This window comes from Mus musculus, chromosome 8 (assembly GCF_000001635.26).
Source record: "Mus musculus strain C57BL/6J chromosome 8, GRCm38.p6 C57BL/6J".
NCBI lineage: Eukaryota > Metazoa > Chordata > Mammalia > Rodentia > Muridae > Mus > Mus musculus.
Genome location: NC_000074.6, coordinates 4281728 through 4425906, shown reverse-complemented (window position 1 = coordinate 4425906; position 144179 = coordinate 4281728). Strand labels below are relative to the sequence as shown.

The following is a 144179-nucleotide window of genomic DNA, read 5'->3' as shown; positions in this document are numbered from 1 at the left end:
CAACCCTAATAGAGAGAACAAGAACACTAGAGCTAGCCTATGGCACACTACCAGTTGATCCCCAGTATCTGAACAAACTTTAGAATCTGTTGGCATCTACAACCTAGTAATATATACTACTAATAAAAACACATTTCCTGAGCATCGGCTAGAGACGTCTTGGTTCCAGGATTCCACCAAAGGTAGTCTGCACAGGTGAGAGTGTGGACTACTGAAGCTAACAGCTTCTGGGACAGGCAGGAGCCACAAAGCTTCTGAGGCAGCCCCCATTTCTGGCGCCAGACATCCGGGCACCGTCATGGCCAGAGGATAGGTGTCTGCCTGGCCCAGGAGGCCTTTACAGGAGCACCTGGGGGAGCCATCTTTGTTCCCGGATCCCTCCGAGACTAGTCTGTGCAGGTGAGAGTGTGGACTACAGAAGCTATAAGCTTCTGTGACAGGTTGAAGCAACACAGCTTCTGGGACAGGTCCTGTTTTGGGCCTTCATCTTTGGCCAGGAGGGAAGGCCGAAAACCAGATATCTGTGCACCTTCCCTGTAAAAGGATAGCTTGCCTGCAGAGAGTGCTCTGACCACTGAAACTCAGAGGAGAGAGCTAGTCTCCCAGGTCTGCTGATAGAGGCTAACAAAATCACAAGAGGAACAATCTCTAAACAGAGACAATTGTAACAACTAACTCCAGAGATTACCAGATGGCAAAAAGCAAACGTAAGAATCTTACTAACAGAAACCAAGACCATTCACCATCATCAGAACCCAGCACTCCAACTTCACCCAGTCTAGGACACCCGAACACACCCAAAAACCTAGACCCGGATTTAAAAGCATATCTCATGATGATGGTAGAGGACATCAAATTGGACTTTAATAACTCACTTAAAGAAATACAGGAGAACACAGCTAAACACGTAGACGACCTTAAAGAGGAAGCACAAAAATCCCTTAAAGAATTGCAGGAAAACACAAACAAACAGGTGATGGAATTGAATAAAACTATCCAAGACCTAAAAAGGGAAGGAGACACAATAAAGAAAACTCAAAGTGAGGCGATGCTGGAGATAGAAACCCTAGGAAAGAAATGTGAAACCATAGATGCCAGCATCAGCAACAGAATACAAGAGATGGAAGAGAGAATCTCAGGTGCAGAAGATTCCATAGAGAACATCAGCACAACAATCAAAGAAAATGGAAAATGCAAAAAGATCCTAACTCAAAACATCCAGGAAATCCAGGACACAATGAGAAGACCAAACCTACGAATAATAGGACTAGATGAGAATGAAGATTTTCATCTCAAAGGACCAGCAAATATCTTCAACAAAATTATTGAAGAAAACTTCCCAAACCTAAAGAAAGACATGCCCATGAACATACAAGAAGCCTACAGAACTCCAAATAGACTGGACCAGAAAAGAAATTCCTCCCGACACATAATAATCAGAACAAAAAATGCACTAAATAAAGATAGAATATTAAAAGCAGTAAGGGAGAAAGGTCAAGTAACATATAAAGGCAGGCCTATCAGAATTACACCAGACTTTTCACCAGAGACTATGAAAGCCAGAAGATCCTGGACAGATGTTATACAGACACTAAGAGAACACAAATGCCAACCCAAGCTACTATACCCAGCCAAACTTTCAATTACCTTAGATGGAGAAACAAAAGTATTCCACAACAGAACCAAATTCACACATTATCTTTCCATGAATCCCACCCTTCAAAGGATAATAACAGAAAAAAACCAATACAAGGACGGAAACCATGTCAAGAAAAAGCAAGAAGGTAATCCCTCAACAAACCTAAAAGAAGACAGCCACAAGAACAGAATGCCAACTTTAACAACAACAACAACAAAAAATAGGAAGCAACAATTACTTTTCCTTAATATCTCTTAATATCAATGGACTCAACTCCCCAAATAAAAAGACATAGACTAACATACTGGCTACACAAACAGGAACCAACATTTTGCTGCTTACAGGAAACACATCTCGGGGAAAAAAGATAGACACTACCTCAGAATGAAATGCTGGAAAACAATTTTCCAAGCAAATGGTTTGAAGAAACAAGCTGGAGTAGCCATTCTAATATCTAACAAAATCGACTTCCAACCCAAAGTCATCAAAAAAGACAAGGAGGGGCACTTCATACTCATCAAAGGTAAAATCTTCCAAGAGGAACTAACTCTCAATTCTGAATATCTATGCTCCAAATATAAGGGCAGCCACATTCATTAACGAAACTTTAGTAAAGCTCACAGCACACATTGTACCTCACACAATAATAGTGGGAGACTTCAACTCACCACTTTCACCAATGGACAGATCATAGAAAGAGAAACTAAACAGGGACACAGTAAAACTAACAGAAGTTATGAAACAAATGGATCTGACAGATATCTACAGAACATTTTATCCTAAAACAAAAGGATATACTTTCTTCTCAGCACCTCATGGTACCTTCTCCAAAACTGACCACATAATTGGTCACAAAACAAGCCTCAACAGATACAAAAATATTGAAATTGTCCCATGCATCCTATCAGATCACCATGGACTAAGGCTGATCTTCAATAACAAAATAAATAATATGAAGCCAACATTCACATGGAAACTGAACAAGACTCTTCTCAATGATACCTTGGTCAAGGAAGGAATAAAGAAAGAAATTAAGGACTTTTTGGAGTTTAATGAAAATGAAGCCATAACATACCCAAACTTATGGGACACAATGAAAGCATTTCTAAGAGGAAAACTCATAGCTCTGAGTGCCTCCAAAAAGAAACTAGAGAGAGCACACATGTACTGGCTAGTTTTGTGTCAACTTGACACAGCTGGAGTTACCACAGAGAAAGGAGCTTCAGTTGAGGAAATGCCTCCATGAGATCCAACTGTAAGGCATTTTCTCAATTAGTGATCAAGGGGGAAAGGCCCCTTGTAGGTGGGACCATCTCTGGGCTGGTAGTCTTGGTCTTATAAGAGAGCAGGCTGAGCAAGCAAGGAGAGGCAAGCCAGTAAAGAACATCCCTCTATGGCCTCTGCATCAGCTCCTGCTCCCTGACCTGCTTGAGTTCCAGTCCTGACTTCCTTTGGTGATGAACAGCAGTATGGAAGTGTAAGCCATATAAATCCTTTCCTCCCCAACTTGCTTCTTGGTCATGATGTTTGTGCAGGAATAGAAACCCTGACTAAGACAACACATTAGCAGCTTGACAACACACCTAAAAGCTCTAGAACAAAAGGAAGCAAATTCACCCAAGAGGAGTAGAAGGCAGGAAATAATCAAACTCAGGGGTGAAATCAACCAAGTGGAAACAAGAAGAACTATTCAAAGAATCAACCAAACGAGGAGCTGGTTCTTTGAGAAAATCAACAAGATAGATAAACACTTAGCCAGACTCACTAGAGGGGACAGGGAAAGCATCCTAATTAACAAAATCAGAAATGAAAAGGGAAACATAACAACAGATCCTGAAGAAATCCAAAACACCATCAGATCCTTCTACAAAAGGCTATACTCAACAAAACTGGAAAACCTGGATGAAATGGAGAAGTTTCTAGACAGATACCAGGTACCAAAGCTAAATCAAGATCAGGTTAATGATCTCAACAGTCCTATATCCCCTAAAGAAATAGAAGCAGTCATTAATAGTCTCCCAACCAAAAAAAGCCTAGGACCAGATGGGTTTAATGCAGAGTTCTATCAGACCTTCAAAGAAGATCTAATCCCAGTTCTTCACAAACTATTCCACAAAATAGAAACAGAAGGTACTCTACCCAACTCATTCTATGAAGCCACAATTACTCTGATACCTAAACCACAAAAAGACCCAACAAAGATAGAGAACTCCAGACCAATTTCCCTTATGAATATCGATGCAAAAATCCTCAATAAAGTTCTCCCTAACCAAATCCAAGAACACATCAAAACAGTCATCCATCCTGACCAAGGAGGTTTCATCCCAGGGATGCAGGGATGGTTCAATATACAGAAATCCATCAACGTAATCCAGTATATAAACAAACTCAAGGACAAAAACCACATGATCATCTCATTAGTTGGGGAGAAAGCATTCGACAAGATCCAACACCCATTCGTGATAAAAGTCTTGGAAAGATCAGGAATTCAAGGCCCATACCTAACCATGATAAAAGCAATCTACAGCAAACCAGTAACCAACATCAAAGTAAATGGTGAGAAGCTGGAAGCAATCCCACTAAAATCAGGTACTAGACAAGGCTGTCCACTCTCTCCCTACCTATTCAACATTGTACTTGAAGTCCTAGCCAGAGCAATTAGACAACTAAAGGAGATCAAGGGGATACAAATTGGAAAGGAAGAAGTCAATATATCACCTTTTGCAGGTGATATGATAGTATATATAAGTGACCCTAAAAATTCCACCAGAGAACTCCTAAATCTGATAAACAGATTCAGTGAAGTAGCTGGATATAAAATTAACTCAAACAAGTCAATGGCCTTTCTGTACACAAAGGATAAACAGGCTAAGAAAGAAACAGGGAAATAACACTCTTCTCAATAGTCACAAATAATATAAAATACCTTGGTGTGACTCTAAGGAAGTTAAAGATCTGTATGATAAGAACTTCAAGTCTCTGAAGAAAGAAATTAAAGATCTCAGAAGATGGAAAGATCTCCCATGCTCATGGATTGGCAGGATCAACATTGTAAAAATGGCTATCTTGCCAAAAGCAATCTACAGATTCAATGCAATCCCCATAAAAATTCCAACTCAATTCTTCAACGAATTAGAAAGAGCAATCTGCAAATTCATCTGGAATAACTAATAACCTAGGATAGCAAAAACTCTTCTCAAGGATAAAAGAACCTCTGGTGGAATCACCATGCCTGACCTAAAGCTATAGTACAGAGCAATTGTGATAAAAACTGCATGGTACTGGTATAGCGACAGACAAGTAGACCAATGGAACAGAATTCAAAACCCAGAGATGAACCCACACACCTATGGACACTTGATCTTTGACAAGGGTAGCTAAAATGATTCCAGTGGAAAAAAGACAGCATTTTCAACAAATGGTGCTGACACAACTGGCGGTTATCATGTAGAAGAATGCGAATTGATCCATTCCTATCTCCTTGTACTAAGGTCAAATTTAAGTGGATTAAGGAACTCCACATAAAACCAGAGACACTGAAACTTATAGAGGAGAAAGAAGGGAAAGGCCTCGAAAATATGGGTACAGGGGAAAAGTTCCTGAATAGAACAGCCATGGCTTGTGCAGTAAGATGGAGAATCAATAAATGGGACCTCATAAAGTTGCAAAGCTTCTGCAAGGCAAAAGACACCGTCAACAAGACAAAAAGACCACCAACATATTGGGAAAGAATCTTTACCTCTTCTAAATCAGATAGGGGACTGATATCCCATATATATAAAGAACTCAAGAAGGTGGGCTTCAGAAAATCAAATAACCCCATTAAAAAATGGGGCTCAGAGCTAAACAAAGAATTCTCACCTGAGGAATACCGAATGGCTGAGAAGCACCTGAAAAAATGTTCAACATCCTTAATCATCAGGGAAATGCAAATCAAAACAACCCTGAGATTTCACCTCTCACCAGTCAGAATGGCTAAGATCAAAAACTCAGGTGACAGCAGATGCTGGTGAGGATGTGGAGAAAGGGGAACACTCCTCCATTGTTGGTGGATTGCAAGCTTGTACAACCACTCTGGAAATCAGTCTGGCGGTTCCTCAGAAAATTGGACATAGTACTACCGGAGGATCCCGCAATACCTCTCCTGGGCATATATCCAGAAGGTGTTCCAACCGGTAAGAAGGACACATGCTCCACTATGTTCATAGCAGCCTTATTTATAATAGCCAGAAGCTGGAAAGAACCCAGATACCCCTCAACAGAGAAATGGATACAGAAAATGTGGTACATTTACACAATGGAGTACTACTCAGCTATTAAAAAGAATGAATTTATGAAATTCCTAGGCAAATGGATGGACCTGGAGGGTATCATCCTGAGTGAGGTAACCCAATCACAAAGGAACTCACCTAATATATACTCACTGATAAGTGGATATTAGCCCAGAAATTAGGATACCCAAGATATAAGATACAATTTGCTAAATGCATGAAACTCAAGAAGAACGAAGACCAAAGTGTGGACTCTTTGTCCCTTCTTATAATTGGGAACAAAACACCCATGGAAGGAGTTACAGAGACAAAGTTTGGAGCTGTGACGAAAGGATGGACCATCTAGAGACTGCCGTATCTGGGGATCCATCCCATAATCAGCTTCCAAACGCTGACACCATTGCACACACTAGCAAGATTTTGCTGAAAGGACCTATATAGAGCTCTCTCTTGTGAGACTATGCCAGGGCCTAGCAAACACAAAAGTGGATGCTCACAGTCAGCTATTGGATGGATCACAGGGCCCCCAATTGAGGATCTAGAAAAAGTACCCAAGGAGCTAAAGGGATTTGCAATCCTATAAGTGGAACTACAACATGAACTAACCAGTAGCCCCCCACCCACCCAGAGCTCTTGACTCTAGCTGCATATGTATCAAAAGATGACCTAGTCGGCCATCAGTGGAAAGAGAGGCCCATTGGTCGTGCAAACTTTATATGCCTCAGTACAGGGGAACGACAGGGCCAAGAAGTGGGAGTGGGTGGGTTGGGAGTTGGTGGGGGAGTTTGTGGGGGACCTTTGGGATAGCACTGGAAATGTAAATGAAATAAATACCCAATTTTAAAAAAAAAGAAGAAAGAAAGAAAGCAAAAAACAAAACAAAACAAAAAAAAAAACAAAAAACAAAAACCACATTTCCCCTTACCCAGAAGTTTCTGTTAGAAATCTTTCCTTTACAAAAAGTTGCTATCAGGCCTGGTTGGGAGGGGACACACACACACACACAAGTCTGAGTTCATGGCCAGCCTGGGCAACCTACTAAGATTCTGTCTAAAAATAAATATGAAAAGGACTCAGAGATACAGCACCTGCCTAGAATCTTCCTAGCACCTTCCTGCCTAGAACACACAAGGTGCTAGGTTCAGTTCACAGTACCACAAAAACAAAGCAAAGTAAGTCCTTACAAACGAGTACAGAAATGAAAGTGTTTACTGCAGCATGTTGACCTTCCTTTCCTTTTTAATGGTAGTGAAAATAAAACCTGTGAATGAAGTGTAAGTTGATTAGTGATGAAGTCATTTGCGTAAGTTTTGGTTCATCCACATCACATGGAAAATTATCAAGCAATTTTTAAGTGAACTTGAACTAAGTAAGTGGTCTGAGAAATTTCTTTAAGTGCCTTGATAAATACTTATATCCAGAGTTGGGGAGATAGCTTAGTGAATAAGAGTGATTGTTGTGCAAGTACGAGGACCTGAGTTCAAATCCCCCCAGCACTTACATAAAGAGCCAGGCTATGGCTGTGTGAGACTTTATAGTACTATAGAAGATTGCTGGGACTTGCTGGCTACCAGTCTAGCTCCAGGCTTAGTGAGAAAACCTGACTCAAGAGGATAAGGTGGAGAGTGATAGAGTAGTACACCCAGCTTCTTCCATTACCCTCTGTGCAGATGCACAGGCACACATAACTCCCCCATGCTCACACACACACACAGAGAGAGAGAGAGAGAGAGACAGAGAGAGAGAGAGAGACAGAGAGAGAGATTGTGAGATGGCAGTAGTTTGCTGCCAAACCTAGCAGTTTGAGATTGACATGTGCACTGTGTCACAAACATAACATCACAACACACACACACACAGAGTGGGAAGCAGAAACAGAGATAGACAGACTGTAAGGTAACTTTAAAATTTTTACTAGAATGCCATAGATTGATAATAATGTGAAGAGTAGCATTATGAAAATAAATAACAGAAAAAGAAAGCTGGAAATGGTGCCCCATGCCTGTCATGGAGCACTCCAAGAGGTGGTATCAAGAAGTCATTCTAGGCTATACAATGAGTTCAAGGGCAGCGGGAGCTAGCCGAGACCCTGTCTTGGAAAAAAAGACAAAATACCATTCTTCCCATAAATACTAACTCCTAAGCTAGGTGTAATTGTTCTACACCTTAAACCCAGGATGTGTGAGCTTGAGACAAGAGGGCTGACAAGAGGTGGAGCCAGCCTGGGCTATAGCTTAAGACTCTCTATTGATTTCTAAGAATCTCAAAAGCAAAACCAAAAAAAAATTTTACAAAAATCATATAATGTTTTCAAGTATTGATGTCAATAGAAAAAAGACATCTGGCTCCTCTATGCAATCATGGCCCTTTCTACACATTTGGTTTTGGTTTTGGGGTTATTATTATTATTATTATAGATTTATTTTTAAAGATTTACAAGCCCTGCCCCCTGCAACCCTCCATGCCTGCGGCAGTCAGGAGAGTTCAACCTGAGGAGAGCAGGAAAGCCAATCCTGCCCCTCACTGGCTACAGTAATAAAAAAAGGCCCTGCACCTCCCCTGGGCAGCACATTAGAGCTGAGGGGAGTTGGAGGGGCGTAGTTGGCCCTGCCCCTCATCTACCATGGGGTGGCTTTGGTAAGGGAGAGATGTCCCTCTACTGCCCACTCCTCACCACCTCTGGCAGGCTAGTGAGCTGGCACAGAGGTCATGAGAGTGGTAGAGCTGACCCTCCCCTGACTGGATGCAGAATTGGGTGATCTAGCTGGGACAGTGCTGGAGAGCTCGCCCTGGCAGTGTAGGTACAAGAGAACTGGTGGGCTGACCAACTCAGCTATCTCCCAGACCCAGATCCAGGGCGTTAAGTTAGCCCACCCCAACATCTATCTTATCTATGATCTGCTGGAGCTCTTGAAAGAGTCAGTCCTGCAGATCCTAAACTTTTTGGTCTCCATGACACAGAGCAACAACAATATATTTGCGAGGAGTCACAGTAAGGATATAGTATAGATAGTGTAGATAGTATAGATAGTATAGATAGTGTAGCAGAAAACAGAGGCCTCAAAACAGACCAATGACTCATTGCGACAAACATTTGCAAGAAAAGATGTGTAGACAAAAGGGTATACTGTGGGACACAATGTGACATACTACAGCTTTCACAAGATTTTTTTCTATCTTATTTTCTTTTGCAGGAGGAGATTGCAAGGGCAGAGGGAAGATATGAAGGGAAGAGAAGATTTGTAGAATTGGGGCTCATGATGTGAAATTCACAAAGAGTCAAAAAAAGGTTTTTTAAAGATTTATATCTTTATTTATTTTATGTAAATGAGTGCTTTATCTGCATATAGAGCCTGCAAACCATAAGAGGGCATTGGATTCCATTAGAACTGATTCTGAGCCACCATCTCATGGCTGCTGGGAATTGACTCAATACCTCTGGAAGAGCAACCAGTGCTCTTAAGAGCTGAACTATCTCTCCAGGCACATTTTTAAAATAACTTTTTGTTTGTTTGTATTTTTGAGACAAAGTTTCTCTGTGTTGCCCTGGCTGTCCTAGAACTCATTCTGTGCATCAGGCTGGCCTTGAACTCAGAGATCTGCCTGCATCTGCCTCTCAAGTGCTGCAATTAAAGGCATGTGCCACCAGAACCCAGGAAAGGTTTACTGGTTTATTTGTATGTGTATGTGTATTTTGCCTGCATGTATATCTGTGTTCCACATGTACACACACCAGAAGAAAGTGTTGGATTGTAGTTACAGATGGTTTGTGAGCCACCGTGTGTTAGAAGTCAAACTCAGGACCTTTGTAAGAACAACAATGGCACTTAACCACTGTGGTGGTTTGAATATGTTTGGCCCATGGAAAATGGCACTATTAGAATGTATAGCCCTATTAGAGGAGGTGGGTAGAGCCTTGTTAGATGAAGTATGTCACTTTGTAGCAGGCTTTGAGGCTGCTATGCTCAAGTTCTGTAGAATGTGACCCTCCTCCTGGCTGCCTGTAGAAGACAGTCTCTTCCTGGATACATTTGGATCAAGAATTTGGATCAAGATGTAGATCTCTCGGCTCTTTGAGCACCATGTCTGCCTGCATGCTGCCATGGTTCCCACCATGATGATAATGGACTAAACATCTGAAATTGTAAGCCAGCCCCAGTTAAATGTTGTCCTTCATAAAATTTGCTTTGGTCATGATGTCTCTTCATAGCGATAAAACCCAAACTAAGATACTAAGATAACTACTGAACCATCTCTTTAGCCCGCATAGATTTATATACATATATGTGTGTGTGTGTGTGTGTGTATTTTATATATATATATATATATATATATATATATATATATATATATATATATAAAACAGATAATTATGAGCTGCCTTGTGAGTGCTGGAAGTTGAACCCTAGTTCTCTGCAAAAGCAGGAGTGCTCTCAAGCACCAGGCCAACTTTCCAGTCCCTCATAAGCATGCTTTAGACATCCTTTGGGATTTATTTTTGTCATTTTCGATTTGTGTGGAAAGACTCATGCACACACAGATGCAAGTAGGCCAGAAAAAAGAGATAGAATCACAGGTTATCATGAGCTCCTTAAAGTGGGTGCTTAGAACCAAACTCAGAACTAGGGCAAAAGCAGCCGCTGCTCTTAACGCCAGAGCATCTCTCCAGCTCCTAGATACCACGTTAGGAAGGAAGGAAGGAAGGAAGGAAGGACGGACGGACGGACGGACAAGCTGACAACTTAAACTTTTTAAACGTATATTTGGGTGGTATGCTCACACTATAGCATCTGTGTGAAGGTCAGAAGACAACTTGAAGGAATCAGTTCTCCCTTCCACTATGTGAGTCTCAGGCAGGTCATCAGGCTATATGTAAGTGTATTTACCTGCCAAGAGATCTCACACAGCCTAAAATGATATTTTGGTTTCTTATCCCAATGTATACAAATATCATCATTTTCATTTCCAGTTGATTTGTGTATTCATATGTGTGTGCACCTGTGTGTGAATACTGGGGAAGGAGGGACCAGAAACATGCGTTAGGTGTCTTTCTCAATTGTTCATGCTATGTTTTTGGAAAGATCTCTCATTGACCTGGAGCTCCTTGAGTTTTCTAGGCTGGCTGGTTGGCAAGACCCAAGGATTTGCTCCTCTGTATTTCCCTATTGCTGCTCCACAATAGGAAGTCCATGCCTAGGACTTCAGAGCTGGTCAAAATCCCAGAACTTCAGAGGTCATAAGCCCTAGGAGGGGGCCTGCTGCTGCTCTTTTACAAAATGGGTGTGTTGTCAAATTGCCTTCTAAATGTTTCTGTGTATGCATATATATTAGTCCTGCTCTTAGCCTCTTTCTGCAGCAGGCACCAGGTAATGCAGAGACCCCTGACTGATCAAGGTTGAGAATAAATGACTTTTGAATGCTTAACCCTGAATGAGACATCTATATCAATCTCACTGAGACTCAGGGAACATTGCAGAAGTGGTATCAGAAACAATGGAAGAACTGGAGGATGTGGAGGGCCACTGTGAAATGCTGTCTTCTGGATGTGGTGTGGTCATTGCACTCATGAACTCACCACAGGTATTGTTATGTTTTATAAAAAAGAAAAGGAAGAAAAAACCAGGAATATGTACAGTAAGGTGGAAAGGGGTGTCTTTGTGGGCCCATACTGAGGCATCCCTTTCCCCTGAGGGACCAGTCACTTGAACTATAGTATGGAAAAGAGCTTATTTAGGGCATGGGGAGGGGAGGGGAGGGAGTAGAGACAGAGAAAGGCAGAGAGAAGTGGGAGAGAAAGAGGGAGAAAGAGGGGGAGGAAGAGAGGAGGGGAGAGAGAGAGAGAGAGAGAGAGAGAGAGAGAGAGAGAGAGAGAGAGGCCAGCCAGCCATGGGGGGGGGGAGTTATGGGAAGAGAAGGGACAGAGAGAGTAAGAGAGTGAGGAGGAGGAGGAGGCGGCAAACAGCCCCTTTTATAGTGAGTCAGGCATACTTAGCTGTTGCCAGGTAACTATGGGGCAGAGCCTAGAAGGAATGCAAACGCGTATGGTTACTTGCACAAGACCTGTACAGGCTCAAGCCAAGATCAGCCGACATTCCCACAGGCAGCTAATTATACTCAGTGGATTATTTCTAAAAGAAAGGAGAAAAAAAAAGGAGGTGGAGAGTGTGAGGAAGGGGCATGTTGGAGTGTGTCTGAGGACTTTAGACAGATGCATTATATGTGTGTGTGAAATTGCCAGAGAATAAATAAAAGATTGTTTAAAGGGGAAAGGAAGAGAGAGAGAAGGAGAGAGGGAGAGAGAGGCAAGAGCCAGTGAAATAGCTTAGCAGGTAAACCAGCTGCCAACGCAGAGAACCTGTGTTCAATCACCAGGAACAAACAACAAACATGGTAAACAACAGAACCAATCCCTACAAGTTGCCCTCTGACCTCCATATGAGTACATGATGATATGTGGGTGTGCATGCATGCGCACGTGCGCATGCAAGAGCGCGCACACACACACACAGTCACACACAAACACACACACACATATGAATAAATACATGTAAATTTAAGTTGGGGGGCAGTGAGGCACATAATCTAGGCCAAGACTTGGAGTGCCCTCTATTGACAGACTCTCTGAATTGCAGTACTTGACACCTTGCCACCTGTGTCTTCCAACTTTGATCTGATCCTCCTGACTTCAGAATATGACCACACTCCCAGCTTTCCTGGCCCATCTCTGTCTGTCCCATTCCATTCTCCTCCAGCCACTGTCACTCATTTCTCCCATCCGTATCAGACTTGCTCAGATTCATTCATTCACTCAGTCTGACTCAGTGCGTGCTACTGAGTACTGAGGTTGTCTGAGAGTCATTTTGTCATGCTGGGACTTCTGAGTTTTTCAGTTTGCATTTAATCGATTCTGTACTTGGGCCTTAGTTTTTTACAACTGACCTTGAGCTGTGCACTTTACATATAGGGACTTGCAACAATGAATGTGAAACACTTGGCACACATGGTAGATGTTGCATATATGTTTACCTAACTAGTAAACTCCAGATTTGGGGCAGGGTAGGACGCTGACAAGCAGATTCTCAGTGAGCACGAATGACCACAGGAAGAGAGGCTGAGCAGGCACATATGACATCACTTACGTAGGTGCAAGGTCTTCTGTCTTCCAGGAAAGCTAACTCACACCCAGCCTGTTGGTCCTTCCTAGTCTGCAGAAAACAACCCTGTGGTCACACCCAACATAAAGTCCTGAGCCGCTCCCCAGTGTTTTAACACAGCCTGGGAAATATCCATTCCAGAGCCCTTCTTCACGTTCTCACAGAGGGCTTGGAATGTGTAAAACCCAATAGAGGTGGGTAGAATGTTGAGGTAGCCTTGCTTGTCATCTGGGTGTGACGCATCAGTTGTGTTTCTTTTAAAATCTTTTTGTTTTGTTTTGTTTTTGTTTTTGTTTTTTTTTTGCTTTTTGAGACAAGTTTTCTGTGTGTAGCCCTAGCTGTCCTGAACTCACTCTGCAGTCCAGGCTAGCCTCAAAGTTAGAGATCTGCCTACCTCTTCCTCCTGAGTGCATGGGTTAAAGGAGTGTGCTACAACCTCCTGTTTGGTTGTACTCTTTAACCCTTAGCATCTAAGACTATCCACACAAGATTGGGCCCATTAACCTCCTACCATGTAAATCAGGGAGCGTTCACAAGTCTCTGCCCCTCCCTAAAAATCTATAAACAGACAGTTCATGGTTGCTAGGAAAGTAGAGATATTTCCTTCAGTAGGCTAGCCACTGGTAAGGAAGCTTTTGCTGTCCATTTCCCCATGACAATGGACTGTACCTTTCTGGAACAGTAGGCCAAAATGAATCCTTCCTCACTGAATCTGTTCTCTCAGGGTGTTTCTAAGTCTGCAACAAGAAAGGAGCATGGTTTTTGGCATGAGAAGTGCCTCCATAGGCTCATGTGTTTGAACCCTTTGTCCCCTGCGGTTGGCTCTGTTTGGGAGTTTATGCAATCTCTAGGACATAGAGTCTCATTGAGGATTAAGATCATGCAGGGATTAAGGCACTGAAATCAAGCTTTGACACTTAGCCTTGACCCACTTCAAGGTCTTATTTCCTGTTCCCTGTGTGCTGTGGAGATGTGATATTTCAACTTTCTGCTGCCGTGCCTTCCCCACTTTTATGGACATCTAGCCTGCTTGAATGTTGTTTTTGTCATAGCGTTTTATCATAGACACACACACCAAAAAAAATAGAACAGTAATTAAGACACAGACTGAGCCATTTGCCCAAGCTCCGGACACTGGAATATCAGGAGGACACGTCTAAAACCAGAAGAAGAAAGAGTTCTGGTGTGTGTCCTCACTTCCAATCTCAGTCCTCACCCTGGTTGTGGAATATGGGTGATGTCAAGGATATCTTAGAGCCTCAGTTTCATCATCTGGGTAATAAATGTCAGCAAAGCCTCAGGAACATATTGTGAGAGTTAAAATGTACACACAAAAGGGAGGTGGGGTGTACTTCCATAGGTGTATTTCCATAGGTGAACAGGATTTCATGGGGGTCAGCTGCATTCCCTGCCTTATCTCCTCCTCATAGCCTTCCCCAGGTCCTCATTCACACTCATTCCCAGGCATCAAGCCAAACTTATCCAGCCATGTGCTCCAGTTTCCCTTCCACCGGCTGTTCCCCGGGTGCAGACAAAGAAAGCCCTGTCCCTAGCCACCCACCCCAGCAGGCCCGGCACACTCTATAAACTTGACTGTAAGTATCCACCCTCCCCCACCCACCATGTCACTATTATTGGACTTATTGGAGTCACAGCTTGGACCCTAAGATTGTCAGTTCCTAGATAAGCCAATTAAAATGGCCAAATTAAAAGGAAAGTGGGAGAGGGTAGATTTATTCAATGTTGACCACATTGGGAAGACAGACGAAGGGATACAATGATCCCCTTGCTCCCAAAGTCCATCTCTGGGATTCTCAAGAGGTTACAGTTTAAGTAGAGGCCACAGCTATTCATGCCTAAGCAGTCTCCCATCGAGGTGTGGTCCTGTCCACCACTGACCAGTCAGTGTCTCTTCTGTAAGAGGTTTAGAAATCATAAATGTCTTTCCAGTTGAAAGCCTCTCCTCTCGCCCTGGTTTTAGGCTCTTCTCTCCTCCAAACATAAGAGACCCAAGGGAATTCCAGTTTTGTGGGGATCCATTGTTGCCACAATCTAGCGATCTAAGCCAGGGCTGCAAGTGTCTCTGCAAACTGTCTCCAGTTCAGCTTAAACAGTCAGTCAGAACACCCAGTCTCCAGCCTCAGCCTTAGGCTTTTGAGAACACCCTACCTACTCTTTCCAGATCCTTAGCTCTGGCTCACTCCCAGCGCTTGGGAGGCAGAGGCAGGTGGAGTTCTGAGTTTGAGGCCAGCCTGGTCTACAAAGTGAGTTCCAGGACAGCCAGGGCTGTACAGAGAAACCCTGTCTCGAAGAAAAAAAAAAAAATCCCTTCACTCTAGGCTTGCAGCTTTAAATCCTGTCCCTCAAAGGAGCCTCTGGGGATGCACAGAAATCAAAGGATGGGATCTATAGAAGTGTAAGCGATGGGCTGGGCTTAATGAGAATGACATGGGAGGGTGTGAAAGGGGGATCTCAGTGGTATGACATCATGACCTCAACCAGTAACAACATCACTATGAGAACAGGGAGAATGTGAAAACATTTGATGTCAAAAGGTGGTATGGGGCTGGTGAGATGGCTCAGCAGGTACGAGCACCCGACTGCTCTTCCGAAGGTCCTGAGTTCAAATCCCAGCAACCACATGGTGGCTTACAACCATCCGTAATGACATCTGACGCCCTCTTCTGGTGTGTCTGAAGACAGCTACAGTGTACTTACATATAATAAATAAATAAATAAATAAATAAATAAAGGTGGTATGGTGGTAGACATCTGTAATTCCAACCCTTGAGGGGATGAAGCAGGAAGATCAGAAGTTCAAGGTCATTCTCAGGTCCATAGGCCAATCTTGGTTATCAACTTGACTACATCTGGAGTCAAACCCCAAACATCTGGGCACGCCTTCGAGGGATTTTCTTAACTGAATAGCTTCAGTTGGGAAGACCCATGCTAAATCGAGGCCACACATTCTGGTAGCAGAAGCCCACCAACTGTTTATAGGATCCCAAATGGTCAGCCCTTGAAGCATATACATACAAATAGCACCATACAGAATGAGCAGGTGAAGGGTTGTGGGTCCTGCGTCCGCTCTGCCACAGGACTCCTCAGGATGCCGGGAGTTTACCCCACAACATCCCTTGGAGGCTGTTGGGCCATAGGGAAGTCCTGGGACACCACTAAGGGGGCGGAGGAGCACAGTCTGAGATGTGGGACCGCCAGAGCCATGGAGTTCCCAGGCTCTTGGACATCCAGGCACCGCTGGAAGTCACAGAAGATCTGAGAATGGAATCTGGGCCCAAGGGCTGGGCCTAGCCAGGGTAGAAGAGAGTCCCACCGGGAGAGTCCTTGGCTTGATGGCTGCAGGTTTGGGCTTGGTGCAATTATGGCTGGGAGTGCAGTGAGACCTTCTACGGAGACTAGACAGTGTCTCTATAGGCAAAGCCCTTCTCCAAGGCTCCCCACGGTGGATCCCGATGAAAGAGGTGGTCTGTGGTTCTAGACCATTTATTGCCATGATGGGAAGTAGATGTATAAAACCATATCCCATTCTCAGGGTGGGCCTGAGGAGTGTTGGGGAAGAAGAGCTTATTGGCTAAGCCCTCCAGGCCTTTAGGTACCTCATTAGAATGGAGCTCTCTATCTTGAGCCTGAGTGACCATACTTCATGTCACTTTTCCTCATCTACATGTGGAGGTCTTGGGGCATTGCCCTTACAAGACTAATGGTCACAAAACTATGCAGGGATGCAGCTAGTGACAGGTGCCTGGTGCCCGGGAATTCAGGATCTCCGAGGCTTCTAGCCTTACATCGACTGGGAACCAGGCTACCTTTCACAATCCCACAAGCTGGTGGTAGTTCTGTATTTAGGAATTATATGTGTGTGTGTGTGTGTGTGTGTGTGTGTGTGTGTGTGCGTGCGCGCGCGCCAACAATTAAAGAAAAAGAGGCTGCGATGGGGTGCATGGAACAGGTGGGAGGAAGAGAGGGAAGAGGTAAATATATTCACCAAAAATATGCATATAAAAAAAAAGACCACAGAAAAGGTCTTCACTCTTGCTGGCAAGTTCACCTATCCTTTCCAGTACTAGAATCAATTTTATTGGGGTTCCAATGTAGGTTGAAGACCAGCAGCTCTCTAGGAATCTTCTCTGCAGCACTAGATTGGGACTGCTGAGACACCCAGCCTGGTGTGTGAGGAGCAGGTGTGGCAGCAGTCCCTAGATGGCGCCCGGGACTGCAGCTAAGTCTTATGACTTGCACTTGACTTCCTCATACACCTGAAAATAAGCCACGACCATCATGAGAGCTGCGCAGGTGCACCATGATGCTGGTGGTGTAAACAAGTCCATATTTGGTGGAGACATACCCCTGCCGCCCTGATTGGCTGAAGCTGTGTGCCTGGTGAGGTGGCGTGGCCAGAGTGGATGGGGGCTGAGAGTATATAAGCAGACCTCCCTGGGTTCCCGGGGTCCCCGTAGCAGCATCAAGGCGTTCGTGCAATAAAGGCTGTTGAGAAGAATCCGACCGTGTTGTGTCTTCCTTGCCGGCCGAGGTGGGCGCAACACTGGTGGACTAAACAACTACCCAATTCTTAAAATTTCCTTTGTGAGACAGCCATTGTTGGACTTCCAAGACCATAGCCTGTAAACCATTCTAATAAACCACAGGTATGCATGTAGCCTTGCTGGCACGTATACATACACACAGAGAGACACAGACACACACACAGACCCACAAACACACTCATTCTATAGTTCTGTTTCTTTAGAGGAGTCGGACTAATACAGTGAGTAGGAGAATAGCATAGGCTATATGAGACCCTGCCTTAAACAATCAAATACCAGAGAACAAAGACTCTTTAGAGATTGCTCAGAGAGTAAAGTGCTCACTACTCAAGGACAAGGACCTGAGTTCAGGTTCCCAGCACCCACATAGAAGTTAGAGATGATATTGCACACATGTAAACCCAGAATGAGGTGGGGGACAAGACAGGAAAACATCTGACAACTGCTGACCAACCAGTCTAGACAAAAACAGCAGGTTCACTGAGAAGCCTTTTCTCAAAAAAAAAAAAAAAAAAAAAAAAGACAGGGGTCATCAATATTGCTTGGTAGGTAATGACATCTGCTACCAAGATCTGATCCTAGGCATGTGATCTGAACACCTGGGCCTGATTTCCAGGAACTATAAACTGTGTGTAATCTATACCCATGCACCTCACACAAACATAACACAAATAAAACACATGCAATTAAAAAATTAAGCAATACTTGACCTATGTTGACTTCTAGAAGACACTCAAGTACCAGAGACCAGATAATTTGTAAAGAACATAAGCGTAAACCAGGCATGGTGGTACTTGTCTATTCTCTTGGCACTTGAAAGGCCCAAGCGCAGGGCCTTCAAAGCATTTCAGGAGGGAGTCTAATGTTTGGTGACAAAGGACAATGTGTATGAATGTATGAGATAAAAGATCCAGACATGGTCGTCCATGTTTTCAATCCTGACATTCACAAGGCTGAAGCAGTTTAAAGCTAGCCGGGGTCACATAGCAAGACTCTGCCTCCACAAGGAAATTAAGCAGAGAAGTATAAGGTAATAGCGGACACAAGGTAGCAGTGGGATGTCAAGACAAGATGGGTTTCAGTAGGACTTGGTGCAGGTCAGAAACAATAACAGGAAACGAGAATTCAAGAAAAATTGGCTCCGTTTCTAAAGTGCTTGCATTGCAAGCATGAAAATCTAAATATGATCCTTAGAGTCTCTGTTTTTAAAAGCCAGGCACAGTGGCACAAGCTTGCCATCCTCCATGAGGAGGAGGAGATGAAAGATCCCTGGGGCTTATCATTCAGTCAACCCTGCCTAATTGGCCAGCTCTGGTCCTGTGAGAGATCCTTTCTCAAAAATGAGATGATGACTCCTGAGGAATGACACTTGAGATTGCTCTCTGACCAGTACACATACACACATACATACATACACACACACACACACACACACACACACACACACAGAACCTGTCCTGGTTTGCTTTATTACTATGATAAACAACACATCTAAAAGCAACATAGTGAGAAAAAAAGGGTTTAATGGAAACAAAATAAGATATGATACACTAAAGTCTTATCTTCAAGCCTGTCAAGTTGAAAGCACTCAACACCACTTTAAATTATTTTTGTTTCATTTTTTATTTTGGTTTGGGTGTGTTTATTTGTTTTGTTTTGTGTGTCTTTCAGGACAGGGTTTCTCTGTTTATACCTAGCTGTTTTGGAACTCACTCTGTAGACCAGGATGGCCTCGAACTCAAGAGATACGACTGCCTCTGGGATTAAAAGCATTTATCGCCACCACCTGGCACCACTTCAAGTTATTATGCTGTATTTATTTTCAATATTCTGGAAGTGCTATGATGATGCACGGTCAGGACATTTAGTTTTGGGGATTAAACAGAGTAAGCTAATGTCTGGGGGACGGGAGATTAAAACAAATTGGGCTTACTAGCTACACAGAATTTTGCTGGGTGGAGTTAACAATTTTAGATCCAAGAAACAGCTTCTGTCAAGACCCCATATTCAGGATTATTGGTGGTATGTTCCCAAAGAGGTGAAGAATTTGCCAGAACTGTCAATGAGAGAAATGTCTCTGTAGTCTGGGGGATGCAGCTCAGCCATAAAGAGGAGCCGCCTAAAATCCCCCCACTAGGGGTTAGAAACAGGCTCATCAGTAGAGCACTGGTTTTAGTATGTGAGGCTCTAAATTCAATCTCCAGAAATTGAGCTGAAATGCTGAATTCTACATCTTCTCTATGCTAAAGTCTTTATTTTGTCTCAAAGGAAGCAAACGGTGTCCAGGAAGATAAACCTGAAGCTATCTCTCTAGTCCGCACACTCATGAGTACACACATATAAAACTAAAGAATTGCATACATCTCTGAGAGATTTGAAGTGGAAAGACACATTTTAATTCAGATCTTTGGAAGTGAGAAGGTGCCCCTTAAGTCTGACCCACACCTCTGGTGAAAGCCTATGTAAAGTACATGGAAGAAAGAAGCTCTTGTCTGTTGCCCTCGCTCTTGCTGGCAAGTTCATCTCTTCACTGGCATTAGAGCCTACTCCTTCAGAATTCTAGCCTTATACAGAAGACCAGCTGAGATAGCCAGCCTCATGGACTGAACTACTGGATTCTTAAACTTTTCTTTGGACTTAGCCATTGTTGAACTAGCTGGACCACAGCCTGTAAACTACTCTATATACATATATGTGTCTCACACACACACACACACACACACACACACACACACACACACACCTGTTCTATTCCTGTTCCTCTAGGGAACACTGACTAATACACAGGTGAATTTCCAGTGCCACACTTGGAATTCTCCTTGCCCCATGAAGAAAGAGGCAAGAACATGGGAGACTTCCCAATTAAGTCTCAGGACCTCCCTGTGCCCATGGCCTTTTGATCACCTCACCCCACCTCAGGGCCACCCCCAACTCTATTGTCACTAGTAACGTGCCCCCTAGGAGGCTCCAATTCCAGGAACCCCTTGCATCTTTGCAACTCTTTGGAATTGCAAGCCAGCTTCAAGCCTTTCCTGGCTTCATTCTCCCCGCTCAGGCTCAGAAGTGCAACCGCACCCTCCCTCAAACTCCTCCTTCAATTCGGAGCTCAGCCTTCCCAGGCTTTCGCCTTGCTTTCTCAGGCGTGGTACTGAGAAGGGGTGACCACCGGGAACGCGGAGGAGGAGAGGTCCAGAAGTTGCCAGAGGGCGCCTGACCGACTGGGACCCGGCCAGGGATTCCTTTGTCTGCAGCCCTGCATATACTGGCCCAGCCCCTTCCTTTCTCCAGTCTCCTGGGCGCACTTTTGTAGGGTGCCGGGAAATCAAGTATTCTGCAGGAGAACAAGGGTTTCCAGGTTCTGAACCGCAAGTGAGGGCGGAGGACCACTCCGAGGGTCCAAAGAAGTTCTGTAGTTTTGTCGGCTGCAGATCGCTGCACATACACTCTCAAGGGTGTCTCCTTCCTGGAATTCCTGGTTCTCGCTCAGGCAGAGGTGGAAGCGATAGGGAGGTGGAGAAGCGCGAATCTTCCTATACAAGTTCCTTTGAGGCAAATCATTCATTAAACAAACCCTGGGGAAATAGTTTTAGGAGCTGGAGAGTGTGGGAGGGTCCAATGAGATCTCTCAGTCTCTACTCTGAGTCTCTCCCGCCCCTGCCTTATCTCCCTTTGCTCCCCACCCCCATTCCTGGAAGGTGGCGGTGAGAGCGGAAGCTGCCAGGAGCAAGGACTAGCCAGGAAGGTCATCAGATTGAATTGGAATCAGGACAGTCATCCCCTTCCCCGGCCAGTTCTATACTACCACGCTAAGTCAGCAGTTCTCAGCCTTTGGCAAATTTCCACTTCCATTATGATTCATAACAGTAGCAAAATTGCAGTTAAAACGTAGCAACAAAAATAATGTAATGGTTGCGGTCACCACAAGGAAGATTGAGAACCACTGTTCTGAGTTAACAACAGTTTAGTAACGTCTCATCAGACTTTCACTTCATCTCAAGGTCCAGTTTTCACTCTGCAATCTGTTTTTGAGACAGAGTTTTACTATATATAGCGCAGAAGGCTTTGAATCCACTATCTTTTTGCCTGCATTTCCCCAGATGATGACACGTGTACGCACTGTGTCAGGTTTATGCAGAGCTGGCTGGGGATCAAACCCAGCTTTCATGAATGCTGGGTAATCACTCTGCCAACCGAGCTACGTCCCCAGTCTCCACCCAAACTATTTTACAAAGGAAATATAACACACTATTTTTATTACATTTTAGAAATGTATTTAGTTGGGGGGGGGCAGGGAAAGCATGGCTAGAGGTCAGAGAACAATTTGTGGGAGCTGGCTCTCTTCACTGTGTGGGTCCAGGTGGATCAAACTCAAGTTCTCAAGTCCTTTACTGGGCTGAACCTTCTCACCAGTCTACGCTTTTGAAGAATCATCTCAGTCTGGAGTAGAGCAAACCTTATCTTGCCACATTCATTCTTCCTGGCCAAGGAGAGAGCCAGCCATTTTGGGAGATGGGGTGGGTGGGTAGACATTGTATCCTCTTACTAACCATGTGATAGTCTTGCTTTGCCCACAGGTGAACTAGATACAAATGTCAAAATACCCAGCTGTCTCCTTCTACTTACTCATTTAAGTGTGGGATGTGTGAGTATGTGTGCATGTGTGGTATACACATACACACATACATACACGTGGAGGCCAGAGGTCAACCTCAGGTACTGTTCCTCAGGCACTGTCTGCTTTGATTCCTGAGACCTGCAGGGTCTGACCTAAGATTCCACAAGTAGCCTCGACTGTCTCGCCAGTGAGACAGAGATCGGCCTGTCTCCTCCTCCCCAGTGCCAGGATAAAGAACATGCACCACAGGGCTATGCTGTATGTCTCGACGTCAGTTCCGAGCAATTGTCGATCGTCCAGAGAGCTTAGGTTCAATTCCCAGCACCCACGTGAAGTTCAGTCCCTAGGACCCACTAAAAAATGATAGCTCTGAGCATGAGAAGACAGAAGGATCCTGGGGCTCATTCACCAGCCAGCCTAGCCTACTTGAGGAGTTGAGTAGAGCGAGAAGTCCCATCTCAAAACAAAACAGGGCAATGGCTCCTGAGAATGACTTGTGACCTCCACATGCACATAAACATGCACATGTACACATGCGTGCACATACACAAACACACGAAAAAAATAATCATACCTCTCTCAAGAAGCTTGCCTTGGATATTATTTACCTTCCCTCCCAAGCTAGAACCAGTGTCTTTCCAGGTGGCCTCCCCACTGCTCTTTACCCTACGGGGCGCCTCCTCACCATGCAGTTCACCCGGAGCTGACTCTGCTTGCTCCCTGCATCCTCCAAAGACACATCATGACTCTGGAAGGCCCATGTTGGAGAATCTGGAGCCTTTCATACAGCCTGGGACCCTCCAGCTCAGATCCGGTTCTATCATGCATGGAAAATGGCCAAGGCCACTGGGATGGGGCCCCGGAACCTGCTCAAGTCCAGGTCATGTAAGATGAGGCGGGCCTGACATCATTTTGCAGGGATGCCTGATACCTGGGATGCTGAAAGGCACCTGGGGTATGGGCAGGGAAGGACTATCCTAGGGTGAGAAGACAGGTGGCGACATCACCCTTTTTCTCCCAAAGACCCTATATATGTGGTCCCCACTTTCATGCCTACTGCTGCCCCGGATGAAGGACAATGCCTGGCAGGAGTCAATGTATTGTTTGTGTTGAAGCATGGAAATGGAGGGTACAGAGAGGGGTGCTTGGGGGTCCACCCAGCCACTTGTCAGCAATCCCAACCTTGACCACATATGGAGTTGGAACTTAGGCTGAGGTTGCTGGGTGAGCTGCACTAGTATCCCACACTTTTGTCCTTAAACTCTAGAGTGACATGCTGCCTTTGATTCTCTCTTTTAAAAGTTTTTTTTTTTCATTTATTTTGTTGGGTGTGTGGGGCAGGCTGTGGTGTACATGTGGAGATCAGAAGGCAGATTCCAGTAATATGTTCTCTCCTTCTACCCCCTAGGTCTTGGGTATCAAAAAGTCATCCAGCTTGGAAGCAAGCACTTTACCTCCTCAATCATCTTTTACCCACCTTGCATTCGTTTCTTTTGCCATCCCACATTGCCATTCTGTCTCTCTCCTGTCCTCTTCCCTGACTCCATGCTTCTTTGGGCGCCTCACACTGTCTTTATGTCAACCTCACATCTTCTTCCCAAAATCAAGCATCTCTACTTCTAGATTCTGAATCCCATCATCAGAGACCCCACCACTCCAGCCTCTGTGCCACACAGTTCAGCTCTCTTGCCCAAATCACCTCTCCTGATGATCTAGCAAAATCTTGGAACTGTAGGTTATACCTCCTTCACAGACTAGATGGAGACTTGGAGGGTGTCCCATGTATAAGGGTGTGAATAGAAGTGTGGCTGGGGAGGACCCACTGACTCACCCTGGGGCTTCTGCCAGCCTGGCCATCATGGGCTTACGAGTGACATATAACTTGAGTCCTTCCCTTCTCTCTTCCTTCACACCTTCATCCTTTTTTGTTCTTCCTCCTACTCCTTCCTTAAATCCCACCCACCCATCTTTCCTGACACATCCTCCCAAGTGCTGAGTTGATATATGTACTCTATCACTGTACTGCTGGGTAGGAGTTAGTTGTTTTATGTGTGCATGTTGAGCATGTGGAGGCACGAGTGCCATGACTCATGTAGAAGTCAGAGGAGTTTTCTGGAGTCAGTTCTTTTCTTCCACCTTTACATAAGTTCTGAGAATTAAGGTCAAGGCATCAGGTTTATGTAGCAAGTGCTTATTCCCAATGAGCCATCTCAAAGGCCCAGGGCCCTGATCCTGATGCTGTATACTGCCTTTCCAACTGTCTGCAGGCACACCTGCGGCAATGGTTTTTGCTCCCAGCCCAATCTGTGTACCTGTGTGGATGGGACCTTGATCCCCAGCTTTGGAGTAAGTAGAAGTGAGTGGGCAGTGGCCTCTTGGGGGAGGAAGAGAAGATTCTAGGAACTTGAATGTCACTAGGAGCCTAGGTTGGTTTTGTTTTGCTGGACCTGGTCAGACCCTCATGGAACATCGTTACTTCACTGTATGTTTCTAATGATCCATAGCATCATTGGGGTGTAGCATGAGCTGTGTGACTGGGGGAAGCTGCCGAGGGAAGTCCTGTCTACACTGAAAGACCCACAGCATGAGGACTCCCCCACATTCTGACTCAGGAGAGGCAACACCCCAAATCACTCACAAGAAACGGTCTTGATGCAAACTGCAAGAGGTTTATTCAGGAAAGACCAGTGCACTGGGGACAACTTGTATCCCACGCAGGGGTAGAGGAGTCGACGATGAGCTCAAGGGGTAAGGGGTTTATGTAGACACACAAACCACAAACACCTGCCATTGGGCTATAAAGGCAAAAAACTGCAAACTCCTGACATCTTGGAACAATGGGGCTATTTTGGACACAGGTCTAGGGGCTTAAATAATGTTTTACTCTCTGTCAGGATCTTTTAATGCCAGAAAGGCTGTATAGGCACTGTGTGTGGACAACATGAGTACCTGGATTGCTGCCCTCACTTACACATTGGAATCCCAGATGGTGGGTCCCTTCATCCCTTTCCCACTCTCCATGACAATTCATCTAAGATCAAAGATCAGAGGTGACAAGCTCATTGTACAGTCTCTGTGTGAGTGGATGTGTGTGTGTGTGTGTGTGTGTGTGTGTGTGTGTTGTTTAGGGGGTAGTTTGTGCAGATGTGCAAGAATGCGTGGATATGTGCCTGTGGAGGCCAGAGATCGATGTTAGGTATTTCCACCAGTTGTTCTCCACTTTATTTTTTGAGACAGGGTCTCTCATTGAACCTGGAGCTCATCTATTCAGATAGGATACCTAGTCAGTGAGCTTTCAGAGACCCACCTGTCTCTGGCTCCCTAGCTATGAACTCACAGAGACCATTGCTTGTAGTTTTGGCATGGGTGCCAAGAATCTGAACTTAGATCCCCATGTTTACACGACAAAGCCCTTTACTGACTAAGCTTCCCCACATTATCCAGTTGGTGGGTATCTCCGGATAAAGAAAGGCTTACTTAGGTTCCAACCTCCTCTGCTTCTAGGAAACCTTCAGTCATCCTCCCCTATCTGTCCACAAACACTGTAACAGAAGTCGCTGTATCAGGCCAAACCTCTGTGCATGTGTATATGGATTCACGGGGCCTTGGTGTGAGAGAGGTACTGAGAAGAACTTGGGGAGGAAAATAGGCAGTGAACAAGAGATGGCTGGATTCTGGGCAGATAGCTGGCTCCTTTGCTACTCCCAGGGAAGTCTGAGAACAATGACTTTCTTTTGCTTATCCACTCTGCATAGCAGCTGTTACTCATTGGCAAAGAGTGAGGCACCATGGTGAGTCCTACTTTGGAAAAGCTGGTGTTGGTCTGGGAATAGGAAGAAGAAAACACTAACCTTGGGATTAATTGCCATAATAAGGGGGATCTGAAGGTCAGAGAGGTCAGGAATCATGGGGTCAAAGAGGGTTTTCTGGGGAAACGACCTCCCAGCTGACTCTTGAAAGGTTTTCTTTGTTTGTTTTGCTTTTGGGTTTGGGGTTTTGTTTTTGTTTTTGTTTTTTCTGTTTTCTATGTTTCTATGAAGGCCTCCTAGGGATATCAACCAAACATGGGATACCACGTTGCAGTAAGACTAGGCATATCCATTCATATTAAGACTGGTCAAGGCAACCCAGTAGGAAAAAGGGGTGGGGATCCCAAAAGCAGGCAAAAGCTTCAGAGACAGACCCCACTCCCTCTGTTAAGAGTCCCACAAGAATACCAAGCTACAAAACGATGAAATATATGCCTTTATGTGTATGTACTAATGCTACAGAGCATGCAGAAGTCAGAGGGCGACTTGCAGGAGTGAATTCTCTTTCCACCATGTGGGGTTTGAGGATCAAACTCGGGCTATTAAGCTCGGTGGCAAGTACATGTACTCTCTGAGCCACCTCCCAAGTCAAGATTTTCACATCTTAAGACAAGTCACACTGAGTTACCCAGGTAGTCCTGGATTTTAATATTTGGTCCAGGTTGACCTCAAGCTCACGCTTGATCCTCTTGCCTCAAGCTTCTCCTAGGCTCACAGGCATGTGCCACCATGCTCACCTGAACACTGGCTCTGAAAATGATTGGTAGGTAGAGCATGGATGGACAAACTTCTTTATTGAAACCATTTTTTTTCTTTTCCCCACCCCACCTCTACCATCACTGGCCCTCTGTCTCTGTCACTAGAGATTGGACTCAGTTCTTGCTTGAGAGCTAATCTGGCACTCTACAACTGAACCATGCCTCCTTCCACAGCCCTAGGAGATTCTAGGCAGAAGCACTACCCTTGAGCCACTCCCCAACCGCTCAGTGAAGAATTGTAGGCTTGTGTTTAATGATTAGCCATGTCCCAGGCCTCTTTTTACCTAAATTTTTTTTGAGATTTTAAAACATTTTATTGAAATTACTCACTTTTTTTTCCATTTTTATTAGGTATTTAACTCATTTACATTTCCAATGCTATACCAAAAGTCCCCCATATCCACCCACCCCCACTCCCCTGCCCACCCACTCCCCCTTTTTGGCCCTGGTGTTCCCCTGTACTGGGGCATATAAAGTTTGCAAGTCCAATGGGCCTCTCTTTGCAGTGATGGCCGACTAGGCCATCTTTTGATATATATGCAGCTAGAGTCAAGAGCTCCGGGGTACTGGTTAGTTCTTAATGTTGTTCCACCTATAGGGTTGCAGATCCCTTTAGCTCCTTGGCTACTTTCTCTAGCTCCTCCATTGGGAGCCCTATGATCCATCCATTAGCTGACTGTGAGCATCCACTTCTGTGTTTGCTAGGCCCCGGCATAGTCTCACAAGAGACAGCTACATCTGGGTCCTTTCAATAAAATCTTGCTAGTGTATGCAATGGTGTCAGCGTTTGGATGCTGATTATGGGGTGGATCCCTGGATATGGCAGTCTCTACATGGTCCATCCTTTCATCTCAGCTCCAAACTTTGTCTCTGTAACTCCTTCCATGGGTGTTTTGTTCCCAAATTTAAGGAGGGGCATAGTGTCCACACTTCAGTCTTCATTCTTCTTGAGTTTCATGTGTTTAGCAAATTATATCTTATATCTTGGGTATCCTAGGTTTGGGGCTAATATCCACTTATCAGTGAATACATATTGTGTGAGTTTCTTTGTGAATGTGTTACCTCACTCAGGATGATGCCCTCCAGGTCCATCCATTTGGCTAGGAATTTCATAAATTCATTCTTTTTAATAGCTGAGTAGTACTCCATTGTGTAGATGTACCACATTTTCTGTATCCATTCCTCTGTTGAGGGGCATCTAGGTTCTTTCCAGCTTCTGGCTATTATAAATAAGGCTGCTATGAACATAGTGGAGCATGTGTCCTTCTTACCTGTTGGGGCATCTTCTGGATATATGCCCAGGAGAGGTATTGCTGGATCCTCCGGTAGTACTATGTCCAGTTTTCTGAGGAACCGCCAGACTGATTTCCAGAGTGGTTGTACAAGCCTGCACTCCCACCAACAATGGAGGAGTGTTCCTCTTTCTCCACATCCACGCCAGCATCTGCTGTCACCTGAATTTTTGATCTTAGCCATTCTGACTGGTGTGAGGTGGAATCTCAGGGTTGTTTTGATTTGCATTTTCCCTGATGATTAAGGATGTTGAACATTTTTTCAAGTGCTTCTCTGCCATTCGGTATTCCTCAGGTGAGAATTCTTTGTTCAGTTCTGAGCCCCATTTTTTAATGGGGTTATTTGATTTTCTGAAGTCCACCTTCTTGAGTTCTTTATATATGTTGGATATTAGTCCCCTATCTGATTTAGGATAGGTAAAGATCCTTTCCCAATCTGTTGGTGGTCTTTTTGTCTTATTGACGGTGTCTTTTGCCTTGCAGAAACTTTGGAGTTTCATTAGGTCCCATTTGTCAATTCTCGATCTTACAGCACAAGCCATTGCTGTTCTGTTCAGGAATTTTTCCCCTGAGCCCATATCTTCAAGGCTTTTCCCCACTTTCTCCTCTATAAGTTTCAGTGTCTCTGGTTTTATGTGAAGTTCCTTGATCCACTTAGATTTGACCTTAGTACAAGGAGATAAGTATGGATCGATTCGCATTCTTCTACACGATAACAACCAGTTGTGCCAGCACCAATTGTTGAAAATGCTGTCTTTCTTCCACTGGATGGTTTTAGCTCCCTTGTCGAAGATCAAGTGACCATAGGTGTGTGGGTTCATTTCTGGGTCTTCAATTCTATTCCATTGGTCTACTTGTCTGTCTCTATACCAGTACCATGCAGTTTTTATCACAATTGCTCTGTAGTAAAGCTTTAGGTCTGGCATGGTGATTCCGCCAGAAGTTCTTTTATCCTTGAGAAGACTTTTTGCTATCCTAGGTTTTTTGTTATTCCAGACAAATTTGCAAATTGCTCCTTCCAATTCATTGAAGAATTGAGTTGGAATTTTGATGGGGATTGCATTGAATCTGTAGATTGCTTTTGGCAAGATAGCCATTTTTACAATGTTGATCCTGCCAATCCATGAGCATGGGAGATCTTTCCATCTTCTGAGATCTTCCTTAATTTCTTTCTTCAGAGATTTGAAGTTTTTATCATACAGATCTTTCACTTCCTTAGTTAGAGTCACGCCAAGATATTTTATATTATTTGTGACTATTGAGAAGGGTGTTGTTTCCCTAATTTCTTTCTCAGCCTGTTTATTCTTTGTATAGAGAAAGGCCATTGACTTGTTTGAGTTTATTTTATATCCAGCTACTTCACCGAAGCTGTTTATCAGGTTTAGGAGTTCTCTGGTAGAATTTTTAGGGTCACTTATATATACTATCATATCATCTGCAAAAAGTGATATTTTGACTTCCTCTTTTCCAATTTGTATCCCCTTGATCTCCTTTTGTTGTCGAATTGCTCTGGCTAATACTTCAAGTACTATGTTGAAAAGGTAGGGAGAAAGTGGGCAGCCTTGTCTAGTCCCTGATTTTAGTGGGATTGCTTCCAGCTTCTCTCCATTTACTTTGATGTTGGCTCCTGGTTTGCTGTAGATTGCTTTTATCATGTTTAGGTATGGGCCTTGAATTCCTGACCTTTCCAAAACTTTTATCATGAATGGGTGTTGGATCTTGTCAAATGCTTTTTCTGCATCTAACGAGATGATCATGTGGTTTTTGTCTTTGAGTTTGTTTATATAATGGATTACATTGATGGATTTTCGTATATTAAACCATCCCTGCATCCCTGGAATAAAACCTACTTGGTCAGGATGGATGATTGCTTTAATGTGTTCTTGGATTCGGTTAGCGAGAATTTTATTGAGGATTTTTGCATCGATATTCATAAGAGAAATTGGTCTGAAGTTCTCTATCTTTGTTGGATCTTTCTGTGGTTTAGGTATCAGAGTAATAGTGGCTTCATAAAATGAGTTGGGTAGAGTACCTTCTACTTCTATTTTGTGAGATAGTTTGTGCAGAATTGGAATTAGCTCTTCTTTGAAGGTCTGATAGAACTCTGCACTAAACCCATCTGGTCCTGGGCTTTTTTTGGTTGGGAGACTATTAATAACTGCTTCTATTTCTTTAGGTGATATGGGACTGTTTAGATGGTCAACTTGATCCTGATTCAACTTTGGTACCTGGTATCTGTCCAGAAATTTGTCCATTTCGTCCAGGTTTTCCAGTTTTGTTGAGTATAGCCTTTTGTAGAAGGATCTGATGGTGTTTTGGATTTCTTCAGGATCTGTTGTTATGTCTCCCTTTTCATTTCTGATTTTGTTAATTAGGATTTTGTCCCTGTGCCCTTTAGTGAGTCTAGCTAAGGGTTTATCTATCTTGTTGATTTTCTCAAAGAACCAACTCCTCGTTTGGTTAATTCTTTGAATAGTTCTTCTTGTTTCCACTTGGTTGATTTCACCCCTGAGTTTGATTATTTCCTGCCGTCTACTCCTCTTGGGTGAATTTGCTTCCTTTTTTTCTAGGGCTTTTAGATGTGTTGTCAAGCTGCTAGTATGTGCTCTCTCCCGTTTCTTCTTGGAGGCACTCAGAGCTATGAGTTTCCCTCTTAGAAATGCTTTCATTGTGTCCCATAGGTTTGGGTACGTTGTGGCTTCATTTTCATTAAACTCTAAAAAGTCTTTAATTTCCTTCTTTATTCCTTCCTTGACCAAGGTATCATTGAGAAGAGTGTTATTCAGTTTCCACGTGAAAGTTGGCTTTCCATTATTTATGTTGTTATTGAAGATCAGTCTTAGGCCATGGTGGTCTGATAGGATACATGGGATAATTTCAATATTTTTGTATCTATTGAGGCCTGTTTTGTGACCAATTATATGGTCAATTTTGGAGAAGGTCCCGTGAGGTGCTGAGAAGAAGGTATATCCTTTTGTTTTAGGATAAAATGTTCTGTAGATATCTGTCAGGTCCATTTGTTTCATAACTTCTGTTAGTTTCACTGTGTCCCTGTTTAGTTTCTGTTTCCACGATCTGTCCTTTGAAGAAAGTGGTGTGTTGAAGTCTCCCACTATTATTGTGTGAGGTGCAATGTATGCTTTGAGCTTTACTAAAGTGTCTCTAATGAATGTGGCTGCCCTTGCATTTGGTGCATAGATATTCAGAATTGAGAGTTCCTCTTGGAGGATTTTACCTTTGATGAGTATGAAGTGTCCCTCCTTGTCTTTTTTGATAACTTTGGGTTGGAAGTCGATTTTATCCGATATTAAAATGGCTACTCCAGCTTGTTTCTTCAGTCCATTTGCTTGGAAAATTGTTTTCCAGCCTTTCACTCTGAGGTAGTGTCTGTCTTTTTCCCTGAGATGGGTTTCCTGTAAGCAGCAGAATGTTGGGTCCTGTTTGTGTAGCCAGTCTGTTAGTCTATGTCTTTTTCTTGGGGAATTGAGTCCATTGATATTAAGAGATATTAAGGAAAAGTAATTGTTGCTCCCTTTTATTTTTGTTGTTAGAGTTGGCATTCTGTTCTTGTGGCTGTCTTCTTTTTGGTTTGTTGAATGATTACTTTCTTGGTTGTTCTAGGGCGTGATTTCCGTCCTTGTATTGCTTCTTTTCTGTTATTATCCTTTGAAGGGCTGGATTCGTGGAAAGATATTGTGTGAATTTGGTTTTGTCGTGGAATACTTTGGTTTCTCCATCTATGGTAATTGAGAGTTTGGCCGGGTATAGTAGCCTGGGCTGGCATTTGTGTTCTCTTAGTGTCTGTATAACATCTGTCCAGGCTCTTCTGGCTTTCATAGTCTCTGGTGAAAAGTCTGGTGTAATTCTGATAGGCCTTCCTTTATATGTTACTTGACCTTTCTCCCTTACTGCTTTTAATATTCTATCTTTATTTAGTGCATTTGTTGTTCTGATTATTATGTGTCGGGAGGAATTTCTTTTCTGGTCCAGTCTATTTGGAGTTCTGTAGGCTTCTTGTATGATCATGGGCATCTCTTTTTTTATGTTTGGGAAGTTTTCTTCTATTATTTTGTTGAAGATATTAGCTGGCCCTTTAAGTTGAAAATCTTCATTCTCATCAATTCCTATTATCCATAGGTTTGGTCTTCTCATTGTGTCCTGGATTACCTGGATGTTTTGAGTTAGGATCCTTTTGCATTTTGTATTTTCTTTGACTGTTGTGTCGATGTTCTCTATGGAATCTTCTGCACCTGAGATTCTCTCTTCCATTTCTTGTATTCTGTTGCTGATGCTCGCATCTATGGTTCCAGATCTCTTTCCTAGGGTTTCTATCTCCAGCGTTGCCTCGCTTTGGGTTTTCTTTATTGTGTCTACTTCCCCTTTTAGTTCTAGTATGGTTTTGTTCATTTCCATCACCTGTTTGGATGTGTTTTCCTGTTTTTCTTTATTGATTTCTACCTGTTTGGCTGTGTTTTCCTGCTTTTCTTTAAGGGCCTGTAACTCTTTAGCAGTGCTCTCCTGTAATTCTTTAAGTGACTTATGAAAGTCCTTCTTGATGTCCTCTATCATCATCATGAGAAATGTTTTTAAATCTGGGCCTAGATTTTCGGTTGTGTTGGGGTGCCCAGGACTAGGTGGGGTGGGAGTGCTCCGTTCTGATGATGGTGAGTGGTCTTGATTTCTGTTAGTAGGATTCTTACGTTTGCCTTTCGCCATCTGGTAATCTCTGAAGCTAGCTGTTTTAGTTGTCACTGTTAAGAGCTTGTTCTTCAGGTGACTCTGTTAGCCTCTATAAGCAGACCTGGAGGGTAGCACTCTCCTAAGTTTCAGTGGGCAGAGTATTCTCTGCAGGCAAGCTCTCTTCTTGCAAGGCAGGTACCCAGATATCTGGTGTTCGAACCAGACTCCTGGCAGAAGTTGTGTTCCACTCACTAGAGGTCTTAGGATCTCCTGTGGAATCCTGTGTGGGCCCTTGCGGGTGTCAGGTGACTCAGCTGGCAAGGTAGCCCGGGGCTCGAGTGGAGTGGAAGGGGTTTGTGCCCCAGATCAAGCCCGGGTAGCCTGCTTCCCTATGTACCACAGTCTCAGGTTCCGCACGATTGGATTGGGGCAGGCGCTGTGTTCCACTCACTAGAGGTCTTAGGATCCCGTGGGGAGTCCCGTGTGGGCCCTTGCGGGTGTTGGGCAAGACTCTGCTGGCAAGGTAGCCTGGGGCTCGAGTCGAGCGGAAGGGACTTGTGCCCCAGATCAGGCCCGGGTAGCCTGCTTCCCTATGTACCACAGTCTCAGGTTCCGCACGATTGGATTGGGGCAGGCGCTGTGTTCCACTCACTAGAGGTCTTAGGATCCCGTGGGGAGTCCCATGTGGGCCCTTGCGGGTGTTGGGCAAGACTCTGCTGGCCTTACCTAAATTTTTTAAAGTTATATTTTCTTACGTGGAAGGCCATGAGGAAATAAATACTATGCCAAAATGTGGAGGTGAGAGGTAACTTGCAGGAGTTGATTCTCACCTTCCACCATGTAAGTCTGAGTGATGAAACTCAGATGGTCAGACTTGGTAGCACACACCCTTATGAGCTGAGCCATCTTACCAAGACCCCTTCTTACTTTTTTTTTTTTTTTGGCAGTTTTTGTCATTTTATTTAAACATAAAACATGCACACCAGCCACCTATTCATTTTCTTCTCTGCGTAGCCTGGCGCTGGGATTGGTGACTCTGATGGCCAGCTGTGCTGCTCTTTCTACAATGGCTTTTCGGTTCTTAGAGGACACATTATGTGCAATCTCAGCACAGTAAGATTTGTTGCACATCAGCAGCACCTCCAGCTCCTTGACTCTGTGGACCAGGAGCTTGCGGAAGCCGCTGAGCAGTATGTGCTTGGTTTTCTTGTTGCTCCCGTAACCGATGTTGGGCATCAGGATCTGGCCCTTGAACCTTCTCCACACCCTGTTGTAGATGTCTCTGGGTTTCCGCCAGTTTCACTTAATTTTCACATATCGGTCTGACTGGTGTCTGATGAACTTCTTGGTTCTCTTTTTGACGATCTTGGGCTTCACCAGAGGCCGGAGGGCAGCCACGATGCCGCAAAACAGATGGCAGCCACTTCGTAGGCAGCACCGAGGAAGAAGCTTTTTTTATTTTTATTTTTATTTTTATTTTTATTTTTATTTTATTTTTTTTTTTGAGACAGGGTTTCTCTGTGTAGCCTTGGCTGTCCTGGAACTCACTCTGTAGACCAGGCTGGCCTCGAACTCAGAAATTTGCCTGCCTCTGCCTCCCAAGTGCTGGAATTAAAGGTGTGTGCTACCACTGCCCGACTACTTTTTATTTTTAAAGACTTTGTTATCTTAAAATTATGAGTATGGAAGAGTATTATACATGAATACAGGTGACTCTAGAGATCAGAAGAAGGTATCAGATCCCTTGGAGCTGGTTGTGAGCTGCCTGATATGGGTTCTAGGAACTGAATGCTGGCCCATGGTAAGCACAGTACACATTTTAATTGTACTAAGCCATCTCTACAGCCCCATAAGGAAACCCATCCTTCCTTCCTTCCTTCCTTCCTTCCTTCCTTCCTTCCTTCCTTCCCAGAGTTTCCTCACTATGCAGCCCTGACTAGCCTAGAAATGGTATGTAGACCAAGCTGGCCCTGAATTCACAGAGATGCATTTTCCTCTGCCTCCTTAGTGCTGCATTTACAGGCATGCACCACCATTCCAGACTCTTTAACTCTTTAAGTGAGGATTTTGTATACCCTAAACTGGTCCTGATTTGTAATCTTCTCATGTTAGCCTCTGGAGTAGCCAAGATTACAGGTATACACCATCATGCTGAGTTGAATCCTATGTCTTAAAACGTTTGTTGGATGTGAGTGGGTCTGTGTAAACTAAACCAGCTGAAAAGTGGCTGGGTGTGGGGTAGAGAGAAGAGGGGTGGAGCTGAGATACCACTCTGGGGATGGGAAAGTTCAGTCTGAGATGTGGGAAGGCCGGAGCTGGTTCAGGGGTCCCTGGGCCTGCAACAATTCTGGGGCTGCGGGGTTCTCTGACTCTTGGACATCCTGGCATCACTGGGGGTCAAGGAAGAACCAAGAACAGAGTCCAGGTCCCAAGGGCTGAGGACAGTGTCTAGCCTAGGGCCAAGGGAAAGGGAAGCTCTGCCTTGTACCAGCAGTGATTGTCCTTAGTTTGGTGGAGGCAGATTGTGGCTGGGAGTGCAAAGAAGCTTTCTACAGGAGAATTAAGCTGCAGCTCTGTAGTCAAAGGCCTTGTCCATGACTCCCTATGATGGATCTTGATGAAAGAGACAGTCCATGGTTCTGAACAATTTTTTGGTTGTTCATGACAGAAAATGGATGCATAATGTACTACCCTTCTCAGGGTGAACCTGACATTAAATAGCTTTTGCAGGGAGGAATGTCTGGGAAGGGAAGCTTGTTGGCTAAGTCCTCTGGGCCTCTAGGTACCTTAATAGCATGGAGAACTCTGTTTTGAGCCTATATGAGCATAGGACCTTTCTTTTATGTGAGGAATATGGCACATGTTCCAGGTCAGGAGTCTGGCAGAGAGCAGGGAGTCACCTAAGCCTCAGGTGTGTGCCCACCAAGTCTCCATGTCTCAACCTGCTCTACCTCACCAAACTTCCTGGCATGGTTTTACCATCCAACAAGTGTGTTACTCCAGCCCATATACCAAGTGACTAGGAAAGCTGCAAGCTTTGTGTGGGACCTGAACACAATAGGTTCTTCAACAGGTCCAGGTTGCTGTGCAAGCTGATCTACCCCTTGGTCCATATGATCTAGCAGACCTGGTGGTGCTTGAGGTATCCGTGGCAGATAAGAATTGTGTTGGGAGTCTTTGGAAGGTGAATCACAGAACAAAGTGGCCATGGTGGCAAAGATGGGGATTAGGCATGGGCTCAACAACATGAACCTCAACTCACCAAGGCTGGCCTGGGTACAGTTGCTACTGAGTGCCAGATCTGCCAATAAATAGCAAAGGCCAACACTGAGCCCCAGATATGGAACCAATGCAGGTTACCATCCAGCAACCTGGTGGCAGGTTGACTACATTGGACCACGTCCTCCATGGAAAGGACAATGCTTTGTCCTTACTGAAGTAGATACTTACTCTGTTTACATATTTGCCTTTCCTGCATGTAATGCTTCAGACTAAACCAACTTCTGTGAACTCACAGAATGCTTTATCCACTGACATGGTATTCCACACAGTATTGCTTTTAACCGAGGAACTCACTTCCCAGCCATAGAAATGCAACAGTGGGCCCACAATCATGGAATCCACTGGTCTTGCCACATTTCCTACTGCTACACACTCCGGTCGAGTCAGCTTGACAGGCCGAGAGGCCTGGAAGCCACTCATGAGGCAGAGAGTTTCATGAAAACTCACCTCCTGGAATCTGGCGTTCTCTTTAACCAATATACTCATATTCTATTCCCGAGTTAGTCTGGTGTATGGATCCACATGCTCTCTTTTAGTATTATCCTATTATAAGTGCCTTTTAAGATTGAATTCTGACATAGCTAAAGCCTTCACCAGTGTTCCAACAGTCCTAGAAAGTCCTTGAGCAGACCATGGTCTTGGAATTCAGTAAGAATGTTGCTATTCAGTGACATTCAGAATTGCCTCTGGTATTACACTATCACTTTGAATAAAAGCTAAGTCACTGCCCTGCACAGGAATTTACTATCATCTAGGAAGAAGGAAGTTTGAGACCTAAAGAGAAACCAGAATAGATACTTAGAACTATAGATAGCTGAGTTACACACACACACACACACACACACACACACACACACGTATTTACAATGGCCTAGGGGAAAAGGTGGACTATACAATAGACTAAAATAGGAACTATGGCAAGGGCATGAAGCCCTTGACCCTGGCTTCTAAGATTAAGTGAATCTTAGGTGGAGCTCTTGTTGATCCCAGTTGTTAACAATGAATTCTATCCCAGGTGGTTTCTGTTAGACCTTCTGTGTTTGCATTCCTCTGTTTTATGTAAGAATCCAGTAACCTCTTTGTACCTTGCGGGTGTGTCACCCAACTTCCTTATTTTCTTCTGTATAAAAAGTTTGATGCTCGATTTGACAAATTACATTCAGATTCTACACAACCTCTCCTGTGTGCATCTGTCTGTCATTCCATCCGACGCTTTGCCCACCCGAGACTAGAGACCCGTTCCACGCAGACAAAAGAGCCCAGAGGGTCTGCGGCACTCTACTATTCGTAAGTAACTGACCTGATAGAAAGATGGAATGACCTTTTGAAGGTACAGTTACAGTGCCAATTATGTGACAGCAACATGGACAGCTGGGACATGGTTCTCTAGAAAGTAGCATATGCTTTGAACTAGTGCCCTAAATATGGTACTGTTTCTCCCATAGCCAGGATCCTTGGGTCCAGGAATTAAGGGGTGGGTAAAGGAAATAGGTCCACTTACTATCACTCTTAGTGACCCACTAGGAAAGTTTTTGTTTCCTGTCCCCACAGCCCTAAATCCTGTTGACCTAGAAATTTGGTTGCAGAGTGTAGAATGCTCCTGCCAGGAGCCAAAACAAGCATTCCATTAAACTGGGATCTCAGACATTCCCCTGGTCACTTTGGGCTTCTAATGCTTAATCCAACAGGCTAAGAAAAGAAAAACAGTATTAGGAGAGGTAATCGATCCAGATAACCATGGGGAAATCGGATTGTCTTTCCACAGTAGAGGTAAGAAGGATGTTGTCTGGAGTGCAGGAGATTCTTTAGGGTGTCTCTTAGTACTGCCATGCCCCGTGATCAAAGTTAATGGGACACTACAACAGCCTAATCCAGCCAGCATGACAAAGGGCACAGACCCATCAGGAATGAAGGTATGTGGTCACTCATCCAGGAAAGGAGCCAAGACCTGCTGAGGTGCTTGCAGAGCGTGGAGGAAATATAGAATGGGCAGTAGAAGAACACAGGGCCATGACCAGTTGAAAAAATGAGGGTTATAATTAATGTGTTTCTGTTGTATTTTGTTAAGAATGCAATTGCACAGATATTTGTGTTTTCTTTCCATGGCTTTAACAAAAATTAAGAGAATATCAGTGACTATAGTATTTCAGTTTGAGTTACTAAAAGGATACCCTCCGCCAAGGGACACATACCACTTTTTGTAAATGACCACTTCGTAGCTGACCTCTCAGCTTTTAAGGAAAATGAAATTCACACACTTAATTTTATCACTTACAAGTAAATATTGTGCCAGGCGTGGTGGCACATGCCTTTAATCCCAGCACTTGGGAGGCAGAGGCAGGTGGATTTCTGAGTTCGAGACAAGCCTGATCTACAGAGTGAGTTCCAGGACAGCCAGGGCTATACAGAGAAACCCTGTCTCAAAAAACAAAAACAAAAACAAAAAAAAAACAAAACAAAACAAAAGTAAATATCGTGTGGCATTTGGCACATTTACTTTATACAATCACCACTTACCTTACTTTAAAAATCTTTTTGTCTCTCTTATGGGGAAAAACATTAAAAATGTAGCATTTGGGGCTGGTGAGATGGCTCAGTGGGTAAGAGTACCCGACTGCTCTTCCGAAGGTCCAGAGTTCAAATGTAATGAGATCTGACTCCATCTTCTGGTGTGTCTGAAGTCAGCTACAGTGTACTTACATATAATAAATAAATAAATCTTTAAAAAAAAAGTAGCATTTTTACCAGTTGTAACTAAATACTTTGGTGACAATATTACTAGAGTCTCAATATTATACAAAAGCCTCTTTCTTCACTCTGTTATAGTTTTGGGGGTATGTGTGTATATGTAGGCCATGACACATGTATACAAGCCAATGAACAACCGTGGGTGTCAGGTGTCAGTCCTCACTCTCCACCTTGTTTCTGGTAGAGTCTTATTTGCTCTCACTGCTGACTAAGCTAGAGGGCCCATAAGCTTCCAAGGAGTCTGCTATCTTCACATCACATCACACTGTAGACTCCCTGGGACTACAGATGCACATTACCATGCTTGTCTGGGATGTGAGTATCTGAACTCAGTCCCTCGTGTAGCAGCTACTTTGCCCACTTAGCCACCTCCCCAGCCATTATTTCCTCCGTTTTCTTGCATTTACTGTCATGAAATAAATACAAATAACAAAATTTATTGTTTTATCCTTTTTTAAAAAATTCGTGTTGCTGGAGGCTAAACACAGAGACTTGTATAGGGTAGGTAGGCCAGAGTCCCACCTGAGGTAATCTCCAGTGCTCATCTTAGGTTGGTTATTATCATTTTTAAAAGGAGAGGTTCCCTATACCCAGGCTAGCCACAAAACCAACACAAATTCAAGAATGACCTTGAACTTCTAATCCTTCTGATTTGGAGGATTACAGGTATGTACCACCATGTCCAATTCTTGCAGTGCTGAGGATGAACCCAGGGTTTCATGCATGCTAGGCAAGTACTCTACTAACTGAGCTATGCTGTAGGTTATTTTATGACACTGTGAATCCCAAGATTGTGGGGTTTTACTGGAAAAACCTGTTTCTGGTTGTGGTGTGGCTCAGCCATTGGCACACACACCTTTAATCCCAAACAATAAAAGTAAAGTAAGTTTGTAGAAGGAAGCACCCATATTTGAAAGTGGTGTTTATTGAGTGGCAAAGTGACGAACCAGAGAAAGATTTGACAGAATAGGATCTGCCCAACTCTCACAAGAAGAGAGAGGAAAGGGAATCTACTTAAAAGAACACTGCCGACAGAAAAAAGAAGAGAGGAGGCAGTTTTACCAAGAGAGCTTTACAGAGAAGAGAGAACAAGCTAGACAAGGTGAAAACAGAACAAGCCAGAGAATGAGAAGGAGCCAGAAGATCACAACAGATTGCTAGCATTAGTTTGATGAAGAGCAATTCAGTCAGAGGCCAAGAGAGAAGCCAGACTGAATCAGTCAGCTTGGAGAGGAATTTGAGCCAAAAAGGCTGAGTTGAACCAACCAGCTAGAAATCAGAAAGAGTTAGAAAGGGTGAGTTTATTCAGCAGCAAGTCTCAGAGGCTGAAAATATTCTAGACCTAGATTAGATTGTACAGAGGCTAGAAGCTTCCAGGACTAAGTCCTGATTAGCAGATGGGGGCAGTAAACCTTGGAGACAACTATTACATCAGTCAATAAAAATATTTTTACAGAACTACATTCCCAGTCCCATTTTAACCATTTCTGTATGAAGAAGTCAATCACATTTAGTATATTTCCAATGTTGTGCAATCAGTACTCCATTTATTCAACTTTGAACAAGTACTTATGGAGTACCTGGAACTGTGTACCAGGATCCAAGGTGTGACTTAAACAAAAGAGCCTCTATCAATTATGTGCATGTTAGCTCATATTCCAGCAGACTAGCTGTCTGTATTTATGGAATCTGCATCTGCATCTTCAGCATCAAGAAGCCTTAATTTAAACCATTGAGGAAAAAAAATCCATGTATATCCTGAACATGTAGCCTTTTTTCTTGTCCATAACCGTTACTGCATAACCAATACAGAGCAACTATTTACACAGCAGTTGTGAGTCCTCTAGAGAGATGACTTTAATGTCTATGGCAGGCTCAGGGGAGGATCTCCAGCATGCATGTTTGTAAAACAAACAAAGAACAAAAAGGTCAGGCACAGCCTATAATACTATAATATTATAGGCATGCATGCCTATAATACCAGTTCTGGAGAGATGGAGACAGAAGGTTCTCCAGAGATCATTAACCAGCAGCTTATCCTAACTGGTAAGTTCCAGGTTCACTGAGAGACCCTGTCTCAAATAAAAGAAAAAGAAAAAGAAAAAGAAAAAGAAAAATAAGGGCAGAAGAAGTAAAAAATTTTTAATAGGAACTGATTGAAGAATACATCTGATGTTGACTTCCGGATGTCACATGCGTGCACATATGTACATACACACAAAGTAATCCCCAGAAGGCATACCAATGGTGACACACACCTGTGTTGACAGGCTAAGGGAAAATTGTGCGTTAGATGCCTGGGCTACATCCTGAGAACCTGTCTTAGAAATCAGGGGCTAGGATTAAAGAGATGATTTGGAGGTGGGAGCATATGCAGGGGACCTAGTTCCCAACACCCACGTCAAGCAGCTCAGAACAACCGTAACTCCAGCTCCAGGAAGGTCTAACCCCTTTTCTGATCTCTGCAGTCACCTCACTTACACATGTCCCATACCCACACAGACAGACACACATATACACATAGTTTACACATGTCCCATACCCACACAGACAGACACACATATACACATAGTTTTTTTAACTAAATAATTTTTGGAGGGTTTTAAGACAAAATCTCCCTATGTAGTCCTGTCTTGGAATTTTCTATATAGACATAGCTGAACTTGAATTCACAGACATCTGCCTGCATTTGCCTCTTGAGTGCTGGGATAAAGGCAGATGACACTACACCTATAAGAACTAAATAAATCTTTAAAAAAAAAAAAAAACAAAAAAAAACAAACCTGTGATTGTCATTCATTGGTAGGCCTCGGGTTCTATGCACTGCAGATGATGATGATGACGATGATAACAATGATAAAAACTATGGGGCAATATGTGTAGATGCTATGTAAATATTGCATCATTTTATATAAGAGGCCTGGTGTCAGTGCCTTGCAGATACCAAGACACAACTATATAAAGGTACTCACAGACAACCACACCCTGGAGAAGGGTATTTCACAGGCTCAACTAAGGTAAGGCTGACCTCCCTTCCTAGACACAGCCTCTTCCCTCCCTGTGTCCCTAGACCACAACAGGTCTGCCATCAGCACCATGTGCTTTAACACAGGTGGTAGCTTTGTGTTTCCACAACAACCCAGCTTCTTGCTGGCTCCTAGTGGCCAATACTGTGTGGGTGAGACCAGAGGCTGGACCTCTGATTTCAGAAGGTGAAAGAATGAGGGAAGGAGGTAAGAAGACAAAATGGAGATAGCATCAGGGTTGAGGGAATGGAGGAAGTGAAAAATGGAGACAAGGAAAGGGGGAAAGAACAAAGAGTGGGGGAGAGATGGTAGGCGAGGACACAGAAAGGAGGGAGAGGAGACAAAGAAGGGTTGATAACGTGACTCTGTCAGTAAAATGCCTACCATACAAACATGAAGGCTTCACCTTGATTCCCAGAATCCACATTTCTAAAGAGTGAGACATGGTGACATCTGCTTGTATTCCCAGCACTGAGAAGGTAGGAACAGACCGCCTAACCTAGTCAGCAAGTTCCAAACCACTGAGAAACCCTGTCTCAAAACACAAAGCATGTACTAGAGAGATGGCTCAGCAGGTAACATTGCTGGCTGATTCAGTGTGAGGACCTGAGTTTAGATCCTAGCAGTCACGTACAAGGCTAGGCATGGCTGTGTTCATCGGTAAACACAGAGCTGTGGGGGACAGACACAAGATCACAGGGAACCAGCCTAGTTCCAGGTTCAGTGAGAGAGCCTGCCTCAAAGGAATGAGATGGAGTGTGTGTGTGTGTGTGTGTGTGTGTGTGTGTGTGTGTGTGTGTCTGTGTGTGTCTGTGTGTGAGACTGAGAGCGACAGAGACAGCAGGATGCCTGACATCTTCTTCTGATCTCAATATGTACACAGAGGTGGATATACATGAATATGGGTCTTTACATATCATACACCACATGCACATTCATATGTATACAAAGGGGGATATAATATGTGTGAAAAACAATGCCTGAGGTTGGCATCTGTTCTTCATGGGCATATGCACACATATGAACACAACACACACACAGAGGGATCTGATTAGATTCCTAACATCCACACGATAGATCACAACCACCTATAACTCTAGTTTCAGAGGATCTGATACCTTCTTCTGGCCTCTGCGGTACCAGACATACATATGGTATGCAGACCTATACAGGCAAAGCATTCATATACATTAAACAAGGAAACAAACAAACAAATAAAAATAGTACAGAGAGAGGGGAGGGAGGGGGGAGAGAGAGAGAGAGGAGGAGGAGGAGGAAGAGGGGGAGGAGGAGAAAGAGGAGGAGGGGGAGGAGGAGGAGGGGGATGAGGAGAAGGAAGAGGAGGGGGAGGAGGAGGAGGGAGACTGCTGGTTGGAAATAGGAACCAAATCCAGATTCGCTGCAAGAACAGCAAGTGTTTTCTCTCTCTCTCTCTCTCTCTCTCTCTCTCTCTCTGTGTGTGTGTGTGTGTGTGTGTGTGTGTGTTTTCTTGTTGTCCATATCAGTGAACTTCATTAGGATTAACCACAGAGGGCTGGTGAGATGGCTCAGTGGGTAAGAGCACCTGACTGCTCTTCCGAAGGTCCAGAGTTCAAATCCCAGCAACCACATGGTGGCTCACAACCATCCGTAACGAGATCTGGCGCCCTCTTCTGGAGTGACTGAAGACAGCTACAGTGTACTTACATATAATAAATAAATAAATCTTTAAAAAAAAAAAAAAAAAAAAGGATTAACCACAGAAGCAAGGGCATCTTGCTAGTGGCTACACCACTGAAGAAACTGAGAAACTGTCCCTTCCACCTACAGCAACCACTGTATGTAAATACCCCAGAGGTTTTCAGGCTTACCCTATCAGGCAGAAAGCCTTTATACTCACTGAGTCAGCTCACCGCATCCATGACCTTTGAAGCTCAATGCCAGTAACAACCTACTAACACCATAATGGATACGAAAAGTCCCTGGACTAGACAAGGCTGTCCACTCTCGCCCTACCTATTCAACATTGTACTTGAAGTCCTAGCCAGAGCAATTAGACAACAAAAGGAGATCAAGGGGATACAAATTGGAAAGGAAGAAGTCAAAATATCACTTTTTGCAGATGATATGATAGTATATATAAGTGACCCTAAAAATTCCATCCAGAGAACTCCTAAACCTGATAAACAGCTTCAATGAAGTAGCTGGATATAAAATTAACTCAAACAAGTCAATGGCCTTTCTGTACACAAAGGATAAACAGGCTGAGAAAGAAATTAGGGAAACAACACCCTTCTCAATAGTCACAAATAATATAAAATACCTTGGCGTGACTCTAACTAAGGAAGTGAAAGATCTGTATGATAAAAACTTCAAATCTCTAAAGAAAGAAATTAAAGAAGATCTCAGAAGATGGAAAGATCTCCCATGTTCATGGATTGGCAGGATCAACATTGTAAAAATGGCTATCTTGCCAAAAGCAATCTACAGATTCAATGCAATCCCCATCAAAATTCCAACTCAATTCTTCAATGAATTAGAAAGGGCAATCAGCAGATTCATCTGGAATAACAAAAAACCGAGGATAGCAAAAACTCTTCTCAAGGATAAAAGAACCTCTGGTGGAATCACCATGCCGGACCTAAAACTGTACTACAGAGCAATTGTGAACAAAACTGCATGGTACTGGTATAGTGACAGACAAGTAGACCAATGGAACAGAATTGAAGACCCAGAGATGAACCCACACACCTATGGTCACTTGATCTTTGACAAGAGAGCTAAAACCATCCAGTGGAAAAAAGACAGCATTTTCAACAAATGGTGCTGGCACAACTGGTTGTTATCATGTAGAAGAATGCGAATTGATCCATTTCTATCTCCTTGTACTAAGGTCAAATCTAAGTGGATTAAGGAACTCCACATAAAACCAGAGACACTGAAACTTATAGAGGAGAAAGTAGGGAAAAGCCTCGAAGATATGGGTACAGGGGGAAAATTCCTGAATAAAACAGCAATGGCTTGTGCTGTAAGATCAAGAATCGATAAATGGGACCTCATAAAATTGCAAAGCTTCTGCAAAGCAAAAGACACCGTCAATAAGACAAAAAGGCCACCAACAGATTGGGAAAGGATCTTTACCTATCCCAAATCGGATAGGGGACTAATATCCAATATATATAAAGAACTCAAGAAGGTGGACTCCAGAAAATCAAATAACCCCATTAAAAAATAGGGCTCAGAGCTGAACAAAGAATTCTCACCTGAGGAATACCGAATGTCTGAGAAGCACATGAAAAAATGTTCAGCATCCTTAATCATCAGGGAAATGCAAATCAAAACAACACTGAGATTCCACTTCACTCCAGCAGAATGGCTAAGATCAAAAACTCAGGTGACAGCAGATGCTGGCGAGGATGTGGAGAAAGGGGAACACTCCTCCATTGTTGGTGGCATTGCCAGCTTGTACAACCACTCTGGAAATCAGTCTGGCGGTTCCTCAGAAAATTGGACATAGTACTACCGGAGGATCCCGCAATACCTCTCCTGGGCATATATCCAGAAGATGTCCCAACCAGTAAGAAGAACACATGCTCCACTATGTTCATAGCAGCCTTGTTTATAATAGCCAGAAGCTGGAAAGAACCCAGATGCCCCTCAACAGAGGAATGGATACAGAAAATGTGGTACGACAAGTCCCTTCCGCTCGACTCGAGCCCCGGGCTACCTTGCCAGCAGAGTCTTGCCCAACACCCGCAAGGGCCCACACGGGACTCCCCACGGGATCCTAAGACCTCTGGTGAGTGGAACATAGCGCCTGCCCCAATCCAATCGCGCGGAACCTGAGACTGCTGTACATAGGGAAGCAGGCTACCCAGGCTTGATCTGGGGCACAAACCCCTTCTGCTCGACTCGAGCCCCGGGCTACCTTGCCAGCAGAGTCTTGCCCAACACCCGCAAGGGCCCACACGGGACCCCCCACGGGATCCTAAGACCTCTGGTGAGTGGAACACAGCGCCTGCCCCAAACCAATCACACGGAACCTGAGTCTGCGGTACATAGGGAAGCAGGCTACCCGGGCCTGATCTGGGGCACAAGTCCCTTCCGCTCGACTCGAGCCCCGGGCTACCTTGCCAGCAGAGTCTTGCCCAACACCTGCAAGGGCCCACACGGGACTCCCCACGGGATCCTAAGACCTCTGGTGAGTGGAACACAGCGCCTGCCCCAATCCAATCGCGCGGAACCTGAGACTGCTGTACATAGGGAAGCAGGCTACCCGGGCTTGATCTGGGGCACAAACCCCTTCCGCTCCACTCGAGCCCCGGGCTACCTTGCCAGCGGAATCGCCTGACACCCGCAAGGGCCCACACAGGATTCCACAGGAGATTCTAAAACCTCTAGCGAGTGGAACACAACTTCTGCCAGGAGTCTGGTTTGAACACCAGATATCTGGGTACCTGCCCTGCAAGAAGAGAGCTTGCCTGCAGAGAATACTCTGCCCACTGAAACTTAGGAGAGTGCTACCCTCCAGGTCTGCTTATAGAGGCTAACAGAGTCACCTGAAGAACAAGCTCTTAACAGTGACAACTAAAACAGCTAGCTTCAGAGATTACCTGATGGCGAAAGGCAAACGTAAGAATCCTACTAACAGAAATCAAGACCACTCACCATCATCAGAACGCAGCACTCCCACCCCACCTAGTCCTGGGCACCCCAACACAACCGAAAATCTAGACCCAGATTTAAAAACATTTCTCATGATGATGATAGAGGACATCAAGAAGGACTTTCATAAGTCACTTAAAGAATTACAGGAGAGCACTGCTAAAGAGTTACAGGCCCTTAAAGAAAAGCAGGAAAACACAGCCAAACAGGTAGAAATCATTAAAGAAAAACAGGAAAACACATCCAAACAGGTGATGGAAATGAACAAAACCATACTAGAACTAAAAGGGGAAGTAGACACAATAAAGAAAACCCAAAGCGAGGCAACGCTGGAGATAGAAACCCTAGGAAAGAGATCTGGAACCATAGATGCGAGCATCAGCAACAGAATACAAGAAATGGAAGAGAGAATCTCAGGTGCAGAAGATTCCATAGAGAACATGGGCACAACAATCAAAGAAAATACAAAATGCAAAAGGATCCTAACTCAAAACATCCAAGAAATCCAGGACACAATGAGAAGACCAAACCTACGGATAATAGGAATTGATGAGAATGAAGATTTTCAACTTAAAGGGCCAGCTAATATCTTCAACAAAATAATAGAAGAAAACTTCCCAAACATAAAAAAAGAGATGCCCATGATCATACAAGAAGCCTACAGAACTCCAAATAGACTGGACCAGAAAAGAAATTCCTCCCGACACATAATAATCAGAACAACAAATGCACTAAATAAAGATAGAATATTAAAAGCAGTAAGGGAGAAAGGTCAAGTAACATATAAAGGAAGGCCTATCAGAATTACACCAGACTTTTCACCAGAGACTATGAAAGCCAGAAGAGCCTGGACAGATGTTATACAGACACTAAGAGAACACAAATGCCAGCCCAGGCTACTATACCCGGCCAAACTCTCAATTACCATAGATGGAGAAACCAAAGTATTCCACGACAAAAACAAATTCACACAATATCTTTCCACGAATCCAGCCCTTCAAAGGATAATAACAGAAAAGAAGCAATACAAGGACGGAAATCACGCCCTAGAACAACCAAGAAAGTAATCATTCAACAAACCAAAAAGAAGACAGCCACAAGAACAGAATGCCAACTCTAACAACAAAAATAAAAGGAAGCAACAATTACTTTTCCTTAATATCTCTTAATATCAATGGACTCAATTCCCCAAGAAAAAGACATAGACTAACAGACTGGCTACACAAACAGGACCCAACATTCTGCTGCTTACAGGAAACCCATCTCAGGGAAAAAGACAGACACTACCTCAGAGTGAAAGGCTGGAAAACAATTTTCCAAGCAAATGGACTGAAGAAACAAGCTGGAGTAGCCATTTTAATATCGGATAAAATCGACTTCCAACCCAAAGTTATCAAAAAAGACAAGGAGGGACACTTCATACTCATCAAAGGTAAAATCCTCCAAGAGGAACTCTCAATTCTGAATATCTACGCACCAAATGCAAGGGCAGCCACATTCATTAGAGACACTTTAGTAAAGCTCAAAGCATACATTGCACCTCACACAATAATAGTGGGAGACTTCAACACACCACTTTCTTCAAAGGACAGATCGTGGAAACAGAAACTAAACAGGGACACAGTGAAACTAACAGAAGTTATGAAACAAATGGACCTGACAGATATCTACAGAACATTTTATCCTAAAACAAAAGGATATACCTTCTTCTCAGCACCTCACGGGACCTTCTCCAAAACTGACCATATAATTGGTCACAAAACAGGCCTCAATAGATACAAAAATATTGAAATTGTCCCATGTATCCTATCAGACCACCATGGCCTAAGACTGATCTTCAATAACAACATAAATAATGGAAAGCCAACATTCACGTGGAAACTGAATAACACTCTTCTCAATGATACCTTGGTCAAGGAAGGAATAAAGAAGGAAATTAAAGACTTTTTAGAGTTTAATGAAAATGAAGCCACAACGTACCCAAACCTATGGGACACAATGAAAGCATTTCTAAGAGGGAAACTCATAGCTCTGAGTGCCTCCAAGAAGAAACGGGAGAGAGCACATACTAGCAGCTTGACAACACATCTAAAAGCCCTAGAAAAAAAGGAAGCAAATTCACCCAAGAGGAGTAGACGGCAGGAAATAATCAAACTCAGGGGTGAAATCAACCAAGTGGAAACAAGAAGAACTATTCAAAGAATTAACCAAACGAGGAGTTGGTTCTTTGAGAAAATCAACAAGATAGATAAACCCTTAGCTAGACTCACTAAAGGGCACAGGGACAAAATCCTAATTAACAAAATCAGAAATGAAAAGGGAGACATAACAACAGATCCTGAAGAAATCCAAAACACCATCAGATCCTTCTACAAAAGGCTATACTCAACAAAACTGGAAAACCTGGACGAAATGGACAAATTTCTGGACAGATACCAGGTACCAAAGTTGAATCAGGATCAAGTTGACCATCTAAACAGTCCCATATCACCTAAAGAAATAGAAGCAGTTATTAATAGTCTCCCAACCAAAAAAAGCCCAGGACCAGATGGGTTTAGTGCAGAGTTCTATCAGACCTTCAAAGAAGAGCTAATTCCAATTCTGCACAAACTATCTCACAAAATAGAAGTAGAAGGTACTCTACCCAACTCATTTTATGAAGCCACTATTACTCTGATACCTAAACCACAGAAAGATCCAACAAAGATAGAGAACTTCAGACCAATTTCTCTTATGAATATCGATGCAAAAATCCTCAATAAAATTCTCGCTAACCGAATCCAAGAACACATTAAAGCAATCATCCATCCTGACCAAGTAGGTTTTATTACAGGGATGCAGGGATGGTTTAATATACGAAAATCCATCAATGTAATCCATTATATAAACAAACTCAAAGACAAAAACCACATGATCATCTCGTTAGATGCAGAAAAAGCATTTGACAAGATCCAACACCCATTCATGATAAAAGTTTTGGAAAGGTCAGGAATTCAAGGCCCATACCTAAACATGATAAAAGCAATCTACAGCAAACCAGTAGCCAACATCAAAGTAAATGGAGAGAAGCTGGAAGCAATCCCACTAAAATCAGGGACTAGACAAGGCTGCCCACTTTCTCCCTACCTTTTCAACATAGTACTTGAAGTATTAGCCAGAGCAATTCGACAACAAAAGGAGATCAAGGGGATACAAATTGGAAAAGAGGAAGTCAAAATATCACTTTTTGCAGATGATATGATAGTATATATAAGTGACCCTAAAAATTCTACCAGAGAACTCCTAAACCTGATAAACAGCTTCGGTGAAGTAGCTGGATATAAAATAAACTCAAACAAGTCAATGGCCTTTCTCTATACAAAGAATAAACAGGCTGAGAAAGAAATTAGGGAAACAACACCCTTCTCAATAGTCACAAATAATATAAAATATCTTGGCGTGACTCTAACTAAGGAAGTGAAAGATCTGTATGATAAAAACTTCAAATCTCTGAAGAAAGAAATTAAGGAAGATCTCAGAAGATGGAAAGATCTCCCATGCTCATGGATTGGCAGGATCAACATTGTAAAAATGGCTATCTTGCCAAAAGCAATCTACAGATTCAATGCAATCCCCATCAAAATTCCAACTCAATTCTTCAATGAATTGGAAGGAGCAATTTGCAAATTTGTCTGGAATAACAAAAAACCTAGGATAGCAAAAAGTCTTCTCAAGGATAAAAGAACTTCTGGCGGAATCACCATGCCAGACCTAAAGCTTTACTACAGAGCAATTGTGATAAAAACTGCATGGTACTGGTATAGAGACAGACAAGTAGACCAATGGAATAGAATTGAAGACCCAGAAATGAACCCACACACCTATGGTCACTTGATCTTCGACAAGGGAGCTAAAACCATCCAGTGGAAGAAAGACAGCATTTTCAACAATTGGTGCTGGCACAACTGGTTGTTATCGTGTAGAAGAATGCGAATCGATCCATACTTATCTCCTTGTACTAAGGTCAAATCTAAGTGGATCAAGGAACTTCACATAAAACCAGAGACACTGAAACTTATAGAGGAGAAAGTGGGGAAAAGCCTTGAAGATATGGGCTCAGGGGAAAAATTCCTGAACAGAACAGCAATGGCTTGTGCTGTAAGATCGAGAATTGACAAATGGGACCTAATGAAACTCCAAAGTTTCTGCAAGGCAAAAGACACCGTCAATAAGACAAAAAGACCACCAACAGATTGGGAAAGGATCTTTACCTATCCTAAATCAGATAGGGGACTAATATCCAACATATATAAAGAACTCAAGAAGGTGGACTTCAGAAAATCAAATAACCCCATTAAAAAATGGGGCTCAGAACTGAACAAAGAATTCTCACCTGAGGAATACCGAATGGCAGAGAAACACCTGAAAAAATGTTCAACATCCTTAATCATCAGGGAAATGCAAATCAAAACAACCCTGAGATTCCACCTCACACCAGTCAGAATGGCTAAGATCAAAAATTCAGGTGACAGCAGATGCTGGCGTGGATGTGGAGAAAGAGGAACACTCCTCCATTGTTGGTGGGAGTGCAGGCTTATACAACCACTCTGGAAATCAGTCTGGTGGTTCCTCAGAAAATTGGACATAGTACTACCGGAGGATCCAGCAATACCTCTCCTGGGCATATATCCAGAAGATGCCCCAACTGGTAAGAAGGACACATGCTCCACTATGTTCATAGCAGCCTTATTTATAATAGCCAGAAGCTGGAAAGAACCTAGATGCCCCTCAACAGAGGAATGGATACAGAAAATGTGGTACATCTACACAATGGAGTACTACTCAGCTATTAAAAAGAATGAATTTATGAAATTCCTAGCCAAATGGATGGACCTGGAGGGCATCATCCTGAGTGAGGTAACACATTCACAAAGAAACTCACACAATATGTACTCACTGATAAGTGGATATTAGCCCCAAACCTAGGATACCCAAGATATAAGATATAATCTGCTAAACACATGAAACTCAAGAAGAATGAAGACTGAAGTGTGGACACTATGCCCCTCCTTAGATTTGGGAACAAAACACCCATGGAAGGAGTTACAGAGACAAAGTTTGGAGCTGAGATGAAAGGATGGACCATGTAGAGACTGCAATATCCAGGGATCCACCCCATAATCAGCATCCAAACGCGGACACCATTGCATACACTAGCAAGATTTTATTGAAAGGACCCAGATGTAGCTGTCTCTTGTGAGACTATGCCGGGGCCTAGCAAACACAGAAGTGGATGCTCACAGTCAGCTAATGGATGGATCATAGGGCTCCCAATGGAGGAGCTAGAGAAAGTAGCCAAGGAGCTAAAGGGATCTGCAACCCTACAGGTGGAACAACATTATGAACTAACCAGTACCCCAGAGCTCTTGACTCTAGCTGCATATATATCAAAAGATGGCCTAGTCGGCCATCACTGAAAAGAGAGGCCCATTGGACTTGCAAACTTTATATGCCCCAGTACAGGGGAACACCAGGGCCAAAAAGGGGGAGTGGGTGGGCAGGGGAGTGGGGGTGGGTGGATATGGGGGACTTTTGGTATAGCATTGGAAATGTAAATGAGCTAAATACCTAATAAAAAATGGAAAAAAAAAGAAAATGTGGTACATTTACACAATGGAATACTACTCAGCTATTAAAAAAATGAATTTATGAAATTCCTAGGCAAATGGATGGACCTGGAGGGTATCATCCTGAGTGAAGTAACCCAATCACAAAGGAACTCGCACAATATGTACTCTCTGATAAGTGGATAATAGCCCAGAAACTTAGGATACCCAAGATATAAGATACAACTTGCCAAACGCATGAAATTCAAGAAGAACGAAGACCAAAGTGTGGACACTTTACCCTTTCTTACAAATGGGAACAAAACACCCATGGAAGGAGTTACAGAGACAAAGTTTGGAGCTGCGACAAAAGGATGGACCATCTAGAGACTGCCTTATCTAGGGATCCATCCCATAATCAGCTTCCAAATGCTGACACCATTGCATACACTAGCAAGATTTCGCTGAAAGGACCCAGATATAGCTGTCTCTTGTGAGACTATGCTGGGGCCTAGCAAACACAGAAGTGGGTGATCACAGTCAGCTATTGGATGGATCACAGGGCCCCTAATGGAGGAGCTAGAGAAATTACCCAAGGAGCTAAAGAGAACTGCAACCCTATAGGTGGAACAACAATATGAACTAACCAGTACCTGGGAGCTCTTGTCTTTAGCTGCATATGTATCAAAAGATGGCCTAGTTGGCCGTCACTGCAAAGAGAGGCCCATTGGACTTGCAAACTTTATATGCCCCAGTACAGGGGAACGCCAGGGCCAAAAAGGGGGAGTGGGTGGGTAGGGGAGTGGGGGTGGGTGGATATGGGGAACCTTTGGGATAGCATTGAAAATGTAAATGAGGAAAATACTTAATTAAAAAAAAAGTTCAATTATAAAAAAAAAAAAAGTCCCTGGAATGATTTAAAAAAAAAAACTCTCAGTCATGCTCAATTTGACCACCTGAGGGCAGTATGTGTTCCATGATAGCTACTAATGTGTCCCAAAACATTTGTAGGTCATGTCATGTTGCAATGTCAAAAGAATGGGTGCCTTTGAATCTAGATGCTGGTGGGATTTTTATTTTCATATTTCCTGTGCATGGTTAGGTGGGCCCACTAGATCTTCTGGCCACCGCTTGGTCAAAACGACTTGCTAGCTAGTAAGACTATTTGGCCAGTGCAGCTTTACCTTAGGCCCTTCAACCTATTTGCTGCCCCGTTATGAGCTGTCTTTCCCTAGTCAGAAGCTGATGGACCCTAATGGCTCTTCTTGGGTTTGTTTGTTTGCCTTTGAAAATGCTCTGTGGGTTGGGGAGATGGCTCAGTGGGTAAAATGCCTGCCGTTCAAGCATGAGGGCATATGTAAAAAGCCAGGTGTAGTGTCATGCAGAGCAGGTGGGTCCTGGGGGGCTCATGGGCCAGCTAATCTAGCTGAGTCTTCAAGATCTACGTTCAATGAGAGACCCTGTCTCAAAATAAAAATAATGTGAAGTCTAATTAAGATACTGGACCTTGACTCCCTACACATTTGTAGCAAATGTGCAGCGTGGACTTCATTCGGGTCCCCTAACAAGCAGAGTACAGGCTGTCTAGGTCTTTGTTCCCTGCCATTGGATCTCCTTCCCCCTACCTGGCCTGCCGGGTTGGGGTTCAGTGGGAGAGGTTATGCCTAGTCCTGCTGACACTAGATATCCCAGGATGAGGTGGCTTGCCCAAGGGGAAAGCTCCTTCTCTTAGAAGAATGGATGGGGAATAGGGGGAAGGATTTGTAAGGGTGAGAATGGGAAGAGAGGAGGGAGGGGGCTTTGATCAGGATGTAAAGTGAATACAAAAATAATACTAATAAATAAAGCTGGTCTGGAAAGATGGCTCAGTGAAACCTACATGTAAATAGATGCTCCCAATTAATCGTAGCACCAGAGAGGCTACATAGAGGAACTCTGGAGCAAGCTATCTATCTACACTAGCCTATGAACTCTGGGTTCAGCTGTAAATCCTTACACTAATAAACGAAGTAGGAAGTGATGAGAAAGACACCCAGTATCAACTTCTACCTCTGTTACATTGACACATCATCATGATCAACTCTAGGTTCCCATGAGACCACTCAGTGCTGTACAAGCTCTGTGGAGAAACATGCAATCATGTATCGCTTGACAAAGAGAATACTTGAGAAATAGACCTAGAGGTAGAAGATTGCGGCAATGTGGAAGAAGTAGGCCAAAGGTAAGTCAGGGTAAAGGTGGGGAGTCTAGAAGATAGTTTATGGGGACCGTGTAGGGTCCCCATGATCAGAGAGTCAGCCTCCCCACAGTCTCTCAGTGCACACGCTGGGGGATCCTTGCTTTATTTGCTGCAGACCTGGATGAATGTGCCATCTAACAGCATTGTTGTGGCCCAAAGGCTGACTGCCTCCATGCCCTGAGCTCTTACCACTGCACCTGCCAACCAGGATTTGTTGGAGATGGCTTATTCTCTAAAGGTGAAGTGGAGGGCAGGGCCCGAATGGAACCACCACAGGGCCAGGATTGTCCTTCCCCTTCCCCATGGGAGTTAGAGATTTTAAGTGCTTAGGTCACAGAGCCACCCTCTGTATGGCCTCCCATCTTACCTGCACTCACATACAGGTGCACATATACGTGGAGGCCAGAGGTTAACTTCAAGTATCCATCCTCAGGAGTCATCCACCTTGGGCTGGTGGTTGGTTGTGTTGTTTGTTATGTGTTCATGCAGTATTTCTGGTTGAGACACCTAGGATTTGCCAATTAAGCTAGACTGGTTTGCCAGTGACCTCCAGGGATCCTGGGATCTCCATTTCCCAGAACTTGGATTATACATTTGTGCCACCACACCTGGCATTTTTCTACTGAGTGCTGGGTGTCAAACTCTAATTCTTACATTTGATTGACACTTTACCAACTGAGCTATCTCCTAGCCTCTGTGTTATTTCATCTTTGCTATCCAGTTCTTCCAGTACTAGTTTTTCCTTACAATCTGCACCACCATAGTCAACCTAATCCCTTCTTGTTCCCTTTCGGTGAATAACTAAGTCCCCTCTCTGTGTTGTATCAAAATGGAGTCCATATGTCAACAACCACCTTCCCACTCCTAATCTTCCATCAGGGCTATTTGCCTATTCAGAGTTAACGTCTGAGTTCCTTTGATAGACAATTGAATATGAGGATGCAGAATCTGTGGATAGAGAGGGTTGACTATGTTTGTGCACATGAAGAGCTAGCTATACTCACATGGTTACCATACTCATATAGATTCATGCATCCCAGTGGGCACATGTGTATGTGCACACCAACTTCCACATTTACTGCTATTTGTTGCTGTGCTGCTGGCCTTTAGTTTTCAGTGAGGGCGGAATGGTTGCCAAGGATCCTGAAGTGGACAGACACAGCATGCTGTGGAGTGGGGGGTATTGCAGTGGTTTTGCCTGTAATGCCCACTGCTTCCAAGAGGTGTCAGTAAGAGCATACATCTGAGCCACGCTCCTCAGCAAAGAGACTTCCCTAAAGCAAGGGCAGAGACTGAAATAGCTTTCTCTGAAATGTAACACCAGATCAGTCCACAAGCATATAAATGAAAGGACACAGGCACAGCAGGGCCCACAGTGGGGGGGAAAGTAAGCACAGATAACCCTTTGTAGAATTAGATACATCATCCAGCCTGGGGTGGCCTGCTGTGGAGGTCCATTGCCCAGCTGCCAGAACCATGAAGGCACTTCAGAAGAGTTCAAATAAAGAAAGGTTTGTCATCTACACACAGAGTCCTCTCAAAGACAGCCAGATACAGGAAGTACATTGGAAGCCAGCGGAAGCCACTTCTGAAGCCACTCCTTGCTCTCTTTCTGTCCTAGCTGGATACCTTCTCTGTAACTCCACAGATTCTGGCAAGTTTTGGAAACATACTTTTTTGGGAATTAAAAAAAAAAAAAAAGACCCTTGCTTATAAGACCAATCAGCTGGGCTGCCTCTGAATCACGTTAGGGCTCTAGAGCCTGATTATTATCTGCCTGACTTGCTTGCTGGGCCTTCAAGGCAAGCATCTGATCCCTTAACTGCTCTGTGTGTGTGTGTGTGTGTGTGTGTGTGTGTGTGTGTGTGTGTGTGTGTTTGTGTGTGTTATTTTTGGTATATCTGAGTGTCCTGTGTGTGTGTGTGTGTGTGTTATTTTTGGTATATCTGAGTGTCCTGTGTGTGTGTGTGTGTGTGTGTGTGTGTGTATGTTTTCATGGATATATACCACATCTGAAAACAAGAAGTGAACATCATTGTCTTATTTTCTTCCTCTCTTTTCTTTACTACTTTTATTTGGTGGTAGTGGTGGTGATTGTATCTATGTACGCAGACATAAACACAACGTGGATGTGGAAGTCAGTGAGCAGCTTGTAGGGATTAATTCTCTCTCCTTCCACCACGTGGTTCCAGGGAATCAAACTTAGGACTTCAGGTATGTGTAGCAAAGGGTCTACCTGCTGAGCCATCTGGTGGACCCTGTTCTACTCCATTTTTTGAGAGAAGGTTGCTCAATAAACCTGGAGCTTACCATTTGACTATACCACCAGCCAGCAAGCCCTTTGAACCCTCCTGTCTCCCCCTCCAGTGAAAATAGGCATGTATCACTACATTCAGCCTTTTACATGGGAACTAGGGATCTGAACTCGGATCTTCAGGCATGCACATCAAGCATTTTATTAATTGAGGCATCTTCTCAGTCTCTCATGTTTGTTTGCTTGTTTGTTTTTTATCAAAGAACGAGGGTTAGCCTTTGCTGCTATGTCCTCATCCTTAGCTGACCTTGGCCTTGTGAATAGATGACTAGACAAAGCCAAGAATCAAGCATACATGAAAATTTAGTCCCCTACCCTCTTCCATCCTTATTTACACAGTCTCCAACAACTCACCTAACAGTTCCATCCCCCTAGGTGAACCCAGTCACCCTTGACACAGAAGAACCCTTGACCCTGTACATCTCACACCTGGGCCAGGTCAAGCATATCTTGGAATTTTGGCCCGCTCTTGAAAGTCTGTAAGGCCATACCGGCTATGTTATTGTCAGAAGCAACTATCAAGATTTCTTCTGAATTAATCACCTGGATGGCCTCAGCACCCTTTAGCTAGGCCATGGGAGACCAAGACCAGGGAAATACCAGCTGGAGGCAGTGAGTATAGCAGGAGCTCAGGGCCAACCGGGGTCAGCAAGCCACGCCTTGTGGCTAACAGTCCAATTACAACTGCTGTAGAGAAGAAAAACTTTAATGTACCTGGGCTCCCATGCCTGAAAGTGAATCTGAAAGTGAAGATTCTGGCACTGAGAAGAACTGATTGGGGGAGGGGGTGCAGGGCATGCAATGGCTGACCAAGTCGAACTTCAAAACTCAGGAAGACTAGAACATTACACTATGACCTCAGATGAACCTAGTCTGTGTAAGCCTGGGGTTAAATCTGCCTGTGTGCTCTTAAATAAGTAGATGTTACCTCCTACAGGACACACATGACTCCTGTCTAGGGAACCTGGAGGATCCAAGCTGGTCTTCGGTAGCCCCAGGAGTACCTGGCCTTCAGCAATAGTGTTCTTTATCTCCTGACTTAGGAAAGAGGGGGACTTTCACACCTCTGTACGTCTGGCACAACCCCAAACCAGGCTGTCGGTGGCAGCCTCTCAGAGTTGTGATGGTTTCTCGGGTGTTCGCTTGTTTGCTGTTTGAAATTCTGGAGAACAGGCAAGTATTCAGAGTCTCCACTTGATGAAAAACGGATGCTCAGAGACATTAAGCCACACGGCCAGGATCGGATCGGGCAGCTGTACCGGCAGCTATGCTGTCAATCACCGTGCCCGGCTCTGGCTCAGTGCCTGGAATATGCATCACAACATGAGCTCTCTCGGCAGCTTGGGTGCATCTCTCAAACACTAGTTTATTTGGCCCCAGCAAGCCTATTTTAGGGAAGCAGTATTATATGGAAACTGAGGTCTCTGTGTATGGGGATGTATGGGAGCTTGCTGAGATCACATACTACATGAGCTAGAGCCTAAAATTTTGTGATGAGTGGGAGTGTGGTGAGGATTACATGTGTGTTCAGAATTACTCTATGTCCTGAAGGTTGGCTCCAAACCACCAAGGGTGCTCTCTACAAAGAAAACATTTGTTTTGGTTTTGGGTTTTTTTCTGTATGCTTATGTTGCTGTGTTGTTCTTTGGGTGGTGGCAGGAATCAAGCACAGTTTTACCTTAGAGTTCCTAGGTTAGCATTCTACCACTGAATCCTTCAAGGTCCCCCCTCCCCTTGACAAATTTCCTCCAACAAGGCCACACCCACTTCAACAAGGCCACACCCACTTCAACAAGGCTACACCTCCTAATGCATCTCAAGTAGTGCCATTCCCTGTTGACTAAGCATTCAAATATATGAGCCCACAGGGCCACTCTCATTCAAACCAATACACCTCCCAAACCATCTATATCCCTAGATCTTTTTAGTTTTTAGAAGAATTTGTTGTTGCTCCTGTTGTTTTACGTAGGACCTCACTTCTGTATCCCTGGCTGGCCTGAACTCACTTTGTAGACCAGGCTGCTTGTTTCAACCTTCTCGAATTTATGGTTTGGGAGGTGTATTGGTTTGAATGAGAGTGGCCCTGTGGGCTCATATATTTGAATGCTTAGTCAACAGGGAATGGCACTACTTGAGATGCATTAGGAGGTGTAGCCTTGTTGAAGTGGGTGTGGCCTTGTTGGAGGAAATTTGTCAAGGGGAGGGGGGAGCTTGAAGGATTTAAAAGCCCAAGCCAGGCCCAGTGGCACTCTCTTCCTGCTGCCTGCAGATCTACATATAGAACTCTCAGCTCTTCTCCAGCACCATGTCTGCCCATGTGCCACCATGCTCCCCATCCTGATGATAATGGGCTAAACTTCTGAAACTGTAAGCAAACCGCAGTTAAATGTGTTCTCTGATAAAAAGGTGCTGTGGTCATGGTGTGTCTTCACAACAATAGAACAACTTACTAAAATAGGAAAATAGATTCCGTGTTGACAGCAAAGTCAGGCCAGCAGGAACTTCTGAGAAGGCAGGAGGCAGAGAACACACTCAGAAAGGCTGAATCTTTTGAAACCACAAAACCTGACCCCAGTGACACAGTGACACATGTCCTCCACAAAGGCCATATCTCCTAATCCTTCCCAAACAGTTCTATAACTAGGGACCAACTTTTTGAGTCTTTGGAAGGTCATTCTCGTTCAAAACAGCACAATTCCCAAATACTGATGGAAACAGAACCTTTACCTTCAGGTCTCTAGTGCCTGTCCCCAGAGCTCTATCCTTGCTCCAGGTCTGACCCAGTGACCTCTGGGCAACCCATTAGGGCTGCAGAAAGCTTCTTCCGTTATGTAGATCCTGCTTATCCATTAGAATCTGGACACAGCAAGCACAATGACCCCCATGTTACAGACAAACAAAGAAAACTTCAGCACAGGCACTGAGGTTAAGATTTGGACCTTAGCTGGGGGTTGGAGGATAGCCTTGTGCACTGGGTAAAGGTTGGCGTTGTGTTATTCACGTGCTGATTTCTGTACCTGTAGAGACAGGGAGTTGAGCACAGGCTAGACTTTGGTATTGTTATTTTTATGAAGTGCTTTGTAAACATTCTTCTCTATCACCTCCTGCTTGGTTTAATAAAGGGCTGATCAGCCAATTAGCTGGGCAAAAGAGAATAGTGCAGAATTTCCAATCCCAGTAGGGGGAGGGGTCCTAGACAAACCAGAATGAGAGAATACCTCGAGAAGAGGAAGGTGTAGTGAGACCATAAGGAGGGAGAATTTGCCCTGAAATCTCAATGAGAGAGCAGCCATGAGGACACACATTGACCAGAGCTAGCCAGAGCAAAACCATAGTAAGTAGTGGGGCATTTATCTAGGTATTAGCAGCCTAATTCAGTTAGAATTGCTCGAAACTGGCCCAGCTTAGTCTTGCAGCTTGTTAATAAAAGTACCAGGTCTCTGTGTCTTTATTTGGGAGCTAAAACAGGCTAGAGCAAGTGTAGAAATGCCTAGCTGTCATTTGAGAACAAGGGGGCTTGGCATAGAAAACTGCCCAAGAATTACCTTTACAGCTGAGAGTGGTGGTACAACCCTTTAGTCTCAGCACTCTGGAGGACGAGGCAGGCAGATCTCTGTGAGTTTGAGGTCAGCCTAGTCTACAGAGTGGCAGGGCAGTCAGAGCTACACAGAAGAACCCTGTCTCAATAAAGCAAAACAAAAATTTGGCCCTTGACTGATGTGGTGTCCATACCTTTAGTCCCAGCACTTAAGAAACAGAGGTGAGGCAGGGCAGTGGTGGTGCATGCCTTTAATCCCAGCACTTGGGAGACAGAGGCAGGTGGATTTCTGAGTTCAAGGCCAGCCTGGTCTACAGAGTGAGTTCCAGGACAGCCAGGGCTACACAGAGAAACCCTGTCTCGGAAAAGGAGGAAAGAAACAGAGGTGAGCATATCTCTGTAGGTTCAAGACCACCCTGGTCTACATAGCAAATTCCAGTTTAGCCAGGGCTACTCAGTGAGACCCTGGCTTAAAAAAATTAGACCAAGGGCTGGCAAAATTACAAGATGGTTTGGCAGATAAAAGTGTCTGCCATACAAGACTATATGAGGTCCATCCCCAGATCTCAAAGTGAAAGAAGAGAGCCCACGTTGGAGATTGGTTCTAATGCTTTGATTCAATCTGGACTGAGTTTCCAAATGCTAAAGGTCCTTATCCCCAATTGATTTTTTGATCTATCAATAAAGATGTCAGCAGCCAATAGCTGTGCAAAGGTAGATAGGGTGGGACCCTTATAGTTGCTCGGGCTATTATGCAGTGGGGAGGAGAAAGGATCGCCATGAAGTGGCGGGAGATGATAGGCGACAACTGTAAGATGGATGGACAGATGGACATAGGAGCTGCAGGAGATAAAGTCAATCAGCCATGTGAGAATTTGAGTGGGTAGCCATTGGTTACTTCCCCGATTTGGCCTGGGGTAGCAGAAGAAAATTTAGGAGTGCCCAGCCTTTGAGGTAGCCAAGACATTTTAAAATTAACTGACATGTGTGTGTGTTTTCCATTTCAGACTCCAGATAGCTTCTGGTGGGTACATGCATGTGATCTGCAGGGAGCAAAAGCATTGGAGCCCAAACTCACCACTACAAACCCACTCGCTAAGTTTGTTCTAAACTATACACACCTATCATTACTACCCCGCAACAACAAGGAACAAATAAGATTTGGACAGAGAGCACTTAGTGCAACTCAGTTGTAGAGTGCTTGTCTAGAATGCACAAAGCCCCAGGCTAAATCCAGCACTACATAAACTATGGATTCTATTTTCTGGACAGAGTGAGGAAGCAGCGGTCCAAGGTCAGGCCACATCCAACTTTACAGGGGGTCAGCCCCTCAGGAGCCATCTGTTATGAAGGCTAGCTCAGAGATGTAGCCTTATGTGATGGACTCACATGGGATTCAGTCCAAGCTTTTCCTGTGCATTGCCCAGTAAAACACATGTCAGGAACGTGAGGCTGGAGTATCTCAAGATGATGGCCAGCCTATGCACAGAGAATCACTGTTTCAAAAACAAAAAGTAGGAGCTGGAAAGATGGCTCAGTTGTGCTTGCCAGATGAGCATGAGGACGTGAGTTTGATCCCTAGAGCCCACACTTTAAAAATTAAACAAAACACAAGGCATGGCGGCATGCACCTGTAATCCTAGCACTGAGGAGACAGGCACAGGCAGATCCCTGGGGCTCAGTGGCCAGCCACTCTAACCTAGTTGGTGATCCCTGGGTCATAGAGAAGGAGTGGGGAGGAGTCAGGGACAAGGCACTTGGTGCCAAGCTTGATGACCTGAGTTTGGTCTCCAGGAGCCTCATGGTGAAAGGAGAGAACTGACTCCTGAAAATTGTCCACTGACTTCTTCTATAGGGGTGTTGTGACATATATACCCCCACACACACACACTTTAAAATTTAATAAATTTTTTTGAGACAAGGTTTCTCTGTGTATACCTTGCTACCCTGGAACTCAGTATAGAGACCAGGCTAGCCTCAAACTCACAGAGATCTTCCTACCTCTGCCTCTGCCTTGCTGGGATTAAAAGTATGTGCAACTGCCACCAGCAATAGTGGTGTGTTGCTGTTGTTTTAGTTAGTTAGTTAGTTAGTTAGTTAGTTAGTTAGTTAGTTAGTTTTTGAGACGGTCTCATTATACAGCCCTGGAAGGCCTGGAACTTGATATGTAGACCAGACTGGCCTTACACTCATAGAGATATGCCTGTCTGTCTCTGTCCTCAGGAAATAACAATTAAAAAAAAAAAAAAGGAAAATGAGAAGAGGATGTTGAGGTGGGTGGTCAAGAAAGTGGGTCTTGGAGGAGTTAAAGGGAAGAGTCAGTAGTGAACATGATCAAAATACATTGTATATTTGTATGGAACTCTCAAAGAATTAATAAAGTATATTTTTAAAAGAAACAAACAAAAAAGGCAGATAGTGTCCTGAAGAGCAACATCCATGGTATACATACACACATGTACACACACACACACACACACGTAAAACACACCAGGGGCAGGAATGATGGTTCCATCCCCAGCACTGTATAAACTGAGCATGTTAGTGCAGAAATACAATCTTGGCACTCAGGAGGTGAAGGCAAGAGGATCAGAGATTCAACATCATCTTCAACTGCACAGTGAGCATAAGGCCAGCCTGACATACATGAGACTCTCTCTCAACAAGGAAAAAAAATAGATTTGAACTGAGGGCTGGGGATGGCTCAATGATACAGTGATGATTTAAAATCACTTTGAGGTGCACAAAAGGCTTGGATTCTAGCCCAAGAACAACAACAACAAAGCAACCAAAGAACAAAAATTAAACCCACACATTCCTCCAAAATCCAAAACAACAACAACAAAACCCTGTATAGTTGGTCCAGTTCCCACAGAGTGCAGAGCACAGGGAAGTACCAAGATATCAACTGCCAACACTGCAGCCTTTACCCAGATTTCAGGGGGAGAGGGGGAGGCTGCATTGCAGGAAGTAGGTGGTGGAGTAAGTAGATGGGAGAGAAAGAAGCAAGCAAATAGATGGTGGGAAAATGGAAGATGAAGAGAAGCCGAGCAGTTTGTGTGCTATGAAGTAAGGCAAAAGTGGAAACACAAAGGTGGTTGCTATTCTTGCCCTTTGGGAAATGGTAAATTACACTGTCCATCAATAGCAAACACTAGTGCCAGTGGGCCTATGCCCTCTTCCTTTGAGAAAACTGACCACTATGTGAGTCACTGTGACTCCCAGAGCTGCACTCTAGCCCAGGAAAAAGCAATACCTGCAGGATGGAGACCCACAATTGACTTACATGGCCCGCTGTGTTTACTTCTCATAGTTGGCTAATCCCTCTAGTTGCCTGTGTTGGAGGTTCAACCTAAGACTAGAGGACTTTAGGTTGAATTGCAGTTTTTGTCTGCTGTGTTTGACTTTGACCAAAGATTTATTTCCTTTGGAATCTTTGGGTTGGACAAAATCTGAAGACCCCAGAGCTCTTACCCACCATGTGGCCTACTGCCTCGTGAGCCACTGTGATGTGCAAGTATTGGGTGAGGAGACTAGCGAGAAAGAAACAGAATGGTTTGAGCACTATGAAGAGAGGATGATCTGAACATGTAAGGGACAGCTTGATATGAGTAGGCTGCAATGCCACATGAGGCCATGTTGAAATCCTGACCCATGCTGTCTCTGAGATCCATGGATATGCAGCAGCAGAGGTCTATGTAGATGTCCATATTAACACCAAAGGCCATGCAGGCATCCCTGGTCTGGGCTGCTACCAAGGGCTATGCAGAGCTGGCCCCACCCCCTCACTGGCTGTAGCACTTTCGAGAGTGGGGGTCCCACATGACATATGCCATGTAGTGAGAGACATGGGTGAAGGAGAAATTGTCCCCTCACTACCTTTGGCAAGCAGAATAGCTGGCCCTGGGGTCATGAGAGTGGGAGAACTGGCCTGCTCCTCACTAGCTGTAGTACTCAGAAGAGCAGATCCTGCACCTCACCTGGGCAGCACAGTAGAGCTGGCCCTGGTGGCAAGGGCATGGGTAAGCCAGCCCGATGGACATGAGAGCAGGGGAGCTGGCTCTGGCTCATGTCAGATGCAGCATTGGTGAACTAACTAGAGCAGTGCTTCAGGATCTCCATGACATGGGACAACAGGATATCTGGAAAGCGTCCCTTTGAGGATCCAGTCTTGATAGTGTAGCAAAAGCTAGAGACTTCAGAACAGAACAATGGCTCATTGCAATGATCATTTGCAAGTAAAGGTGTGTGGATAAAAAGGTATACTGTATGACACAGGGTGTCACACTACAGCTTCTACAGCAAGATGTTTTTGATTGTTTGTTGTTATTTTCTTTTGAGAAGGAGGTTGCAAAGGCAGATACAAGGGGATGGAGAGATGAGTGGGATTGGGGTATCTGACAGGAAATTCACAAAGAATCATAAAAGCTTTTTTTTTTTTTTGCAGTATAGTTAAAGAGGACCTTGAACTTCTGATCTTCCTACCTTCACCTCTAGAGATGAACTGTTAAATGAACCACGCCCCTGGCCCCTAGCAGCAGCTTTTGCTCTTACAGTTGGTCTTTGGCCCCAAATCCTACCACAAAGCTTCAAAGACCTTGCGTTTCCTGCATGGCACTGACTTTCCTGAGTGTGTCAAGGCTGGTCATAAGGAAAAGTGAGCCATTGATTAGATTTCTGTTCCACTCCTTAAGATCCAAATAGGGCAGAAAGGTTGAAGATGAAGTTAATAATCAATCATGCTGTGTGGAAACACTGCCATAAAAATATTTAACTGTGAAGTTCAAAGAGTTTCCAGATTGACAAACACATATGTGTGCCATGAAGATAGTGCATCCCTGATCCGTGACACTTTCCCCGGGGAGTTGTAAACAAACCCCTACTCATCTCAGATCAGAGTAACACCACCACCAAAGTCAGTCTTGACAAACCAGTAAGTACTGGGGTTACTTACAGGAACATGTGTGACGGAAAGGCAGCTGCATCCCTGATAGCCCATCCTGGCCTAAGTGCCTACTTACAAAAGCTGTGTGCAATTCTGGCTGTCTCTTCTTCTAGTAGTACTCACTGCTGCTTGTAAAACCTTTGCAGGGAGGGACCTTGTTCATCTGGTAAGTTTCAGGGACTTCCTGACACATGTGAACCACTAACTTTCTGAATTTTAAGGCACCTCCCTACAGGATGCACATGGAGGTCACAGGACAAACTCAGGTATCAACCTTCACTTTACACCTTGCTTGAAACGGGGTCTCTTGTTCACTGCTGCTTCCAGTGGCTCTCCTGTTTCCACCATCTTACTATGGGAGTTCTAGGATTACAAACACACTCATATCCTCACACTTGCATTGCACTCTTTATCCCTGAGTCATCTCCTCAGTCCCCTTTTGGTTTAATGTTTGTTTGTTTTTGAGACAGGGTCTTGCTTTGTATCCCAGGCTAGCTTCACACTAACGATGTGGCCCAGGCTGGCCTCAAGCATGTGATTACCCTACCTTAAACTTCTTGAGCAACACCAATTCTAGATCATCCATAGCCTTTGTAACATCCTAGAGAATAATCAAGAAATATAAGGACAGTGCTTCCTGGAGTGTTGATAAATGATGACTTAGCAAAGATGGCTAAATAAAGCGGGTGGCTGGTGGGTGTCACAGGAACCCTGATATATAACAGGTAAGTCAGAAGTATAGGCACTAATCCCCTGATGGCATACTGCACACTAGACATCACTGTCAGTCATTACTTTTTAATAGCTTTTTAAGTTTTTATTTTTTAATTCTTTGACCATTTCACATGTGTAGGCACTCTCACACACTCACTATCCTCTCGTTCCTCTCTCTCCTGTTAATGTCTTCTTCCTAACAAGCCCCTCCTACCAAACTATTCATATCCTTTTCTTTTGTATGTGGCTATTGCATTTAATTAGGGTTGCTTGCCTGAGCACAGGTTGGGGATTATATACTGAACTATGGGCAATTTACTCAAGTCACACTTCAGAAAGAGAAAAAAAATTACTCCCTTCCCTCAGCAATCATCAATAGCCAATAGCTCCTTGGTGAGTGGGAGGGCCTTTAGCGCAGTAGTTCCTTCCTCATACATGCTGAGACGTTGGTGGGTCTGGTCTTGTACAGGAAACTGTAGCTTCAGTGAGTTCATTGGCACTGGCATGCCTAGAAGACGGCACTTCAGCAGACTCCTCCCATCCTCCAGCTGGTGCTTACTCTGAGTAATTAACTTAATTGTTGGTCTTTCTGGGCATCATCACCATCCTGTGAAATAAACAATGCTAGTACTGTTCCCCTTCTGCAAATGGGAAAACTGGGGCTCTGAGAGTTTGAGTGTTCAATGGGATCAGTTTCATATGGCTGTACCCTTAACCTTTGGAATCACGTGTAATTTGCACGTAGATGGTGTCAGATGGTTGACTATTGAGACCCATATACTGAGAAGAAGGAAGCAATTCCCAAAAGTGGCCTCTAGCCTCCACTTGCTCACGGTGGCATGCACTCATGCACTCTCACACAAATGCACACACACTAAATATGTGTCTGTGTTACATTGAAGCCAAGCATGATGGCATGTATTTTAGAGGTTAAGGTAAAAGGAGCTAAAGATCCAGCCACAGCTACAGAGTTTATTCAAAGCCAAAGTGGGCAACTTAGTGAGACCTTACCTCAAAATACAAATTATAAAAAGGCTGGGGATGTAGGTCAGCAGTAGAGTGCTAGCCTCGTTTTATAAGGTCTTGGGTTCAAGCCTTATTATTGCAGAAAGAAAGAGAGGGATAAGAGGGAGGGAGAGAGGGATGAAGGAAAGAAAGTCGAAAAGGGGTAAGGGAGAAAGAAGAGGCTAGAAGTGTGGCTCAGTTGGTAGAGTGCTTGCCTAGCATGGTGTTCCATCCCCTAGCACTGCGTGAACCAGCATGGTAGTACATGCCTGTGACCACAGCACTTGGTTGATAAAGACAGGAAATCAGAAGTTCAGGGGCATCCTTGGCTACATAGGGAGTCTGGGCCAGCCTGAGGTACATGAGACTCTGGTTGGGGAAAAAAAAACAGAAAGGAATGGAGGAAGAGGAAGAGGAGGAGGAGGAAAATGAAAAAAAAAGGAAGAAAGGAGAGGGGAAGGAGGCAAGATGATTCAGCATTTGCCACCAAGGCTAACAACCTGAGTTCCAGCAGAAACCTACATTGTAGAAAGTGAGAACTGACTCCTGAAAATTGTCCTCTGACTTCCAACTGGAAACACGGTCACACACACACGCACACGCACGCGCGCACACACACACACACACACACACACATGCACACGCACGCGCACACTGTGGCAATTCTGGTTTAAAAGCACAGAAATACAAGAATGTGCTTTTGTTTTAATCCCAGATATATGTGTGAGGCTGCTTCAGATTGTTGTATGCTCTAGCAGAGGCACAGTTTTGCCAGCTGTAGATAGTTCTGTGATTGGGTGACCTCTGGAATTCTTGGAACTTTTTAGAGGATATATAAATGCTAGGGCCCTTAGAAGTGAGGTTGGTTATTGGTCGTTTAGGGAAATTGGTTCCAGTTTGTTAGTAGTTGTGCTCAAAGAAGAAACAAAAGGAAAGAAATTAGATTCAGAGATCTCTATTTCTCTCTCCCCTCTATCTTCTTTCTCTCTATCTAGTGATAGGTGAAATTGGAAGCCAGGGATAAAGGGTGGGAGAAGAACCCAAAAGTAGCAAAGACCAGCTATAAACACACACACATGCAATGGTCAATCAATGTAAACATTTTTTTAAAGGGAAGAATGGAAAACAGAAAACGGGGAGGGGGGGAGAGAAGGGAAGGGAAGGGAGAGAGAGCAAATAGTAAGTGGTATGAGAAGACACTTTCTGTTTGCTGATAGTAGATCATGTTTCACATTTGGCTTTATTGATGCTCCCTACACCAGGTAGAGGGATGAACAGCCACCTAGGAAGTTCAGGGTATGACCAAAGTCCCGGGTAAGGCCCCTGTTCCTAAGAGTAAATCCCTGTCAGCAAAGTGATTGGTGGAAGAAGGCCCCGTGCTCAAGAGTCTTTACCTGGGATGACCTAGGGTGGCACTCCTCACGCTTGTACTGTTGGGGTTCTCCACCTTGGACTTCATATGGTTTGACTTCTTCCTTTCAGTCTGAGAGTCTGTTGAAAAGTAGAGAGAAAAAGACATGTGTTCCAATGGGAGTTGTAGAGATGGCTCAGTGGTTAAGATTACTTGCTACTCTTACAGCGGACTAGGGTTGAATACCTTCTGATGCCCTCTTCTGGCCTTCACCGGCACCAGACCAGAAGAATGGTACACACACTTAAAAACAAGCATGCATACACAAAATTAAAATAAATTAATTTTAAGTGATTTTTAAAATTTTTTTTTGCTTTTTTGAGACAGGGTTTCTCTGTATAGCCCTGGCTGTCCTGGAACTCACTTTGTAGACCAGGCTGGCCTCGAACTCAAAAATCCGCCTGCCTCTGCCTCCCGAGTGCTAGGATTAAAGGTGTGCGCCACCACGCCCAGGTAAGTGATTATTTTTTAATAAAAGAATTCTAACAGCTAGGCATGGTGCTATAAAGCTGTAGCCCCAGCACAGGGCTGAATCAGTGTGATAAAGTTTGAGCCAGTTTGTGCTCATAGCCAGCTCATAACCAGCCAGGGTTACATAAGGACACCTTTTGTGGCAGTTTCTTCTGAGCTTAAAGCCATCTTAGATGAAAGCTATTAAGACACAACTTGCAGGGAGGTGAAACAACAGGATATGCTGAGCGGAGGTGAAACACATTAGGAAATTCATTAGGTTCAGGAAGTAAACAATTGAATAGCTTCAGAAAGACCCTGAAACTGATCAGATGCACCCTGCCACTCCATTCCCAAAGGTATATAAGCAGGAAAGACTACTTCAAAACATTCAAATTTAGCTAAGCAAGTTCGCCCCAGACCAGCCAAGCCTCCTGGATGAGACACTCTCCAGCTTGTTTAGCTGCCTGCAGGGTATCCAGTGTACTCCTGTTTTTCAGCTTTCTTGATCCAAGAAAAAAGCGGGGTGCGTTTTGATGAAGGTATGTTTAGTCATTTCTGCCTTTGTAAGTTAACTCCTCACCCCTATTTCTGTAAGTAACCCCAGTAGAACTCATTGATTCCTCAAGTTATATTTTGATGCATGTGGCTCACAAACATTTATAATGGGATCCAATGCCCTCCTCTGGTGTGTTTGAGGATAGCCACAGTATACTTGTATACATAAAATAAATAAATAATACGTTATAAAAACTTTTCCAAAAAAAGATTAAATAAATAAATAAATAAATAAGGAATCTCCTCAATGCCTGAGCTGGCCCCCGAGATCAGACCACAAGATTCCCACCAATCACAGGTCATTCTGGAAACCTCTGCCTCAGCTCTTAGAAACCCTATATAAGCCTGTCCCCTGCCCAGCTCCTTCTCACACAAGACTGTCGAGGAAGCCACCCTCCCTCCTGTGTCTTTTTCAATAAATTTCTTGTTTGAGGTTTGTTGTGTAGTGTGACTAATTGCCAGGATACGTCTCTGCTCTGAGCTGTAACACAGTGTGCATGTGTGTGCATACATTGTTTCTCACGTGTGTGGGCTCATTTCATATGTGCACATGTGCACGCGGAATCAGAAATTATCCTCAATTGTTCTTTGACCTTTTTCACTGAGGAAGGATCTCTCAGTTAAACCCAGAGCTGACAGTTTATTATGTGAAACACATGTCTCCATGCTCCGAGGCTAGAAATTCAGGAAAACCACCACAGCCACCCAGGGTTTATATGGATTTCTTAGGATACAAACTTCGTACTTGGACATTAAGCACTTTAACAGGTGAGCTGTCTTCTTAGCCCCTGGAGAAAAACTTAAGTCAGTAGTTAAAACAAGGATGTACGGGGAGAGAGAGCGAAGTTGGTAAAGTGCTTATCATAAAAGCCTGAGGACCCGAGCTCCGTCCCTAGCGTCCATGTAGAACCCAGGTGTGGTAGTAATTTGTAAGCCCAGCACTGACGAGACACGAAGCCAAGGTCTTGAGTTCACTGACCAACGAGCCTAATTGGAAACCCTCCCATCCCAGTAAGAGGCGTGGTCTCAGAAAACAAAGTGGAGGCAGGTGTGCGGGCACACACCTTTAATTCCAGCACTTGGGAAGCAGAGTGGGCAGATTTCTCTTGAGTTCAAGGCCAACCTGTTCTACATAATGAGTGTCAGGGCTACATTGTCTCAAAACAACAACAACAAACCAAAAGCAAAGAAATAAAAAACAAGATAGGCCTGGAGAGAATTGGTTTTTCTGTAAGCTTCATCACCTGAGCTTGACCCTCATGCCCTGTACAAAACAGGTGTGTTTCATGGCACCATGCGAGGTTCCAACAACCCTATCCAGGCCAACACCTATGAACCACAAGGACCAGCCAGGCATGATAGCCCAAAGGCATGATGTATGCAGTAGTGACACACTTCTTGGTGGTAACCAACAGTTCTTTAATTGGACTTTAGAACTTCTCAAAAAGAGCAACATCGGGCTGGTGAGATGGCTCAGTGGGTAAGAGCACCCGACTGCTCTTCCGAAGGTCCAGAGTTCAAATCCCAGCAACCACATGGTGGCTCACAACCATCTGTAACAAGATCTGACGCCCTCTTCTGGAGTGTCTGAAGACAGCTACAGTGTACTTACATATAATAAATAAAAATAAATCTTTAAAAAAAAAAAAAAGAGCAACATCATGCCTGGTACTGGAAACCCAGCAAAGTCATGGCTCTTGGAAAAGACCCTACAACCACCACTCTCCTAAGCCAGCACCATCCCTAATGACATTCTAAACATTTGTTACCCACAGATAAGTGCAGTTCTCACTAAGAACACTTCTTGGTGCAACAGCAACCACTCCAGAAGGCTAAACTAAACAAAAGGCAGAGTTGTGCCTAGTCCCAGTGGACACATCTATAAACCCTGCACCTAAGGCTCAGGAAACATTGTGGAAGAGGGAGCAAAAATATGTTAAGAGTCAGGGGCCCAGGGAGTTTGCAACAATAGACATGCTAATGTAGATGGGAGCAGTTGGACCCCAGGAGGCCTTAGCCTTAGACTAAAGAATTCTGGGGCCAGGCAGTGGTGGCTCACCCCTTAATCCCAGCACTTGGGAGGCAGAGGCAAGCGGATTTCTGAGTTTGAGGCCAGCCTGGTCTACAGAGTGAGTTCCAGTACAGCCAGGGCTACACAGAGAAACCCTGTCTCGCAAAAAAAAAAAAAAAAAAAAAAAAAAAAAAGAAAAAGAAGAGAAAGAAAAAGAAACCCTGAATAAAACAACCGTCATAAACACAACTGTTGCAAACTCATTTGCATGTAGCACACACACACCAAAGACAAAATGGAAGGCCTAGAGATGTATCTTAGTTGTAGAACACTTACCCAGAATGCTGAAGGACTCAATGCACAATGCTAAAAGGGAGAAAAAGTAAAAAGCATAGGAAATATATAATCGCTGTTTTTCTCCCTGAGATGTTGGCCTGAGGCCTTACCCACCTGAGGCGCTCTTCCAGTGGACTAGCCTTTTCCTAGCTGTCAAGATTCTCATCGCCCTCTTCACATTCATGTCCTCTGGATTCCCACACACTACTTTCTGGCGGAAGTAGAATCTACAGAAGGTGGGAAGATGAGTGCCAAGTTAGGACATGAGGATCTAAGGCAAGCATGATGCCCTCCCAGCAAAGGGAGGTCCTGCTCACCTCACAGCACGTAGGTTGCAGCTTCCACTCACTTCCTGCTGGTGATAATTCCTAGCATGCCGGAGAACATTCCATTTGATCCTGTGCTGGTAACCCAGGCAGCAGTCTTCAAAGGCACCTACAGAGCAAGTGAGATGACTCAGTGGGTAAAGGTGCTTGCCTCCTAAATTCAATCCCCAGGAACCACATAGTAGGAGCGAATCACAAATTATCCTCTGACATCTATACACATGTGGCACATGCATGTAGGTGCACACATGTACCTGAGAACTACAACACACACACACACACACACACACACACACACACACACGAGTCATAAGGTCTAAGCTAGAGTCTAATACCTAATAAAAGGACATAGTAATAAACTCTCCACTCCATTTTTATGTATAGCTCATAGGTTATACCCTCATCAGAGAAGCTTCCTTTTGTAGTAGATGGCAGTTATCCCAGAGACCCACAAATGATCAACTTTCAGGAAAAGAGACTCTGGAATTCCCAGCTATAAATGAGACATCTATATTATACTCCCTAGCCACAAGGCTCAAGGATTATCTCAGAAGAGTGGGGGCAGAAAAACTGTAAGACTTGGAGGAAGTAGACATCCTCAGGGAAAGAATAGTTGCTGGGCATGAGAAGGCCACTGCACTGTAATGAGTGCACAGACCCACCCAAGATTAAGACAGCTAGAATCCAAACAAGGGTGGATGGGTAGCTGACCAAGCCAGCTCAGTCAGTCAGCAGGTCTCCAAGAGGGAGGGAGGACTGAAAAGAAAAAGACAATTAGACAACACTATAACATGACCCCAGCCAGTTCTGAAGCTAAAGCTGGTTCATTTTTTTCCAGTCTGCTTTTCTATCATTCTAGGTACATGCAAAGAATATGGTCAGTCCTAAAGCATAAACAAAATAGTCAAGGAGCAAACAAGGCATAAACAGATAGTTAAGGAACAAACAAAGCACAAACAAAGGCCCCTTGGTTACTATATTCAGAGTCTTTTTTGTTTGTTTGCTTGTTTTTGTTTTTTCAAGACAGGGTTTCTCTGTGTAGCCCCAGCTGTCCTGGAACTCACTTTGTAGACCAGGCTGGCCTCGAACTCAGAAATCCACCTGCCTCTGCCTCCCGAGTGCTGGGATTAAAGGCGTGCACCACCACGCCCGGCCTATATTCAGAGTCTTAACAAGACCCATCAATATACAAAGATCACATTTCTCAGCTGTATTCATCTTGTGCCTACTTTCTTGTCCTAGCCCAAAGTCAAATTCCTGCCAAATTCCTAGAAGGGGGCCCCCAAAGCTCTCCAAAGACAGAGCACACTAAGTCTTAACCCTGGCTGAAGAGCTACTGGAAACCGGTGGCTGCTAAGAGAGGCTCAGTTTTCTTCAGGGATATAATCCCTGAAAGACCATCAATGTTCTAGTAGATGACAGATCATGAAACTGGATGAGGAAAGTGGTGGGGGATGAGGTGATATTGGGGGAGAGGGGAATAGGGAATGGATTTGATCAAAACATATTTGCACATATGAAATTCTCCAAAATAAATCACAAAAAGGTACCTGTAACCTGACAAGCCAGTCACACACTTGATTCCAGGTGTACATCACTAGCAGGATAACCACAGATGTGAGCATACATGCATGTTTGTGTGTGCGTGCATGCATGTGTGTGCACACAGACAGACAGACACACACACACCACCTTCTAGATACAGAGGTCACCAGGCTGCCTTGGAAAGAAAGCTTCCTGGCTTGTTCTCAGCTCTTGATATCAGGGCACTGGCAGGAACTATAGAGTGTAGGTAGGCAAAGAAACAGCCCAAAGTCCCTTCTATTTCTGCTCTGAGGTAGAGAACAGGTGCACACCTGGGGCACAACCAGTACAGCCCTAATTTCCTAAAAGTGGTTATCCAGACATTGAGGCACATGTGTATCTTTAAGCCCAGCTGGGACAGAGGATAAGGAGTTTGAAGCCAGTCTGAGCTACATGAAACCTGTCTCAAAGCACCTAGATGGTACTAGGACTATTGGCAAAGTGTTTGCCTAGCTTCCATGAGGCACTGGCTTGGATCCCCAGAAGTTCATAAACTGAGTGCGGTAGTACATTCCTAGAATCCTCGCACCTGGGAAGTAGAGGCAGGCAGATCAGAATTTCAAAATCATCCTCAGCTAGGAAGCTAGTTGGAGACCAGCCTGAGATATATGAGACCCTATCTCAATTTAAAAATATAAAAATTAGCTAGATGTAGCAGTATACACTTTTAATCCCAACATTCAGAAGGCAGAGGCAGGCAGATCTCTGAGTTCAAGGCTAGCCTGGTCTACAGAGTGTGTTCCAGCATAGCCAAGGCTATACAGGAAAACCCTGTCAAAATTTTTTTTAATTAAAAAAATTTAAAGGCCACATGTGTGGCACATGCCTTTCATTTCAGCACTCAGGAGGATCTCTAAGCATTTGAGACTAGCCTGGTCTACATAGTGAGTTCCTGGACAGTGAGTTACACATAGTGAGAAAGCTCTTGCCACCAAGCCTGATAACCTGAGTTTGACCCCATGGATCCACAGAGTGAAAGGAAAGACTTTGCAAATTATCTCCACATGGGCACTGTGCATACTGATCCACACACACGCGCACACAATAAATAAATAAATGTAAGTTGGATAAAAATATAAACAGGTTATTCAACTTTCCTGACCATCTCAGCTCCAGGTATGAGTCAGCTTGTCCCCATGTTGAATTAACTTAAATCCCTTTTCCTCTCTATACTCATCTCAGTGGCTGCTAAACTGACCTAGCCATTCTTTGCCGATTCCCCTGTTAGTCTAACAAGAGCTTAAAGATTTCTTCTTGGTACCAAAGAGCCATACAACACAGACATGAATTAGACCTAATGCTCAGGAGTATCTCAACCTGGTAGGGAAGCCAAAAATGTTATCTACATGAAAGAAGGTGCACTGGAGCTGGAGGAGGTGCCCAAGGAGGAGGAGATGATCCTAGAAAGTTCTGAGGAGAGAAGCAAATGAATAAAGAAAGTTGGCAAGACAGTGGGTTCCTCGATCTGAGGACAAGTAGAGCCTAGTAGAGGTTCAGGGACAGAGTTCATCCTCCTTGCCATTGCTCCACCTTGGCTCTTGAGGACAAGGGGCAGTGGTGTCAGATAAGAAATGGGACTTCAGGGATCCCTGACAGGTGTTTTCCAACACTGGGGGCCATTTTTCTCCCAGGATCAAAGGGCAGAGGTTGGGAGTGGCCCAGATAGCAGAATGGGAAAAAAAAAAAAGCCAAGCTTGGCTTTCTATGGGTACGGTGGAAGCTTGAAGGTGCACGACCTGTCTGTAGAAGAGCAGGCAAGGCAAAAGCAGGGATCCTGGTCCTCAACCTGGCCTGGGATTTTGCCTTGACACCTGCTGGGACTTCACAGTTTTTTCTGAGATGAAGCACCCAGTGACAGGACTCTTGGGGGATGCTTCATGCCCCTGAGAACTGGCCTTGGGTAACTGAATCCTCCAGTACCTGCTTTCCAGGAGGCCAAGAAAGAAGACAAAGATGGTTCCCTGACCACAGGGCTGGGAATCCTGTTGCAGCTGAGAGTATTTTGCAGTTCATTGGATCCTTAAATTTTCATTCCTGCTTAGCAGATGGGGACACTGAGTCCCACACAGAATAATCTTAGCCCCTTGCCTAGATTACACAGGGAGGAAAGGCAGGGAATGCAGTCTGGAGAGTCTTCAGGGTTCTGAGCTTAACTTCACATCCCCTAACTAGGCAGAAGAAGGGCATCAAAATGCATTTCTGGCTAAGTGAATTTCTCCTCAATTGGAATCCACCCTCAGGTTCCTGCAGCCCCTAAACCTCTTGAGTCTTGCAAAGGAAGCACTTCAGAATGAAAGTGAGGGATCTGGGAGTAAGTAGCTGGGGACACTTCATCTCTACCCATCTACCTCCAGTAGTACCAGGAATTCTTGTTATGCCCAACCTCCCAAGAGACACTGAAGAGTTCAAAGGATACAGAATACAGGGAGACTTCAACAAGTGGAGAAGGACAAGTGAGAAGAGAAAGCAATATGCCCAAACCGGGGCAAGGTAGGTATAGCTAAGGACAATACCTTGGGCATGGACAACCGGCATCCAGGCCCCAACAAAACAGGCAACCAGGCAGGCAAAAAGCCACAGTTTCATAGTGAAGGTTAGATCTCCTCTCCAGATACCTGAAGGTTTAAGGGGGCCACCTATAAAAGTGGAAGGAAAGACATCAGTATCTCAAGCCACCCCTGGAACTCTCTGAAAGAGAGGCAGATGGCAAAGGACTTGCTCTAGCCTCTGCTGTAGTCAGAAAAAGACTCACCAATGCCTTTCTGGTCCTGAGAGCTGGTGCCTGCTTGTAGCGTGTATTGCCTATGGGATCAGTGAACTGGCTTCATTCTTTATAGTCAGAGCCCCACCCTGCAGTGACCTGCCCCCTCTCTTCTCTCCCTCCCTCCTCCTGCTCCTCCTCTCTACCAGCTCTGTGAGACTTGGGACTTCTCTCTCCTTCAGATAGACCAAGTCCTATTTTACATCTGTCTCTGCAGGTTACCTGCCCCATGAACCTTGAGGCACTTTATGCAGCCAGGCCTCTCAATCAGTATCCCCTCCCAATACCTTATTATGTGAGGTCCAATACTGTCCGCAGCCCTCTCCCTTACAAGCTTTTTATTCCATCTCCTCACGGATCTTTTTATAGTTAGCTGCGTTTAAAAGTTTTATTATTTCTAATTTTTATTATTATTTTGTACATGAGAACAGGGCACACATAAATCATGGCGTATCTGTGGGGTCAGAGGACAACAATCTATTCTTTCCTTCCACCTTGTGGGTCTTGGGGATGAAACAAAGGTCATCTGATTTGGTGGCAGGTGCCTTTACTCACTGAGCCACGGAGCCATCTTGCCTTTTCTTGCTCTCTTGCTCTGTCCTGGCCTTAACACGTTTTCCTGAAATTTCATAATTTCTTTCTTTTTCTTTTCCTGTTTGTTTGTTTGTTTGTTTTTGTTGTTTGTTTTTTTTGAGACAGACTTTCTTTGCGTAACAGAGCCCTGGCTGTCCTGGACTCACTTTGTAGACCAGGTTTGTCTTGAACTCACAGAGATCCGACTGCCTCTGCCTCTGCCTCCCAAGTGCTGGACCATAATGTTATTTTTTAGTTGCTGAATAAAATTCCAGTTGCTGGCCCACTTTTAAAATTGTATTTATTTGGGAGGCTGGGGACATGAGAACCATGGTGATCTGGGGGCAACTTTGCAGAGTCAGTGGAGCTTGGAATCAAAGTAAGGTCATCAAGTTTTGCAGCAAACTCCTTCAGCCAGCTCCCGGTCTGGAAAGGTACACTTTCAGTGGGGCAGTGAGTGATACGGAATGAAAGCCATTCTAACAAAACTGTTTGTAACCACAACACTGGAAAGAAAGTAATGTTCTGGTTTGGAATGTGAAGCCAGGATCCAGGTGACAGCGTCTGTTGTCTGCAGGAAGCAAAACAAGATTCATTTTGAAAGCATTTCTTCTTTCCTTTGGTTAACTTGACCCTCTGGGGGATAGGGGCAAAGTGTTTAGGAAGATGGGGCGGGGCTGGACGGGGCGGGGAGGAGGAACGGGGAGGCCTGCCACAAGAACTCACAACTAACCGCTTTTAACTTTTCATCACTCGCATCCGCAGCTAGCGACACGTCCTTTCTCTGGGTATTCCTCACACTCCGAACCTCCTGTTGTATTTAATTCTACTTAGTCGGGGTCTTTTGCCCTCTCCCACCCCCTACCCCACTCCGCGGGGCAGTGGAGGGTGCTGGCCGGCTGCAGGTGAGTGAAGCTTAAGGCCCCCCAGGATGATTAGAGCTTAGAGTTCCACACACCAGAGCAAGTCATAAAGCTTTGGTCTGTGTTTGGAGAATAGCACCAGGGGGCGAGTTTTGAGGAATGGCACCTGAGGATGAATCTTGATGGTGTAGATTTGAGTAGTTTTGGTGGGTAGAACTTTACAGCCAGTTTTCAAATGAGGAAGATATAAACAGAAGAGCTTATGAAACCAGGGGGTGCTTTCTGGGTGGGGCTTACTCCGAGGGTGTGGCGTGCAATCCAGCCACTGCAGCAGATGGAGTCTTCTTGTAGAGGGGATGCAAGCCCTCACCCCTACCCTTCAGATCCATGAGCTTCTCAGGTTCCTCGGCTTCTGGATCTGGGTGGGTGAGGCTGGGTTAGGACGCTGCTCAGCGTGGCTACAGGCTTGGAGACGCAGCGTGGCAAACCAGAACCTACTGAAGCCAAGTGTCAGGGGGAGTTACTAGGAATGTGTGCCCATTTTCCCCAGCTTGGGGGTCAGGGCTTGACCCACTAGCACCCTTCATAGGGAAGAGGAGAGGAAGTCTAAGCGAGTAGCTTGTCTGCTCAAGATGTAGACAGGACTGCGAGTAGGAGACAGGATGTTCAAAGGTCCCAAGGATGTGAATTAAAGACAAAGTGCTAGGCTGGGAACGTGGCCTAGGATGTATGAAACTTAAGGTTCTAACATTACTTCCACATAAAACCGGTGACACAGATCCGTAATCCTAGCATTTGGAGAGTCAGATGAAAATAAATATCACACACACACACACACACACACACACACACACACACAGAGAGAGAGAGAGAGAGAGAGAGAGAGAGAGAGAGAGAGAGAGAGAGAGAGAGAGAGAGAGAGAGCAAGCGAGCATGGATAGCTTAAACATCCAAATTCAAGGTCTGCCTGGACTGCAGTGAGTTCAGTGAGTTTAAGAGCAACTTAGTGGCCTGGAGAGATGGCTCAGCGGTTAAGACCACTGACTGCTCTTCCAGAAGTCCTGAGTTCAAATCACAGCAACCACACGGTGGCTCACAACCATCTGGAATGGAATCCGATGCCCTCTTCTGGTGTGTCTGAAGACAGCTACAGTGTACTTGTATAAATGAAATAAATCTTTCTTAAAAAAAAAAAAGTGTTCCTGTCATAAATAAGTTCATTCCTGCTTAATAAAAAAAATCAAGACACTTATTTGTTTAAAAAAAAGGATCTGCCTTAAAATATCAAGTAAAAACGAGGGCTGTGGTAGAGTGTTTGCCTAATATATACCCCAATACCGACTGGGGAGCCCTCTGAAATGCTACAAGTCCAGCCCTGGAAAGGCCAAGATCAAAAGTCTTAGTTGTATAGTGAGATCCCCCTCTCAACAGCAAGAACAACAGAAATATTGTCCATGAAATCAGCAGTCCTGCCATGGCAGAGGGCTGTAGAGCAGAGACCTGGAGGTCATCAGCAAAGGTGCAGGGATGGGCACTGCCTGAACATCCTGGGCTGAAGTGGGCATTCTCCTGAAGTCGTTTTTACCTGTCGGATCCTCGAGTATCCTGAAGTTCTACTGGTAAGAGGCATTTGCTAGCCGGACGTGGTGTGGCGCACGCCTTTAATCACAGCACTTGGGAGGCAGAGGCAGGCGGATTTCTGAGTTCCAGGCCAGCCTGGTCTACAAAGTGAGTTCCAGGCCAGCCAGGGCTATACAGAGAAACCCTGTCTCGAAAAACCAAAAAAAAAAAAAAAAAAAAAAAAAAAAAAGAGCCATTTGCTAAGACTTTGGCAGCCCTGGCTGTCTGGGAAAAGCAGCTGGAAACCCTTCTCCATAGCTGCTCGTTTCACAGGGAGGGAGGGATACTCTGTACTCCAGACACCTACCAGCCAGTCCTCACTAACCCTGTGTCAAGCTGCTGCTTTACCGTTTATTTTTTTCCATTTTTCCTGTGTGTGCATGCGCGCGCAAGTTTTTGCATATGTGTGTGTGTGTGTGTGTGTGTATGTGTGTGTATGTGTATGCGTGTGTGTGTATGTGTGTGTATGTGTGTGTGTGTGTATGTGTGTGTGTGTATGTGTGTGTGTATGCGTGTGTGTGTATGCGTGTGCGTATGTGCGTGCGTGTGTATGTGTGTGTGTATGCGTGTGTGTGTGTGTGTATGTGTGTGCGTGTATGTGTGTGTGTGTGTATGTGTGTGTGTATGCGTGTGTGTGTATGTGTGTGTAAGCCTGAGGTTGATATCAGGAATTTCTGTCCACTGTTTTTATGCCGATTCACTGAGGCAGGTTCTGGCTGTCGAGCTCATACCTCCCTGATATGGCTCGTCTCACTGGAAATTGCTCCAACATTTCATTTGATTTTATTAATTTTTTGAGACAGTGTCTCTCCAGTGCAGGATAGCCTTGAACACCTGATCCTTCTGCCCCTACATCCAAAGTACTGGGATTATAGGCATGCACCACCATGCTTACTTTATAAGGTACTGGGAATAGAACCCAGGATTTTGTGCATAGCAAGCTTCCCTTTTGGTATGTTTAGGCTTTTGTTTATTTTTAAATAAATACATTAAATAAACATTTTAAATAATGTGTGTGTATATCTGCATAAACATATGTGCTGGTCCCGTGGAAGCTAAAGGCATCAGGTCCCCTTGTAGCTGGAGTTACAAATGGTTGTGTGATGCCTGGTGTGGAGCTAGAAAACCAACTCAGGTCTTCTGAAAGAGATCTATCTCTCTCTCTCTCTCTCTCTCTCTCTCTCTCTCTCTCTCTCATTTTTCGAGACAGGGTTTCTCTGTATAGCCCTGGCTGTCCTGGAACTCACTCTGTAGACCAGGCTGGCCTCCAACCCAGAAATCCGCCTGCCTCTGCCTCCCAAGTGCTGGGATTAAAGACGTGCGCCACCACTGCCTGGTGCCATCACTGCCTGGCTGACCTTAAGCACTCTTAACCACTGAAGCATCTCTCCAGTCCTGTGTTTTGTTTCCTTTAACACAGACTCTCATGTAGCCTAGGCTGACCCTGAACCTCTGAACTTCTTGCATCTACCTCCTAAGTGCTGGGACTACAGTGTGCACCCCTACACCTGCTGTTTTTTTTGTTTTTTTTTTTGATGTAGGTGTTAAGTGTTATAGAATGACTATAGATGTAACCCAACTGAATTTTTTTCATTATCACTTTAACAAATGTGTTATTTTCCAAGTATTTGTGAATTTTATGAAATTCCTCATAGTATTAATTTCTAGTTTCATACCACAGGAGGTGGGAAAGAGTCCTAATTACTGTCTGTCTCAAATTTGTTGAGACTTGTTTTGTGCCGAACACACGATCCTTTCTGGAGAATGGTTCAAGTATTCTAGAGGAGGATGTGGACTCTGTAACTTTTGGATGGGATGTTCTATATGTTTTTGATGTTCAAGTATAATGTTCACATATTTTGTCTATCTAATCTGTCCATTGCTGAAAATGGATATTGGTGTACTCTCATAGTCTTGTTTTATCTTTAAATTTAAAAAACTCTATGTGTGTGTGTGTTGTGCATGTGTCCGTGCATGCTTCCATGTGTATGGGCACTTATGTTTTTGTGCACATATGCATGCATGAGTGCATGTACAGGCCTGACGTTGGTGTAGGAAATAACTCTTCCATGTTATTCTTTGAGGTACTGTCGCTCAGCCAAGCGCAGAGCTCATCCACACTACTATTCTTGCTAAATGACTTGCTCTGAGGATCCTGTCTCTTTCCACTGGTCTGCCATGAAGACCTGGCATTTTATGTGGGTTCTGGAGATCAAAATTCTAGCTCTCACACTTGCATGGCAAATACTTTAGCCATCTCCCCAGCCCTAACATTGATTTAGAGCCTATGTCTTCCTTCAGTTCTATTAATATTGCTAAATATACATCAGAATATGTATTTCCATAGCTCCTTGAGAAGCTGACCACTTTGTGAGCTTGTTTGTGCACATACACATGCACAACACACACACAAATAGAAATTTTAAAATTTAAAGATAAATAAAACAAGACTGAGAAAGTACACCAATATCCATTTTCAGCAATGAACAGATTAGATAAGACAAAATGTAATGAACATAACCTTCTTGGGCTTATTTTACAATGCTTGACTTCAGGTCTGTTTATGTGATGTAAGGATAGCTATTTTGTCTCTTAGATTCCATTTAGAAGAAATACGTTGTTTTATAATTCACTTTCAGTCTATGTATGTTCTTAAACCACTTGCACTTCGCTGTGGTCCAGAAGCACAGGGATTGCCTGGCAACCGGAGAGGGAGGGAAAGCGGTTTTCTCCAGATGCCTTAAAAGCCCTTGGTTTGAGGCCCAAGTACCTGGTTTATGGGCAGTCTCTGCGTGACCCCTTTTGCTGGGATCCCAATATGGTTCGCTAGATTTCAAGGATATCCTGCCCTAGACTGACTACTGTTTTTCTGTTATGCTCTTGGATGGAGGCTATGGCCAATTGAATACTGCCACACAAGTGTGAAAACTTAAGTTCAAATCCCACCCCCCACCCCCACTGCTGGTATAAAAACACAAATCTCAAATGTCTGAAATCTTGGCCCTCCTATGGTGATAGTGGACAGGACAATCCATTGAAGCTCATGGGCCAGCTAGCTTGGTGATCACTGGGGGAAAACAACCAAGAAATCTCAAACAAGGTAAAAGGTAAGTACCTGTTGTGTGTAATTTTAAAAAGCCCATGCTTGGTCTGGCTAGGTTCTGGGACCAGCAGACTACCCCCCACCCCCCACCCCCCACCTGCTAGCCAATACCACTCCCAACCCCTACCCCTCCACCTCCGCCTGCTAGCCAATACCACTCCCAATCCCTACCCCTCCACCCCCCCCCCCCCGCCTGCTAGCCAATACCACTCCCAACCCCCACCCCCCCACCCCCACCTGCTAGCCAATACCACTCCCACAAATGCCGGCAGAGCACTCCTGGCTATGCTCTGGGAACACCGTTGGCTCCACTTCCATCCTGGCCATTCCTCCTTGCCCCATGCTGAAAACAATCGTCTCATCCCCCCTTTCTTTAATTAGCTGCATGCCTAGACTGAGCAAATATGTGCTATCCACAATAGATGCACCACTACACTACTCTATTCCCCAGCTATGAGATCTCTTGCTACTTGCAGCTCCTCCAGGCCATGTCGTTCTGCTCCATCTTCTACCTCCTCTTCCTTCATCTTCCTCCCTTTCCTTCTCTAAAACTTCCAGCCCCACCATTCCCTTCCACTGCCCAATCACAGGCTCTAGCCTTTATTTGATCATTTAAAAAGGGGAGGAGGTTCATATGGAATCTCCTGAGTACAGGATCCATTCCTTGTCAGGGGCAGCCCCTCTTCAAGGAACAGAATTAGCATCAAAATACAAACAGCACCAAGGCAATCCACAACAAGTACTGATGTTGAAGGTTGTCCTCTGCTCTCTACATATATGCTGTTGTGCAAGTGTGTCCAACTCACACACACACACACACACACACACACACACACACACACACACACACACAGGAAGAATCTCATTCCTATTAGCACTTAAGAAGTAGAAACAGGAGGATCAGGAACTCACGATCATCTACAGGTTTGAGGCCATTCTGTGCCACATGAGACCCGATCTCTAAATAAACAAAGCAGTAAATAAGTAGATACATAGAAAAAAAATCTCACTGTTGGACAGACAGGCTTGCTGTCTTAGTTTGGGTGCTGTGAACAGACACAATGACCAAGGCAACTCTTATAAAGGACAACATTTAATTGGGGCTGGCTTACACTTTCAGAGGTTCAGTCCATATGGTACATCAAGGCAGGAAGCACAGGCAGGCACGACACTGGAGGAACCAAGAGTTCTACATCTTCATGCAAAGGAATCCAGGGGCAGACTGTCCTCAGGCAGTTGGGAGGAGCTAGGAGGGTGGTCTCAGAGACCACCCTCACAGTGACATACCTCCTTCAATAGGGCCACATCTCCTAATAGTGCCACTCCCTAGGCCAAGCATATTCAAACGACCACACTAGCCTTTAACTATCCTTGTGCTTCAGCCTTTGAGTAGCTGGTATTTAATAGGTGTACACAGACCAGCTTTGCGATGATCTTTTTTTAATCTTCAGTTTTGTTTTCAGTGTTGGGGATGGTGCCCAGAGCCTCAAATATGCTAGCTAAGTATTTACCACTGTGCAACATTTCTACCTCTTCTCTACTTCTCTTAATTATTCCAGAGTCATTTACCAGACAACTTGGGGCATACCCTATGCCCCAAAGTCCTCTAAAACTTTGAGCTAGGCAAGCCCAAGCCCACTTATCGTTTCTAATGTGCTCTGTTGTATGTAATCTATCACACTGCTCGTGCCCGTGCTTCCCTCTCCCTTCCTCCCTCTCTTGAGGGGTCCTGGATGGCGTGGCTTGTCCTCTCCTCTTAGGAACACAGAATACCTTTTCACTGTCAATCACAAGATCTGGGGCTCACTGAATAGGTTAGGTTGGCTAGCCACTGTACTCTAAGGATCTATCTACCTATCTCTGTCTCTCCAGTACCCACCTCCTTTCCTGGCTCTTTATATGGGCTCTGGGATAGAACACATACCCTCAGAGTTATTTCTTCCCTTTTAAAATTTCATTATTTATAATTATGTGTATTATAGGGACAAGTTATGTGCAGGCACGCATAGAGGCCAAAGGTGTTGAATCCTCCTGAAGGTGGTTATGATCTTGAAGTCTTGACCCTCTTTCCTGCATCTGGTTTTAAATATAGACTTTCTGCTTGTTCTAGTTATGTTTGCAGACAGGAACCTAGCATTTAACTGTCATCTAAGAGGCTCCAACTAGCAGCCAATGGAAAGAGATGCAGAGACCCACAGTCAAATATTAGAAGAGCTAGGGGAATTTTATGGGAAAATTGGGGGGGGATTGGCAGACTGGACCCCAAGAGGACAGGGAATCCAGAGGAACACCAGCAGAATGAACTAACCTGGACACTTGGGGTTTCCCAGAGCCTGAATCACCAACCAAAGAGTGAGCATGGACTGAACCTAGCCCCACTGCACATATGTAGCATATAAGCAGCTTAGTCTTCATGTGGGTCCCCCACCAACTGGAAGTGTGTCCCTGAGTCTGTTGCCTGCCCTGCAGCAACCTGATGCGTGTGTGTATGGGGGTACCAACACCTAGAAGAGACTCCTCCTTTGAAAGGAGAAAGGGAGAGTGGAATGGGGAGGGAGGACCTTTGTGAAGGGGTACTTGTCGGGGCTGATATTGGAATGTAAAGTGAACGAATTTAATAATAACAACAACAAAAGCAAATGCAGGATTAATGTTCTTACTGCCAAACCTGATGATCCCAGTTTGTCAGAAGGACACATGGTAGAACTGACTCCTCTAAGTTACCCTTTGACTTCAACACATGCATTATGACACACATACACATAAAATTTAATTTTTAAAAAGCAGAAGCATATCATCTCTGAATGGAGGGTGGATTAAGCCAACAAATATCAACAACAGCTGCCTCTAGCTCCTGGACTGACAGGGCTGGGCCTAGCATTTCTCTTCCTTTTTTTTTTTTTTTTTTAACCCACCACTAAGACACTCTAAGGTCTCTTTTCAGGAATAGGAAGATGGTTTCTTAGAAGCTGCGCATACCCACAATTCAGTCTGTAGCAATTAGATGGTTACAAGTGAAGTTGTAATTACTAACAGCTGCTGAGCTTATTAAAAGAGCAAACGTGCCTTGTGTGTTCCTAGAGAGGTGGAGATGGGGGTACGGTGCAGGAGGTGCTACATGGGACCCAGCAAAGGACTGGCTTGTTATTTTGCTTGTTTTACTTAATTTTTTTATGATTTTCACATCATACACCCCAATCCCACTCATCTCCCCACCCCTCCATATCCACCCTTGCAAACCCTCCCCCATATAAAATTAGAATAAAAAAGAAAAAATTCTTGCCATGGAAGCTAAACTGTGTTCCATAGTATACCCTTTTATCCATACATCTTTATTTGCAAATGTTTATTGCAATGAGCCATTGGTCTGTACTGAGACCTCTGGTTTCTGCTACACTGTCTGTCAATACTGGATCGTCACAGGCACTCCTCCCAGATATTCTGTTGTTGCTCTGTGCTATGAAGAGCCTGCTACTTTGGATCTACAGGACCAACCCTTTCACTAGCATCAGCAGATCATAGATGGTGTAGGCCTGGGAGGTAGCTGCGTGGGTCAGCAGCTTTCTTGTACCCACACTACCAGGGTGAGCTCTCCAGCAGTGCCCTGGCTAGTTCACCCAGTGCCAAGCCAGCAAGGGGTAGGTAGGACCAGCTTTCCTGTTCTCATCTTTGGGCCAGCCTACCAACACCTTTACCACCAGGGTCAGCTCTACTGTGCTGCCCAGGTGAGGTACAGGGCTATCTCAAAGGCAGTGAGAGGTAAGGGGCTGAGGGAGCCTCTCTTTCTCCCAAGCCACCCTATAGCAGTCTAAGGGTAGGACTAGCCCTTCCCTGCCTATACCCTTGGGGCTAGCTCCCACCATCAAGGATAGCCCTACTGTGTTGCCTAGGAGAGCAGTGGAGCCAGCTCTGTCTTGTTTTTCCTAGAGCTTTCCTTCCTCTTTCTGGTTGGCTACCTTATACCCAGCTGCAAGTTTTCCTATCTCCCCACATGACAGCACTATGTGTGTATATGTGTGCACATGTATGTGGAAGCTACAGGCCAACATTGGGCATTTCCCCCAATCACTCTTTACCCAGCTGCAAGACTTCTTATATTCCAGTACCATGTATGTGGAGGCTACAACTCAACACTGGGCATCTTCCTCAATCACTCTTGTTTTTTGGTTTTTGAGATAGTCTCACTGTGTATCCTTGACTGACATTGAACTCAGAATTCCATTTGCTTGTACCTCCCAAGTGTCTGTGTTAAAAGCCATTTTTGTTTGTTTGGTGTGTGTGAAAGAAAGGGCTTTTCACTCTTTGGCTAGCCTGCTTGGACACCAAGCCATGGAGACATTCCAGTCTTCTCAGTACTGACTTAGGTTCACAACACCTGGCTGCTGCTCCTGGGTTGTTTTGTTTGTTCTTACCCTTTGAACATGAGGTCTCACCATGAACCCATGGACAGCCTGGAACTTTCAGCAACCATCATACCTCTACCTTCTGAACACTGAGATCATAAGCACAGGTCAACATACCCAGCCTTGAGTTTTTTTCACTTTTTATTTTATTTTATTTTTTTATTTAATGGATACTGGTAATCCAAGCAGTGTCATGCTTGTATAGGATGCACTTTTCAAACTGAGCCATCTCCACAGTCCCCCCAAAGTCCCTATCTTCAAAGTTTCCCTATGCAGTAATGTTGAGAGATGGACTGGGCAAGATGGACTGTGGAGACTCTGACTTCATCAGTGGCTCCTCAAGTTCCTATCCATTGATAACCTATCCATTGATAGGTTCACATCTGAATGAGCCATTACAAACTGACAGGGCTGATAGGAGGGAGGACCTTGTTGGAGGAAGCAGGTCACTAGGGGTGGATATGTGGTACCTGCTCTCCTGTCCTCAGCCTCTCCCACTCCTAGCTGCCATGAGATGGGCAGCTGTGTTCCACTGGATGTTTCCCACCACCATCTTCCGCTCTCCCATCAGAGGCCAGAAGCAAGGGAGCCAAGGGACCACAGACTGAAGCCCAGAAGCCAAGGTAAACCTTCCCTAACCTAAGGTGCTCATCTCAGGCGCTCTGTCCGTAACAGAGAACTAATAAACACATGTCCACAGCTTGCTTCAAAGGAGTTGACAGAAAACACATGTGGGCATGTTTCCTGTTGCTAGGGCAACCACATGATTTACAAAAACGTAGGACCTGGGTTTGATGAGATAGCTTAAGAGGGCGTGATGTTCTTGCACAAGCCCAGCACCCACATTAGGTGCCTCCCAACCACTTATAACCCCAGCTCCAGTACTTATTTACCCTCTTCTGGCCTCAGACAACTACACACATATACACCCTTTTAAGACAGTTTCCTTGCGTAGTCCTAGTTATCCTGAAAGTAGCTCTGTAGACCAGGCTAGCCTCAGACTCAGAGATCTGTCTGCCTCTGACTCCTAACTGCTAAGATTAAAAGCATGTGATACCACCACCCACTGCTCACCTAAAAAACAAACAAATGAATGTAAAGCTTAGTCTTACCCTGTCCTTAGAATCATGATGTAACTTCTCCAGCTTCTTCTCTGTGATTCTTCAGAACAGGTGACCATCACCTCTTCAGTGTCTTCACCATTCTCTTTACTCACTACCTGAATTCCTTATGAAGAATAATCTTCCAGAATAGGCGTACCCTCCCCCTTTTTTTCCTTCATATATGTATGTATGTATGTATGTGTATATGTATGCATGTTTGCATGTATGAGCTCACACATGTGCAGGTGCAATGTGTACATGCATGTGGAGGCCCATGTTGATGTTGGGAACCATAGGCAGAGCTTCAATCAAACCAGACCCCATTAGCATGCTCTGCTGATTCTGTCTCCACCTCCCAAGGCTGAAATTACAGGGTACTGCAACCCATCCAGCTGGCATTTATATGGGTCTTAGGGACTCAAACTCTGTTCTTAACAACTGTCCAGCAAGTGTTGTAACCACTGAGCCCTATCTGCAGCCCCTGGTATCCATTTTGTCTGTCTGGGTCCCAAGCATCCTGCTTCTCTGCCTGGTAGGCTCTCCCTCATGACTGGTGGTGGTGGTGCTACAGATGGAACCCTGAGTCCCTATATGTACAACTGTTATTTCTTCTATAACCTCAGGTGAGAAGCCTTGTGCAGCTTTTAAGTCTTATTTACTTCCTGAGTTTTAGGAACCTTCCTTATTCTTCCCGGAGGGAATGCTTTAATCTGGAGGAGAGAGTTATACAAAAGCATCCCCTATGCTTTGACTGAGCCAGATGCGCCCCAACATGAAAAGTATATGTGAGAGCAAAGATATTCTCAAAGGAGGCATCAAGACTTAAGTCATCTCTGGCCAAGCACAGTGGTATGTGCCTGTCATCTCAGCACCAGGGACCCCAACTCTGAGTTCAATGGCATCCTTGGCTACTTAGCAAGTTCAAGCATGAGATCTTGTCTCAAAAAAACAAAGCAAGCAACAAACAAAACCCCTCTGGGCTGGAGATGATGTGTAGTTAAAGTACGTGTTGCATAATCATGAGGATCCAACACCCATATAACAAGCTGGAAACCAATACACTCTACAACCCGGTTCTAAGGGAGGCAGAGACAGAGACCACTACACCTTGCTAGACTCTGTCCAACTGAAAAACAAACAAAAGTCCCAGGTTCAGGGAAAGACCATAGGTAGAGTGGGAGAAACCTGATACCCTCTTCTGATCTCCTCGTGGCCACAGATGTGGGCAGACATTCAGAGACACATGCATACAAATCTTTCAAAAAAAAAAAAAAATCCTGCCAGGCGTGGTGGCGAATGCCTTTAATCCTAGCACTCGGGAGGCAGAGGCAGGCGGATTTCTGAGTTCGAGGCCAGCCTGGTCTACAGAGTAAGTTCCAGGACAGCCAGAGCTACACAGAGAAACCCTGTCTCGAAAAACCAAAAAAAAAAAAAAGTCCTCAGCCATCTCCTAACCTTATGAGCAGTGCAGCTTGTGCTGAAGGAACTGGGATATGAAGGTACAGCAAGAACATCCTGGGCCAGACATGACTGTCTGCTTTTTCTTACTCAAGGGCTGACACTAACCAGAAAACCTAAAGAGAAAACAAGGAGGTGGGAGTACAGCATGGCAGTAGAGCACTTGTCCAATATAAACAGGTGTTTGTGACTTCCTGAGCCAAGAAGGACGACTTGTCTATTCATTCTAGATGGGGTGCCAGTGTGCAGAAGTCATTCTACCCAAGTCTAGTGTGAACCAGGCAGTGCACTTAGGTTACTTACTGGAGCTAGATGGCTCGGAGACATCCAAGTCACTGAAAAGCTCACCTCACACAGGACGACTCATAGAAACTGCAGGCCTGGAACTCTAACGGCCTCGAAGACAGTTCAGTTCAACCACAGGACACTTTCCTTTCTCTTCATAGTAATGGTTACTGTTTCTGTAGCCCAGTGAAGCTCCCTGTGAATCTTCTAGGTTGCAAACTCTTCCTGAAACTTGGACGTCTCCTTTACTTTCTAAGTTTTATGAGCTTCCCCTTTCTGTACAGAAGAAAATATTTCAATCTGGAGGAAACAGTTAATCAACAGTGGGGCTTTGGGACTGATTCCCTAGAATGACGGAGAAAAATGTGATAAACACTTGCTCAAGCTCTGCCAGGGTTTCTAGTTCTCATAGAGTTTCAGGAAGTATTGCCATCATTCCCTCCCCCCCATTTTAAAAAGGGGAAATTAATTTTCCAAGGCCATAAAGCAAATGTTGGAGCTGCCCTCATGTCTCTAAGGGCTGACATTGAGCTAGATGACACACCTTGTATGCTCACTGCTATATCTCCAGAGTTGAGTGACTAAACCTGGTATAATGGGGACAATTAACAGAGCTGTGACGAGGGCTGGTACTATGAATACTTGTCTAGCAGTCACAAAGCCCTAGGTTCCAGCCTGAGGATCAAAACAACAACCAAGTATTGGTATAAAAGAAACAATATAAGTTAGTAGTACATGCTCTTGGAGCTCATAGCACATCTCAAGTTTTTAATTAAAAAATGTGATTGAGGGCTGGAGAGATGGCTCAGTGGGTAAGAGCACCCGACTGCTCTTCCGAAGGTCCAGAGTTCAAATCCCAGCAACCACATGGTGGCTCACAACCATCTGTAACGAGATCTGACTCCCTCTTCTGGAGTGTCTGAAGACAGCTACAATGTACTTACATATAATAAAGAAAGAAAGAAAGAAAGAAAGAAAGAAAGAAAGAAAGAAAGAAAGAAAGAAAAACTTAAAAAAAAAAATGTGATTGAGCGTGGTAATGTACACATTTAATCCCAGCACACAGAAAGGCAGAGGCGTGTAGATTTTTGATAGTTCTAGTCCAACCTGTTCTATATAACAATTTCTAGGCCGGCCAGGATTATATAGTGAGCCTCTGTATAAAAGGGGAAAAATATTGTGCATATATATGTGCACATATAATATCTGGTCTGCGAGGGCAGGCAGTCACACATAACATGGGATACCTGTAGATGTCAGAAGGCAAGTTTGGGAGGTCAATTCTCTCCTTCCAACTCCATGTGGCTCCCAGGAACCTAATTCAGGTCATCAGACTTGGGCAGTAAGTCCTCCGCACACTAAACCATCCCATTAACCTTCATCTTAATTGGTGACATCATCATTCTCTTACACAAACATCCAAGACTTCTTGGAGAAATGGTTTATTTCAGGACTGAGGTAAGAAGTATATAATACAATCCTGCAGGATCTTGCAATGCTAGAGTTAGAAGTGTCCAGGAACCTTGACATGTTTGGTGATAATAATCAAGGACCATAACAATCAACAGAAAGAAATTCTAATGGCCAAAATCAGAACCGTTTGAACAACAAAATGAAGTAGTATTCAGTTAAAATAAAAGCAGAAAATGTACTATAGTTGATCATTGTGAAGTGAAAGCAGAAACTTCATACAGCTGATTGCCATATCTACAATGAAGTACACAAAGTAAAAAATGCATGCATACTTGACTACTTGAGCATGGTTCAATTTCCTCAGGACCTCTGCCTAGTGATTGGTACCACCCACAGTGGACTGGCTCTTCCCATTGTTTTTATTTTAATTATTATTTTTAAAAATTATGTATGTGCATGTTTCTGTGTATGCATGTACAATTTGTGGAGGCCAGAAAATGGTTGCTATGATAACTATTCTTGGTTCTACATCTGGAATAAACTATAATCCAGAAATGGAGGGCATACCTGTGAGAGACTTTTTGCTTGGTTTGAAGTACATCTACTTCTAGTCTTGACCTTTGAGACAGGAAGACACACCTTTCATTTGAGCCACACCTGCTGGAAGCCTATATAAGGTCATGGAAGGTTCTGCTCTATGTCGGCTTGCTCTTGCCTTGCTAGCTAGCATGCACTACTTCACTGGCACTTGAGCCTATTTCTTTGGGATTTCAACATCTTCTGAAGATCAACTGAGACATCTAGCCTCATGGACTGAGCAATTTCTAGATTCTTAACTTTCCATTCATAGCCTGCCATTGTTGAATTAGTTATAACACAGCCTGTGAATCTAATAACTCCCCATTTTATATATACAGAAAAAGATTCATTCTGCTACTCTAGGGAACTCTGACTAATAACAGCATGCTGAAGGCTCTAGCAAAACCAACCAACCAAATAATGTTGATGGATGTACCTTAACATATGAGGGCACTGGGAAGATGACCCAGTCAGTAAAATGCTTCTAGTGCAAGCATGAGGACCTGAGTTCAGATCCCCAACACCCACATAAAAAACTGGGCACAGTGATGCATACTTATAGTCTTGGCACTGAGGAAACAGACCCTCATTGGAGGATCCCTGACGCTCATGGGCCAGCCAGCCTAGTCTACCAGTCAGCTCCATGTTCAATAGGAGACTCTGTCTCAAAAAATAAAATGGGGGAAAAAAAAAGATGGATAATGATTGAGGAAGACAACAGATGTCAACCTTTGCCTTCCACATTCACAAACACACACAGTATGATGGGTGGAAAACTGATTGGCGATTTTATCTTTCGGTCAATAACCCATTACCATAATCTTATGACTATTCTAACAAAGAAACACCTTCCAAAATAACTCACCAGCAGGTGCAGTGAGGTATACCTATAATTCCAGCACCCAAGAGGATTGTGAGTTCTAAGACAACCTGTTTGTTTGTTTGTTTTTCTAGACAACAAGATGGCTCTAAGCTACAAAGATCTAGTTTCAAAGGATCAAATGCCTGACCTGTACCTCTTAAAAGTGTAAAGGCCATCACAAATATGGAAGCTGTGATTCTGTCACCGCCAAGAAGCAACTAGACAGAAAAATTAATTTGTATGTTGTAATCTTTGTGGGACCCTGGAAGAGAAAACAGGTATTAGAGAAAAATACTCTGAATAATCAAAAACAAGTCATCAATATTGGCCTATTAATTACAATAAATTATTACTGTTTGTATGTGTATGTGTGTGCAGTGGTAATGATGTGTTCATGTGGGCATGTAAACATGTATGTGGGTGTATGTATGCATCTAAGCTGTCTCACTGGCTCTAAATCTTATTTTTGAGACAGGATCTCTGAGCTTAGAGCTCATCAATTCAGCCAGGCTAGCTAAGCAATAAGCTCTAGGGATCTGTCTATCTCCATCCCACCTGTGCTGAGTTTAAAAGGTGTGGCACAGGGCTCAGCTTTTATGTCAGTGTAAGACAATGCTAGATCTTCAAGCCTGTGCACCTGGCATTTTACTGACTGAGCTATTTCCCCCTCCCCTTCTCAGTACCTAGGACTGAATCTCAGGCCTTACACATACTAGGCAGCCCCACTACCTTTGATGTCCCTAGCTCTATTTTAAAAAATTATTACTATTGCTATCCTAGACTTGATATGTAGCCCAGGCTAGTCTTAAACTTGTGATAATCATATTTCAGCCTCCCAAATAATAAGATTACAGATGGATAAACTATTACTCTGAGCTTCAAGAATAGCAGGGAATACAAATCAGTACTACCAGGTCTGGTAACAACTACAGTAGTGAGAAGAGGTGGGAAACACCTCTAATCCCAGCACTTAGGAAACAAAGGCAGGCATATCTTGCTCAAGGCAGAGTTTAAGGCTAGTGAGTTCCAGACCGTCAGGGCTAAAGAGTAAGATCATCTCAAAATAAACAAAAAACCCAAGTAGGATATTAATAAAAAATCATTTTTGTTATATTTCTGAAAATATAAATAGTCTATGGCCAATGAGATGGCTTAGAGGTGAACTGTGCCAAGTGAGACAATCTGAGTTTGATCCTACATGGTAAAAAATAAAAGTGTACCAACTACAGGCACGGTGGTACACACTTGTAATCCCATTTCTGGGGAGGTAGAAGCAGGAGTACGAGTCCAAGGTCATCCTTAGCTACATATGAAGTCTGATGCCAGCTTGGGTTACATGACACCATTTCAAAAAGGGAGGGGTGGCTGAAAAAAATGGCTGTTTACGAAGAGCACTATTTGTTTTCCTGAGGACCCAAGTTTAATTCCTAGCACCTACATAGTAGCTCACAGCTCTCCCTAACTACCAGGGGCCCCATACCTTCTTACAGTCTCCATTGGTAGCAGACAAGCATATAATTCATAGACATACATAAAAGAGCAAGCTGAAGAAGAAAAACTATACAAAATATACACCTTGAGGAGAAAGGGGGCACTAGGAAGTATAATGGAGCTAAGGCCCGAGTTCAAGGAAATAAACAGATTAAATGAAATAAAAGGAGTAGTAAGCAGAGTCTAGGGAAAGATCTATCCAGCTAAGCTTCCAACTTGTGAAAAGTAATTAAAGAAAAGCTTAAGTAGCAAAGGAAACCATCAAAACCATAAAGCTTATGCAGATGTGATTGAACAAGGGAACCTCTGCCCACCAGCCCAAGCAAACAGCAGAACCAGGAAGCTTCAGCCACATGGCCCTGGTTTTAGAGGCAAGGATACAAGACAGATAAGGAAAGGGTTACAGAATCTCCCTCCGAAACCAAGGAAAGCTGCTGAGGCCAGGCTTGTGTCAGGGGTGTCCCTGAATGGAGGCCCAGAGAGGCCATTGTGTGAAACTGTGAAGGTTAAGGCTGTATTGCCTTGGAGACCCCAAGATGTTGGGGACGCCAGAACTGTAGGATACCTGCCAAGGAAAGCTGTTAACAGGGAGTAGAATCAACCCAAGAAGAGTGTTCAGCAAAACTGAATGGGCTGGAGATCCGAAGAGCATTTTGACATCAGACATGGAGATGCAGAATTTAGTTTGCACTAACTGGTTTTTGGTCTCGCACCGGTCCATTATGCATTATGCTCCCTTCCCTCCCTTTTGGAACCACTGTATGTTTTAAGTATGTGACCTGGTTTTATTTTGTGTTTTGTTTGTTTTCCATTTTGACTTTACAGGGATTACAGTTAAGAGATTACCATGAGTCTCAGAAGAGACGCTGAACTTTGGATTTCTAAACAGGGTTGAGACTGTTACAGAAAATGGGTACTTTTGAAGTTGAACTAAGTACATTTTACATTATGGTATGGCTACAAGTCTATAGTGGTTTACAGCTGGACTTTGCTATTTTGTGGTCTTTGCTTTTTCTTTCTCCCACTCTTTATCCCCACCCCCATTTCACCCTCTAACACTAGATAGGAGAGAAAAAAGGATTGGTGTGTGTGTGTGTGTGTATGTATCTGAATCTAATTTCTTTCCAAACCGTTCCTCCCAGTTTCCAGCCCAACCTCTTCAAATGTTTCTCCCAACCATCTCCTCAGTTCCCCAACAGTCTGCTTAAACAGCCCCTTCTCCCACTTTTCCTAATACTAACAGTTCCATATTATAACAACTGTTCTCTAACCTATTAGCTATCAGCCTGCTCATCTCAGGGTGTCCTCACTTGACTTTTTCTTCTTCTGTATCAACTGCCTTCTCCTCAGCCTGCTAGCCCCCAATCCCTCTTAGCCTCTGCTGACTTTTTGATATCCTATCCTGTTCCCAGAAACTCAAGAGGCAACCAATACTAAAGGTTATGGGGTCAAGCAGTTCTTACAGCTAAGAATTCTTAAAGGGCCAGTTGACTAGCAACTGGGATCCTTTTTTTTTTTTCTTTTTTGGTTTTTTTGAGACAGGGTTTCTCTGTATAGCCCTGGCTGTCCTAAAACTCACTCTGTAGACCAGGCTGGCCTCGAACTCAGAAATTCATCTGCCTCTGCCTCCCAAGTGCTGGGATTAAAGTTGTGCGACACCACTGCCAGGCTGCACTTTAAAGGATCCATCTTTAAAGGATCACCACTGGGGATCCTTTAAAGAGCCAGGCCCACAAGATAAATCAGACTCTATGGTCAAGGAGTGAAATGTGAGGGTTTAGATGAATTGGCCCCATAGGGAGTGGCACTGTTAGGAGGTGTGGCCTTGTTGGGAGTAGGTGTGGCTTTGTTGGAGGAAGTGTGTCACTGGAGAGGGCTTTTAGGTCTAAAATCCTGGAGCCAGGTCCACTGTTCTTTCTGTTCCCTGTAGATCTAGATGTAGAACTAAGTCTCAGCTATCTCTTCAGCATCATGTCCACCTGCCTGCCACCATGTTTCCCACCAAGATGACAATGGATTAAACCTCTGAATTATAAGCCAGCTCCAGTTAAATGTTTTCCTTTTTAAGAATTGTGTAAGGTATCTCTTCACAGCAATAGAAACCCTAAGACAAAGGTAGAACCCTGGGGCTCCCTGGCCAGACCTAGTCTAATTAACAAATTTTTAAGTCAATAAAGACACTTTGTCTCAGAAAAACAGGACAGACAGCACATAAAGAATGATAGTAGAGGGATCTCTGGCCTCTACATGCATGTGACCACATGTGTGCATGCATGAATATACACATACCCATCCACACAAGCACACCTACATACACAAAACTATAATAAAAAATTCAGACCTTTAGTGAACTGTTAAGTACCCAACATCAAGTTTGAATTGGGAAGTGTTGTTAAGGGACACATTCATCTTTGCGTGCAAGTATACTGTATGCCTGAATGTATGCACACATACAGAGGTCAGAGGAAGGCAATGGATTGTGTGTTCTTGGCCAAGTTGGAGTAGCCACTGTGGCTCTGGAGCCAGCTCTGCCTCGGAGTTTTTATCAATGGTCCCTTGGATTGTCTGGATTTAGATGGGGGTCAGTGCAGTAGCTCCGCCCACAAACAAAAGTGGGAAGAGGATGTATCTGTCTTTAGAGTGGGAAGGTCTGAGTCTTTTGGCCTAGCGCCAGGGGTTACTCACAGTCTGTTTAATTCAGAGTGCTGATGTGGATCTTGTGGGTTGCCAGCTGGGGTATGTGTCAGCTGAGTATGTCCCATGGTATATATGCCAGATGTGGTCCCATGGTCCATCTCGCCGCTAAACACCACTTAAGCTGGCAAAATGGAAGATGCTAGACTACATCTTACCCTATGCCACCATTTGGTGATGGGCTTTCAGGAAGCACCACTCTGGATGTGTGTGTGACAGAGAGAGAGAGAGAGAGAGAGAGAGAGAGAGAGAGAGAGAGAGAGAGAAAGAATGAATGCAGTCCAGGCTGGGGGCCTTAGCCTGAGTAAGAAAAATGCAGGCTGAGGCTGAAGTTGGGCTTCCCTGACTCCTGGACATTCAAATGCCGCTGGAAATCACAAGGAGGAGTAGTCCGGGGCCCAATGGCTGAGGGTGACAAGACCAGGACGAGGGGACCAGGGGGGACAACACAGACAACTACTCCGGCTAGCAAGGAGGGGCCTTCTGCAAGAGACTTAGACTTGGAAGCTCTGCAGATGAAGGCTCGCTCCATGCTTCCCGTGGCAGTTCTTGATGGGAGACAGTCCATGCTTATTCAGACCATTCAGTCACTGTTCATCATGGAAAATGGGTGCATACAACCTCCTCAGGGTGGACCAGAGATTAAATACCTTTTGCAGGAAGGAATGTCTGGGAAGAAAAGCTTAGCTAAATCCCCAGGGCCCATCTAGACACCTCACTGGCATGGAGAACTGTTTTGTGCTACGTGGTTGTCACATCCCTATGTGTGGCGTGTGGTCATGTGTTTCAGGCCAGGAGTCTGGTAGGGAGCAGGGAAACACCTACTGTGCTCAGGTGAGAGCTGGGGTCTCTGAACCCACTCAACCTCACCAAGCTTCTTGCCACGACCAACTGCCCCACAACGGATATCCTGCTCTCTATCACTGTCTGCCTTGTTCCTTTGAGACAGAGTCTCCCTTGAACCTTGAGCTAGATTGACAGCCAGCAAGACCCATCCATCTTCCCATCACTATTCCCACAGCATTGTGATTACAGACACACAGTCCATACCTGGCTTTTTATGTGTGTACTGGGCTCTGGACTCAGGTCCTCACGCTTGCATAGTAAACCTCTTACCCACTAAGCTATCTCCTAGGCCCCAGACCCATAATTTCTGCATGAGCTACAGGGCAATGCTAAACAACAAAGACTGTAACTCTTCCCAACTCCTCTGATTCCTGTTCACACTCCATCTTTAGAGCCCACCTTCCTGGCTTACCCTCTGAACTACAATCCCTTCCTTCCATATACCCTTTCCCCAGCTTACTTTTCTTCTTGCCCTTTTAAAAACCACTGCAGATGGAACCCACTTGATTTTCCTTCTGCCTCCTCATGGTCCAGTGGCAACGTAGGACTGCTGAATCCATGAAATGCAACAGGTCCAACTTGATATGCAAATGTGCACTAGATTTCAAAAACAAATAGAGGAAAAACACAAAATATAAAAGATCTCATAACTTTTTGTTTCATATAGGGTTTCTCTGGATAGCCTTGCTCTGTTGACCAGGCTGACCTCAAACCTGCCTCTACCTCCTGGGTGCTGAGATTAGAGGCCTGCACCACCACCTCCTGGCAAAAGATCTCATAACTTTTAACTTTGATCATATGTTGAAATATGGTTAAGTAAAGCTACTAAAAATATCTGGGTTTCACACAAAATAAACAAACAAACAGTGTGTGTGCCAATGTGTGGATATGAAAGTAAGGGCCACATCTTCTACTAAAGAGGCTAAACAAGGCAGGGCAACTTGCAGGAGTCAGTTCTCTCTTTCTAGCATGAGGGTCCTGGAGATGGCAGTCAGGTGGTGCCTCATCCTGCTCAACCATCTTGCAGACCTGTTATTTTTACCTTTTCAACTAATAACTTACTTTAAAAAAAAAGGGTCACATGTAGCTGAGGCTGGTCTTGAATTTGCTACATAGTCAAGAATGAACTTCTTTTTAAAGGGAAGATTGTATTTTTATTTGTGAGTCACATATGTATATGTATGTCTGAGTGTGGCTTTGTATACATGAGTGCAGTGCCCCTGGAGGACAGAAGAGGGTGTTATATCCCTTGGTACTGCAATTAAAGTTAGTTGTGAGTCAATAGATGGGTTGATGGGAATTGAATCATGGTTCTCTGTAACACTAATCATAAATGCTGAGCCATCTTTCCATCCTGTCTATGAACTTTTGACCCTTCTACTTTATCTCTTTGTGTATGTCATGAAGACACTCAACCACCAAACTATATCCATGTCCTTCTTTTCCCTTTCCTCTTCTTTTGTGAACCTCCTTGGATGTGCTAGGAAAGTACTTTACCACTAAGCTACGCCCTTGGCCCATAAGTTAATAATTTTAAAATTTAAGTTGCCATATAGCTGACAATTTTGTGGCTTCTTTAAAGTTTTACTGTACAGAGCTGATGAAGGATGTCCCAAGCGGAATATGCTCCCCTAACGGGGCTGCCTTGTCTGCCTTAGAGAGAAGTTGTGCCTCTCCCTGTAGAGACTTGATATGCCAAGGTGAGGGGCTCCACCCTCTCAGAGGAGAAGGAGAAGGGGACCAGGAGTGGGGGCAGCAATTGGGATGTTAAGTGAATAAATATTTTTTTTTTTACAAAGGACATCGCAGGCTATAAAGATGACTCAGCTGAACAGACATTGGTTGCTGAGTGTAAACCTGAGTTCAACCCCCATATCTCTTATGACGGAAGAACTGACGCCTCCAAGTAACCCTTTGACTCTCACATAGATGGTCACACAAACACATGCATATTATAATATATACATATTATACACATATACACAAACACCATCCTTTAAAAACACGTACATACATACAAACAAATACATACATAATATAAAAATTTTGAATATAACTTTTTTTCAAATCCTGTAGAACTACTTTTAAAAGGTTACCTACACGCAGCGGCTGTGTTGCAGGCCTGTAATCCTAGAACTTGGGAGATGAAAGCAAAAGGATCATTTCACTGACATCCTTCGTTACACAGAAAGTTTAAGGCCAACCTGGATCATATGAAACATCACCCTAAACCCCAGCAATCAGGAAACAGAGGCAGGCAGATCTCTATGAGGCAATGGTCAGCGTGATTTATAAGTTCCAAGCCAGGACTACTTAGGAAGATCCCGACTAAAAGAAAACAAACACGCTAAAAAACGGTGGACAGAGGTAGAGACAATAGAGAAGTTTTCAATCAAACAGGGTGGCATATACGTTTCTGATAGCACTAGTCCAGAACAGCAGCCTCCAAAAGGCACAGGCAGTTGTTTTTCTGGTCACTGCCCGACTGCCTGGCACATAGTAGGCATTTTAAATTTCGAAGGAAGTGGGGCTGGAAAGATGGCTCAGCAATTAAGATCACTGGCTGCTTTTACAGAAGACATGGGTTCAGTAGTCGGCTCCCAAACGCAGTTAACAATAGTCCCCCGGAGGATCCGACCTTCTCTCTGACTCCCATCTGCACTACACGCATATGGTGCACAGGGTTAACATACATGCAGGCTGAACACCCATGCATACACACTAAGAAAAATCTTAAAACCAAGAAATTTTAACTTTAGATTCCCAGAGGCTGACCATGCTGACCACATCCTTTAACCCGCTTCACCAGATAACAAAACTGAGGCCCGGCTCAGTGACGTCAGCCGGTGCTCAACTGCAGGCAGACCGGAAATGTCCGGGCCGGGATTCGAATCGGGGATCCTGTCCTCCTAGCGAGGGCTCCCGATGACCAACTTGCTTTCTCTGGACGTAAGCGGCTGCACAGCCCGCATTGTGAGGATCACACGACGTGCGTTCTATAAAGAGCGCCACTCTTTGGCCTCGACGTCCAGACGGCGTCCACTGCGGGCCAGGCTCCAACTCACCCTCTCCGCGGCCATCGCCAGCCACTTCGCGACTCCACTGGGCGCCTTGGTCCACCGCGGACGACGCCGACAGGAAGTCCCGCCTACGCCGCGCGCACCCGCGTACCGCGACAGCCATGCCAACCAATGAGCGTCGCTTCTTCAAAGACACTGACCAATAGCAGAGCGCGCTGAGCAGGGGGCGTGTCTGGGCCGCGGGGCCGGGGAGCGGGTCGTGCGCGCTGAGGAGGAGCCGCAGCCGTCGCCGTCGCCGTCGCCGTCGCCGTCGCCGTCGCCGCTACCGCTACCGCTACCGCTCTGCCGCCGCCGCCGCCGCCGCCACCGCTGCCGAGGCCGTGCGGAGCCGTTATCGCCGCGCCGCCCGCCCCGGAGCAGAGTCCCGGGCCTTCCCGCCCGTGTTCAGGTGAGGCCGGAGGCTTCGGCGACTTCCGAAAGAGTAGGCCGCGCTAGGGCCTGAGCTCGCCTAGCCCCACGGGCGTCCGCCGGGCCTGCACCGGCCGAAGGCCCCAGGCCGCGGTAGGCCTGGGTATGGAGACGCGCGTGTGGGCCGCGGCTGGGCGAATGGGAACCGACTCTGTTTGATTCAGGTTGGCGACAAGCCTCCGCCGGGCCAGATTCCTCTGGGCTCCCGCGAGAGAGGCGGGAGAAGGACACAGCGTGGGCACGCGCTTTGGGGGGCCGGGCTCCGAGGCTTGGGGGGCCCCGGATAGTTGATCTCGGAGGCCCGGTGATCCGGGGGTGGAAGAGTGGAGCGAGGACCTTGGGCGCCAGAGGTCATGGCCCACAGACTTGCTCCCTCGGGAAATCCCATAGATTTCTTTTGTGGACGATTTTCTGGACACACCGCGACGAATCATGAGGTCCTTTTAGAAGTGTGCAAACCTTTCGTCTGTGTGTAGAAGTCTAGAAGAGAAAGGGGAAATTTTTTCTTTGATCGCCATCTCTAACAAAGCTGTTTTAGGGACGTTTTCATTTGTAAAATAACGTGTAAATATTAAAAAGGCAATTGCACGCTGTTGAACAATGGGTAGTGATGATGGATCTTCCCTTTCTCTTGTCTTCTGCTGCTAAAGCATGCCAAAATGGGTTTGACGCCTACTATGTGGAGAGCAGGTGGAGAACTTTTTTGCACTAGACAGAGCTTCCATTATCGGAAGTGTCCATGTGGGACACCGCTGGCCAGAGCTCTAGAAGAGGCAAGATCGGATGTTAAAGCTTTCTTAACCTCCTTGTTACAGGCAGTTAGAGTCAGATAATGGTTGGTTGGGAGGGCCTGGCTGCCCTATGCATTGCAGAAAGTTGGATAGCATGCCTGGCTTCTTCTGCCTACTGAGTATTAGCATCTCTGCCTCCTACTTCTTCCAGTTGTGAGTACCAAAAACACATTGAGGCGTTGCTAGGGTTCTTTCTCTCGTTTTTTTCCCTCCACCAAAACACATACACAGAGAGGTGAGAAATCTTTAAGCAGTCTTCCTGGAAAAGTTCTTCCAGCCCTATCCGATGATCTGGGTGAAGCACCTAAGATCTTGAATAAGCCGTATTGAAATGCCTGTGAAATAGCATGGGGAAAGTATTGTGCAGATGTAAAGATGTGAGGAAACCCCCAGTACACATGGAATATGCAGTTAAAATAATCACCAGAATCTTTCAACAATGGACCATGTGTTCATACTTCACGGGCATGTCCCCAGCCCCTAAGGTAGATGTTACAGTATCCATTTTAGAGAAGAAAGTGAAACAGGATAATCTCTTGCACTGTAGTGGCCAATGCAGGGTTTGAAAGCAAGTCCTAGATACCGCCAACATATTGAATACTGGTGTATGCAAAACTGTTGAGGTCTGGTTTTGAAAATGGTGTGAGGCTGGAGAGGCGGCTCAGTGAACAGGAGCACTTGTTACTCTTGCAGAGGACCTGTGTTCAGTTCCTCGCACCTACATGATGGCTCACAGCCATCCATAACTCCAGTTCCAAAGGATCCCATTCCCTCTTCTGACTTTGCAGAACATCAAGCATACATGTGGTTCCCATACAAACAAAACACACATAAATCTAAAAATATTTTCTTAATGCTGTGACTTCAAGGAGTGTGAAGAAGCTGAGAGAAATAGGAAATGTTTCTGTTGAAGTGCTGGTTTGAGGGAAACAACTTCAGTTTGGCTGTGTTCAGGGATAGGTCCCTGGGCAGCAGTAGAAAGGGAGAGACTGAAGAACATACCCATTCCTGTGCTTACGCAGTGGCTTCTCACACCGCTTCTCTCCGTCCTTTGCACACCAGCAGGAGTTGACTTTTCGAAGATGCAGATCTATGTTTCTCCTGATTAAAAGAAGTCTTGGGGCATGAAAAGAAAAATTATGCTGGGCTGTTCAAATGGTTCTAAACATTAAAATCAGAAGCCCTTAGTTTGGGATGTCCCACTATGCGCTTTTCTGACCTTTCTGCTCTTTTCCTGGAAAGCTGTGTGGACCAGCTCAGAGCACAAACACCATTTGAAGCTGCCCCCAAATGCCAAGGCTTTTCCACTTCCTCCAGAATGATTGGTGTTCCCATCACCTTCAGTGTGTTCAAGCTGGTTAAATGCAGAATGGTGAGTGAGATGCAGTGCCGGCCTTTTGCCCCTAGGTGGCAGTAGTTCTATGGAGAAAGACCAACAAGAGGGAAGTAAGCCTTTTGTCCCCTTCCCCAAAGTTGTATTTCAGCCCAGAGGATCAGCTCTGGAGAGGCCATGGTGTATATGAACTATGTTTAGATGGTTTAGCCTGGCTGGTGAGCAGTAATGCACCAGGTGATGTGGAAGCACAGGAAAAGGAACTGTTATTCAAGCCCAGGAGACCCCAAAATGTTCCCTGAGTTGTTGAGGCAGGAGGACCTAGTGGAAATAGCTAGGTAAAAGATGAGTGGGAAAGACTCTTCAAGAACTTGGTGAGTGGAGTAGGTGGAGCTATTAACTCTGGAAAACATACGGGGTATGGAACTTTTGGAAACGTAGAAGGAAGTGAGTAGCAGGTCTGTTGGGAAGAAACCTCAGATATTATGAGGGCCCACTCCAGACTTATGATCATTGACAGAGGGAGTCACATTTGCAAAGGATGCGCTGACTGGCAGGCATAAAACCAGTTAGGATGTGACTGTGTTCCTTCAAGTTAGAAAAACTGCTAATATGACACAGAACAGAAGCTTAGAAACAAGGAAACACTGAAACACACTTAAGGAATTTGGACATGTGGAAGAACAACGATGGCCAACCCTGCCTAGTGTTTGAGTGCTGCAAAGATGAGTGGCCACAGAGAACTTGAGAAGAAAGGCAAAGCAGTTTAATGTATGCCTGGAGACAAGAAAACACATGGCTGAAACAGAATGGAGGAAAGAGGATGGTAGTAGACTTTCCATGTCCACACATGTCCAGTACCAACAGTGGATGTTCACTGCATGCTCAGTAATGTATACCTACCTTCCCATTCTCCATCACTGGGGAGAAATGACCTCTTCAAGATTTTGGATTTAGCTCAGGTGGTATAGTCCTTGCCTCTCATACATGAAATTTTAGTTTTTATACCCAGTACCCTATAAACCAGAAATAGTTTCTCGTCCCTGTAATCCCCAGTACTCAGAAGTTAGGGGCAGATATTGCCATCTATGGGATTTAAGGCTAGTCTGGGCTGCACTGAAACCCTGTCTCAAAAAGAAAGTCAACTTGGTTTGAGAAGAAGCCTCAATGTATGAGACAAAATATAAAAAACGAAGGTTTGTTTTTATATAAAGTATACTGAATGGAATGATTATTGATTACTGAGAATTTGTTATTCGAGCAGATTTCAATCAAAGAGGAACAGGGAAGGCTATCTAGGATCAACAAATGGGCAGAATAAGAGAAAAGGAAGGCACCAAGAAGCTTCCAGGCCTGAGTGGGCCAGTTAAGCCAGACCAAGAGGACTAGGGAGGATAAATGTGGAGATAAAAGTAGAACGTGGTTAAACAGAGCTGCTGAGGTTGGAATTGCTTCTGTTTTGTGTTCCCAGTGCCTGGCACATGGTTGGCATTCCACCCATGCCTGGAGAAGAAAGTTAGTGTGGAATTCAAAAGTGACTGGATGCAATTACGCATCAAAGAAACCTTTATGCCAGAAGAAGGATTGACAGGAGACAATAGTGCACAGCAACCAATGTCAAGGCTGATGTCACCATGAACAGAGAAGCCTGGAGACATTTGGAGGAAAAGGTTAAGTTGGCTTCTTTACAGACATGTTTAGAAGTTGGGCTAGGTAAGAGGGGACAGGGACCTGATTGAGAAAGAAGGTCAAGAGGAGGGAGAGGCAGAACTTGTAGCTGGATTAGATAGAGGAAATAGAGATTACTTGGAGGACAAGTATGTAGTGCCTCCACAGAAAGTAATTCAAGGTGATGGAAAGGTTTGGAGAAGAGTAAGGTCAGGAGACAGGTTAGGGAACCACACACACCTTAGATTTAGGAGTAAGGGTATCCACATTTTTTATGTATTGTATAGCAGTTGGTAATGTCCACAGTGAGAACATGAAATGATTTACCCTCACTGCCTTTCAGGATTCGCTTTGGAAGTGAGGTAGAGCCCATGGGTTTTCATGCCCTACTGTGTTCCTGAGCTCTCTCTGCAAGAGCTTCACCAGCTCTAGGTTGCTGGCACTTTCAACAGGACCCTAGAGCTGGCTAAGTTCCTAGGCCTGTAGAGCTCTTGGACTGGGCAGGCCACTCTCTGCACCTGACTCACTGTGAACTTACTTGCTGGAGCTACCCCAGGCAAGTGGTCTTCCTTTTCTTGGCTGTGGACAGGGGCCAGTAAGGATCTGTATGTGCCTCATCTACCTGAGCCCTTGATGGGTGGCAGTCAAAATTGGTTCAAGTGGCACCTTCAGTTTTTTTCTGCCACCAGAGCATTTCCTGGGTGATTGCTCCTCCCTCCCCCACCACCCATCTCGAAGACTCCAGGCATACAATATCCTTGGTGGAATCTGAGAGCCTGTAATTTCCTTTCCTACTGTGTAACACACCAGGGTTGCCTGGAACCCTGATTTTGGGGGCCCTTAGGTAACAGTGGTCTGTCCTTACCTGGCAGGGGATTTACCATGGTAAAAAGGTCATTTTCCCAGCATGAGGCTCATGCACTGAACGTGGGATATGTTAACCCCAATTGCTAGAAACAGTTTGTTGTAGTTGGGACTTGGGCCATGTCTGCACATATAAACTTGGCCCTTAAAGTCCTTGCTGTGTTTGTGTTGTTACTTATTTTGGTGTACAGCACATGTGGAGTTCAAAGCACAAATTTGTAGAGTTGGTTCTTTCTACTTTTGCATGTGTTCCAGGGGATCAAACTCAAATTATCAGACCTGCTCAATAAACTCTTGATCTATTGAGCCATCTTTCCCGCCAACATCTCACTCTTGTTATTGGTGAAAAGTAAATGATTTTAAAACAGTGATTGAGGAAGTAATAAAAACATAAGCCAGAGGTGGAGAGGAATTGAGTGTAGCTTGTCTTTGCTGTGGTGTGGGTTCTTTTTCCCACACTTTATGATCGTGTGTGTGTGTGTGTGTGTGTGTGTGTGTGTGTGCGCGCGCGCGCGTGCACGTGCGCGCACACACACAGTTTCAACCCCAACACTAGATAGGAGAGAAACAAGGATGGAGGCGAAAGATCTCTGAATTTAATTTCTTTCCTATTGTTTCTTCTTTGACCACAACTTAACTATCAGACCATAACAAACCTCCCTAAATAACCAACACCCACATCTTGGGGGGGGGGGGCCTCGAATTTATGTACCCTTATACAACCACAGAAATTATCTGCAGCTTGTGAAACCATGCTTCTGCTAGACCATGATGCAAATTATGGTCAACTGCCTCAGACAGTCTAAAGTAGCCCTGCATCAAAAACCTGGGATTAAAATGAAAGCACAGTCTCATATTTCTGTGGCTTTTTTTACAGTTGAGAAGTAGAGCAGCCTTTTGTCCTATATGGGACAAAGCCAGGCTAGGGACACAGGCTGGAAAATTCAATAGGGACATCATCACAACAGTATTTTTCATTCTGGAACACCACCATGTAGTGACAACTTAAGGCCAAGTTCTGTTACTTTTTAACAGCCTGATTGACCATGAGCAAAATAGTGTGACCTCTGAGCTTTACTGGGTGCTTATATGGAAAGCCTGGGAATGAAAGGAGTTAACATAAGAGCAGGAGGTAGCAGTGGCTTGATAGTAATCATTGATAATTCGATAGTCACAAGACCTGTTGTGGTTAGAGCTTATAGGCACAGGACCAGTTGGACCCAGGTTGGGCTACACAGATTTGGAAATGGTTAAGGGCAGCATTCCTGAAGGTTGAGTGGAGTAGCCTCTGAACTACCATGAGACTGGCTCTATTGTTGTCAGTTGGCTATAGATTTGACCTGCAAGAAGTGTTCAACTTTGACTGTCCATGACCATGCTGTGGAGCAGTGTGACAAAGAAATTTTTTGTTGAAATCTTAATTTTAGTTTTTAATTTGCATTATGGAAAATTTTACTCATTTTTGTGTAGGACTGTTTGAATGATGTTTTGTTTTGAGAAAGGATCCGAGGAGCCCAAGTTGGCCTTCAAACGTGGGGTGTGTGTGTGTGTGTGTGTGTGTGTGTAAAGTATATGTATACGAGGATGACTTTGAACTTCTGAATTCCACCTCCCAAGTACTGGGATTACAGTTGTGTACTACCACTTCCATGTGGTACTGGGGTGGGACCCAGGGCCTCATGCATGGTAGGCAAGAAGAGCTACCAACGAGCCCCAGTATTTGAGGCTTGGTTTTGTTTTGTTTTGTTTTAAAGGGTCTCACTATGTAATTCTGGCTGGCCTAGAAATCTGTGGGCTAGGATGTCCTTAAAGCCATAGTGGTCTGTCTACCTGTCTATGCCTCTGAGTGCAAGGATTAAAGGCATGTTCTACTTACAAATTTGATTCCCAGAACCCGCATGGTGGTTCGTAATCATCTTAACTCCAGTTCCATGGGATCCATTGCCTTCTGACCTCTGAGTGTACCAGGCATGCACCCTGTACGTATGTATGTACATACGTATTTATGTACATACATACATACATACATATACATACAGGCAAAACATTCATACACATAAAATTAATCTTTTATTTAAAATCAGTTTGTGTCTGTCTAGCTATCTAAAGTCACAAGTTAGAGGATCAGCCTGGACTGTAAACTGATCCTGTTTCCATAGGGAAAAATTTTTGAGATGGTCATCCTAAGTTGGGTTAGAATATCCTTAAACGTTTAGAAGAGGTAGCTTTTTTTTTTTAGATTGCTCTCTACCCCCAGTAAAATGAATTTGAAAATCATATATGCAGTATGAATTAGTAGTGCCTTTTCAATTGATAAGTAGTGTTCCATTCCATACTGTAATTTCTCCATCAATGACTCATTTTAACTTTTCAGACTTACAGTGATTGTAAGCAATGTTGTATAGATTTGTGTATATGCTTTTATATGAGCACAGATTTTCATTTCTCTTGCATTGATGCAAAAGTAGAAGACAGATGTGGTGGCTTACATCTATACTCTTAGCATTTCAGAGGCTGAGGCAGTAGTATTGTCATAGGTTTGGGCTACGTAATGTATTTTTCAGATTTAGAATATGTAAAAGAAAAGAACAAAACAGTACTAGGAGCATGATTGCCAGGACATGAGCTAAGTGTTCATGTTCAACTTAGAGACTGCCAATTGCCAATTCATCAAAGTGACTACAACATTTTTGCATTCCTACCACTCTGTGTATAGAAAGTCTTAACTTCTCCAGCACTTGATATTATCTTGTTATATTTTATTTTAGCCATTCTACTAGGTAGACATGGCCTCTCTGCCTGGCTAATGATATGGAGCCTCTTTCCATACATTCATTTACCATTTGCATACCTGCTTTGGTGCACTTATAAAGTCATCTGCCATTTTTTTCTTAAGTTTTGGGTGTTGGTTTATTTTAAAATTTCAGTTAATTTTTTGTGTTTGAGAGGACAAGCATGTTGCTGTACATGTGTGGATGTCAAAGGACAGATCATGAATATGAAAATGGATTGTTCTTTGGACTTCATACCTAGGGGTCTTTCCACTCCTAAGGTTTCTTTTGTTTTTGCTACACAGCTGGCCACAACATCTACCTTTATACCTGGGTTCTAGGGCTCATACTTAAATTGTCAAGCTGGCATACACAAATACTTTTATCCCTCTGAATTATCTCCCCAGTTCTCTTTGTTTGGGGGACTGTCATATAGATGAGGATAACTCTGAACTACATTCTCTACCTCTCAGATCTGGATACCACCATATCCAGATTTATTTGTGTGTATGTTTATACTTGTACACATCATACTGTGAATGTATATTTATCAGAAATAAATTTCTAATAAACACAATTTATGTATAACACCAGCACATTTCCAGTAGTTAAATGAGAACATTGGTAAGATGGTAGACCAGCATAGAAAGGAAAACCATTTAGTACACTAAAAGAAAGAGGTGGGCACCATAATAGCAAAAGATCTGCTTGTCTTGAGTTGTCTAGTCTTAAGAGCTTTTTATAAATGTGTCATCAAGGCTTAGTGGTTAAGAACTCTGGATCTGGGTTCAATTCCCAGTGCCTACATTAGAATTGTCTGTAACTCAAATTTCAAGGGATTTGATACCTCTCTGGCTTCCACGGGCATCAGGCTCACACATGCTGCACAGACATACATTTACGCAAAATGCCTATATGCATTTTTTAAAAAAAATAATAATAATGATTCAAGACTAGCTTGATCTATAGAACAAGTTCCAGGACAAACAGAGTTGCGCGCACACACACATACACACACCCTGTCTCAAAACAAACAAACAAACAAATGATGAAAAACTATTTCTTACTTCTTTTTAAATACTTTTCTCAGGCTTTGGGTATTCTAGCGTTGTCTTGCAAAGCACAGTTTAACATTTTGATGACACCTATTTTTTTTTTTTTAATGAAAACAGCTTTTGGTGGTATATCTAAGAATTCTTTGCACAGTACAGTGTTTAATCACAGCACTCCGGAAGCAGAGGCAGGTAGATAGCTGAGTTCAAAGCCAGCCTGGCCTACAGAGTAAGTTCTAGGACAGCCAGGGATACACAGAGAAACCCTGTCTTGAAAAACCAAAAGGATAAAAAAGATTGGCATAGTGGCACATGCCATAACTCCAGCCTGGGCTACATAGAATTTGACTGCTGGCAGTGCTAGGAATCAAGCCCAGGGCTTTGTCTTTGCATCCTGAGCTATATTCCTAGTTTGGTTCTTTTGTAGCACAGGCTAGATAGGAATACCCTGTGGAAGCCCTTTGAAGACTTCAGAATGGATAGAGGGGGAGGGAGAGGACAAAGGAAGGAAATAATGGCAGGCATTTTTTTTTTTCTGTAAAAAGCCAGGTGGTGAATTTTTTGGATTCTGTAGGCCATGTGGCTGTTATTAATTTGTTACTACTCAACTATGTCATTGTTGTTTAAGGGGGAAAAATTCAACCTTAAACAGTAGACAGCGCAAAGAAAATTATTGTATTGTAGTAAAACTTTCTTTATAAAAGGTAATGAGTTGAATTTTTTGTCAGTTGATCAGCTGTTGAAAACAGAATGAATGGGGAGAGTAAAAGCACAACTCTTAGAGGAGTGAAGAGAAGAAAGGCTCTTGATTCAATCCCCAGCACCATGAAAATGAAAGAGGACTAGGGGAGAGAAAAGAGAAAAAGAAGGAAGAGGTGTTTTGAATCTCTCTCTTTAAAAAAAAAAAGATTTATTTATTTATTTATTTATTTTATATATATATGACTATACAGTCATTGTCTTCAAGTACACCCAAAGAGGGCATCAGATCCCATTACAAATGGTTGTGAGTCACCATGTGGTTGCTAGGAATTGAACTCAGGACCTCTGGAAGAACAGTCCGTGCTCTTAACCGCTGAGCTGTCTCTCTAGCCCTTGAATCTCATTTTTAACAAACTTCATCTTCAAGTTTTTTGTTGTTTGTTTCTTGTTGTTGTTGTGGTGGTGGTGGTGGTGTTTTGACACAGAGATTCTGTATTCCCAGCTGTTTTGGAACTCGCTCTGTAGACCAAGCTTGCTTTTGATCCTCCTACCTCTTGAGTGCCTTGGCTAAAGGTGTGCAGTACCAGCATATTAATTTTTAACATTAATCTCTGTGCTCTCTTCTGCGGCAGATGCCTTTGTTCATTTGTTTGTTTTTGAGGTAATGATCTATTTTAAAATCTCATGACCACATTTTTTTGTGATTAAATTTTAGTGCTTTCTACTTAAAATTAACTCTGAGCCATCTTCTATTAATACACGTGTTAGCTACATTTTGTACTTTTTTACAAGCTGAAAGGTAGTGTGTTTCTTTAGATTACTAACTTGCAGTGATGTGGTCATTGCTGTGGGACAAATTCCTTTTTTTAAAAAAAATGACTTATTTATTATTATACATAAGTACACTGTAGCTGTCTTCAGACGCACCAAAAGAGGGCGTCAGATCTCATTACGAGTGGTTTTGAGCCACCATGTGATTGCTGGAATTTGAACTCAGGACCTTCGGAAGAGCAGTCATTGCTCTTACCCGCTGAGCCATCTTGCCAGCCCATGGGACAAATTCTTATCATGGGGTCAATTTCACAGTACAATTTTCAGTAGAAGTTGCCAAACTCTCCTTCAGGAAGCTGGTGCTGTCTTATGTATGTCAGTCTATGAGGCTGTTCCCTCTTCTTCCTACTTACAGGATATATATTTTTTAACTTTTTATTGATTCTTGTGAATTTCACATCATGTACTCCAGTCCCACTCATCTCCTTGTCATCTCCATATCTCTTCACATATGGCATTGTGCTAACTTACATGGTATCAGGGTTGGCTCTGTGCATGCTAGGCAAATGCCCTATTTATTAGCTGTTTCATCCCCAGCTTTCCTTTTTCATGAGTTTGGGGGTTTTGTTTTTGCTTTGTTTTTGTATGTTTGTTTTTGCGGGGAGGTAGTTTGGTTTGATTTGGTTGTTCTTGTTTGTTTTCCAAGATACACTTTCTTTGTGTAGTCCTGAAACTTGCTGGCCTTCAACTCACAGGGATCCTCCCGACTGCCTCCTGAGAACTGGGATTCAAGGCATTCCCCATCAAGTCAAGATTAAGCTTTTTTTCCTCATGGGTTTGTCATCTCTTTGAATGGCTATCATCATGAAATTGTAGTTTATATCATGTCTGCCTTTCTGTTAGTTATGTGTTAGATTTTAATTATTAATTGGTAGATGTGTTAACTCAACTTTGTTCAGCCTTGGCAGTGTTGAGATTTTTAAGCAAGGTACTTTTTAGTCATTGCCGTCATCCTCTGCCTTGCAGAATATTTAATTAACAGCATCCTGTAATGTGCTCACTAGACACTGATAGTGTGTGGGCACATACACACTGAGGCTAACCAAGAATGCCTGCACACATCATCACATCCTGTCCCTTGATGGTTGAATTTCCCAGCATAACAAATACTGATCAAAATGATACATAGCAGATGTTTTTCCCAGTCTCTTGCTGCTTGTCTTGTTTCTGGTGCTTTTTGCCATAGAGCTTTTTGATTTTATGATACCTGGCTTTCTGTTAACATACTTTATAGAGACGAAGGAACCTGCAGAGCTTTAAATGAGTAATAAACACGAGAAATTCTTAATGTTTGCCTGCTTGAGAGTTAAAAGAGTAGGAAACAGGTTTAATTCTTACCCTTCTCCCAGTGACTCAAGGAGTAGGAGAGAAATATCTGTGCAAGAGTTGTGTTCAGTTTTATGTAATCTCTGGCAAAGCCTTTTTTTAATGTGCTAGACATGGAACCTAGTGCCTCCTGCATACTAGGCAAACACTCTGCTACTTAGCTCTTAAAGGGTTTTCTTTGTTTTTTGTTTTCTTTTAAACAAAAAAGGTTTTAGACAGTTAAATATAGCCTATGCTGGCCTTGAACTTTCTATACAGCCTTTAAATTCCTGATCCTCCTGTCCTTACTGCTTGAGCACGGGAATTACAGGAATGCACCTTTGCAGAGTTGTTTTTAAAGGTAGTCAAAGGCTTATTATGCCTTGTGGGCTTCGACTTTTCACAAATTCACGCTTCACATCTTAAGGAAGGAGAAGTGGCTTGCTCACTGAGCTCTCCAGGCAGATGAGCACATGTGAAGTAGTGACTACAGATTTAAAAGCAGGGTCAAAGGGCCTCCCAGGTTAGGCCACTGCACCCCAATGTCTGTTGGACAAACTAGGTATTAGTTGTTTTCAAAAGGTTGATCTTGGTGCCCTCAGATGTATCTATACAGATGTTCCTCCAAAGCTATACTAGGCTGTTTGCCCCTGAAAGTAGAAAGTGCATTTACTGTGCTGGGAAGAATGTAGATTAGTGGCAGAGTGCTTACCTAGCATGCTCCAGGCCCTAGGTTTCATCCCAGAGCCTACTGCCTGCCCCACCCCACCCCATCTTGTCCCTACCCCACCCCTAGCCAAGGTCTGGGTTTAGCTCAGTGATAGAGCAATACCAGGTAAAAGGAAAATTAAGGCTGGGTACATGGCTCAGTGTTAGAACAATTATCTAGCTAGTTTCTTGCCTTTTTGTGACTTAATAACTCATTTCTTTTTAGGTTATTATCGATAAAACAGCTGTCTGTAAACATAGTTGATCTCCTTGTATGAATATAGGTAGGTGGATATGGTGTGTGTGTTCATATGGGTGGGTGCATGTGTATGGATGTGAAGGTACAAATTTATGTGGAAGCCAGAGATCACTATAGAGTGACTTCTATCACATTGTATTAAAATGCCATGACCAGAAACAACTAACAAAAGAAAGTTTACTGGAGCTTAAAGTCCATAATGGTGAGGAATATGTCACAGCAGGCAGCCAGAGTAGGAAATTGCAAAATCATATCTCTCTCCACATTCAGGAAGTTCAGAGAGCAAACTGGATGTAGCACAAAAACTCTCAAAGCCCACCCCAGTGGCTTTACTTCTTAAAAGTTTCACAAGCTACCCAAAGAGTGCTGTCAGTAAGGCTCAGAACAAGATCAGTGTGGGATACACTGGCTGTGGTGAAGTGTATGGTGGTGTCTACCATATATACTCCAGAACTTATTTTTTGAGACAGGGTCTTTCACTGAACCTGAAGCTTATTCAGCGAGGCTGACTCGCCAAAGAGTTCCATGGCTCCCCATATCATGTTCCCAACTCCCCGTGCTATGTATTATATGTATGTGCTAACTCATCCAACTTTTATTATGGGTGCTATGGATATGAACTCAAATCTCCATGTTTGTGCCAGCAAGCTCTTTACGAACTGAATCATCTCCCCGGTAGTTGATCTTTTAGTGCAGAAAAGAAAATCCCTTAACTGCAAAATGTAGTCATTTATCTCTGCCTTCACATACCCAGATGAATATCTAGAATTTACCTGATCTTACTTTTCTTTGCAGATTTTTAAATAATACAATGTCTAATGGTTATGAAGACCACATGGCGGAAGACTGCAGGGATGACATTGGGAGAACGAATTTAATTGTCAACTACCTCCCTCAGAACATGACCCAAGAGGAACTACGAAGTCTGTTCAGCAGCATTGGCGAGGTTGAATCTGCAAAGCTTATTCGGGATAAAGTAGCAGGTAAAGAGCCTGAGAGGTTTCTTGAAGGAGTCATGGTTGGCTATGCTGTGACTCATTGGCTTCCTTGCTGGTAACTCCTTAGTACAGAATAGGCTGCAGGCTAGAAACCATAGCTATAAATGAAGTTTTGTTCTTTAACCTCAGACTACTTTTCTTCAGCCCCAGTATAAGACTGGACAGAGATGGGGTGGGGGTTGGGGGATATCCTAGAGAGCCGTTTCAGCAGTTAAGAGTACTTGCTACTCTTGCAGAGGAGCAGAGTTTGGTCCTCACACCCACAGCAGACAGCTTACTGCATATGTAACTGCAGCTTAGGGAAGCTGATGCTCTGGCCCACGAGCACGTGCACATAGCACCACCACTACACGCACACAAATCCATAATTAACAATAAAATACATCTTGAGAAAATCTGAAGGTAAGGTTCCCCTAAAATATCTTGGAGTATTTGTAAGTTAAAACACATACCAGGTGTAGGGGTGCACGCCTTTAGTCCCAGGACTCAGAAGACAAGAGGCAAGTGGGCCTTGGTGGGATTAGAAAGTGATTTGAATTCCCAGATACAGGGCTTCTCTCTGATCTGAAGACAGTTTGGGGAGTTGTGGAGACGGTACCTGCTAAGCTCAGTAATATGTCTTTCATTCCAGTTCAGTGAGTGCCATATCTGAGATACTCATCCTGCCCTTACTTTACTTCTCCTGCTGTCAAATTTCACTGTTCATCTGTCATTCAGTGGCACCACTCTGCCTAATCCTGTGTCTCCTTTTCTCTAGCTGGATCTCAGTCCAGCTCTCAGGACTACTTTCCTTTTACAATTTTCCTTTTACAAGAATATCTTTGCACACTTTGCCAGCTTTACTATTTGTCCCTCAGCATGATTTATCTTTGCTCCTTATTTTAAAAGCAAAAACCAAAATAAAACGAAAAACAAAATACAAAAAAACTGACCAGGTGTGGTGCTAAATAACTTTGATTTCAGCACTTTGGAGGCAGAAGCAGGCATATCTCTTGAGTTTGAGGTCAGCCAAACGCTACATAGCAAGACCCTGTCTCAAAAATAAACAAACAAAAACAACAGAATCAGCAAAATGCAGCAGAAATACTACAAGCCGGAAGTAAAGCTTAAATTACCCATTTTTTCCCATTGGATACACTTCCTTTCATACTTCATTTGTTGCACATCCCCTATAAGTAATACTGTTAGCTAGATAGCAGTGCATTCTTCCTATCGAACGAGTTTTCTCACCATCATTACAGGGGTTGTGTAGTACTCTATTCCATATTACAAGCTCCACAAAGATGACTAGCTTGTATCACTCTGCTTACTAGCTCTTTCCATAGACCAGTTGTAAACTGGCCCTGCTTTCCACCATCAATGCCCTGGGCCCTGCAATTCCTCCTCTGCCAGCTGATACAGCATGGTCTTAGACCATGTGCACTTCTAAGAGAGCCTATATCATATCTATCTGCTTGCTGGTCACCTTTTTATTTTCTCTAAAACACCCTTCTTGTGCTTTGGCTTGTATGTTTCCTGTGGTCCCTCCGTCACCTATACCCTGTGATTCTCGGTGAAGTCTTCTCTGGAGCCCCTATGCACCTTTATAAAAAGGGTGGAGTTGGGTGGGTAGGGAGAATCTGAAAGGAGTTGGTGGAGAGGAAAAGAGAGGACAAAATTTAAAGAACAACAACAAAAAAAAAAAAAACCCAAACTTTGTTCCCTGTGTTCGTTATACCTGTAATACCCATAGATTAGTGTGTCTCTTTACCCTCAGCAGAAAAATTGCCTTTTTTCTTTCTTTTTCTTTTTGGGGGAGAGGGGGTTGTTTGAGACAGGGTCTTTCTTTGTAATCTTGGCTGTCTTGGAACTTGCTCTATAGACCAGGCTGGCCTCAAACTAGAGATCCACCAGCCTCTGCCTCCCAAGTGCTGGGATTAAAGGTGTGTGCCGCCACTGCCCAGTGAGAAGCTCTTTTTTGCAGTAGACAGTGAGCAATACAAAGACCCAGGACTGATCAACATGCAGAGAATAAGAGATTGGAGTGGTCAGTACTTTATTTTTTGAGACAGGATAGGCAGATTGTCCAGCCAGTGAGCTTCAGAAATCCACCTGTCTCTGCTCTTTATTCCATGCCTGAACACTGAGATCACAGGGAATTTTCTTTTTTTTAAATGAAGCTCCAGAGTAAGCATTTTGTTTTATTTTATTTTAATCTTATATATATGATGAGTACACTGTAGCTGTCTTCAGACACACCAGAAGAGGCCATCGGATCCCATTACAGATGGTTGTGAGCCACCATGTGGTTGCAGGGAATTGAACTCAGGACCTCTGGAAGAGCAGTCAGTGCTCTTAACCGCTAAACCATCTCTCCACCACAGGAATTTTTTTAATATGGAGTTCCCAACTCAGGTCTACATACCTACATAGTAGGAAACTTTGAAACAGCCATCTTCAGACTCTTATTTCCTATTTCTAATAGAGACCTCCTAGAGACTCAGCATTATAACTCTAGACAAAGTGAGGAGCCACAGCAGCAATGCACTATCCAGTAGTCACACTATAGAATACTACTAAGAGTATTAAGTTGGAGGAATGAGGATCTCCATAAAAGGTCCCAACCACAGTATATCTGGGCTTCTTCACATCTCTACCCAGCTCTGGTGTGGCCAGACCATTGTACCTCTAAGTACCTGTTCCATGCTTCTCTACCTTACTAGGCTCAAGCAACAGCGCATCCTATTTATCCTGACCTCTGGAATAGAGCACCTGTTTTTCTTTTTCAGGAGCCACTGCTTTTATGCTTTCTTGTCTTCTTTGCTCATGAGCCTGGTCTCTTTTACCATTGGCTCTTCTGACACTGTGGCACAGGGATAGTAAAACTGCAGAGGAGCTTTAGAGTGGACAGTCAGCACTTAGTAGGCAACTAGTAGGAGACTTCACGATGAGGAGAAGTAGTGGTTCCCAAGTGACTGTATATACAACAGTGGGACATCTAGACTCTGAAATCTTTCTTCAGCCTGAGGCTGAGGATACTGGACGTCTCATTCCTGTTGCTTCTGTTGACTAGTACCATAGAGTTCTGTCTTCCTTTGGAGAAAGGAGAAATCAGCCCAAAAGGGGCCTGAGGGCTGGGGAGCAGCAGTAGTTGGGGGACAAACACAGCTTCTACATTGTCTGCTAGGAATTTGGGTATTGAGATCTGCCTAGAGTCAGGTTCAGGTGGCCAGGGCTCTGCAGATGGGATAATAGTTTGACAAGAGGGAAAAAAGAAATCAGAAATGGTAATAGATACAAAGAATAAAGATTGAACAAATCATGGCTCTAAGGTCTGAGACCTCTCCTGGATGCTGGTTGTACCCCCTCCCTCTTTTAGGAGGAGCTGTAGGAACACAATTCTGCCACCTGTTTTCTGGCTGACCCAGCATCAATATCACTCTCCTAAAAAGTTCCCAGATGTTACTGGTGGTCAGAGGCCAGATGCCGGGGTGGGGGGTGGGGGGTGGGGGTGGGGGGTGGGGGGTGGCGCTGCTGCACTGGAGAAGCCTCCACATGGAGGTAACATGTATGTTACCTTGTTAAGTGTTCTGTGTTACACTTGGACCAGAATCTTGCATTTCCAAATATACAGTGGTTATGGCCGAAAAGATGTGTCTGCTTTCTGATTTGCCATGCTCTTTGTGCTTCTAGGAACTGGGAGCTAGCTGCAGGTCAACCTGGGGAGGGATGGAGAGTAATTGGAGAGATGGGGATAGAAGAGATTTATCAAAACATTATATTCAAATATGAATTTTTACTTCATGTGATTTCTTTTACCTGCATATATGTCTGTGTAAAGGTGTTGGATCCCCTGGAACTGGAGTTATATTCAGTTGCAAGCTGCCATATAGATGCTGGGAATTGAACCCAGGTCCTTTAGAAAAACAGCCAGTACTCTTTAATCATCTCCAGCCCCATATATAAACATTTTAAATTAAAAAAGGGAGGATTTGTGATTAAGGAATCTGGCCTCAACACACATAAGTACATGTGTACACAAACACACTTTTTTTTTTGAGTTTTTCAAGACAGGGTTTCTCTGTGTAGCCCTGGCTGTCCTGGAACTCATTCTGTAGACCAGGCTGGACTCAGAAATCTACCTCCCTCTGCCTCCCAAGTGCTGGGATTAAAGGCATGCACCACCACTGCCAGGCACAAATTTTTTTTTAATGAAATGTGGATTTCTATAAAGACTTTGAGAGGGAGGCTAGCCTTTGAAAAATTGCAGATAACATATGTAGTTTCTGTGCCCCAAAGAGAAAGAACATAATTTAGGACTTGTTTTGCAGTATCATCTGTCGAAACAATGTGATAGTGGAAGAGGGTCACCTCACAGACCATCCTAGCCAGGTAATCTAAGCCAATATGTTGTTGGTAGCATATGCACTTGGCCCTTGAAAGGCTGTCATGAGAGCCTTACCTCTTTTTCCTTCCTCCCCTAAACTTAAATCACCATAGTAAACAAAAGAAAAATACAAAACAAACTAAATTAAGGAACAGTACATGAGATACAGACCAGGCCCCCAAACTGAAAGTTATTAAAAGCAAGGACAGGGCTAGAGAGAAGACTCAATGGTTAAGAATATTAGCTGTTCTTCCAGAAGACCCAAATGGCAGCTCACAGTCAGTGAATGTGACAGTGTCTTCTGGCCTCCATGGGCTTTATACATACATAGTTTACATATTTGTACAGGCTAAATAACTATAAACATAAAATACGGTTGGGGAGTGGGTTTTTTGTTTTGTTTTGTTTTTGTTAAAAGCAAGAATGGTCTGAGATACTACCCAGGGGAGTTTTGGGATCGGGGGCTAGGGGGATGACACTAAAGGTTGTGTGGGGTCCTAGGGCAGAAAGAGGCATCAATGAGAAAAACTAAAGACATAGGAATTAAGTATGAATCTTTAGTTAACATTAAACAAGTACTTGTCACTGTATAAAATATGCCATGGTAATGGAAGATATTTGTAATAAAGGAGGGTGGGGGCAAGCTGGAACTTGTAATTTGTTTAGTGCCTTTTTTTTTTTAATCTAAAATTGGCATTAAAAAACGTCTGCTGGGCATGGTGGTTCTTGCCTTTACTCCTAGCATTTGAGAGGCAGAAAGAGGTGGATCTCTGTGATCTTGAGGCCAGTTTAGTCTACAGATCAAGTTCCAGGATAACCAAGACTACACAGAGAAACCCTGTGTGAAAAAACAAAAGCAGTATTTGAGGAAGGTGAGTTAACAAAATGGCTTGCATTTGAAAGCACTACCACCAAGCACTACCACCAAGCATGACAGCCTGAGTTCTGTGCTGGGACTACCATGGTGGAAGGAGAAAACTGATTCTTGAAATGTGCCTATTTTCCAAATACTTCTGTGCCATGGGTGCACACAAATACAGTAAAACAAGTTTTAAAATAAAATGTTGGAAAAGTGCCAATACAACTTAAAGAAAATAGGTTTTCTAGTTTGTTCTGGTTTTGTTATCAGCAGAGGAGATGACTTCCTGGGTTTTGGTTGCAGCAGACTCTCAACACGAAAGTCTCTACACCCAGTGGGTTTGTCTTACAGGCGCTCTCTGAAGTACCCAGAACAGAATGAAGTGTCTGCATGAGCTGGGAGGATGTGAGTCAAGTTTGTCATGGCTAGACATCCACTAAGACTCCTTCCTGACACTCCAGTAGCTCTTCCTCAGCCTCACCCTACATGCCATGTCCATACCCAGGTAGTGGGTGTTCCTGCCTGACTTGAGTATTTGGGGTCTTTTGTTGCTACCTTAATTTTTATGCCTCTCAGCTCTCATTCCAAATTTATGCTGGTGACATTATTATAGTAGACTCTGCTTCCAGGAAGAGCTGGGGGAGCTAGGCCAGGACTGTGAACCTGTGACCAGGGCCACTTAATAGGCTTAGTATATTCTCAGTTCAGCTTTTCCCCACCGCTTCACTGAGCCCAGTTGCTCTATACTCAGGAAAGAAAGGGAACCAGTACTAGATGGCGCCAGAGCCTAGGAGGCCTTCTCCCTAGGAATTCAGGTTTCAGAAATTAACAGACTATATAGCCACTGGTCACTGCTTTCTCTTCTGTCAGGCCTCATAGTACAGCCAGCACCATTGGGATTACTAGGCAACGTTTCACAAGATGCAGTCAGTAACACATCATTACTTTTTTTTCCTCTTCAAGAAACAAGGTGTCTATTTTGTGTGTATGCACATGCACAATAGCTCATATGTCAGAGACTAACTTAACGCAGTTCTTCTACCACGGGGCCTCGGGTATTGAACCTACGTCGTCAGGCTTGGCAGCAAGCACTTAACTGTCTGAGCCTTCTCACTGGCCCAGTTTTTAAGGAACTTTTAATTACAGGTTACCTTTGTTAGTTGCATAGATATACAAGTTTGCACAGAAAAAGTTTGCCACCATCTCAAGAGTGGTTTCCCAGTGTGCCTCCCTTGGCATTTTACTGTGTTACCCTGACTTTGCCCATGTACCTCCCCTTCACCTGTTCATTGGAAGCTAGTTTACCAATGTCATGTTCTCTCTTATAGGACACAGCTTGGGCTACGGTTTTGTGAACTATGTGACTGCAAAAGATGCAGAGAGAGCAATCAGCACACTGAACGGCTTGAGACTCCAGTCCAAAACCATTAAGGTAAAGAGTCTGTGTTGATCTGGAGGACAAACCTTAACTAGACCAGAATGGGGTATTAGAGTACTGTAGACTCAGTACCTACAGGTGCTAGGTGTATTACTCATGAATGGGGTGCCAAACAAGAGCAGTTATGCTTTAAGAGACCCAGAAGCCAGGTACATTTCTGTCCCTGCCTTGTTGCCCCCTGCACTTGGGTACTTTTTTTGAAGGCTTTGTTTACATGCACATCCTAACCAGCCACAGATCACAGCTCTTAATAGTTAACTTATCTGCTGTGTTCTCGCTGGTTCTGGTGTTGTATTCTGGTTGCAGAGAGCAGAGTGACATGTTCTGCATCTCTATGCCTAACCATCTATCTCTTCTCTGTGACAGACTGGCAGCTACAGAGAGCAGATGGACTAGTCAGGCTCAGGTGCAGATCCATAGGCCTTCTAGAGCCACGTGACTCACAACTCACACTTAACAAAGGAAATCATAGGTTAGATCCTTGCACAAAGCATCTCAGGCTCCTTATCACAGCCCCACAGAACCCCACAGAGGCCCAGTTTAGGATGGGGAGCTGGCTTTTCTTTTTCTTCTCGTAAATGAAATGGCTTTTCCAGGGTGGGGGTGGAAGGAGGGCAGAGCTAGAGCTTGAAAGTGGATGCTCTAGCAACTGGCATTTAACACGAGTTTAGCAGTTTCTTTATCACAAGATAAGCACCTGGAACTTAAATTGCAGCACAGAGCCCTGGGGAACTAAGTGGTGCATTTATTTTAGTTGCCTATTGTGGTTTTTGTTTGGTTTTGTTCTTGTGTTACTTTTTGAGTTGGGGCTTTTTTGGTTTTGGTGTTTTGTTTTTGAGACAGAATTTCACTATATAGCCCATATTGACCTTGAACTTGTTATTGCCCTGCCCCCATCTCTGGAGCACTAGAATTTATTACATGTGTTCACATCACAAGTGACTGTGTTTGGGTCATTCAACAGGTGTTTACTTGATGCCAGTATTCCCCCAACTCTGTTCTAGGTGCTGAATAAAACAGTGATCATCAAAGTTTTACCCTCATGGAATTAATTGGGTAAAGTGTAGTATGTGAGACTGTAGTAAATGTAATATAGGGACAAAGGGAACTATGCATTAAGTAAATAACAGGTCTGTGCCAACCACTTGCTCAGGGAAGTTACAAGTTTGCTGGAGCTACCCTAATATAGGACCCCAGACCAGATGTCTAAAAGAGCAGAGACTATTCACTGCTCTGAAGTCTTATGTCAAGGGGTCAGCAGAGTTGATTTCTTCCAGGGGCCCTGGAAAGGATCCTAAAAAAGCATCTCCCTTAACTTCTGAACTTGCTGGCAATCCGTGGCATTCCTTGGGTTATAGAAGCATCCCCTTGCCTCACCACCTCCATTTCTACAAGACATTCTGCCTGGATCCAGATTTTCCCTTTTTATAAGGGGGAAATTGTATAGGACTAGGAACCCAGCCTTCGATGTGTGACTTTGTCTTAACTAAGTCTCTGTGCAAAACAGATCACATTCTGTGATCCTGCAGGTTAGAACTTAACCATGGGAGTCTAAATTGAACAAATATATAGTTCAGCTACTCGCAGATTTCTCAAGATCAGGACAAGAAAGCCCTGGATTGACACTAAAGAAAAAGTTGCTGAGAACATAGACGGTCCTTGTGGAGCAGCACAAAAGGTTACCCACAGGGTATATACATACATAGCAGTACCAGATGCCTTTGCACAGCTCTACTGGACTCAGGTTTGACTTTGAATTTGGCAGTGCCTAAAGAAAAAGGCAAACAGGGTTCTTGTGGTCCTATTGTACAGTAGCATGGAAGTTTTCCTTAGCATTTGGCTCTGAAAAGTACAGCAAGTACTGGTCCTCAGCTCTCCCACTTGTGACTACAATTTGCCCCCCAGTCCTATCCTGAGAAAGTGTCAAGAAGAACTGGTAGCCCTGGTGGTGGGAAAGACTACCTCCTCCTTGAGCTGTCCTGCCCAAAATTTGATGTTTCCCACCAAAGGTTTTTGTATAGTTGAAAACACTTAGTTGCGGGTACTTACCCATGGGCAAGAGTGAATGGGTATTCTGTACAGTGTTGATGATGGACATGGCCACTAAGCATTTATGAAGAGGGAAACTGGAGAGGCTGTGGACCAAAGCAGAACAGTCATACGTATGTTTTGTCCCCTAACTTAGATCATAGAGTGTCCATATACTCAGAGCTCTTGCTCTACAGGCTGGACCTTGGTACCAAAGGACTGAAAACAAATGGGGAAGCATCCACTGTACACAGCTCCATTTCCTCGAAGATCTTGTACTGCAGCTCCCCAGGAGTCGTGGTGTGCCTTAGCATACTTCCAATCTGCTGTCACCCAAGAGATTGCTAGCTCCTTGACATGTTTAAGCAGTTTTGTGTCCTTGAGACAGATCTGACTTCTTCCTTCCCCACCATCCCATTTCTACATTACTTGGTTCACCCACACACATGTCTCTGTACCTAGCATCCTGACTCAGCTTTGTGTCCCATCCTACCAGGGCATGTCTCTACAGGCAGAAAGGCCTCCTACTAAGTATACTGTCTTCTCAGGGGCAGCCTTGGCCTTCCCTTCCTTTGTGATCTTAGAGGTCTCTCCTACCTATATTGCCTCTACCAGGAAAGCACCCAGTATCTCTCCTTTGCGACCTCCCTTCTTTTTGCTTAGCACACGCATTAACACTAAGTGTTTGAATGCTGATTACAGGGCCCCTCAATGCAGCATTCTTATGTTAGGCATTTTTTAGAATGCTTACTTGTTGGCAAGGGTTATTGCAGCCATTCTAAGAGTCTTTATCTTTGTGTAATAGGAATAATTTCCTGCTTGTTAGAAATGCTGAGGACCAGCTGAGAAAATGCTACAAAGTGTGTGAGCTCCCTTCTGGCCTGTCGTGATGTACCAGAAAATGTCATTGCAAGAGATTGTCCTGTGTGTAATTACTTGCACACATTGGTTTTTCATAAACACCAAATTTTGGTCCCTTCCTATGGTGCTTTGGCCATACATAGGCCCCAATTCTGAGTTTTTGTGTTTTTTTTTTTTGTTTTGTTTTTTTAAGGTGTCATATGCTCGCCCAAGCTCAGAGGTCATCAAAGATGCCAACTTATACATCAGTGGGCTCCCAAGGACCATGACACAGAAGGATGTGGAAGACATGTTTTCTCGGTTTGGGCGAATCATCAACTCCAGGGTCCTTGTGGATCAGACCACAGGTACACACAGGAGCTAAGATAGGTCTCTCTGAGCCCTAGACTAGGTGTTCTAGGGAAGATAGGGAGATATCAGCAATTAGCCTCCAAAGGAGGGCAGGTTGGACATGAGAGACCTTGGTTTTTGTTTAGTTGGGCTAGGAAAATGAAATGTCATTAAACAAATCCTGCACAACAGACAGTGGCACCTCCCTTTACTCCCAGCACTCAAGGTAAAAGCAGGTGGATCTGAGTTTGTGATCTGCCTGGTTTGTATATGAAGTGACAGGACAGACGTAGACCCTCTCTCAAACAAACAAACAAGCAGCAGCCACCCAGGATTAGGCTAGGGAAGACATCAGTGTTCTGACACCTTCTCTAGGCACTGAGATAGCTTTGGCTGGCTTGGGAATAGTTGGAAAGGTTTCTGTTTACCTGCCCTGTGAAGTTGTGTTCTTACTGTAAGTACATGTCAGTATATCTCCTTTAAGAGTCCCAAGAACTTACTTTGTGGTACTCTGAAGCAACACAATTGGCTATTTCAGATGGGCCTTCTTTAGTCTTCATGATAGGACACTCCTCTTCAGAGAAAGCAGTCAATTCCTGTCTTTTGACATCCTGGCTACTTGCCAGGTCCCTCCCAGAACATCTCAGTATAGACTTGAATTGCAAGTTGTGTGTTACCTCATATGCTAAGGACCCAGACACATGCCCATAGCTATGTCCCAACACAGCTATCTGCTACTTGAGACCAAAACATTCCCAATCAAATGGCAAGTATAGCTCCTCTTGGGAACATGACTATCCATTACCTCCACATCAGGAATGAGAAATTTATTGGCACCAGAGAGAAAGAGTATGTTCAGAAACCGTGCAAAGCCTGGGTATGTGGGTGGGTGGGTTGGTTGGTGGTTTTCTTTTTTTCTCCCTCTTCACTTTCTCCTCTGTAGACCTTTTGTCACACCCTTTAACTGTGGGTAGCTTAGCCATAGAATTACCTCACTTGAGGGCACCTTCCCTTTGGAGAAACTTGTGGAACACTTTATGGCTACATTGAGATGATGCTTCACCTTGTGACAAGTGGGGCTGGAATGGTACTGCATTGAACCTTGTCCCCTGAGCTATGTGCACCATATCCAAGAAGGATATGGAGGATGCATGCGTGCCAGCTATTGTACCTTTTTCTGCCTGGCTGAGGCAGCCTATCTCAACAGACTGCAGGATCACAATGGGAGCCTGAAGAAAGGAAGATGCCACCACACGCTCAACTTCAGGCTCACTGCAGGCTTCCCAGGTACCTGCTCCTGGCATGTCATAGGAGCTCTGGGTGTGGCCTGTAGCCTGATGTAAACACTTCAAGCAACCTGTGCCAAAAAGGCCTAGGTTCTCTCAAACCATTGTGCTCCTTGCTTTGAATGGGTAGCAGGCTGAGAAATTGTATTTACTCAGCAGGAACTCCCACCTCAATTTGCACTACAAGTTATCAGTAGTCCCTGAAGGACTTGTTGAGAGAAGCAATGAGCCACATGGCTTCATTAAAGAAAGGAAGCATGCAAGCAAGCAGGCAGGCAAGCATTTGAGTGGGTGACCATGCTAACACAGGTTCGTCTCCCTAAGCCTGTCCCTCAATCCCACATGGCTCCTATGTCTGTCCTGGCCTAGCATTGCTGGGTATGGAAAACTGAAGGAGAACCCCATTCCTAACAACATACCACTTTTCCTAAAGTCTCCCTCTGCTTCTTTGGCATAGTTAGACCCACTATGCAGAAAGTGTCATCTCTACAGGCAGCTCCCTCATCTGTTTATTACATCAGCGCCTTTCCCTAACTAGCCGTGAACTCAGGATGATTTCACTCTTTTCCCTTGGCCTTCCCTGGTGTTCTCAGATACGTTCCCAGCACTTTTTTTTTTTTTTTTTTTTTTTTTTTTTGAGACAGGATTTCTCTGTATAGCCCTGGCTGTCCTGGAACTCACTTTGTAGACCAGGCTGGCCTTGAACTCAGAAATCTGCCTGCCTCTGCCTCCTGAGTGCTGGGATTAAAGGCGTGCGCCACCCTAGCAGTGGCAGTAGGCAGGAGCAGGCGGATTTCTGAGTTCAAGGCCAGCCAGGGCTACACAGAGAAACCCTGTCTTAAAAAAAACAAACAAACAAACAAACCAAAAAATAAATACCACACTCTAAGCAAGAAGGATATGGCAGCACTGGCTCACACAGAGCTTCTGATGGAGATGGGCCACTCTTGGTGGAACTTTATGAGGCCTGATGTTCCTAGGGAGGGAAGGGTATGAGAGGTGGGCGGACTTGTATTAAATTCTTCAGATGATAGGCACTTGAAGTTCAAAAAACTGAGGACCATTTGCTCTGTGGTAGAGTGCATGCATACCATGAGTAAGGTCCCAGGTCCCAACCCTAGTACTAGAGGGAAAACACTAAGTACTTAACAGAGTATCATTTGGGGCCAGCTTAGTATGATAGCTCAGTAAGTAGAAGTACTTGCCCCCAAGTCACATACACACAGACACATGGTAAATAAATATTTTCATTCATCATTGTCTTAGTTACTTTTCTGTTGCTGTAATAACAACATTGCACCCCCACCCCCATGGGGCACTTCTTCCTAATAAGGCTTTACCTCCTAATCCTTCCCCAGTAGTCCCACCATCTGGGAACTAAGTGTTTAAATATATAATCCTGTGGGAGCCATTCTCATACAAACCTACAATTATTTTTAAATATATTTTTATTTTATATGTATGAGTCTATATATTAAAAAAAAAAAACTAGATGAGGTAGCACAAGACTTGAAACCCAGCACTAGAGACAGAGGCAGGTGGATCTCAGTGAGCTTGAAGCCATTGAGGGCTATATGGTAGAACCCTGCCTTTTGAAAAAGGAAAACTGGATGTTCTTTTGCGAATCTTCACATGTGGGGCTGGAGAGATGGCTCAGTTGTTAAGAGTGCTTGCTATTCTCCCAAAGCACCTAGTTCAGTTCCCAGCATGTAGCAGCTCGTAGCTGTCTACAACTCCTGTTCCAAGGGATCAGATGCCGTCGCCTTCTGACCTCTGCAGACTTCAGGCACACCCTGGTATACATACATATACTCACACATATAAAATAAAAATAAATAGATCTTTTTTGGTTGGTTGGTTGGTTGGTTGGTTGGTTTGGGTTTTTTGGTTTTTTTTTTTTTTTCGAGACAGGGTTTCTCTGTATAGCCCTGGCTGTCCTGGAACTCACTCTGTAGACCAGGCTGACCTTGAGCTCAGAAATCCACCTGCCTCTGCCTCTCAATTAAAGGCGTGTGCCACCACTGCCCTGCAAATAGATCTTTTAAAATGTTTTTAATGATCTTTACATGCACAATCAGTAGAACTTACTTTTGTTTCTTTGCTTTATTTATAATTGTGAATTCGATGAGTTCATACATCTGGAATTTGTTCTTGGTCTCTGTTGTCCTGAAAACACTAGCAAAAATAAAGCCCAATTCAAGGAAACTTTGTGCAAGTGGAGTCACAGCAGTGGTCACTGGGGATGGAAGATACCAAGGAAGCAATGTCTTCCAGATACAGCAGAACTTAGGTACATATGAACTCACAGAGGTAGGAGCCGCATGCACAGGGCCAGCCTAGAATCAAGCCAGATAATGTCCTGGCACTGAGAGAGGGAAGTAAACCTTATCTTCCGTCTCTAACCAAGAAGCCGTCTCCAGTTGCTCACAGAGGAAAACTAGTTGTCACTAACAGTCTCACTGGGATGCAGACCACAGTTAAGGGCCGCCCCATCCCTCACAGTAGACAGCAAACTCAGTGCTCTTGTTCTTTTGATTTGTTTGGTTTATTTCCCTCTTTGTTTTCTAAAATGAGAGAGAAAGAAGGCATGGAGTTATGGGCTGGGAGGAAAATAGGGAGAGGAAAACATAATCAAAATATATTGTGTGGGGGGAAATTATTTTCAATTAAAAATCAAATAAAGCCCAGAACACAGGGCCATCTCCTGAAGTATGGCGTTTACATCGAATTTTTTTTTTTAACCTCCTACATGAGATGCCATCCCCTTTTTGTTTCAGGCAATTTTTATTTGAAAGCAATTGCATGAAACTAACTTGGGACACAGACTTTTCCTCAACTTGGTCATAGGTCTCAGAAGTAGAATTACAGTCACTCTAAAAAAGTAGCCTTGTGTAAGAACAACCAACCAAGTTAGGTCAGTGTTCAGCTTTCTGGAATCAACTAAGCTATAAGTCTTTAAAGACAGCATCTGCCCATGGTAGGTCTCCAGGTGTTCCTTCAGGCTTAAGACTTATGAATGAATTAAGTGTCAGAACCTAGCATATTGCTAGGTCTTGAATCACTAATTCAATGGATGCTATACATTTAAGTAGGGGTAAGTTTTGATAGGTTTTACAATGCTAGCATTGAATACAGAAGAATGGCTGCTGTGTGCACACATAAGGCCCACAGTGTTATTATCATATGACACTTGAGGATTGTCTAAGAAGTGATTAGGAAAAGGACCAAGACATAGGAAGAGACTTGAGAATACTTGACAGCACGCTTACTAACAGGTCAGACCATTGTTATGCTTTAACTGTGCTAAAGGGCCTTTGCCTAAACCAGGTTGATAAATGCCATTAGAAGAGTCCTTGCCTGACATGCAGAAGACCTTTTGTTAAGTTCCTAGCACAGGTAAACAAGATATAGTAACACATGCCTGCAGTCAAAGCATTCGGTGGTAGAAACAAGATTAGTTCAAGGTCATAGGTTGCATAGTGAGTTTGAGGCTAGCTATGTCTCCGAAAAAAAAAAAAAAATCGATTATGTTTAGTCAAGTTGGGGTAGCTTCTCTTCCAGAACTCCAGCTCAGAGATGTCGTTCAGATTCCTTAACACCTTTCTAACCAACTCTTGAGCGTTTGCAACCCTTACCTGTGTTTGAATATCTTGCAAGGGAGAGTTTTACCCTTTTCCTCTTCCCATGGTTTGGAATATGACTGACAGGGCATCTTCTCTCCTCACAGGTCCCACACTTGGGCTGGACTGACCAGAGGCTCCCTTTAGCAGCCAGACTCAGATCTCAGGCAGCTCGTTCTAGGGATGGGATTCCAGTGGGAAAGCATGAGTTGTCTTCAGGTGGTAGACTGCACCAGTTGGGTCCTGCCTTTTATGCAGGAGCCTGACGAGGAACAGAGGGATCCAGGATGCGCTCATGACACTTCTAATAAGTTCTTGGCAGCTCCTCTCCATTACCCGTACTTTGTTGGTTTTCTGTGGAGATAGGTAGCCTCATTTGTTTCTGAACGCAGCTGTAAATCACAAAAGATCCTAAGGTCTCACTCAGATGGAAGTGCCCAAGAGATAAATGAAATCTGGAACAGAAAAGAGGAGAATGAAGAGCTGGCTCTAGGATACCACTGCTGTGTTCTGGAATGAAGGAGAAGGCATATAGGCTAAGGTTCTAAGTAGGCAGAAGTCCCCTTCAAGCAAGTCTGAAAGGCCTAATTTAGAGTCAGTTCTACCACCCTTCACCCTGCCAGGCCAATGTTCCTTGCAGAGCCCAAGGGGGAGTTCTGACAGCCCTGCTCAAGGTCCATGATTTAGTGTATATTTCATTATCCATAAGGTACAGCTAAGTAGTAACAGAGAACAAGATTGCTCCTGTTGCTTGTTTCTTTTTAAACATAGATTCAGGGACTGGAGAAATGGCTTAGTCCTTAAGAGTTGCTTTTGAGAGTACTCAGGTTCAATTCCCAGCACCTACAGGATAGCTTACAACAGTTTGTAACTCCAGTTCCAGGGATCCCATACCCTATTACTGGCTCCTGTTTGCAGGCAAGTAGAGACATACATGCAGACAAAATACCCATACACAAAATAAAAGTTTAAGAAAAAAATATGTGTGAAATGCTATTTGGAGTATCTCTGGCTCTGGAATCATTGCTTCAACTCAAAAGGTAGTCTGAAATCTTAATCTTTCATTAGTCAGTTTTCTTTATTCATTAGTTTGCATACCATTTGGGTTTGGTTTTGGTTTATTTCACTACCTAGGTGCCTACTTTGAAACAGACTTGATTTCTGCTTTTCAGTTTTGTTTTTCTTTCCTCACAGTTATTTCCCCTAACTCCATTTTTGTTGGTTTGTTAAAAAGGTTTGTCCAGAGGGGTTGCCTTTATCCGGTTTGACAAACGGTCAGAAGCAGAAGAGGCAATTACCAGTTTCAATGGTCATAAACCCCCAGGTTCCTCCGAGCCCATCACAGTGAAGTTTGCAGCCAATCCCAACCAGAACAAAAACATGGCTCTCCTCTCGCAGCTGTACCACTCGCCTGCTAGGCGGTTTGGAGGCCCTGTACACCACCAGGCACAGAGATTCAGGTGGGTCCGGAGGTTCATGTCCTGGTGGGCTATTCTTAGTGTGCCATGATCTTTCAAGCAACATGTAGCCTTTTGTTATGAGGTGTGTATGCTCAGAGGAGAAAATACTGGGGAGGGACACTAGGCTGATCCAAGCAGTCATATCTTTCTAATTTTGTCATCACCTCTATTAGCAATCTGTCTGTGCACTGGGCATGGTGATTCACACCTACACTTCCATCACTGGAGAAATATAGGCAAAAGGATCAAGAACCGAAGACTGCCTTTGACTAGAAAGCAAGCAAACCTTTTCTCAAGGGAAAGCACAATGTCTTATGGTAGCCCCTTGACATCAGGGGCTGGGGGAGTGGGTTCCAGGCCTCTGCAGGCACCAAATGCAAAGTTGCTCAGCTCTCCTATAAGGTCCTTGTACATCACCTACAGATGCCCTCCTGTATGATTCCTTATACCTACTGCAGTCTAGTGCTGTGATGTGTTAAGTCTGTACACAGATATTATGGACTCTTTTTCCCAGGTAAATTCAGACTGAGGGGTCCTCTCCACAGATAGCCCATGGCTGAAGAGGAGCAGCCCCATGTCCTGAGGCATCATTGGCTTTGTTTGGGTTGAGAAGGTGGCACCATTCACTGCCTGCTAAACATAGTTCATCAGGAATTGCAATCCTTCAGTCCTTGGTGTTCCATCTTTTTTTTTTTTTTTTAAAAAGTCTTGGCCCTGGACAGATGGCTCAACAGTTAAGAGCACAGCTCCTCTTCTAGAGGATGTGAGTTTTAATTCCCATCACCCACGTGTTGCATCACAGCTATCTGTTAACTTCAGTGCCAGGAAAGCCAATGCCCTCTTTTGGTTCATGAGGGCACCAGACACACATATGGTGTGTAGAATTACATTCAGAGAAAACACCCATGCACATAAAAATAGCCTATATTTTTTCTTAGGTTAAACAAAATCTTTTGTATCTGAGAAAAGATGGCAGACAACATGTGCTTAGGTAATATATGTTTGTAAATTAAGTTTCATACATTTGATCAGTGATTCTGATCATAAAACTTCCTTGTCTATTTTTTCTTTCCCTTTTACACAGTGTCTAATATACCCCAAAATGGTCTAGAGCTCACTATGTAGCTATTGGATAAGAATGGCCTAGAACTGGGCCTGGTGGTGCACACCTTTAATACCAATCAAATTTCTGAGTTCAGGGCCAGCCTGGTCTTCAGAGTTCCAGGACTGCTAGGAAGTCATTGAGAGACCCGAGAAAATACATACATACATACATACATACATACATACATACATACATACATACATACATACATACATACATAATGTCCTTCAATTTGTGAGCCTTCTGCTTCCACCTTCCAAATGCAAACAGGTCTGCCACTACTACACCCAGTTTATGCTGTGCTGGGGATGGAGCTTGGGGCTTCATAACTGCTAGGTATGCACTCTGCCAGACTATAATTGTAAGCTATTTACTTGGTCATATTTATAGCTGAGTGTTAGATGCTGCTTAAAGGTCCTAACCCAAAAAAGAACTGCTTTCCTCGGTTCCATTGTCTCCATATTGAAAATGATGTCAGTTGCCAGACTCGGATAGAGCAAAAACAGGATCACTAACATAGGTGGCCAGGACCAGGATATTACTGCCTTGGGGGCAATGGAAATCCAAATTTAGGTGCCGTTTTCCTTGGTTTTTGTCAGGATGGTAAGGGCTTGCCTTAGGTGGGTAATGATTTCTTCAGATTTCCCATCTTTGTTTTAAGCAGCAGATACTGCCATTTCCACATAAGCTGCCTTTGAGAAGGTTATTTTCACAATGTAGCCTTGTAGAGTTCTCAGCCTGGCTCTGCTTCCAAAGCTGACCTGCCTCAGCCTCCTCTTCTGAAGACAGGCTGGGGAGCCATGTGGAAAGAATCTGTCATTCCAGAAGTCTGAAGATGTTGGAACACTCCCAACTAAGTAGGCAGACAGTTTTATGAGGGAACTGCTCAGGAACAAGACCAGGGGATGCTAGAGGGAAAGAGCAGGGTTTGTGCTGCAGTCATGTAGAACGGGAATAAAGGAAACCAGGAGAAGAATGACAGAGGCCTGAGGGAAATAGTAGTGAGGGAGGGAAAGAAGGTTAATTTAATAAGTAAGGAGTTAGGGGAAGGTGGCAGAGATAAGTAAGGAAAGGAAGACAGGCTCAGATGGGCAGAGAACAGGTAGTCTGGTTCCCCGCTGCTCCCAGAAAGACACCTAAGTCAGGACAAGTCTTCCTCCATCAGAGATGTTGAAGAGTATCTTAAGAAATGAGAATGGAAGGCTGGAGAGCTGGCTCAGTGTTTACGAGCGCTGGCCACTCTTCCAGAGGACCAGAGCAACCACATGGTGGCTCACAACCATCAGTAATGGGATCTGGTGCCCTCTTCTGGTGTGTCTGAAGACAGCTACAGTGTACTCACATACATAAAATAAATAACTAAATAAAAAAGAAGAAGAAATGAGAATGGGGAAGGTGGTAACCTGAGTCACAGAACTCGGCTCTCGGTTTCAAGAAGTCCTGTCCACAGTAACAGTTCCTATGAATAAAGAGTCTCTTGCTAGGCTAGAGATGTGTCTGTAATTACAGCACTGGGAAGACTGAGCAGGTGAGCCATTAAGATAGTAAAGGAGTATCCTAGATGCTTTTAATGTACAGGCATCTATGCTGGTAATTAGGGGATTGAGTCTAGGGCACCCCCTCAGACCCATCTCACATTTCAGAATCATCCAATGCTCAAGTCCAAATTACAAAATATTTGCATTGATCTCATACACATCTTCTCTTCAGCTCATTTCTAGATCGCCACATGATTTATGCCTGGTAAGCTGTGATTACCATGGAAACAGATAATATATTGTACTGCTCAAGGAATAGTGACCCCAATAGTCTGCATATGATTAGTACAGGTAGAAAATTGTGGGATTTTTTTGCAAGGAAGGAGTTAGTTAGTTCTAGATATCTTACTTGATACAAAGTTGTGTCAGTTGCAGATGTGATTGCTGAAGACATCATTTGGTTGAAAGAGTGCTTAGCTAGCATATATGAAGCTCTGGGTTTCGTTCCTAGCACTACAGAAACTAGGTGTGATAGTACACACTTGTCATTGAAGTACTTGGAAGGTAGAGGCAAGAGGACCAGAAATTGAAGGTTATTCTCAGTTACATATGGAATCAGAGTCCAGTTAAACCTTACCTTAAAAAAACAAAAACAACTGATTGTGCACTTCAATACTCGGGAGACAAAGGCAAGTGAATCTCTGAGTTTGAATATTAGGTTCCGGGCCAGCTAAAGCTACATAGTGAGACCCTTTCTCAAAAATCAACAGTATGGGTGCTAAAGAGATGAAGACTCACTGCCCTTCCAAAAGTCCTGAGTTCAATTCCCAGCACGTATGTGTCAGCTCACAGCTTTCTGATGTGCAGAGTATATGCATACAACATATAAATTACATACATGAATAAATACTTAAAAACAAGAAAGAAAAAAAAATCAACAAATAGAGAGCCTACAGATCTATCTGTATCTAGGCCTACTGTAGTTGCTGTGTAAAAATGTAGATGACTTGGAACTGCAGTCAGCAAGCACCTCTTTCTAGTTCTCATTGAAAAAGAGCTCAGCTTAATATCTCACAGATAGCTGGGTGCCATCCTATCACCCACATCAACAATACTGTAGTCTTTCTGCCCCAGACTGCCTCTGAACTACTTGCCACTGTGACATCCTGCTGCTGGCTATTGAAACCAGTTTTTACAGTTTGTTTGTTTGTTTGTTTGTTTGTTTGTTTGTTTGTTTTAAACCAAGGCCAATAGTGTATCTTGGTTCTTCTTTACCACATTGAAACTATCCCTGAACCCTTCTTTATCACATTGAAAGTGAAGTAGCCTGAGGTCCCACGGCCCAGAGCCTGCTATCATTTTGGAGCAAGTGACAGACTCTGGTTGTACTGTGCAGCTCCACAGATGCTTTATCCTCAAACATTCTTTTTGGTTTATATTGTTTTGGTTTTTTTTGGTTTTTCGAGACAGGGTTTCTCTGTGTAGCCCTGGCTGTTCTGGAACCAGGCTGGCCTCGAACTCAGAAATCCACCTGCCTCTGCCTTAAAGGTGTGCACCACCACTGCCCAGCAATCCTCAAATATTCTTAAATATGCCTTTGGACCATTTTTTTTTCTCATTAAACACCAGCAGAGCTTCACTAGCACTTTTACTATTCTTAATCCTACTACTGCTACCACATGTTTTCAACCACATTTTGTTTAATGTAATTAACAGTTCACTATGGCCAGGCATGGTGTACACATCTGTTGTCTTAGTACTCTGGAGGCTGAGACAGGAGGATCATGAATCCTAAACCAACAATGAGGTGTAGACTGAGGTGCCTGTGGTCCTAAAGAAAGAAAAATAGAGCATCTGGAGGAAAAACAGGGAGGAAGGGGGGGGGGGGTGAACATCACTGTGGGAAAAACTCCTGTGTTGGTTAAGTTGCTAGCTTAGTTGAGTCCTCTAGCCTTGTTCTCTCTCCTGAGTTTATAGGCTTCAGTAGCTTGACCTGGCCCTTGCGAGATGGTTTTAGCCAGCTCAGAGGTAGGGATAAGGAATTTTTGTGCTCTGTAGTAACGTTGTGCAGCATAGTATACAGTTACTACAGGGCTTTGACCCCTCAGGGAGAAGTATCACAATGAATAGCTAGAGCAGTAGGGGTGTGGCTTTAATTCCAGCACTCAGGAGGTAGAGGCAGATCTCCGAGTTCAATGCCAGCGTGGTCCAGAGAGATAGAGTTATATAACAGCTAGAGCTAGGCAGAGAAAGAAACCTTATTTCAAAAAAAAAAGAAGAAAAAGGAAAGAAAGAGAAGGGACTAAATTTGGGGGGAAGCTCCCTCTTTCCCCAACATGGATTCATGTATACACATGCTCACACACAAAATGTGATGAGTTTCCTTCAAGGAGAGGGACCATGAGACTCCTTCAGAGTGCTTTCACCTGCACTGAAGCATGTGGAAGAAACTTCCAGAATTTAAAATGTGAGCTTGTGGTTCAGTACCAATCCTCAGTTTCTTTCCCAGCCTCACAATTTGGGAAGTAGACAAGGTCTGAGGGAAGGTGGGACAAGAGGATAATAAAGGTGAAAATTACCAAAGTATATGCATTATGAAGATGTTAAAATAAACATTATTCTCTTACACAGCTAATATATGTCAGTTTCTTTAAATTAGTTGACCCCATGGTATCCCAGCCTTGAGCATCTCCAGCTCAGAGGTGCTGGCTGCATGAGAGGCCCAAGTGTCCTTACATCTTGGCCCTCTCCATCCTACTTCTTACCCCATTGTGCAGGTACACTGCTGGCCTTAACCTTGACCTGAACATGTGCTCTCTGTTTGCTAGGTTCTCCCCTATGGGTGTAGATCACATGAGTGGGATTTCTGGTGTCAATGTCCCCGGCAATGCTTCCTCGGGCTGGTGCATCTTCATCTACAACCTTGGGCAAGACGCCGATGAGGGGATCCTCTGGCAGATGTTTGGCCCCTTTGGTGCAGTTACCAATGTGAAAGTGATTCGTGATTTCAACACCAACAAGTGCAAAGGGTTTGGTTTTGTGACCATGACAAACTATGAAGAAGCTGCAATGGCCATAGCAAGTCTGAACGGCTACCGCCTGGGGGACAAAATTTTACAGGTTTCCTTCAAAACCAACAAGTCCCACAAATAACTCGCTCATGCTTTTTTTTTCTTTCCTTCTTTTTTTTTTCCTTTTCTTTTTTCTTTTTTTGTACGGAATAGATAATTAAGAGTGAAGAAGTTGAAACTTTTTTGTTAGTGTACAACTCATTTTGCGCCAATTTTCACAAGTGTTTGTCTTAGTCTAAATGAGAAGTGCAAAGGTTTTTATACTCTGGGATGCAACCGACATGTTCAAATGCTTGAAATCCCACAAATGTTAGACCAATTTTAAGTTTCTTAAGTTATTTCCTTTAAAGTATATATTAAAGTGAAACCGAAGTAGACTGCGCTGACTAACCAGTCACTCTGGACGGTGGTGGGACTGAAGCATGCTTTTACTTCTAAGACTGTCTAACACCTGTTTCATCTGATGTCTCCACAGACTGGATTTAAAACAAAACAAAAAAAATTTTTTTTTAATTTCTTTGTTTTAGTTTTTAACCTAAAGATGTTAGACAGATGGGGAGTGTGTTTTTTCTCAACTGCTTCACTATTTTAAACAATTTCTGCTTTAGGTGACAGGAAATTTGCCCTCCCCAGCAGTCCCACTGCTGCCCCCTGCCCACTCAGTCCCAGCTCTATAGTGTTGGGAGCAGCAGCAGGGCCCATATTCTGGGGCTCCCACAAGGGGAGATGGGAAGAGGTTCCACATGTTGGGCTGAGCCAGGCCCTCCAGAGACACAAAAGGTGTTTTGTAAGCCCAGGCACCAATGAGAACGGACCAAAGAGTTTCAGGGCAGCTCCAGTATATTCCAGAGTCAAACCTGAGCTCCAGGCATGCCTGAAGATGCCCCACTCCTCTGACATCCTGAGCGTCTGTCCACACATTGCATGCATGGTGCCCACACATCAGATACTGTTGTTCATGCAACTTCCCGAGTTTCCAAGACCATTTAACCTAGCTTGAATGCACAACGATTGCTCTGTTTTTAATGACACAGAAACATTTGAGCATTGTATTTTCTCGCATCCCTTCTTGTGAGCACTAGACTTTTTCCAATCTTAGTCAGATTTTGCTTTGAAATTTTGCTTTTGTATGGACACTCAGCAGAAAAGTACTTCTTGCCAGTTATCTATTAACAAAATCCTTTGATTTGTAGTTTTAAGGATTAACCCTCAAAGTTCTCTTCATAACTGCCTTGACGTTTGGGGTTCTGTTCTGTTAATTTTCTTTTGCTTTTTTGTGTTTTTTGTTTGTTTTTACTTTTGCATTTAAGACCATTAAATTTGATTTTGTTTTGCTCGAGTTTTGTTTTGTTTTTTGTTTTACCTTTTCTTTCTTTTTTGGCTAGGGAAGGGCACAGACAGCCCAGCATTCAGGGAGGAGTCTGTCAGACCTTAAACACTTGCCTCAAGTTTAAAAAACATTTCTGGAGCTATGGTATAAGAAATACAGCTATGGATCAATGGTTCTTAACTCAGGAGCTGGTAGGAAAGGTCAAAGGGAAGGGAAGAGCACATGAGGCCTGACCCCTACAGCCCTCAGGACTGTTCTGATGTTTATTAGTATGTGGAGAGAATGAGAACAGGCTAGTGCAGTTACTGGCAGCTCTTCACTTTGATGTAAGCCTGGAGTGTATAACAGCAGGCTAGTATTTAGTTCTTGATATCATGGTATGATAGCATTATTTACACATATCTGTTTAGTTATATATACATATATATATACATATAGCTATTTTGTTTCATTTACTTAAGTGGAAAACTGAGCAAAAAGCACAGCCATCTCTAAAGTAGGTCAGTGTATCAAGAAGCCCATGTACAAATTGAGGCTGCCTGTTCCCTCCCCCGCCTCCTTTTCCTGACTTCCCTGGAGGCTCGTTGCAGTGTTCTCTACCATTGGTGAGGTTGTCTCATGTACTCAGGCTTTGTCCCACCCTAAGTGAGTCAAGTGCTGCTCAGTACCTCATTCCATCCCATAATTCCCAGCCTATAGGGCCTGAAACCCAGAACCAAAGGCTCATATGCCCAGATCTGACCAAAAAAGGAGAGGGGTCCTCTGCTTTGAGGGTGCAGAGTGCACCTCCCCGTGGGACCAAAATGTTGTGATAAAATACGCATTTCTAGTTTCTTAGCCAGCATTCTTCTGAGTGGAGGTGGGATTCTCCTCAGTCGTGTAGCCTTTGTATTCCACACCTGAAAGAGACTGTGTCTTTAAAGGACCTGGTGCTCAGAGCTAGCACCTTAATCACTATACCATCCCTACCACCCAACACCTGTTTACTCCATAGTAACTCTGAGAGGAACTGGGGGAAATGTCACCAGCTTCTGGAGGTCACTTCAAGTTCGACATTTTCTTTCTGTGTGGTCTCCACTGTCTGGGTAGCACTCTAGATAAAAGTCCCAGTGCATTCCTTGATGAGCTTTCTTTGTCAGTGTCTAGAAGAAAGTAGCTTTGAAAAGGCATTCCTGAAAGCAGTTTTCATTCTATGAAAGGACTAGGTCCTGGCCCTGGACGCGTTCATGACAGCTAGTCAGGCTGGGCAGAAATACAGAACCCAGACGTGTGTGTAGCTCAGAGATTAAAGCACTTGCCCAGCATGAGGGCAGCCCTGAGCTCTGTCCCCAGCATTGGAGGAAAAGTCACAACCCAAGAGAAAGGGGTTTTTTTTGTTTTGTTTTTTAAGGAGAAATTCATCCTGTTTTTATTGAGCAAGTTAAGGCCATTTCTTTTGTTGGGAAATCTGATGGAAAAAAATACAGAGAGTAGGTAATGTTCATTCATCAGAAATATGGTTTGACCAATACCAAAGAGGCTTTGACTGAGTTCTCTTGACCTCCTCTGGTAGTGGGTTATTTCTTGAGCCACCTCCAGGTTCTTCCGCCTACTTCTGGTTGGGTTGCCTGTTTCTTTCTTGAGTGATTCTCTCCCCCAATTGAAACTTCTAGGTAATGTGCCAAGCCATCCTGGCTGTGCCTCTGGTCACAGAAGTGTGACTATATCTCCCTCCTCCCCATACTCTGATCAGCTACCATCTTCCTTGACTACCTGAGAACCAAACTTCCCTTGGAGGGTGGGATGTGATGCCACTATATTGAATGGGTTCTGTCTCCCTTGAAGTTGCCTTAACCTTTTAGTGGCAGTAAGTAGTTAAGAAACTCGTACACACCTTCAGACTGGACCTCCTGCTATAAGGAGTTAAAGCTGGAGTCTCCCAGCTGACATTTAAGGAGAACCCTGCTGGGTCAGAGAAATTAATGAGCCTCCAAGACAACGGCAGTTACCTATATGGGGTTGCTTCCAAATAATAGCCATTTGTCTATAAAGTTATGTGTTGAAAGGATGTGACCTACTCCAGTCATTAGATTTGGAAATCGAAGTTGAAATAACTCAGCTCTTCCAGTTAGCGTGTTTCAGCAAGATTTTATCTCTTGATGGTTTATGTGGCCAGCTTTTCTATATTGGGTGAGAGAATATGAGTATGCTGAAAGGTCTTCTGCCTCCTCTATCCCCAACACCTTACCCCTTCCCATCTTTTCAGGAACTGCCTCACCTACTGGGACCCGAGGTAACTCCTGGGGAGGGATCCCTGGGGTTCATCATACTCAAGGGGTCAGGAATCGTGTTTCCAAACCTTCCTAGAGTACCCCAATCATCATGAATGCTTACTGTTGAGTGGCATTGATGATTTGACACATTCTTAGGGGAGCAACAGAACATGCATTTCCATCCTAAATAAGGACCCTCCCACTTCCACCTTTGACCTTTAATAATGATTGTATTACATTTCCCCATAACCTTTTGCTGATGTGGTTCAATTTATTTCTCTCAGTCATGAAAATTATTTATTTATTTATTTATTTTTATTTATTTGTTTGTTTATTTATTTATTTATTACTTGTGAGTCACCAGCTGCCAAGTATTTGCATTAGTCTGGTGGAGACTTTGAGAGGACTGTGCTTTTCTGTTCCCCTCCCCCAGAAAAGAAGGCTGGTTGGTTGGTTGGTTTGAACCACCTCTCTTCCCACATGCTGTTTCCCTCACCATGGCTTACTTTGGGGGAGGGGAGGGCTTCTACCAGCTGATTCCCTTGTTGTACACTAGATGGCTAGACATTTTTGTATATTAGTGTGTTTTAAGTTATTGATTTGTTTTATATGAAATAATTTATTTTTCAGGTACCATTTTTTTTTTCATTTTAACTTTGTTTTTACATGGGTTTGTTTTCAATAAAGTCTGACATTGCTGTCCAAAGTCAACAATAAAGTGAATCCCATTGTGTTCTTTTGAGGATGTTTATGTAACTAGCCTTTAAAAGTAATTTTCAGAAAAAGAAAGGTGGGGAACAAAAACCTTTAACCTATTTTCCTTTTCCCATTGCCTTTTTCCCCACTACTTTAAATCCTTGTGAATAAATGTTCTTCAGTGTTTTAGGAAGAAAAAAGCAAACCTAGATTTTGATAATCCAGAAGATTTCAGATTAACGAAGCTTTGAAAGAACCATTTTTCGAAATTTCAGTGACGTGTGAATATTTTTTGTCAATGGCTTTCTCAAAGAGAATGAAACTTTTGCACCATTTTCAGAGTTTTTATAGAGATGCCAAATTGATATATTTACATGTAATGGAAACATAAAAAAAGTTTTATTAAACAATTGTTCATAGCTGTGTAGACATTTTAATTCAGCTTCCAAAGCTCTTCAAAGTCGTATTTTGGAGATGCGGGGTGTTAACTGACGATTCCAAACCAGTCAGTTGTCTGAAGACTCGGTTCCTTCCACAGGTGTCAGGTTTGTGTTAAAGCATTCTATGTTACCACTGACTGCAATTCTGTGATATTTTGGTAATAAATGAAGTGGGATCATTGAGATGTGATGGTGTAGGGGTGATCGTCTGTATCAACATTCCAAAGCCGGATAAAGTACCAGGAGACTTCTTCCCTCAGTGTGCCAAGACCTGGCCGCAGCTTTGACCTAGCCCATGGACAGCCCAGGTATGCTATGTATGTCTCCCTTAAGACCCTCCGATTTCTGTCCAGATGTTTCTTCCTCATCAAGGAGCCCCAGAGCCCCGGATGGTGGACACCCTTATCCTTACCCTCTGGTTGGATTATAACATGGCCACATTTGAGCCACAGGGATAGAATGAGAATTCTCCATCTTACTGTGTAATTAGGAGCACAGAAACTCGTGTGGGCTAAGGGTGTGATACTTTGGAAAGCGTGTCTGTCTAGCCTGCACTAAGCTCTGACCTCCATGCCCTGGTTCCACTAGAAAGCAAGCATGGTAGTGTGTGCTTGTAATCCAAATTCTTGAGAGGAGCAGCAGAGAGACCTGTAGTATAGTCAAGCCTTGACTATGTAGCAAATTCGAGACCAGCCTGGGATACGAAAGACCCCATATAAGACTCCAACCCCTCCCAATAAGGGGATTAGGGGTGCACCCAGGAGTTAAAGATCTGAGTCTGGAAAACAAACTAGCTTGGAAACCTGGGAGGAAGATTCAAAAAGCTTGTTGAAGGCCCTCCTAATTGAACAAACTTGGACAAGAATGGGGGAGTTGGTGTGGGAAAACTAGTTTGGTAGCCACCTTGTTAAGGCAGGCCTTCTGGAAAGAGGCCTTATGATTCAACAGAGTAAACTACACACTCTCAGTCCTGGCCAAATGGTTGGCTGTAGACAAGTGTAGAGAGGCTGGGAAATGCCACCAAGGGACTAAGCTTTAGGAAGGCTACAGGTTTGTTATCACATATACAGGGGACTGTCTGATTAGATAAACAGGATGCATGGGATCAAAGAAGTACTAGGCATCTGAGAAAGTACCTCAGTGACCCAAAACTAGGGAAGAATATTCAGTGACTTTTTGAACTGGTGAGGTGGCTCAATGGATAAAGCTTGCTACTAGACTGATAACCTGAGCTCAGTCCCCCAAGGCTCTACATGATCAAAGGAGAATCTACTCCCTCAAGTTGTCCTCTGACAGATCAGTATGCATGATCATACCCAACTTTGGTTAAAAAATAAACTTCAAGTGGCTTTCAGCAAGGCATAGTGACATGTGCCAGTAATCCTAGCATTTAGGAGGCAGAAACAAGCAATCTCCCATAAGCCAGGCCTGGTTCCAGGCACCCAGGGCTACATAGACCATCTCATAGAAAGGGTGGGGGATAGGAGATTTGTGAGTTAAGTCTAGTTCCTGCTTAACTCTGGTTCCAATCAGGCAGGGCTACACAGCAAAAGGTAGCCTTCAAAGACTTTGATTCTGGTCTGTCAAATAAAGAAGTATAGAGGAAGTGCATATGCTGCCCGTCAGGCAGGAAGGAGCCACAAGCCGTCACTTGCAGAGATACAGATGTGCAGAAATGGAAAGGGTGGGGAAATTAAATTCTTCAGAATGCCTGGCTGTGGGAGATGCATGGTCCCGGTTGGCATGGTCATTTCATGGCCTTGAAACCAGTTACAAATTAAGTTTCTGTTGTGAAGTCATCTTTAAAAATTGGGGCAAGGGTGGTGCATGCATGTGAGTGTCATGGGAGCGGTGAAGGTCAAAGGACAATTTGTAGGATTAGGTTCTCTTCACCATGTGGGTCCCAGAAATTGAGCCCTGGGATTGAACTCAGGCATTTCTGCACTCCCATACATTTTTGTTCCCTTCCATGCTGAGATGAGCTCCTGAGGCTCCTGCTCACTACCAGTGAGTCACCACACCCTGATTTGTTTTCATGTAACCAACTATGGATGCTTTTATGTCCTTAGTGAATCAAGACAACACCTATTTATCGTTGCCTGGTTCCATGAGAAGTCTAGGTACTGGATTCTGAAACATGTACACTAAAATTAGAGTAAGAATGAGGAGAGGTTAGCCAGGTCACCACTCAAGAATAAAATGGAAAGTCATGAAGATGTCTCTAATGTAAAGTCAGTGCAGCACTTGATATATTGTAAACTTAAGTTTTCTATTTTTATTAGATTTTTATGTTATGAGCGCTCTGCATGCATGCATGTCTTTAACAATAGATGCCAGAAGAAGATGTCAGATCTCTTGGAGTCTTGGAATTAAAGATGGTTGTAAACTACCATGTGGGTGCTGAGAACTGAATGTGAGCCCACTACAAGACCAACAAGTACTCTCAGCCCAGGATCCATCTCTCCTACTCGGCAAGCTGAACCTTGTGTTCAGAGCGCTCTCAGGGTGTGGCTTAAGACATGACAGTAGGCTTAGCAAGACAGCTCAGTGCAGAAAAGCACTTGATGCCTGGCCTCATCACCTGAGTCAGGTTCCAGGAGATAAGCTGTACAAAGAAGGAACCATCCCCTGCAAATTGTCAGCTCATTTCCACTCACAGACAAAATACTAAGTTATTCTAAATGTTTTTTTAGATTTACATACATGTTTTGCCCACATGTATGTATGTACACCATTAGTATGCCTGATGCTTACAGAGGTCAGAAGAAAGTGTCAGAATCCCGTAGGACTGATATTGCAAATTGTGAGCTGCTTTGTGGGTTCTGGGAATGAAACTTTTGTCCTCTGGAAGAGGAACAATTGCTCTTAACCACTGAACAATCTCTGGAGCCCTAATTTTAAAAGTTTAATGGGAATAATAATATTAACCACCTTATGAGATTATTGTAATAACCAGAGAGGTACCATAGAAGACCATGAGTCCTACACATTTGGCTTATTGAAATGAAGTAGAGCTGAGCAGTGGTGACCCGTGCCTTTAATCCCAGCACTCGGGAGTCAGAGGCAGGCGGATTTCTGATTTCGAGGCCAGCCTGGTCTACAGAGTGAGCTCCAGGACAGCCAGGGCTACACAGAAACACCCTGTCTTGAAAAACCAAAAAAAAAAAAAAAAAAAGGAAGTCTTGGAGTCCACTTGTAAAGCATAAGTTTCCTTGTTGGTATAACAAGTGGTTACT

General features: G+C 44.0%; 2 protein-coding genes, 1 long non-coding RNA gene and 1 pseudogene across 12 annotated transcripts; 1 reads left to right on the top strand and 3 right to left on the bottom strand.

Annotated features, from left to right (window-relative positions):
• Positions 1-33736: 33736 nt before the first annotated feature.
• Gm7434 lies at positions 33737-57110 on the bottom strand (annotated as a pseudogene).
• Positions 57111-65886: 8776 nt separating this feature from the next.
• On the bottom strand, positions 65887-100702 carry Ccl25 (chemokine (C-C motif) ligand 25). Of its 7 annotated transcripts, none has more exons than XM_006508736.4 (8): positions 100619-100702; positions 98014-98150; positions 76252-76301; positions 76013-76135; positions 71907-72024; positions 71704-71816; positions 68218-68314; positions 65887-66425 (listed from the first exon to the last, which is right to left on the bottom strand). In XM_006508736.4, the coding sequence occupies exons 1-8, from the start codon at positions 100631-100633 to the stop codon at positions 66392-66394; spliced, it is 687 nt and encodes a 228-aa protein (XP_006508799.1). In that variant the 5' UTR covers positions 100634-100702; the 3' UTR covers positions 65887-66391. The 7 variants fall into 7 exon arrangements, 6 of the variants coding, with proteins under 6 accessions (XP_006508799.1, XP_011240345.3, NP_033164.1 ...); XM_011242043.3 differs by lacking the exon at positions 100619-100702 and adding an exon at positions 100496-100549; XM_030243364.1 differs by lacking the exon at positions 76252-76301 and having other exon boundaries at positions 65907-66425; positions 98057-98150; positions 100619-100700.
• On the bottom strand, positions 84372-98007 carry LOC108167518. Its single transcript, XR_001778498.2, has 2 exons — positions 92677-98007; positions 84372-89944 (listed from the first exon to the last, which is right to left on the bottom strand). It is a non-coding gene; the product is annotated as an uncharacterized LOC108167518 (long non-coding RNA).
• Positions 100703-100766: 64 nt separating the features above from the next.
• On the top strand, positions 100767-141126 carry Elavl1 (ELAV (embryonic lethal, abnormal vision)-like 1 (Hu antigen R)). Of its 4 annotated transcripts, XM_030243302.1 has the most exons (8): positions 100767-101021; positions 103075-103204; positions 113293-113350; positions 114121-114308; positions 120877-120980; positions 124069-124222; positions 130346-130571; positions 135983-141126. In XM_030243302.1, exons 4-8 carry the CDS (start codon positions 114137-114139, stop codon positions 136305-136307), a joined length of 981 nt encoding a protein of 326 aa, XP_030099162.1. In that variant the 5' UTR covers positions 100767-101021; positions 103075-103204; positions 113293-113350; positions 114121-114136; the 3' UTR covers positions 136308-141126. The 4 variants fall into 4 exon arrangements, with proteins under 4 accessions (XP_030099162.1, XP_006508761.1, NP_034615.2 ...); XM_006508698.4 differs by lacking the exon at positions 103075-103204; XM_030243301.1 differs by lacking the exons at positions 100767-101021; positions 103075-103204 and adding an exon at positions 104637-104835.
• Positions 141127-144179: the final 3053 nt, after the last annotated feature.

Bases quoted from the DNA above. Each gene is read 5' to 3' on its own strand.
- Ccl25 (XM_011242043.3), bottom strand. From the start codon at position 100,525: ATGCGGGCTGTGCAGCCGCTTACGTCCAGA. The intron at 76,302-98,013 runs GTAAGCTGGGGA...CTGATCCCATAG, and splicing joins TTAAAAGGGCAAGAAGAAAA to GCAATACACGCTACAAGCAG. The intron at 68,315-71,703 runs GTGGGTAAGGCC...ACTTTTCAACAG, and splicing joins CCACTGGAAGAGCGCCTCAG to ACTCTCAGACTGAAAGGAAG.
- Elavl1 (XM_006508698.4), top strand. From the start codon at position 114,137: ATGTCTAATGGTTATGAAGACCACATGGCGGAAGACTGCAGGGATGAC. The intron at 120,981-124,068 runs GTAAAGAGTCTG...TGTTTTTTTAAG, and splicing joins TCCAGTCCAAAACCATTAAG to GTGTCATATGCTCGCCCAAG. The intron at 124,223-130,345 runs GTACACACAGGA...TTTGTTAAAAAG, and splicing joins CCTTGTGGATCAGACCACAG to GTTTGTCCAGAGGGGTTGCC.